The 140,799-nt window shown below is 41.3% G+C and overlaps 9 protein-coding genes and 1 long non-coding RNA gene across 19 annotated transcripts; 5 read left to right on the top strand and 5 right to left on the bottom strand.

The window, feature by feature from the left end:
* Nucleotides 1-22,182: 22,182 nt before the first annotated feature.
* LOC142938006 (retinoic acid receptor beta-like) lies at nucleotides 22,183-34,377 on the top strand. Its single transcript, XM_076081182.1, has 8 exons — nucleotides 22,183-22,360; nucleotides 26,104-26,258; nucleotides 27,257-27,398; nucleotides 29,700-29,866; nucleotides 32,430-32,606; nucleotides 32,827-33,031; nucleotides 33,136-33,294; nucleotides 34,211-34,377. Exons 1-8 carry the CDS (start codon nucleotides 22,183-22,185, stop codon nucleotides 34,375-34,377), a joined length of 1,350 nt encoding a protein of 449 aa, XP_075937297.1.
* Nucleotides 34,378-37,590: 3,213 nt separating this feature from the next.
* On the bottom strand, nucleotides 37,591-51,048 carry nek10 (NIMA-related kinase 10). The gene is made up of 35 exons (XM_076081101.1): nucleotides 50,951-51,048; nucleotides 50,779-50,839; nucleotides 50,521-50,657; nucleotides 49,555-49,650; nucleotides 49,387-49,471; nucleotides 49,252-49,293; nucleotides 49,079-49,157; nucleotides 48,920-48,987; nucleotides 47,949-48,028; nucleotides 47,788-47,874; nucleotides 47,218-47,442; nucleotides 46,247-46,386; nucleotides 45,714-45,775; nucleotides 45,513-45,584; nucleotides 45,351-45,415; nucleotides 45,127-45,229; nucleotides 44,869-44,997; nucleotides 44,637-44,774; nucleotides 44,224-44,269; nucleotides 44,012-44,133; nucleotides 43,183-43,285; nucleotides 43,031-43,106; nucleotides 42,347-42,476; nucleotides 42,184-42,254; nucleotides 41,797-42,004; nucleotides 41,464-41,551; nucleotides 41,287-41,361; nucleotides 40,989-41,034; nucleotides 40,775-40,806; nucleotides 40,570-40,670; nucleotides 40,229-40,339; nucleotides 40,031-40,121; nucleotides 39,773-39,816; nucleotides 39,085-39,138; nucleotides 37,591-38,658 (listed from the first exon to the last, which is right to left on the bottom strand). The coding sequence occupies exons 1-35, from the start codon at nucleotides 51,019-51,021 to the stop codon at nucleotides 38,638-38,640; spliced, it is 3,159 nt and encodes a 1,052-aa protein (XP_075937216.1). The 5' UTR covers nucleotides 51,022-51,048; the 3' UTR covers nucleotides 37,591-38,637.
* Nucleotides 51,049-54,861: 3,813 nt separating this feature from the next.
* On the top strand, nucleotides 54,862-67,672 carry septin7b (septin 7b). Of its 2 annotated transcripts, XM_076081100.1 has the most exons (14): nucleotides 54,862-54,880; nucleotides 55,298-55,400; nucleotides 57,323-57,429; nucleotides 58,392-58,492; nucleotides 58,655-58,789; nucleotides 60,984-61,101; nucleotides 61,317-61,409; nucleotides 61,523-61,619; nucleotides 61,796-61,847; nucleotides 62,012-62,140; nucleotides 63,274-63,294; nucleotides 64,766-64,901; nucleotides 65,203-65,345; nucleotides 66,454-67,672. In XM_076081100.1, exons 2-14 carry the CDS (start codon nucleotides 55,391-55,393, stop codon nucleotides 66,491-66,493), a joined length of 1,182 nt encoding a protein of 393 aa, XP_075937215.1. In that variant the 5' UTR covers nucleotides 54,862-54,880; nucleotides 55,298-55,390; the 3' UTR covers nucleotides 66,494-67,672. The 2 variants fall into 2 exon arrangements, with proteins under 2 accessions (XP_075937215.1, XP_075937214.1); XM_076081099.1 differs by lacking the exons at nucleotides 54,862-54,880; nucleotides 63,274-63,294.
* Nucleotides 67,673-68,227: 555 nt separating this feature from the next.
* On the bottom strand, nucleotides 68,228-69,214 carry LOC142937978 (uncharacterized). Its single transcript, XM_076081131.1, has 3 exons — nucleotides 68,791-69,214; nucleotides 68,557-68,659; nucleotides 68,228-68,343 (listed from the first exon to the last, which is right to left on the bottom strand). The coding sequence occupies exons 1-3, from the start codon at nucleotides 68,890-68,892 to the stop codon at nucleotides 68,228-68,230; spliced, it is 321 nt and encodes a 106-aa protein (XP_075937246.1). The 5' UTR covers nucleotides 68,893-69,214.
* An 874-nt stretch (nucleotides 69,215-70,088) lies between these two features.
* Nucleotides 70,089-79,976, top strand: LOC142938011 (uncharacterized). Its single transcript, XM_076081195.1, has 12 exons — nucleotides 70,089-70,714; nucleotides 71,671-71,810; nucleotides 72,261-72,436; nucleotides 73,249-73,409; nucleotides 73,769-73,909; nucleotides 74,941-75,062; nucleotides 75,619-75,787; nucleotides 76,210-76,355; nucleotides 77,745-77,869; nucleotides 77,944-78,070; nucleotides 78,675-78,808; nucleotides 79,773-79,976. The coding sequence occupies exons 1-12, from the start codon at nucleotides 70,260-70,262 to the stop codon at nucleotides 79,896-79,898; spliced, it is 2,022 nt and encodes a 673-aa protein (XP_075937310.1). The 5' UTR covers nucleotides 70,089-70,259; the 3' UTR covers nucleotides 79,899-79,976.
* A 759-nt stretch (nucleotides 79,977-80,735) lies between these two features.
* On the bottom strand, nucleotides 80,736-99,327 carry col28a1b (collagen, type XXVIII, alpha 1b). The gene is made up of 34 exons (XM_076081196.1): nucleotides 99,186-99,327; nucleotides 97,775-98,340; nucleotides 95,990-96,010; nucleotides 95,838-95,897; nucleotides 95,651-95,704; nucleotides 95,522-95,566; nucleotides 95,414-95,440; nucleotides 95,284-95,328; nucleotides 95,158-95,202; nucleotides 93,663-93,716; nucleotides 92,395-92,463; nucleotides 91,869-91,937; nucleotides 90,890-90,958; nucleotides 90,055-90,123; nucleotides 89,701-89,769; nucleotides 89,029-89,097; nucleotides 88,629-88,697; nucleotides 88,179-88,250; nucleotides 87,989-88,057; nucleotides 87,827-87,898; nucleotides 86,779-86,847; nucleotides 86,632-86,700; nucleotides 86,494-86,562; nucleotides 86,345-86,413; nucleotides 86,045-86,113; nucleotides 85,854-85,922; nucleotides 85,296-85,364; nucleotides 84,976-85,056; nucleotides 84,487-84,522; nucleotides 83,707-83,743; nucleotides 83,073-83,627; nucleotides 82,245-82,429; nucleotides 81,818-82,100; nucleotides 80,736-81,454 (listed from the first exon to the last, which is right to left on the bottom strand). Exons 1-34 carry the CDS (start codon nucleotides 99,325-99,327, stop codon nucleotides 81,282-81,284), a joined length of 3,588 nt encoding a protein of 1,195 aa, XP_075937311.1. The 3' UTR covers nucleotides 80,736-81,281.
* A 1,298-nt stretch (nucleotides 99,328-100,625) lies between these two features.
* On the top strand, nucleotides 100,626-112,079 carry mios (missing oocyte, meiosis regulator, homolog (Drosophila)). 5 transcript variants are annotated; one of them, XM_076081254.1, is made up of 12 exons: nucleotides 100,626-100,747; nucleotides 101,233-102,099; nucleotides 102,222-102,715; nucleotides 103,165-103,259; nucleotides 103,450-103,704; nucleotides 105,634-105,803; nucleotides 106,426-106,491; nucleotides 106,647-106,805; nucleotides 107,834-107,986; nucleotides 109,071-109,275; nucleotides 109,529-109,652; nucleotides 110,435-112,079. In XM_076081254.1, exons 2-12 carry the CDS (start codon nucleotides 101,281-101,283, stop codon nucleotides 110,523-110,525), a joined length of 2,631 nt encoding a protein of 876 aa, XP_075937369.1. In that variant the 5' UTR covers nucleotides 100,626-100,747; nucleotides 101,233-101,280; the 3' UTR covers nucleotides 110,526-112,079. The 5 variants fall into 5 exon arrangements, with proteins under 5 accessions (XP_075937369.1, XP_075937366.1, XP_075937370.1 ...); XM_076081251.1 differs by having other exon boundaries at nucleotides 109,523-109,652; XM_076081252.1 differs by having other exon boundaries at nucleotides 100,650-100,743; nucleotides 109,523-109,652.
* LOC142938055 (uncharacterized) lies at nucleotides 111,633-113,700 on the bottom strand. Its single transcript, XR_012949480.1, has 2 exons — nucleotides 113,309-113,700; nucleotides 111,633-113,079 (listed from the first exon to the last, which is right to left on the bottom strand). It is a non-coding gene; the product is annotated as an uncharacterized LOC142938055 (long non-coding RNA).
* On the top strand, nucleotides 113,027-131,806 carry glcci1b (glucocorticoid induced 1b). 3 transcript variants are annotated; one of them, XM_076081258.1, is made up of 9 exons: nucleotides 113,027-113,192; nucleotides 113,321-113,710; nucleotides 117,956-118,101; nucleotides 123,641-123,730; nucleotides 125,737-125,856; nucleotides 126,745-126,882; nucleotides 128,530-128,719; nucleotides 129,176-129,296; nucleotides 129,559-131,806. In XM_076081258.1, the coding sequence occupies exons 2-9, from the start codon at nucleotides 113,368-113,370 to the stop codon at nucleotides 129,890-129,892; spliced, it is 1,482 nt and encodes a 493-aa protein (XP_075937373.1). In that variant the 5' UTR covers nucleotides 113,027-113,192; nucleotides 113,321-113,367; the 3' UTR covers nucleotides 129,893-131,806. The 3 variants fall into 3 exon arrangements, with proteins under 3 accessions (XP_075937373.1, XP_075937371.1, XP_075937372.1); XM_076081256.1 differs by having other exon boundaries at nucleotides 113,031-113,192; nucleotides 117,953-118,101; XM_076081257.1 differs by having other exon boundaries at nucleotides 113,032-113,192; nucleotides 117,953-118,101; nucleotides 125,740-125,856.
* A 1,226-nt stretch (nucleotides 131,807-133,032) lies between these two features.
* ica1 (islet cell autoantigen 1) lies at nucleotides 133,033-139,339 on the bottom strand. Of its 3 annotated transcripts, none has more exons than XM_076081259.1 (12): nucleotides 139,323-139,339; nucleotides 139,051-139,222; nucleotides 138,426-138,498; nucleotides 138,198-138,321; nucleotides 137,600-137,798; nucleotides 137,019-137,144; nucleotides 136,777-136,875; nucleotides 136,577-136,677; nucleotides 136,322-136,385; nucleotides 135,812-136,067; nucleotides 133,731-133,820; nucleotides 133,033-133,477 (listed from the first exon to the last, which is right to left on the bottom strand). In XM_076081259.1, the coding sequence occupies exons 1-12, from the start codon at nucleotides 139,337-139,339 to the stop codon at nucleotides 133,356-133,358; spliced, it is 1,443 nt and encodes a 480-aa protein (XP_075937374.1). In that variant the 3' UTR covers nucleotides 133,033-133,355. The 3 variants fall into 3 exon arrangements, with proteins under 3 accessions (XP_075937374.1, XP_075937375.1, XP_075937376.1); XM_076081260.1 differs by having other exon boundaries at nucleotides 135,812-136,075; nucleotides 136,339-136,385; XM_076081261.1 differs by having other exon boundaries at nucleotides 135,812-136,045; nucleotides 136,339-136,385.
* Between the last annotated feature and the right edge of the window lie 1,460 nt (nucleotides 139,340-140,799).

The following is a 140,799-nucleotide window of genomic DNA, read 5'->3' as shown; positions in this document are numbered from 1 at the left end:
TAGTCTGCTGAAGCCTCCCTCCACCGCTTGTTTGGGTGATTTACTGGCATCAACGGTGTGTATTGCATTTTCAAAAAAACTGCGTTCATGCGCGATAAAATAATCGCCGGCGTTAATTAATTAATGCGTTAACGCGATAATAACGCGTTAACTTGCCCAGCACTAATATATTTACTTACTTACCAAGACGGGTCTTGTACAGCCAGGGGGAGTATCTCCCCTCTGGTCGTGTGAGTTGAATGTTCGCTACAACAGAACTTAATAATATAACTAATATTACTGCAAGAGAAAATATTTAATTTACTTTTGTATGTTTGACTTTTTATTACCATCTAAGGCATTTTACGACTCTTAAAGATCTGTAGATACCTTTTAATTACAGTTAAAAGTTAACAATAAATTATATTTAATTCAATAAAAGTGCAGCACATGAAATAAAAAAATGATTAGCCACACACTTAAGCGTTTTAAAACTGCTAATTGTTTGAACTGAAGTTGTAAATCAGATGTAAAATAAGAAGGAAAAGTGCTTCCAGTTCTCACACACACACACACACACACACACACACACACACACACACACACACACACCTTCATTACGTGACCTTTGATATCACACAGCCTTAACTCAACAGGGAGCTTAAAAAAAGGCAAATGCAGCAGCAGCAGAGACACTACAGATCCATTTACTTTTACTGGTTTGAATAAGAAATCACTTCCAACGATTTGTTTGCTCATCTCCTTTCTTTTGCTGTCTGTAATCCACCGCAAATAATGTTTTGACACACAAATTTATTCAATTCAAATCTCCTGACCTTGTGTAGTCTCGGGGTTAACCACAACAATCAGCATTGTGAGCAAAAGCATGACTTTCCAAAAGTTAGTACACACCGTACGGTTCATTTTCAGATGTGGATGGAAGTCAGATTTGACCTCTGAGGACTGTGAGAAGTCAAATACAATATGGCCGCCATTCCCCTGGATCGAAATTTGGAACCAAACAGTGTAGAAAAACATTTAAAGTGTCATTTCTAACTAAGTTGAGGATGCCCATCCGTTTGAGGTTGCCAGAACCCAAGACATGTATATAGGTCAAGGCCAAATTCTGTTAAAAACCTTTTGGACATTATTTTGCCAACATTAGCTTGGACTCTAGATTGGACCTCATGAATCTTTCATTTTGCCACATAAGGTATAATGATACTTTCTAGAAAAAACGACAAAAATACGTCATCCCTGCAGCGCCATATGGGCAGTCTTTGGATGAGGTCCGAATCATTTCCCACAGACCTGCGTCAATGCTTCAATTTAAAGAAATGAGTGATGTTGAAACAAATTATTATTATTATCGTGTTAACTTTTACAGCCTTAATATGAATGCATGTGCACATTGTTTGCACGTGTTGAATACTAAATATCACTGAGATTTCTGAGATCATTTTAAGCTTTTCTCCAGTTGGCCATCTCTGGCCTTACGTCGGCTCAGTCATTGGTACTTGATCATTAATATCATTTATTATAAGCCATTCTGAGTAACCTTCCTTCACACATTTGTACTTTGATTGCATAGAAATCTGACTATAGTTACAGTCTGAGAGCAAATGATACAGTCTGGATTTCTATTCAAAGTTAAGTTAAACTAAAGAGAATTGGTTTCTCTGTCTGATTCTGAAGTTATTGCAAGTCAAATGAAGAATGAATCGGTTGGTACTTGTCACTGTGCTTATGTTTTTTCATATTTTTAATCCTTGATGTATGTTTTCTTGTTGTAATTGTTGTTTGTAACTTTTCTCATGCTGCCAGGTCGCCCTGGTAAGAGAGATTGTTGATCTCAACGGGTCTTACCTTGTTAAATAGATTAAGAAAATAGATAGCTTCCAACACAGTGCTGCATTCATGTAGTGTATATAACATAAACATCATAAAGTACAGACATAGTCTATCATGTTTAACTTGATTTTCTTATTTCATTGTGTTAATTATATTAAGTAGTTATTTTAAATGTATTTATTTTATTCCCTACTCTTTAGGCAGTTTTTTGTCTTACAGATTCAAAAGTGAGGAAGACCGTGGTGAGGAGGAAGATGGAGGCCGATGCTGACATGACAGATCCGGCGACTAATGCCCGGATGCTCCAACAGGTACATCTCTTTCTCTTTCTCCCGCTCTGTTTCTTTGAAATTAAAATTATAATATCATTTTCTATCTGCAGACCACAAAGTCATCCTTAATCCATCCTGGATGACTCATTTGAACAATAATACTGTATCTAAAATACATATTTTCTTATAAATGATGATATAAACACTTTATTGTTAATGAAGTTATTTGTGTGTTTAATTAAGCTCCAACTAATAAAAGAGTTAAATAACTAATAATTAGAGCTGCAACGACTGTAGAATAAATCACCAACCATTTTAATAAAATGTAAAAGGAAAAGTTTTAAGAAATATTTCATGTAAAAATTTCTGAAAAATGCCATTTTCAGATTTTCTTGCATTTCTGTGTATTATGTTATATTGAATTGAATATCTTTGGGTTTTGGACTGACAAAACAAAACATTTAAAGACCACCTTGGACATGTTTTCACTATTTTCTGACATATAGAACAAACATTGCATCCAGAAAATAAATGGCAGGTTAATCGTTAACAAAAGTAATTCTTAGTTGCAGCCCTATTAATGAAATTATAATGTGTGATAGACTTTGTGTTTTGTGCTGCACATTGACGTGATGTGTTTATATAACTAAATTATGTAACTGGTTTATTTTAAGGTGATGTCACTGTTTTTGTTCATCTAGACCGCATTGGACCAGGTCTAGATCGAAAACCATTAGTCCATTAGATTAGTCTTGTCAAATCTGAAACCCATTAATCCAGAGAAGCTAAAGACTTTAAAACAAAATGTCAGTCAATCAGACGTCACACACAAATACAAGTGTGTAATGTGGAAACTTGAAACCTCCAGAGAACAAACACTGATAATGGACGTGTCACTGAGGTGGAAGACATCTTGTCTTCAGCAGCTAAACTTTTGAAATGAGAAGATATTTACATATTCATAGATTCTGGATTTTTCAATGAGGGAGAAGGAGGAGAGGTTATTTTAAGTTTAAACGTTTTTAGTGAAAAAAGACCCACATCAGACACAAATTATCATTCACAGCAGAGCATCTTTATTTACGTCCTAAAACATGTCTGACAACGAAAGCGATTCTAAACAAAGCTGGTGATGACAGTAATAACGTCACGTCCTTTATTCACCATCATGTACAAGTGAAGGTGTCAATACAATTGTTGAAAAAGTAAGACAATAGAAAATTAGGTAACTGAAGATTAAAAAAAGATAGAAGTGTTTACATTAATTATTTTTGGACTGACTTTTTGAAACAGACAGTAGCTCCTCTGATGACAAGTGTTTGCTGTAGTTACCCTGGACTATGTAAACAACAAAAAGACCAATCTTCTATAAGCAGATGTCTAATTACGTACTCAAATGATTTGATTAACAGCAAAACAAAATCATTATATCATTGAGTAGGCTTGCAGATAAAAACATATGTTATACATTTAAAATGCATTGAGGTTCTGTGGGTTTCTCCTGCTTTCTGGGCGGAATCTTCCATCCCAGCTTGAAGTCAGTCCATCCCTGACTCTTTAGCGCTGCAGTAAGCTGAAGAGAAATAAACTGGGCTTAAAATATGTACGTAAACTTTGTCAAATGTAAACAAACACGTCACAAACATCAGTAACATAAGTTCTAAATAACTCTTCTGGTTAAAAGTCCTGTGTTGGTTCCTCCAGCCCTGAGTGTCTTTGTTCAACGTCGTCACACGTTTTCTCTGAGTGTCTAATAATGACGCGGTTGGGTTTACACGGCAGTTACTTGAAAGACCGCTGCGTCTCATACGGACGCTAAAGGATACCTTGTGCGTCGGTATCAGACGCTAAAGGGGGCGTGACGAAGCGATCGGAATCTGACGCCCTGGAAATGAGAACGAGCTGTAATATCGTCAAAAACGACACAAGTGTTTTGGTAATGTACCGTCATGAAGCATAAAATAATTAAATAATTAATGTAGCGTCTGACACACTGCACACCAAACATCTTTCATTTTGTGTGTTATTTTCTGCTCATGCAACACAGTTTTACTTGAGGGAGTTATGGGATTTAACAGCTGTTAACATGTTACTGAAGTCTGATTCTTGAGGTCTGATGCCAAAGGTTAACTGATCCTAAGGTCCGATGCCGTGAGTTCTGATGAGAACTGATTCTGATGCCCGATCCTGGGAACTGATCCTGAAATCTGATACCAAAGTTCTGATACTCAGGTCTCATAGCCGGGTTCTGAAGCCTGAGGACCGAATCCTAAGATCTGATCTAAGGTCTGACGTTGGCCCAGAATTGTTCCTCTGTTGTTGCTTTTTCCTCATGAGAGAATGAGGATATGGGCTGGAACTTTACCTGCTGTAGGATCTGTGTGTCAGCAGCTGGATTAGAAAGGTCAGCATTGGTCTGAATCTTCACCCTCACCACGGTCATCTTCACTTTAAGGGCTGGACGGTCCAACAAACATCCAGAAACCAAGGAGAGAAATATTATTGCACTGCCAGAAAACAAAAACAGAGTAAATATCTGGTTTATAGATAATATATATATTGTACCTCCATGGCACCAGAAGGTAAGCTCAGTGTTACAGCTCAAATCATTCCACTGGTGTTGTGAATCCTCAGCTACACAGTAATTGTTACCACCTGGCTCTCCACTTTGCCAGTTTCTGAAGGAGCTGCTGCTGTTGTCGGACCACCTCCACAGACCACGGTACAAGCCAGTCCACGTATAGTACGATGGCATTAGTGACAACATCCTTGAGTTTTCTTCATCATTCTCGATCATAGCCAGGTCAGTGTGGTGTGTTCTGCAGTAAGTCTGGGCATCCATCCAATTCATACCCTTCCTAATTAAAGTATAAACTTTCTGGTCTGCTACATGTTGATCTACCGATAGAAGTAAAGGAAAAGCTTCTGTTACTGCAAAGACTCGAGTGTGTGATCAACTTAACAGCAGCTAGAAAAAAAACAGGTGTTATTGCTGTCCTCCATCGTCTCATATTATCTTGAATAGAAAACCAGACATTTTCAAGGAGATATAAGATATAAATGAGACAAAATGAATGCATTTAGGCGGAGTTAACAGGCTCTCATTCTCTTCATTTCCTCTCATTAGTTACAACAGAATGTACGCTCGACGTTCATATGAGGTTCATCAATAAAAGATACAACTATCAGAACAACACGAACGTTCAGGCTCAAAAGTGCACCGGGGATAAAAATGTTAGATAAAAGACTGGAAGGAATTCTGCAAATTGATTTGGCAACACCAATAAAACCTTCCTCGGACCACACCCAATAACCTTTCAACAGTATGCAGTTCTACACTGCTTTTCAATTCTCAGTTCACTCTTTAAATCAATAAACACAGTATTTGTTCTTACCGTAACAAACAAAAAATCTGTCGATCAGACAGTCAATATCATTCCATCTTCCAGTTGGCTCCATGATCACACATGCCTGATCGAAGTAATGCTGATCCGGCTGACCTGATTTCCAGTTTTGGTAGCCAGTTATGCCCGTTCCACCAGTTGCGGACCATCTCCAGGAGTTTGCATCACTGTCCATGAATCCCTTCCAGGATTTTGGGTCATCGTTCAGTCCAATCCAGATCAATGAGGAGATCGAACTAGGTCTGTCCAGCCTGTTTGCGTCTTCCGTGCTTTCAATGGTCGCCAGGTCGGTGTGTTTCACTCTGCAGTAGTGCTGAGCATCGGCCCATTTCATCGGCAGGTTGACATGGTGGTACTCTCGAGGGACGAGCGCGGCGTGAGAGCAGGAAGTGAGGCCAAGTCCTGAGGGTTGATGACAGAGAGAGAGGGCATATTTAGCTGTGAACTATCAAAAATCATGGTTGAATCTGTTGATCTGAATCATTTCAAAATACTTTTTATTAAGTTTCTAAGAGAAATTAAAGAGAGACCTGGTTTTTTACCAACGCTGGAGAGGCAGCGACAGGAGTTTTCTTTGTTCTGTTTGTTTATTTGCTTGTTTTTGTTTTGTTTGCCAAATAAATGAGAAAAATGGAATCCTGTACAGACAATCCACTCTTTCTGCCTGCGTGAACCACAAACCACGGTGCATCAGTGGCCCTTTGATCAATGTTTGTTTATTTTTGATTTATTGGACAAATGACCACTACAATGATCAACAGCATCAAATAAATCAACCTGCCTGAAGAGGAGTCAGAAAATCGTTCCTTTGTCTATCGTATAGAAAAAATGTGTTTTTGTACATTTAATTACTGGAGACACATTTCTTCTAATCATATCTTTAAGAGTGTGATGGTTGATTTTTAGTGTAAAAAATGAAGAAGATAGATTCAATTGAGCAGGTCAAAGGTCATATACGATTTCAGAAGCCCTTCTGTACATGAACTTGTTTTTACAGGCCGACATTTCTCAGCTGTCTGATTCAAAAGGAAATAATTAACTGTTTTGTGGCGCAAATGAGAACCAACAACAATCACCATGTAATTATGTAAAGATATTGTCACTCTTACCAAAAAAGACGGAAATCAAAAGCACGGTCCAATCCATTTCTGATTTCACTGAAAAGTACAAAAATATATTTATATACATATAATTAAATTAGAAAATTAGAAAAGCACTAAAAACATAATTTACCATTAGAGCATATATCCACCTTAACACATGCATATGTACATGATATTTTACACCTTCAGTAAGCTCGACCGTGGCTTGGTGAAATATTTGTAATAGTTTTGAGAATTGTATAAATTCTGTACTATACTGATGATAAAATGCCTAATAACTACTACTACTAATAATAACCATAGTAATAATAAAAGAATGAATAGATTGGTACTCACATACACAAAATCCAGTATTTTAACTCCTGGCAGCAAATCAACCAAACTTGGAATTGCTCTGTCATCAAGTGTCTGCTCACCTGTCAGAGAAGTATCCTGTGCTGTGCTGCATTTGGTTATGCTCTTATTTAAATATACAAATAAACAACATGACAAAAGTCACCTTGGTTTTATATAACCATGATGTTTGAAAATGTAAATGTTTTGTTGTTTTTTCATAAACTGAGGTCTACAGAAACCCTGCGTCTGCGTCAAACGCTTTTAAAGGAGGTAAAGAAAAAGTGTTAAATGAAAGAAGTAATTATTTTGTTCAATTCAAGACAGTACATTTCCTTCAGAGGCAAGAGAAAACTAACAAAAGCAACCCAATACATTGTACGTCTTACACTTGTCAAACACACTATATGAGATAAATTAAACATACAACGCTGCCATACCTTGATCATAGACACTAAACAAAATCACGCAGTTGCTGCAGATTTATCGGCTGCACATCCATGATGCGAATCTCCCGTTCCACCACATCCCGAAGGTGCTCTATTGGATCGAGATCTGGTGACTGTGGAGGTGTGTGTTCGAGTACAGTGAACTCATTGTCATGTTCAAGAAACCAGTTTGAGATGATTTGAGCTTTGTGACACGGTGCATTATCCTGCTGGAAGTAGCCGTCAGGAGATGGGTCCACTGTGGTCATAAAGGGATGGACATGGTCAGCAACAATACTCAGGTAGGCCGTGGCGTTTAAACGATGCTCAATTGGTACTAAGGGGCTCAAAGTGTGCCAAGAAAATATCCCCCACACCATTACACCACCACCACCAGCCTGAACCATTGACACAAGGCCGGATGGATCCATGCTTCCATGTTGTTTAATTCTGACCCTACCATCTGAATGTCGCAGCTGAACTCGAGACTCATCAGACCAGGCAACGTTTTTCCAATCTTCTATTGTCCAAGTTTGGTGAGCCTGTGCGAATTTAGCCTCAGTTTCCTGTTGTTAGCTGACAGGAGTGGCACCCGGTGTGGTCTTCTGCTGCTGTAGCCCGTCTGCTTCAAGGTTCCACGTGTTGTGCGTTCAGAGATGGTATTCCGCATACCTTGGTTGTAACGAGTGGTTATTTGAGTTGCTGTTGCCTTTCTATCATCTTGAACCACTCTGCCCATTCCCCTCTGACCTCTGACATCAACAAGGCATTTTCGTCCACACAACTGCTGCTCACTGGATATTTTCTCTTTTTCGGACCATTCTCTGTAAACCCTAGAGATGGTTGTGCGTGAAAATCCCAGTAGATCAGCAGTTTTTGAAATACTCAGACCAGCCCGTCTGGCACCAACAACCATGCCACGTTCAAAGTCACTTAAATCCCCTTTCTTCCCCATTCTGATGCTCGCTTTGAACTTCAGCAAGTCGTCTTCACCACGTCTAGATGTCTAAATGCATTTGAACAGGTGTGCCTAATAAAGTGGCCGGTGTATAACCACAAACCGAAGAGACACATACTGTGAATTGGAATACATTAGAAAAAAAAATCCCCATGATGGCAGATGAAGGTGCGCTCGTCTCCGTCAGCCCGCTCAGGTAGAGCATCCTCATCCGTACAGTATATGTTGCCATCACCAAAGCTCTTCGGCTCTCCACTTTTCCAGTTTCTTAATTAGGCTGTTGCTGTTATCGGACCAAGTCCACAGCACTCGGTACAAACCAATCCATACATTACATTAGGGGCTTGTTTCGAGTTATAGATATTTGTGTTTTCTTCTTTGTTCTCGATCATAGCTAAGTCTGTGTAGTGTTCATTTCTTGTCTTGCGGAGAGTATTGTGAACTTACAGTGGAACTGTATTTCATCACTTATTCCCTTGAAATATAAAGGCAAACTGACAATCATTGTTGAGATGAGATCTGAACTCTTTCATCCTCCAAACATACAGACGGCTGCTCTTGGCACAGATGTACTGTAAGGTGTGTGCTCTCGCTACTATTTTCATATGCAAAGCATGACCTTGGTAAAGGTTACCTTTTGTGTACAGACAATGACGGGACGTAATACCTTACTATACTTTTTACTATACTACACTCTTTAGTTTTCTGTCTTTTTCTTCTTTAATTTTACCTCCTAAAATAAACAACAGAGAAAGAGTTGTACCTTCTGCAGGAGCTGGGTGTTAGTAGCAGGATCTGTGATGTCAGCGTCCGTCTTAATCTTCATCCTCAGCGTGATCCTCAGTTTTGAAACGCAAGGCAATTTTAAAAGACCGACCCATCCTCACACCCAATGCATGACATACGGCGGGCGGCCTGGTCAGTGCTCCTCAGTCTGTATGCGATGCACCGGGCTTGCAACTAGTACTAGGGTTTTCTGCCAGAAATATCCTCAGGTTTAAGCAACAAATCGACCTACTTAGGTGAGGAAAAGATCATGGTTTGGTTTCAAATAAACCCTTTCTGGCAGGAAATCATGAAGACAAACTTCTCCCGTGTGCACATTATGTCACGTGAGTCGCTCGTCACTCTGCGTGGCACCGTAGATGCAAATTTGTCAGAATTACCAGAGAAGAACAAACAAAATGTACTACGTAGAAACAAGAAGACAACATTTGTTACACCATCAACCAACCTCCACAAAGCCGAGGAGGAATTCTAATTCTAAGTAACTGCTCTAACTGTGAGCTCATATCTCATATTCATGGATTACTTTATTGCCTTCATACAATCCTTGTGAAGAACGAAGTCAAGTCTTAAAGGCATTATAAAGAAACAAAGGTTGAAAATCCTGCAAACAATTTGATTTTACTGCAAAATATATTCTTAAAGATAGATTTTGTAGACCTCCGGTAACTAAAGGATTTGAAAACGAATTGGCTTTCTTCGTCATGACAGTCATGTGTGAGTCCAGTTACAAAAATGCAGAGGTCAGTATGAAGCTTAGGAGCACTGACGGAGCTGTGGTATCTCACTCATTGGGGTGAGAATGTGTTGAAACGACACACTTTACACATTGGGTGAATCCCAAAGGTGTTGGACGGGGTTGAGGTCAGGGCTCTGTGCAGACCAGTTAAGTTCTTCCAACTGTGCATTTGTAGCATAGTTATACATACCAAGATGTTTATTTCAGATGTGAAGGGAAGTCAGACCTCTGAGGACAGTGAGAGGTCAAGATGGACACATGTCCCCTTTAATGTTAAAACCTTTGGAACCATACAGTGTATAAAAACATTTAAGGCCCATTTATTTTGGTGATCAATTTGAGATCACAAGAATTAAATGAAATGCATTTGGGTCAAGGTGAATATTTACTTACGATCAGTTCCAAATTTCGATCCAGGGGACTGGCGACCATATTGTATTTGACTTCTCACAGTCCTCAGAGGTCAAATCTGACTTCCATCCACATCTGAAAATGAATCGTACGGTGTGTACTAACTTTTGGAAAGTCATGCTTTTGCTCACAATGCTGATTGTTGTGGTTAACCCCGAGACTACACAAGGTCAGGAGATTTGAATTGAATAAATTTGTGTGTCAAAACATTATTTGCGGTGGATTACAGACAGCAAAAGAAAGGAGATGAGCAAACAAATCGTTGGAAGTGATTTCTTATTCAAACCAGTAAAAGTAAATGGATCTGTAGTGTCTCTGCTGTGTGTGTGTGTGTGTGTGTGTGTGCGCGCGTGTGTGTGTGTGTGTGTGTGTGTGTGTGTGTGTGTGTGTGTGAGAACTGGAAGCACTTTTCCTTCTTATTTTACATCTGATTTACAACTTCAGTTCAAACAATTAGCAGTTTTAAAACGCTTAAGTGTGTGGCTAATCATTTTTTTATTTCATGTGCTGCACTTTTATTGAATTAAATATAATTCATTGTTAACTTTTAACTGTAATTAAAAGGTATCTACAGATCTTTAAGAGTCGTAAAATGCCTTAGATGGTAATAAAAAGTCAAACATACAAAAGTAAATTAAATATTTTCTCTTGCAGTAATATTAGTTATATTATTAAGTTCTGTTGTAGCGAACATTCAACTCACACGACCAGAGGGGAGATACTCCCCCTGGCTGTACAAGACCCGTCTTGGTAAGTAAGTAAATATATTAGTGCTGGGCAAGTTAACGCGTTATTATCGCGTTAACGCATTAATTAATTAACGCCGGCGATTATTTTATCGCGCATGAACGCAGTTTTTTTGAAAATGCAATACACACCGTTGATGCCAGTAAATCACCCAAACAAGCGGTGGAGGGAGGCTTCAGCAGACTACGTTGATGCAGCGTGTGGGAGAATTATAGATAAACAAAAGCAAGACAAGCTAACAAAAAGCACCTTATTTGTTTAAAGTGTTAACCAAATGTTATTGCACTTTTGTTCATATAGCAGTACTTTTAAATGAATAGTGTGCAATACACTACTTATTAATTCATTATTGAACTTTGCGCATAACAATGCGATTAAAAATTGTAATCGTTGTCCAGCACTAAAATACATACATACATACATACATACATACATACATACATACATACATACATACATACACACATAAATATCAAGAGGCTCTGGAAATGTTCTTCCAGAAGCCCAGAAAGATACACCGCAGTGACAAAAGATGCACACTTTGTGGATAATTGTCATAAATGTTCCGATGTTTAGTTCAATGTACAGTTCAAATAATTGTTGAGTTGTTATATTGACTGCTGTGATTAAAAGAAACACATGAACACCATGATTCCTTTAAGTGTTTGTGTCGCCCCCCCCCGTCATGTTGTTTATTTGTATATTTAAATAAGATCATAACCAAATGCAGCACAGCACAGGATACTTCTCTGAAAGGTGAGCAGACACTTGATGACAGAGCGATTCCGAGTTTGGTTGATTTGCTGCAAGGAGTCAAAATACTGGATTTTGTGTATGTGAGTACCAATCTATTCATTCTTTTATTATTACTATGGTTATTATTAGTAGTAGTAGTTATTAGGCATTTTATCATCAGTAGTACAGAATTTATACAATTCTCAAAACTATAACTATTACAAATATTTCACCAAATATCTTGTAGATATGCATGTGGTAATATGCTCTAATGGTAAATTATGTTTTTAGTGCTTTTCTAATTTTCTAATTTAATTATATATATGTATGTGTGTGTGTGTGTATATATTTTTTTTACTTTTCAGTGAAATCAGAAATGGATTGGACCGTGCTTTTGATTTCCGTCTTTTTTGGTAAGAGTGACAATATCTTTACATAATTACATGGTGATTGTTGTTGGTTCTCATTTGCGCCACAAAACAGTTAATTATTTCCTTTTTGAATCAGACAGCTGAGAAATGTCGGCCTGTAAAAACAAGTTCATGTACAGAAGGGCTTCTGAAATCGTATATGACCTTTGACCTGCTCAATTGAATCTATCTTCTTCATTTTTTGAGACAAAAAATTAACCATCACACTCATAAAGATATGATTAGAAGAAATGTGTCTCCAGTAATTAAATGTACAAAAACACATTTTTTCTATACGATAGACAAAGGAACGATTTTCTGACTCCTCTTCAGGCAGGTTGATTTATTTGATGCTGTTGATCATTGTAGTGGTCATTTGTCCAATAAAACTAAATAAACAAACATTGATCAAAGGGCCACTGATGCACCGTGGTTTGTGGTTCACGCAGGCAGAAAGAGTGGATTGTCTGTACAGGATTCCGTTTTTCTCATTTATTTGGCAAACCAAACAAAAACAAGCAAATAAACAAACAGAACAAAGAAAACTCCTGTCGCTGCCTCTCCAGCGTTGGTAAAAAACCAGGCCTCTCTTTAATTTCTCTTAGAAACTTAATAAAAAGCCTTTTGAAATGATTCAGATCAACAGATTCAACCATGATTTTTGATAGTTCACAGCTAAATATGCCCTCTCTCTCTGTCATCAACCCTCAGGACTTGGCCTCACTTCCTGCTCTCACGCCGCGCTCGTCCCTCGAGAGTACCACCATGTCAACCTGCCGATGAAATGGGCCGATGCTCAGCACTACTGCAGAGTGAAACACACCGACCTGGCGACCATTGAAAGCACGGAAGACGCAAACAGGCTGGACAGACCTAGTTCGATCTCCTCATTGATCTGGATTGGACTGAACGATGACCCAAAATCCTGGAAGGGATTCATGGACAGTGATGCAAACTCCTGGAGATGGTCCGCAACTGGTGGAACGGGCATAACTGGCTACCAAAACTGGAAATCAGGTCAGCCGGATCAGCATTACTTCGATCAGGCATGTGTGATGATGGAGCCAACTGGAAGATGGAATGATATTGACTGTCTGGCCATCAAACATTTTGTTTGTTACGGTAAGAACAAATACTGTGTTTATTGATTTAAAGAGTGAACTGAGAATTGAAAAGCAGTGTAGAACTGCATACTGTTGAAAGGTTATTGGGTGTGGTCCGAGGAAGGTTTTATTGGTGTTGCCAAATCAATTTGCAGAATTCCTTCCAGTCTTTTATCTAACATTTTTATCCCCGGTGCACTTTTGAGCCTGAACGTTCGTGTTGTTCTGATATTTGTATCTTTTATTGATGAACCTCATATGAACGTCGAGCGTACATTCTGTTGTAACTAATGAGAGGAAATGAAGAGAATGAGAGCCTGTTAACTCCGCCTAAATGCATTCATTTTGTCTCATTTATATCTTATATCTCCTTGAAAATGTCTGGTTTTCTATTCAAGATAATATGAGACGATGCGGAAATATTAAAGCTCAACTTATTTTCTTTCAGAAAAATGTGGGTATTTTGTTTTAAAGTTCTTAATAAAATGAGAAAATACTCAGTAGTTTTTATTTGGCCAGTATTAAAAAAAAAAGGCTTTACCATGTGATTATTTCATATAGAGTTTATTTATTGAATTACCAGAAAACATGCCATATGATGATGTATATCGTTATGGGGATATGAAATTACTTAAATCAGGATATAAAGTGTGTCCATAACACCCAGCCCTAACACCTCTCAGTGATGTCACAGTGTACTGACGCACCCTGTAGTCCACTTCTACATCACTACTGCGAGGTGAGAAGTTAAATCCCTGGAGGACAGCAATAACACCTGTTTTTTTTCTAGCTGCTGTCAAGTTGATCACACACTCGAGTCTTTGCAGTAACAGAAGCTTTTCCTTTACTTCTATCGGTAGATCAACATGTAACAGACCAGAAAGTTTATACTTTAATTAAGAAGAGTCTGATTTGGACGGATGCCCAGACTTACTGCAGAACACACCACACTGACCTGGCTATGATCGAGAATGATGAAGAAAACTCAAGGATGTCTTCAGTAATATCACCGCACTATACGTGGACTGGCTTGTACCGTGGTCTGTGGAGGTGGTCCGACAACAGCAGCAGCTCCTTCACAAACTGGCAAAGTGGAGAGCCAGGTGGTAACAATTACTGTGTAGCTGAGGATTCACAACACCAGTGGAATGATTTGAGCTGTAACACTGAGCTTACCTTCTGGTGCCATGGAGGTACAATATATATATTATCTATAAACCAGATATTTACTCTGTTTTTGTTTTCTGGCAGTGTAATAATATTTCTCTCCTTGGTTTCTGGATGTTTGTTGGACCGTCCAGTTAAAGTGAAGATGACCGTGGTGAGGGTGAAGATTCAGACCAATGCTGACCTTTCTAATCCAGCTGCTGACACACAGATCCTACAGCAGGTAAAGTTCCAGCCCATATCCTCATTCTCTCATGAGGAAAAAGCAACAACAGAGGAACAATTCTGGGCCAACGTCAGACCTTAGATCAGATCTTAGGATTCGGTCCTCAGGCTTCAGAACCCGGCTATGAGACCTGAGTATCAGAACTTTGGTATCAGATTTCAGGATCAGTTCCCAGGATCGGGCATCAGAATCAGTTCTAATCAGAACTCACGGCATCGGACCTTAGGATCAGTTAACCTTTGGCATCAGACCTCAAGAATCAGACTTCAGTAACATGTTAACAGCTGTTAAATCCCATAACTCCCTCAAGTAAAACTGTGTTGCATGAGCAGAAAATAACACACAAAATGAAAGATGTTTGGTGTGCAGTGTGTCAGACGCTACATTAATTATTTTATTATTTTATGCTTCATGACGGTACATTACCAAAACACTTGTGTCGTTTTTGACGATATTACAGCTCGTTCTCATTTCCAGGGCGAAAGATTCCGATCGCTTCGTCACGCCCCCTTTAGCGTCTGATACCGACGCACAAGGTATCCTTTAGCGTCCGTATGAGACGCAGCGGTCTTTCAAGTAACTGCCGTGTAAACCCAACCGCGTCATTATTAGACACTCAGAGAAAACATGTGACGACGTTGAACAAAGACACTCAGGGCTGGAGGGACCAACACAGGACTTTTAACCAGAAGAGTTATTTAGAACTTATGTTACTGATGTTTGTGACGTGTTTGTTTACATTTGACAAAGTTTACGTACATATTTTAAGCCCAGTTTATTTCTCTTCAGTTTACTGCAGCGCTAAAGAGTCAGGGATGGACTGACTTCAAGCTGAGATGGAAGATTCCGCCCAGAAAGCAGGAGAAACCCACAGAACCTCAATGCATTTTAAATGTATAACATATGTTTTTATCTGCAAGCCTACTCAATGATATAATGATTTTGTTTTGCTGTTAATCAAATCATTTGTGTATGTAATTAGACATCTGCTAATAGAAGATTGGTCTTTTTGTTGTTTACATAGTCCAGGGTAACTACAGCAAACACTTGTTGTCATTATTAGACACTCAGAGAAAACGTGTGACGACGTTGAACAAAGACACACAGGGCTGGAGGGACCAACACAGGACTTTTAACCAGAAGAGTTATTGAGAAGTTACTGATGTTTGTGACGTGTTTGTTTACATTTTACGAAGTTTACGTACATATTTTAAGCCCAACCATGATGTTTTCCTGATATTATTTTTATTCCCTCTCAGCTGGGCGCACTGCTAACGAACAAGGCTTTACTGACTGACTTTAACCTGCGGTGGAAGACTCAACCCAGAAAACAAGAGTAAGAGAAAGATGAAGCCAGTGGATCAGATGTTCTTTGTGATTGTTTGTTTTTCTACAAGCTGCAAAGGAAGAATGTCTGTAATGTAGGTAGATGACTTGTAGCAAATCTTGTAGATCAAATACGCAAAACAAAAAAAAGAAAAAGGTTGTAATCTTCACTTTGCCGTGCTTTATCTGCATACAAGTCTCAATCAACAGCCAAATGTTGCACAAAAGAAATCACATAATACCAGATGATATGCACTTTTGTGCAGTATCTTGTACATTTATAGAGTAACTATACACTGAGGTGAAAAAAGCTGAGTTTTGCCATCCTCTGGTTAAAAGTTTCCTGTTTCAGTTAAACCACTTAAGGCCAGCAAAGACAAGATAAGCACAACAAATCTAAAAAGGAAGGAGAAGAAGAATGAGTTAATGTTTGTATCTGTTGTGAGGGATCTTGGTACAGGCTCAATGTCTTGATATATGAACGACACCATTATTCATCTCTGGCTCACATTAAATACACGAGGACACCTCATTGTTTATTATTGCTTATTCTTTCAAATATATCTTGCTGTATTAATCATGTCCACTGTAAACTTAGTTTATCTGTTTATTTCTGGTTTGTTTTTGTGTTCTAAATCTAGAAGTGATGATGTATAGTCAAACAAAATGACATGCTTTAGCTGTAATTCGTTGCTTTCTGTTATTGCCTACTTAATAAAGTAACAGTTGTTCAGGGATCTTATCAGGTGGCTTATCAAGGTGACCTTTGTCAGTTTCCTCATTTGCATATAGTCAAATATGAGCCTGTTAAAATGCAGCACAATGCTGGATGCTCCTCAGAAAGGTCCCCTTAAGATGGGACTGATTCCGACTTTGGGAAATTTGCTCTGAACAGTTCAACCCAGTGATTAGCTGTATTTCCCAGAATGCTTTTGAACAAGAATTATTTTTTTTATAGCTGCAACTATTTGACCAGGTTTAAACCATGGCTGAGTAACGTGTCCTGTATGCACGTCATTTCTTTCAGGGGGGAGTTCTGCTTTAATGTCTTTAATTCATTATATTTTTAAACATGTTTTTTCTTTGTGAGACTTTACTTAATCTCCGGCCAATCAAATCGTCACAATGTTTAATTTCCTCCATGAAAAACATCGTAATTAAACACCATATTCCACATTGCATTGGCCAATGAAACAATAGGTAAAGAAAAATAGCTTTTGCAAAGGCTTTTTGAAATTGTTTGCTTCCACATAACATCCAGAAATGTGCTTCTTTACTGAGCAAACTAAGTATTCATCAAGCCGTGTAGAGGTTCTCTGCCTCCACTACAGTTTGGGTCTACAGAAAGCATATATTAATAAACATAATATATATATCCAATGTTAATCTCTGACTGTGAGGTGAAATCTACAAATTTAGGTTCAATGTTATAAAAACTACATGTATCAGTTTGACTAGTGTCATTTCTACTGTTGAAAGGTTTAGGCAGTCCTTAATGCAAAACTCCACTTAATCCCGGACAGGTCAGATAACGGGTTGGCTGCAGGTCAGAAAATATAACTGCCCACATTATATTCCAAAAACATGGCAACTGTTCATCAATCAGCAAGTATGGTCTTGATTTTTAGTTGTTTAATAAGCTAAAACTTCAAAGAGGAGTTTGACTTACAGAGAGCCCTTTTAAACCTGTTCATTGCCCGTCATCACTGCTGTTTGTGTGACAGTGAGAATAAAGAGATATATTGCTCTAATAAACAACCCCTCAATGGTGCCAGGCTCCAAGTGAAGGTTTACAACTGGTTGTAAAGAATCAAAAGGAAAGCTGAGGATCTGTTGGGAAGTCGGTCATTCAGTCTACCTACCATTTGGTGCGACGCCATATTTGGACAAAATGCTGGAGAAATGCACAAAATGAGGAGCAGATGAAAAGGATTTTACAGCTTTAACGAAACCAAGATGTGGTTTGTTTTTGTGTGGTTTTGTATATTTGGGGTAGATTTCCTTCATGATTTTGACCAAATCAGGACAAAAACCTAAATAATAATAAGTAAATCGGTCTTAATGGTTTAGGGTCAGGTTATATATAAAGTGAATTATATTATATTAATATTGAGTATAATTATATTAAAAACCAAAATTTGTAATTATGAGAATCCACCAAAGCGTTTGTTGGCTAATGCATGTTTTATTTTAACGTAAGCCTTCCCAGAGCTAGATGTAAACAAGCCCCGAAGAGCGCCAGGCTTTGTAGCAAACATTGACAAGAAGTCAATGCTGAAGTAAACCTGCATTCTCTCTAGTGGCCGTCAGGGGGCGACTCCTCTGGTTGCAAAAAGGAAGACTGATTGTATAGAAGTCTATGAGAAAATGACTCTACTTCTCTCTTGATTTATTACCTCAGTAAACATTGTAAACATGAGTTTATGGTCTCAATCTCTAGTTTCAAGTCTTCTTCAATACAGCATGATGTTCATTTAGTAAATTGTGGTCCATTTAGAGTCAAACAGACCATAAAGCAGGGTATGATTTAGGGCGGGGCTACCTTGGGATTGACAGGTTGCTACCGCTTTCAGAGCCATGCATGGCGTCTCTACGTCACTCCTCCAGTCCAAATATGGTCACTTTAGTTCATTGGTTGTGTAAAGCCAAGATGGCAACGGTCAAAATGTTGAACTCAAGGCTTCAAAACGGCAGTCCACAAATCGATGGATGACGTCACGACTACATCCACTTCTTGTATACCGTCTATGGTAGCGTATATATTTTTTTTCCCATAGACTTACATAATTTTTTTTAAATCAACTGCCCAGTGCGAACACATGAAAGGCCCTCATTTAAATCACTAGGTCCTAACATTTGTAAAATGCACTAGCACATAGCTGAATCCAGAGAGGTTTTCCTTCCTTCGTTCATCAAAATAAGCCCGATAAGGTGGGCTGGGAAGCGGGGTTAAAGGAAACACTTGTGCACTTGTTCTTTGGGCCCAGGGTTGCGTGAGAGCGCCGGAAGTACCGAGTACCGAGTACTTCCATTGGAAATTCGTACTTGGAAGTCTTAACTTTTTCTTGCTTCACGCACCGCGGAGCAACCCTCGTAGGAATGACGGGGGGCGCCGCATTCAACGCTGTATCCAGTTCTCTTTATACATCCATGGAGGTATCCAGGACTGTCAGGGTACAGCCAGACTGAATACAACAATACCTCACACATCAGCCACAGATCTGTGCCTCAATCCAAATGGAGTTTAGTAATAGTTGTTGGTAAACATTATACCTGTTTAATATCAGCAAGGTAGCGTTGTCTTTGCGAGGACATTAGCATGTTTACATTAGAATTACCTCAAAGCACCCTCAGTACAACCTCACAGAGCCATCGTTTAATCAGAACAAATCCGTACGTCACATGCCACAAAATGTGATTGATGGATGGCTGAATAGATGCACTCCTACCACAGAACGACGACAATTGACTGAGTGAACATTGGAAAGAGCGATCACGATGGAGAGCAAGAAGAAAAAGAAAAAAAATTAGAGCGATGCTAAATGGGACAGAGGGAAGAGGACGGGGACGAGGAGCCGGGGGAGGACGGATGAAGGAGGAGAAAAGGAGGACAGGGGAAGACTGAGACTGGGAGGGAGGTCCAGCAGCAGCAGGCTGCAGGAATGTTTCACATGCCTGTCCTCTGGATGACCTGGCCTCCCTGGAGTGTGGGAGATACTGGGAGTAATTAGCCTCCTTTAACATTGGATCTGTGCTGCCTCCACGCCTCAATGGGGTTAGCAGTGGCATTGAAGGAGATCAAGTGTATTTATATATTCAAACAACATAATTTAGCATTCTTCTTTGGCATCGTTCGCCTGCGATCTCTTTTTAATTGATACATTTTTAGACGATGTATTTAAAGACTTTTTCTATGTATTTCTTTTTTTGTTTTTTTTGGGGGGGGGGGGCTTGAAAGTTGTTTTCAGTCATTTCCAGTTGATGAATGCTGTTAAATTGGTCCATTATTCCAAAGTGGAACAGATTTCCTTCCCCCTACCCACCGACCCATCTTGCAGCTGACCTACTTTATCTCCCGGTAGATTTAATTATGGATCCTCCTCGCTGCAAATATTTCTCACTTAAAGTCATGGATCAAGAATTGAAGTGGACGTAAATGAAGAGAAACAGAGCCTAAAAAGTATTGATTTTGTAAAAGGCCACATGGTTTCAATCATGAAATGCCAATACGGGAACATCAGTGTTAACCTGCTTTGGTTTGATGCCCTTTATTTAAAACAGGAAAGTGTCCCTTTATGGTGAACCATGCATCCAAAGCTAAAAGCCTGAGTGTTCTCCAGCATAATGACACTAATCTCACTGCACTTGAGTGAGTTTGGAGGGGAGCAGGAAGAGTATTTCACTTATATTTCCGAATAATTTGAATATCATCTTATAAGAACATTGCAACTACTGGGTCTTAATAAGGATTAAGATTATATCTGCTTGTTTATGACTGAAGCCAGATGTTTACATATAATGTATCTCTATTGCTGCATATTCTATCTGGGTGTATTTGATCTCTGCTGCACATTTTGTAACTGTCTCTATAGACACTGTAGTCCATCATACCTAGGACTACAATCCCCTTGATGTTTTGCCACAAAACTACAACATATGTACACTTCTACGTTAAAGTTAAGTGAGTGAATTCCTTGAATCTTTTGTGTTCTTGCCTTGAAAAATGACAATATATCAATAGGCATGTTCCGGCCTAATTAAAGCATGTTCAGTTCACAAAATGAGTAAATGTGAAATAATACTCAACTGAGCATTACATCGAACAAGGGTGAACATTCTATAGCACATAAATTATGTAGATTGGTAGAATTCCTGTATCCCATCTCCTGAATATACATTTCTCAGAACATAAACACACTTGAGTTTGATTGTAGAAGGATTTTATTAACAGTAAAGATCTTTATGGTTTATGACTTTCTCACCCTGTAGAGGTGCATTAAGCCTAATATTGTATCTTGATCTGAAAGCAGAATAAATCTTTGATGCATTTGCATGAATACTGACCTTCTTCACTATATATGTATGGTTGTTTCAAGTACTTTTAGGCTCCTTTAAACTGAAGAAATACTTCACATTTTAAAAATACATCTAAATGTAGCCTTTAATATTTGTAAGTGTGTAAGTGTATAAATGTAATGTAGTAAAAAAGTATTGTCTTTTTATAAAGCACCTTGGCATAAAATGGAAATACTTGAGTAAAAGACAAGTACCTCTAAACTGTACCGAAGTGCGGTACTTTTAATAAGATACTTAGTTAGCTACATAACACGGTCAACACTCGAATTGCATTATGGGGATTGTAGGCGCCAAATTTTGAACAGGAAGAAGATTACTCGGAATAAAATATCTCGAATTATGCTGCTTTCCATTTTATACTTTTCAAAGTTAAACTTCTGACGGTGGTCGGCTACTTTTACAGTATTAATACTTGTACTTGAGTAAATCACTTCGGTAGGTGTTTCCAACCGGCCGACTTCCACGATCAAATTGCATTGTGGGGATTGTAGGCGCCAGATTTTGAGCAGAAGAAAGACCATAAAAATATATATATATAATATCTCTTGTTTTTTAATGCTCCAGATTGTATACTTTTCAAAATTAAACTTTCATCGTGTTCGCCTACTTTTACAGAATAAATAATTTTTACTCAAAGTAAAATAACGGTTCTTGTTTCCAACCGCTGCCGGTGACGTCACGCCACGGCTGGGTCATGTGAAGGCCAGCAGCGGAGGCGGTTCACCGGGAGTTCACTCGCATACATTAGGTAACACCATCGCTCGCTCTGACATAACTAGTATGAAGCAGGGCCGAGTTGAGACATTCGTCAATAAAGAGGAGATAAGAGGAAGAAAGTCCCGGGACTAACTTTGTTATGCAAAACAGCCTCAGAATAAACCTGGACGCGTTTAACCGCCAGTGGCTCTTCTGCACAGCGACATGCGAACACTCTCTGACCGTCTGTGGCGAAACATAGGTCTGCACACGCCCCTCTGAATGCAACACACGCATGTTTTACTCTTAAAACACCGTTTGCATCAAACTCAAAACGGAGTAAGGAGGGGGGGACAAAAAAAAACCCGCCTGTGCTGTGAAGGATTTGCACATGAGGACAGGGTCTCAGTCGCGGAGACCGAAACCTCGAAGATGTTTGACTATCTGGAATTTCAAGCTTTCGGTCCCGGAGAAGTCCTGGACCTGTACGCGTCCACGTCCAGCCCTGCGTGCATGCTGCAGGAGCAGGACCAGGACCAGGACCAGGACCTGGCAGCCTTCTTCCCCGAGCTGGTCGAGGCGGACTGGCAGCAGCACCGGTGCTCGCAGTGTAGGTGGAAAACTACATTTTTAAAACAATTTGAATCAGTGATGTTTTGGTGGCCTCCATAAGGGAAATATCATATTATTTTAAAAAGAGAAATGAATCATGTTAAATCAAGTTTGTTGTAGTTATATGGCCAAACAAATTAACTTAAGGCTTTTCAATGTTGTGCTTGACACCCTCCTCTATACACTTTAATTTATTGGCTAAACAAAATCACATCAGGTGAGTTCAGTCAACAAGAATTCATGCATCTACTAATTAATACAATTCAAAGTGCTTTACAGAAGACTGACAACGGTGATAATAAGATGTGCACAAATGTGAACAGCAAAACAATCTCAGCCTAACGCAGGTAACACATAACAATGCTGAAAATAAATAAATAAAATAAAATAGGTTTAAAACACAGTCAAATAGACAAAAACGAATAAAATATCTTGTTGAGCATGAACACATTTAAATAAATAATGATTTTAAAACAAAAACATTTAAAAAAAACATAATTCTAAACAATATCCAGGCTAAAGGAGGTCTATTTTAAGTTTACTTTGGAAGATATCAACAGTTGGAGCTGACAAACGAACAAAAGAATATTAGAATAAATACAAAAACTGACTTGAAGCCAAATTTGAGTTTTTTCCTCTAATCATGTCTGAAGGACTTTTCCTTCTACTGTAACAGTTCACTTTAACCCCTCATTTAACATTTATGAGCAGAATATAAATGTTTAATTGATGGTTTCATGTAAGCAGATTTAAGTGTTTATTCATTTATTTGTCAACAACCATAACTCATGTGGGCACCCATAACACACAATGAATGAAACACAGTTTTAATAATATAAAGTAGACTTCATAAGAGACGTTGTAACTGTTGACAAATACTGTACCGTATTAAAAACTTTAAAATGCTCTCATGGTCGTGTATAACTACACTTTAGTGTGTTACAACACTTTTATTGATTGTTTTATAAACTGCTTATGAAAGTCAAGTAGGGGAAAAAGTAAATCTCGTGATCAATGTACTGCGATGCTTTTCGTGGTGAGTTCAGGAGCTTTTGTTTTTCACATAATCATCAGTAAACAGGGAGCTGTGCACAGAGCGGCTCATGGCAGTGTGGTGGTCTGTGTTTGGGACGGGGCCGGTCAGTTTGGGGTCACCGCGGGTTCACCGGACGGTCACCGGCTCAGAGGAGAGCCAGACTGTTGTCAGTGGTGGAGGAAGTACCCATATATTATACTTAAGTAGAAGTACAAGTACAACACATGTAAAAACAAGAAGACAGTACAAGTAAAAGCCCTGCATTAAGATGCACAAAGAGGTACAATTATTTCACATAAATATTAAAGTTAGTCCTTTAAATGAACACATAGTGTAGTAGAATTGCTTTCCCTCATTCAATAGATCAAACAATCTAATAATGTCACATGTAATAATATATTATCAGCCACAGGGGCCATTTTTCTCAGAAGTATTTTGTGAGTTTCTTACTTACAGACTGTCGCTGCTTTCACGTCTCAAAACACAAAAAGTATTTTTAACCAGTAAAAGGAGACAAAAGATGTACAAATAAATAACCCAAAGCTGCAGGCAACTGTTTTGATAACTAATATCTTTGGTAATTTTTCAGGCTGGTTCCAGCTTCTCAAATCTGAAGATTTTAAGTTTTTCTTTGTCGAATATGACGGTAAATGAAATGTTTGTCGGTTATTATTGTTTCTTCAGAATCATTTCTGGACTCTGTGAAATTATTATGAGCGTGTTTCACTCCTTTTGACATTTTAGAAAATAATCAGTGGAGAAAATAAGTTAATTCGTTGTGAGGGCTGCAACAGAAAATGCTTCTTTTGAATTTTGATTTATGGATGTTGTATTTAGCAACAAGCAAAGTGAGGTTAATCACAAAAAGAGCTGCTTTCTTCATATGAAATTTACCAAAAATACCAAGCTTATACGCAACTTCTTTCACATGCAAGTTGACTTTTTAAACTTTTATCTCGCAGGCTCCAAAATATGTTTGATTTAAATGTTAAAGGCATTGTCGCGTACATCATACAACACCACCTAAATTGGGACGGGGGCCCCCTCTTTCTCCCTTCCCCCGACCAAATGACTGCCACCGCCCCACCGCACACACTTTCTGTTTCTTCTCCCTCCCTCTCATCAGTCAGCTGGGCTCGTGGCATGCTCCGCCATTGTTTTGTGTTCGGGCTGATGGGGGTGTCCTCGATTGACCCGCTGATTCCAGGTTCAATCAGAGGCCACGGGTTCGAGGGGATGTAAATGAGCAATTTTTCTCTTTTTTTGTTTTTGTCCCCCTTTTTTCAAAAACGACTTTCTTCGTTTTCTGTCAGCGGTGGAGGTGATCAGAGAGCCGGCGGGGGAGGCTGAGCGAGCCCCCACAGACCGCAGCAATTCTCCTCTCAAAAGCGTCTGTTGAAGTTGAAGAGGGTGGACTGTTGTGAAATGATACATTCAACTGGAAAGATTGAGATAAACGCTTTGCCACAATAGGTGCAAATGTGTGCATGTTATGGAGAAGTAAATTCTACGTTGAATACATTTCCAAAGAGCCGGTTTGTGATCGATGAGTCCTGCTTTCTCTGGACAGAGCGCCTACTCTCTTATTCATGACACAGTTGGGGTTTCACTCGAGAATTTTGGTTTCTTAGTCCATGAAGGACAAGTGCAGATATGTAACTCCACAATTTCAATAAATGTGAATAAGTGTTACCGTCTCAGAGTCTGATAAAGGCCAGGCGATAAGCTGGAAGCCAATGAATGCTGAGGTGTCTTAAACCTGCATTCTCTCTACTGATCAGCAGGGGGCGACTCCTCTGGTTGTATAGAAGTCTATGAGAAAATGACTCTACTTCTCTCTTGATTTATTACCTCAGTAAACATTGTAAACATGAGTTTATGGTCTCAATCTATAGTTTCAAGTCTTCTTCAATACAGCATGATGTTCATTTAGTACATTATGGTCCATTTAGAGTCAAACAGACCATAAAGCAGGGGATGATTTAGGGCGGGGCTACCTTGTGATTGACAGGTTTCTAGCACGCCGTTGTCCGGTCTGGGAGTTGTCCGTGTTTTCTTCTTACATCTTTAACTCTTTGAGCATTTTTGTCCCCTATAAATGTCTTATTAAGCGGTCGGTTATATCTCCACCCTCTTCTGTCACTTTTGGTCCAAAAAACAAGATGGTGACGTGGTGGGCATCGCGGTGACTATGTCCACTTCTTATTGATAAGAGCTGATAAGATCAGTGTAGATTCACATGAATGTCCTGCCCAGTGACAAGAGGACTGTGAAATAATTCTCTTGTAATTATTTTGGCATGACATTTTTCCTATTGTCCCATAATGTTGCACGTTCTGTACAGACGGTACATTTTGAATGTGATTTTGTAAATTTTCCCACTTCAAATGAAAGTACACATTTTGAATAAAAAGTGAATGCCCTATAATGATCGATTGTCCATAAAATAGAATTTAAAAAATAGAGAAAAAAGCCTGTTAAAATCTTCCACAGCCCAAGAAGACATATTCAAACTGCTTGTTCAAAACCCAAAGATATTCTGTTTACTATCCTACTATCATGCCGCTGTCATGAAATCAAGTGCTCGATCAGATTCTTTGATAATAAAACCCAAAGAGTTCAAACTTATAAGTGACAGTATGTTACATTCTCCCTGTTGTGCTTGTTAATGAGTGTTTTTTTGGTGTCAAATTGTGTGTTTGCAGCCGTTGAAAGCCAGAGCTCCAGCTCCAGCTCAGACGACCTGTTCGCCAGCCCCGCCTCGCCGCCGCCGCCTCCTCGCACTTACAAGCCCTGTTTCGTGTGTCAAGACAAGTCCTCGGGCTACCACTACGGCGTCAGCGCCTGCGAGGGCTGCAAGGTAACATGTCAGGCCTGTGGTAAAAAATGTAAAAATAAAATACCCTTGCTCCAGGAAAGCAAGGGATGAAACAGCTGCTCCAAAGTTCATTATGTATAATACATTTTTACAGCACGTTTTAATATGTTCGACCCTTCTAGGACCGTGTGTTGCAAATTAGCTTCTGCTTTCAACACTACTTGCATCTGATAGCTGTTTTCAGTTTGTCTATGTATATTGTATCTCTCCTCAACAAATACACCATGAATAAATATTGATTGCTGTATTTGCTCAGAGATAACACCAACATCACTACAGTGCCTGAACTTTGTCCTGGTAAACATGTTGTTCAGTCAATATTTCAGCAACAGTGACTTCCATCTAGACAACGTAAACACGCTGCTGTAAACAATCTGACTTGTGTAATTCCAGATGTGTATCTGTGTTGTTTGTAGATGTTTCCACCACATTTCGAGTTGTAGTCGGTGACGTTATTGCAGAATCACACTGAGTTTTTGCTGAAAATCAAGCTATTTAAAAGCACGTTGCCTGATTCTAAAGTATAGCACACATACACATACCATTGGAACCTGCTATTATTCCCAATTCAACTGACAATAAAAGTCTCCTAAAGGTTTCTTTTCACCTGTAATTTTTGTAAACATTGAAATAAAAAGGGCCTGTATTATATTCTACAGCCAGTAGATGTCTCAACATTTACTTGGTGGATTGGCACAAAACCTTTTTACAGACATGATCTAATGTTTCCTAATGGCTGACCATGAATGGAGTAAATATCTGAATGCATAATATGTTTGTACAGGATGATTAGTTAGTTATTGATTACTGTATTTGGAGAAACTTACCACTAATATCACTATAAACTATCCAATTTATAAAAGTAAATACACCTGTTTACGGTGTCAGAACGATTCCAGATGACATAAAAAGGTTATTTCATACTCATGGTAACTTGAATGAATAATATCTTCTCTTCACTCTCCCCGTTGCCTCTGCAGGGCTTCTTCCGCCGCAGCGTGCAGAAAAACATGGCGTACACCTGCCACCGAGACCGAAACTGCATCATCAACAAGATCACAAGGAACCGCTGTCAGTACTGTCGGCTCCAGAGGTGCTTCGCAGCGGGAATGTCCAAGGAGTGTAAGTGTCTGATCCACGCCGACTCAGCGGGGGGCCTCGTGAGACACTGAGAGGAAATGATGAGGCCTTCAAGGACAGAGTAGAGGAGATAGCGGACAGTGGATTGCAGATGTCATTGATCAGATAGAGGAAGATATAAGAGGTGATGGAAGGGTCGGTCTCAACTAATTATCAACTTAAGTTTATCATTAACAATGCCCTATCCTGACCCTAACTACCCACGTTCAATGCCTAACCTTAACCATCGTTAAGGTTAATCGTCTCTGCCTCAACAGTCGACTGTATATAAGACATGGACGTAGTCGTCGTGACGTCACCCATTGGTTTGTGGACTGTCGCTTTAAAGCCTTGAGTGCAGCGTTTTGGCCATCGCCATCTTTTTTTTTTGCAACCAGTGAATGGAAGTGACCATATTTTGACTGCGGAGGAGTGACGTTGAGACGCTGTATTCTGCTCTGGTAGCGACCTGTCAATCACAGTAAGCCCCGCCCTAAAGCATACCCTGCTTTATGGTCTGTTTGACTCTAAATGGACCATAATTTACTAAATGAACATCATGCTGTATTGAAACTAGAGATTGAGGCAATAAACTCATGTTTACAATGTTTACTGAGGTAATAAATCAAGAGAGAAGTAGAGTCATTCCCTCATAGACTTCTATACAATTAGACTTGTATTTTTGCAACTAGAGGAGTCGCCCCCTGATGGCCATTAGAGAGAATGCAGGTTTAAGGCCCTTCAGCATTGGCTTCACACTTCAGAAGCCGCCTGGCATCAACCAGCGCAGGACGGGTCTTGCCAAGAAGAGTCTTTATTACGCGTCCTGCATGAAGCCAACAGCTAACGTGAGGTGCCATTGATTTACATCATGATGAGTTCAGGTTCAAATATAGTTTTGGCGAGAAAATTGAATAAATACAGTTAAAGGATATGTTTTCACAGCAGTATAAAATATATAGTAGACAGGGAATTATGACCCATTTAACTTCCCAACAAAAAAACGTATGGACAGAGTGTATGTTACAGTATATTGGATTTACGGTTTAACTTTTATTGTTTACCGTGGTATCGATAATTGTGTATTTTCACTGGTATTTGTACTCAACTTCTGGCATCGTGACATCCGTAAAAAGAACCTCAGAAAATGTTCAGACAAAACTGGTATTAAGAAGTTATGATTTCACTGAAATAACCTGTTTATGATATGCACTCTCAAATGAGTCATTGAGAAGTTCCCAGTGAACTCGACCTAGATAACCGAGTGTGTGTTATGAGCAGCGCTGGGGCGGTAGTGAAGGATCCACCCACCCACATGTTCTCATTGTTGCCGGTCCACACACAAGCGTTACGTAAAAACATCACATGTAGCAGACAGGTGGATGCGATGTAACTGCTCGCTGGCCGCGTCAGTCAGTCCGTGTGTAATACGATCTCACTTGGAGTGTTTACGCAATGACGACTGAATGTAGGCCATCCAGAGATGAGGAGGAGGAGGAGGAGGAGGAGTGGGTGGTGGTGAGAGAGCGACAGAGACGGGGCGGTTGCATAATTCTGAGCATGTGTGTGTAGCAGCCTGAGCCAAGTCATCGGGACGCCCTGAAACGTGTTGACACCGTTAGCGAAGTGATTATGAAAGGCCAACCTGGTTGGGTTGGGTTAGCCTGCTTCTCATGCTCCCTCGAGGAGCAGTTAATCCTCACAGCTTACTGCCAGCTGAGTACATTGGAGGCTGTGCTTTTCTACCAGAGAAAGAGTTGCACTGAAAGCTGTTGGCGTTAATTTAATTTTAAGTAATTTTAGAAAACCGTTCACAAACCGTTCACCTCTATTACTGAACGGGTCCACCAGGCACAGACACAAAGGCCCAAAGTGTCAGGGGCCCCCATGGCCTCAAGCTACAAAATGTCAACAACAGCAAAAAAGTAAAACGTGTGTGTATATATATATACGTGTATATATATGTTGTTTTTTTTCAAAAGTGCACCCTATCGCCTTTGAATAGGATTCTTGTTCAGATCACTGTTTTCTATCACGTTCAACAACATCTTTGTGTTTTCTGAATTGTGTGGACTACAGACGAGTATCTTGTATTTTCACGATCAAACACTAGAGTGTCATGGAAAGGCTTGTGAAGCCCATTTACAATGCCAATGTGAAAACACATGCAAGTTAAATTCAAGAAGGAATTAACATCAAAAAGCCAAAAGGTTCAGAGTTTTAAATCAAGCACCGTCGGACTGTTTGAATCCATTTTAGTTATTCATATAAACATCTTATAACGTTCGTCCTTCTCTTCTTCAGCAGTGAGAAACGACAGAAACAGCAGGAAGGGGAAGAAGGAGGCGGTGAAGATGACCATCATGGAGACGTACGAGCTGACGGCGGAGCTCGGCCTGATAGTGGAGAAGATTTGCAGGGCTCACAGAGAGACCTTCCCCTCTCTCTGCCAGCTGGGAAAATACACCACAGTGAGTCACGACGTGACAAAAATGTTCCTCTGCAGTGAGAAAATAATCTGCAGAGAGAAAATAATCTGCAAAACTGTCATCCCAAGCCAGTGCTTCATTTGATTTAGAAGTATTTTATGGTTAATAGTTGAAGGATTGCATGAATTTAACAGATATTTATGTTGTGGCTGCCAACAGAAGATAAAACACAACAGGAAATATACGTTGAAGTGGCTGAATTGTCTTTAAACATTGCTGTATAAAGGTCTTTTCAGACGAAATAAATCACACGTCCATTAAAAAAAGAGGATGCCGATAAAAACGAACCAGCTAATAAAATAGTGAATTTTTTGATCAATAGTTGTTTTCGGACTTTAATGTCATAATTCTGTTCAGAGTCTGTTTTTTAAAATCTTCTATTATTCGGCCATATTGCAAGAAATTAGAGCTTCTTTGCCGAACTTTTTAGCTCGTTAGCTGGCAAACAATGTCACGTGACGTTAAGGAATACAGAGCAGCCGAAAGTTAACGGTTCCCCCTTCTTTTAAAGTCTACTAACTAGGTCCGGACAGCACACAAACATACTTTGAATTTGGGTAAGCAAGCATCTCCATATTGATTAAACTGTATTTGATTTTAAGAAAAGGAAATTAGTTTAAATTGTGCAACAGAGATCAGCTTAGTTTCAGATCTGGATTTACTCATTCTCAACCTAGTTTTGATAAACTCTGATTAGAGCTCTTCTTCGATCAAAATAATTATATTTGGTGCAACTCCGCCTATAAGTGTCAGAAATGTAGTCGTTGTGAAAGGTATCAATTATTTATTATTTTATTTATTATTTATCATTGTAAGTAATAGTCTTTTTTATTATTATCATTATTATTAGTGGAAGCATTTGACCCATGCAGTCTACATCTCACAGTGTAGTTGCGCAACATAACGAACCTCAAATTGCACGTGAGTTTGCTTGTGAGTCTGTCAATGAATATTCTATATTTTTGTGAAAAGGCCTTAAAGCAAGTAATAGATTTATAAAGAGGACTTTTGTTAATGAAAATGTGTTCTATGTTACTCACGAGTCTCCCCTTTACAGTTGTTTGCATGCAGTATAAATGTGTTATTTTCACCTCATCTAAAAATGGTTTATTTTAATATTTCTGCATGCTAGGGTCCCTAAACAGGAGATGTGAGGCTTTACTAGGTATATTGACAATAAAAGGTGTTTCTGAGCAGCTTCCAGAACAGAAGTGCTCGCCCTCCAATCAACGAAAAAAACAATTCTTTAGAAGAAAATCTACACAAATAGCAGCTGCACCAGATTTACCAGTCGGGACCAAGGTTAGTAATTGCTAGTGAAACTGTATACTCACGCAGATTTAAAAGAAATTGGGCAGGGCTTCTGCGTCTCAACAAAAACAAACACAGAGAGAACACGATGTACATTCAAACTGTGACACACGTGCATCACAAACAGGAATAACTTGTGCCTTCGTGACAAGAGCCAGAAACTCCCTCAGTCAATCCAAATGGTAACAATGTGTCTGGGTGTGCCCATTGCACACATTCTTAACCGCTTCGCTTGTTGCATTTGTGGTTTGATGAGTCAGCAGAAGTGAGCGATTCCTGGATGAGTGAAATCAAGAAGAACAGAAAAGACATGTTCCAAAGAACTTTTGTTCCTGGTTTGAGATTTATCTTAAAGACTCTAAAAATCACTTAATGTGCCTCAATGAAATACCTCAAAAGGTATATTTTAAGTAGTTTTACTATATATTTATGCTTTTTGTTTATTTTTAATGTTAAAGATCCTCAAGTGCAATGACTTTAAAAGTCACAGCAGAAACATTTGTGCATTTTTATCCACTGAGCTTAAAATTATGTTAATTAAAAGACATTTTCTTGCTGTTTTTAGTGATTGGACTTTGACCCCTGACCTTATTTCTCACTTGATTTATTCCCTCAGTAAACATTGTGAACATGAGTTTATGGTCTCAATCTCCAGTTTCAAGTCTTCTTCAATACATTAATAAATAAATTATGGTCCATTTAGAGTCAAATAGACCAAAAAGCGGTGTTTGCGGCTACCAGAGTCATATATTGCGTCTCTACGTCACTCCTCCACAGTCCAAACATGGTCACTGCTTGCAAAAAAAAACCAAGTTGGCGACGGCCAAAATGCTTAGGAGTTGATGGAGACAAAACAGAGTAAAAAACAAAAAAGACTAAATATTGGACTGACATTCATCAGATCTCTTAAACACGGCGCTAAATGAATGCTAACACACATTCACCATATCAACTTTATAAGGTGTCTTTGTTTTGGCCCCCAAATGGCCAAAATGAAAACAATGAACGCTGCTTTTGAAAGTTAGATTATTATTTTGTGGTTATTGAGTCAAGTGAAGATGGATTTAAAATGTCTGCACACCATCATCACACAATGAAAATAGTGTGTTTTGGTGGTGAAGTTGGACTTACATCTCTGATCACATCATGTCTTTTTTTAAAGTGGCGTTCTGAATCCTGAGACACGAACGCTAAATATCTCAAACAACATCTTCTTCTTTTCTCCTCCGTCCAGAACTCCAGCTCAGACCACAGGATCCAGCTGGACCTCGGGCTGTGGGACAAGTTCAGCGAGCTCGCCACCAAGTGCATCATCAAGGTGGTGGAGTTCGCCAAGCGAGTGCCCGGTTTCACCGGCCTGACCATCGCTGACCAGATCACTCTGCTCAAAACCGCCTGCCTGGACATCCTGGTACGTCTGTGTGTTTCCTAAAATAACTTTCTGCTTCAAGACTTCCAGGTGTTCTAACAGAAACTTTGTGACGATAACTCAAGTTTTATTTTAACTGATTCAAATATTTGTCAGAGCCTTCCTGCATCACGATCTGATACTTATCCCGAGGTTAAACACATTCATCAAATCCGTCTTTCTTTTCTCCTCCTCTTCCTCGCTCTGTTCTTCTTCCATCCAGATCTTGAGGATTTGCACTCGCTACACTCCCGACAAGGACACCATGACGTTCTCCGACGGGCTGACCCTGACCCGCACTCAGATCCACAACGCCGGTTTCGGACCGCTGACGGATCAGGTCTTCACGTTTGCCGGCCAGCTGCTGCCGTTGCAGATGGACGACACAGAGAGCGGCCTGCTCAGCGCCATCTGTCTCGTCTCTGGAGGTACTGAAGCTCGGAACAATATACAACCTTTATTTTTATAGTTTGGGGGGGGGGGGGAGCTTTTCCTTCAACAACTAAATATTCTCTGGTGTTTGTTTGAACAGACCGACAGGACCTGGAGGAGCCGTCTAAGGTGGAGGTGCTGCAGGAGCCGCTGCTGGAGGCGCTGAAGGTTTACTCCCGTAAACGGCGGCCCAGCATGCCCCTCATGTTCCCCAAAGCCCTCATGAAAATCACTGACCTGCGCAGCATCAGCGCCAAAGGTCAGAAAGCAAAGCCCTGCTGGTGGATCATTCTCCAGAAAGGCTTTTGGATTATTGCAGAAAATAAACTCTGATGCAAACACAAGTTTGCGATACTTGTACGTTTTGTTCAGCAAGATAATCTTCACAAATGGACACCATTTTTATGATTTTTGAAGGTTTTTTTGCAATCAAGAGAAGTAAAAAGCTAACGTTAGCCGATAAAGAAACTACACTATGGTAGCATGCACACAAAGAGGCTGTGAAGGTGGACTAGTTAGCGTGATGCTATTTAAAAGTCTCATTTAGCCTTTTTTAAGACACGTAAAAGCCTCAAAATTCACGAGAAGAGTAATAGGGATGAGACAAAATAGGATTTTATCACGGATCACAATTAAAAACACTGGCAATAAGTGGATCGTGGTGAATTTCCGTTATTGACATTATTGTGAATATCCTCACACGAGTGACTTCAAAAAGCTGTCTGATTGTAGCTATTGTTTTTATTGATTTATCCTCATGACCATATGATTTATGATTACCTTATTTGTTTGTTTGTTTTTCACAAAAAAATATGTTCCGAAAAAAATATATATATATTTGTTTCTTCACGTAAGCTAAAGTGGTTCCATTATTTTTATTTGCCATTTTCAGAGTTTTAAACATATTCTGATGATTATCGGGATAATAACGTTAATCACAATAGTGACATGAAATATTCATATCGTCCCATGCTTAGAGGGGTATTCACTCGTGTATTTTATATCGTAGGACATAACGTGAAACTTTCTTTTGCGTGTCTTAACCACAGACTTTGTTTCAGGCATCAAACCAAAAAACCATTCAAACACTCTTTGACTTTGACACGAGGGAACTTATTTGCATCGCTCCGTAATGACAACAACTGGCACTAATGTGTGCTTTCGTTGCTCCACAGGAGCGGAGAGGGTGGTGACGCTGAAGATGGAGATCCCGGGCTCCATGCCCCCTCTGATCGAGGAGATGCTGGAGGATCTGCAGAACCTGGAGAAACACTCCGAGGAGAGCAAAGTGGAGGCAAACAGCAGCCAGCACACACACACATCATCTCCTCGCAGCACATGAACTCCTCTGACGTCTCCCTCTGAAGCCGCTCAAAGAACATTGTCTCCCGTCTTCCCTCCCCAGAGAAAAACGCTAACAGTATAAACTAAAGACGCAGCCCAGAGGGCTACTAGTGTCTTACCTCAGTATCACAGTTTGAAGAAGAGATTCAGTTATTACGCTGATGAACAAAAAGCTAATTTCTGCCTCAAAGTGGGGAAAAAAAGAGAACGATGCAGTAAAGTTTTAAAATGTATCACAGTTTCCTTTTTTAACCCCTTCCTGGCAGACACCTCATAACCACCGGGAATCACACAGGTTTCTACTGTATTTATACTTGCATGGATTACTTTTACCTCATTTAATAACAACGTCTTTAGCTTTAGAGTAGCAGAGTTATTAAACATATGGACTTAAAACGTCTACCGGTTGTACACGCAATGTATTGTTTTCCGTATGTGTAAAAAAGAAAGCTCTGGACTAACTGTTTGAACATATTTGAAGAGGTGGGAAAAAAGCAGATTTGTCTGCACAAAAGGGAAACGTAGAAGCTCATACTCGTAAAGGTGAATGTCCATAACCGGCATTGACAAAGTTCACAAACGTATGTAACAGAAGTACAGAAAACCGCTGAGCCTCGGAACTAAAAATTGAGAAAAATACATATTCAGTGACGAATCTTTGAACTTAACTGAACGAAATGATTGAAATAAGTAAAGTGATTCGTCACACAGTGGTTGTTTTCTGTAAAATGTGATAGGGCTGTAAAAGTTATTGATTTTATTTAAATTCACAATATGGCCGACTGCAGGAGGCGCAATATGACTTGATGTGTCAAAATACCATTTTAAATGAAATATATGTCCTTGTCTACCCATCATATTCTACAGACTTAAGAAAACATCTTTGTTTGGTACCCTGAAGAAATTCCTCCATAATCATTTTAAAACTGTTTGTTCAATGAAAATGAGAATGATGTAAAAATGATCATTCCCACTACTGCAATATCAAAAAGTTCAGCCGTAAAATGTGATACATTGCTCTGTTGGATTGTTTGCAAAAAGTAGTGTATACACTATAAAATCCACTAATTTCACACAAAATTAAATATCGCATGGTGAATGTAGAGTTCTGTATAGTAGATAGGAAGTGGTTTCGGACGCAGCCTAAGAACGCTGGTTCCTTTGCGACCTCACAGTGACACAAGAAGTAGTCCCTGCACAAAACTCCCCCTGTAAAACCACAAACTGTTGTGTTTACACTTTGTTTTGTTTGGATCAAATGGAACAAGAAACAAACGAGACGTAACATGTTAATTAGTGAGATTCAGAGGTGTCAGGATCAAATATAGCTCCACTGTAAGTAAGCTAACACACACCTTTATTCTTTCACATGTATTCTACATGCAAAGTTTTAATCCCAGATGTTATTGTGAGGCCTGGGTGTTTACCGAAAAGTTTGAGTTTCAATATTAATAATGAAAACATCCTTGTTTTTAAATTTCTACAAACTTGTTTTTTTTTCCTTTTAACTAAATAAGTTGTTTGAAACACATTGTTGTTTGCGATTGTCTTATCACAGATAGCCGTCTATTAGTTTTGCCGAAGTGAAATACAGTTTACTGTAGAAATAACACTAATTCAAATGAAAGAAAACTTGCAACAGGATAAGAAGAATTATGGGAAAAATAGTCAAATGTTACAATACGTACAGCGGCTTTTATATTTAACATCAGAAACTTAAATGACATTCGTGCCTCAAGAAATGTCAAGAAAGGATGCTTAAGTTAAGTGTATAAAATATCTACTGTAAGTAACAAAGCAAGCAGCCTGTGTACTTTAAGAACTCATGTGCCTACTCCAGATGTGCCAACGTCTTCCATATTTTGTGAATTTTACATATTTTGCCAATTTAACCTGGAACATTTCATCCGTTTCATATGTTTTGTTGTTGTTGTTGTTGCTCTATTAAAGTCTCGTGTATATGATTTTTATTTTGCTGTGTCATGTTTTTGCTGAAGCTGCCTTGCTTTTGTCATTTCTGAGGCGACACAGCAGTTCATGTTTTAATGTTGTGGAGCTGTGAGGTTGTTTGAGGCGAGCTCGTCTTCTGTCAATAGCCGGGCTCATACTGCCCCCTGTGGCCCCTGCAGGGAAACTGCACTGCAGCGCAGTTAATAGTCAAAATTGCATCCACTGACTTTATCTGTTCAGCGGTAAAGAAATACAATATTTAAAGAATAAGAAGCTCATTTTAAGGCTTTTCACGTATCCTTTTTTTTTACTACAGTAGAATTAGCAATACCACAGTGTGAGTGCCTGCAAATAATATATAACATATCATGTATTTGTTGATTATATTTTGTATCATTAGTGTAAATCTGCAAAGCAGTTATAAAATAATTGTATTGGAATAAAAAGTACAATATTTCCTTCTGAACTGTAGAGGAGTAGAAGGGTAAAGTAGCAGACAATTGGAATACTCAATTAAAGCACAAGTACCTTACAATTGTATTCAAGTACAGCACCAAAAGTACTTAGTAACTTTCAATCATTGCTCCCAAATGACCAAAAATAAAGGATGAGAAATGGATTGTGTTTTTGCCCATCCTGCCTCTCTGATCCGTCCTCCTGCCCCTCCCCCAAAGCCCCTGCATCTCTATAAGCTTTACTGTCATTCTCCACCTGTCCACTGGATACACTCGGACTTCTTTCCTCATCCTGGTCACCTGACTCCCCCGTCCTCCTGCTCACCTGTGTCTCATTACCTGATCACCCTGTCAGTACATAAACCAGACCCTTCTCCTCAGTCAGCTGCCAGATTGTCGTGTTGCGTCGTGCTCTTTAGTGTTGCAGCCACCTGAACCTGTAAATCTCTGACCTGTAACCCTGAACCCTGTAACCCTGTTACTGAACCCTGACTTGTTCCTTCCTGCTGTGAATTCTCAGTTACTTCTGTTTGGACTTGCTGCCAATGCCAGTAAGCTTCTTTTTTCACTTTTCAGTAAATCCCTGAAATGGACTTTCTTCATTTGGGTCCTTAAACGTCAACAGTAATGACAATAAATAAAGGGACAATTAAATAGAAGAGTAGATTATACGGCAATTATTACAAAGGTAAATAGATAAACATCAAACCTTTTGTCTCAACTCACTCAGTTTATTAACTTTACAGCAAAATGCTTCCACTCTATATTAACGTGATAAATGACATGGACATTGTCTGCATTAAATAGTTTATTTTGTATTTCATTTTAAAATAGATATTCCTTAAACAGATTATACAGATAAATCCCTTTTGGATGAAAGTGCATGCGAAAGTCCCCGACAGCTGGGCTCCACTCTTCAAAATGACAGTGAAAACATTCTGTGATTAAAAGTATATTTCGGACATTAATCTTATTGAAAATGATAACCGTATCTCAGAGTGCATGTTTGTCTGCAGCTCGTAAAGCTGCAGACAGACATTGTGATATGTTTGAAAATTGATGTTGAATTGAGGTGACTGTTTGGTTTCTTATCGGCTCTGGAGGAAATTTGGCTCGCAGCCATTTGAAACATTAAAACGGTCAAACCGCTGAGTCTGGTCCTGAGAATTTAAAGTGCTAGACTCAGATATATCTGAGAACAACAAAAGAGCAGATAAAAAAAGCTCTGGATGCTGTCGGAGGTTAAGTCGTTTCTGTGTGCTCTGGTTACAGGTCAGTTCACTGTGATATGAGCAGCTAAATATAAATTAGCCTCGAACTTCAATACAAGCACAAGCAGTTTACATATATTAGATTGACTTTGGAGATTCACACAGTCACATGACATTTGTACAAATGATAAAAGGCCTGAGAACCAAAGAGGTGTGTGCTGTAGAGCTCCATTGATCGACAGAGAAATTATCTACGCAATTCAAAATCTTTGGAGTTTGGATTGTTTGTCAAACAAGATGGTCGATTTGAACACATCGCGTTGGGCTTTAGGAAACTGTGACGAACATTTTTCACAGTTTTCTGGCATTTTATGGACCAACGAATATTAAAATAATTGAGACAATAATCGTTAATTGCAGCCCTAGAGTGGTGTCAGCTACAGCAGCCCTATCACAACAATAGGTAGGTTATATTGTAAATAGTTTAAAGACAATCAAATACTTAGACTTTTCTTAGTTTTACATGTATAGCATTTTAAATTGCTGCTGATGCAAATGTTACCACGCAGGAACAATTTGTCTTTCCTGCTGCTTCTGTGACATCTGAGGATGAAAACAGACGACGGTCACTTGTTTTCTTGCTCATTTCTTTTCTCTGAGATCCTAAAATGAACACACAAACGTATAAAAGATTATGATCATCTGAACCAAAGCAGGTAATTTTCAATTTAGTAAATTCAGGATTCATTTTGTTACCAGTGAAATACTATAAAAAGTGTTGGTTACTATAATGTTTTACGATAATCCCACTTGCGTTGTCTGTTAGTCCAATAACTCTGTAACCCTTAAACAGCTCATATCACTGTAAATAAACCAATAAAGAAATTGAAATCCTTAAATTATTTCAGTTGTATGTTGTGAGTTGAGGGCCCCGACAGTAAACTGACCCTGAGCTCTATAATTCAAGATAAACTACAACGACAAAAGTTCTCAAACAAACTGATTGCTGGCAGTAAAATGAAATGCATTTTGGCAATAATGATTTATCTTTGGAAAACAGTCGTTTAATGACGAACGATGAAATGTCACCTTGTGTGTTGCTTGGTAGTAGTTGTTCTCCTCCAGCAGCTCCTCTATGATCCCCTGAAAAGGAGCATTTTGTTCAGGAAATCACTTCACCGGCAGACAGACATGCAACATGAACATGAAGCGGAAATTAAAGAACTTTGTTCCAAAATGAGACACTAGATCCAGCAGGAGAAAACAGAACAATACATATCCACAGTATTGACACGGGTGGTTTGTATTAAAGAAAATATGTATTCATTCTTGATTGCATGGAAGGAATAGTTCACCAGTCTAGGAAATGCGCTCATTCACCATCTTGCCACATAGTTGGATGAAAAGATTGATACCGCTCTACTTCCTGTACGGTAATTATGAATCGGCAGCGGGTTAGCTTAGCTTAGCATAAAGACTGGAGGCAAAGGGAAACAGCTAGCCTGGCTCTGTCCGAATGTAACATCAGAATCTCACTCATGAACACTTTTTATCTCATTTGCTTTAATCTGTTCAAAAACCAAAGTAATAAAGTTCATTCTTCTAAAGCACTTTGAGATGTTCTATGAAAGGTATATATATGCTATATATATATGCTATATTTAAGTAACCTTGCATATTTCCCAAAAAGGTTTTACTGAGGAAAAAATCTCATAATGGCTTGTTTTTCAAAACTTAAAACAGGAAACCCACAAAAATCCTTATCAGAAAAACAGACCTGCATCTGCTGATAGGTGACTCCATCTTTGAGATTCCCATCACCTGTCAGGAGCAGAGAAAGAGAAAATCAGATGTACATTCTTGGCATTCAAATTTCAACATACAGCTGTGCATCATTTGAGATCTGAAGGCACTAAAACGCACCAGATCACATCAATAATTTCCTTTTGAGGTTGTGTAAGAGCAGATGTGCCAAAGAGCCTGCGGGGTTGTTGTGTTTGCTGTACGGTGAAGCTGTGGGAACAGTTCCTCTTACCGGTGCTGTCAGCAGTGAAGTGGTGGACCAGAGGACACCAGTCTGAACTGTTTGTGCTGAACTCCATCAGTTCTGGAGAGGCATGGAGGAGCTACAGGGAAACAGGAAGGAGATGTTTACGTCAGTATTCAAGCTTTGCTTGGTCTTGTGTGACGATGTATATCTTTGGGTTTTGGGCTGTCAGTGGACCGTACAAACCTTGCTGAGCTCCACTTTGAGGTTGTATGGATCGCTCCCAAAGTGGAACAGAGACTTTTTAAATCTTTCAATGACCCGGCGTTTAATGTTGTGATGTGGAGCCGGAGGAAGCTGGAGATGAGGGGGGGAGGGGGAATTATATTTCTTACAAACATTTAAGTATTGGTCCTGAGTCAGCTTAATGTGAGGATGAAAACATGTTTTGCAGATTGATGACCTTTTAGGTTTTTGATGGATTTGTGACAGAATTAATGAGTCATGTTATTGACCCTCTTAAAATTCAATTCAGGTGTATAAAACCAGAATCACCATATTTGGACTGACAAAAATAGTTGTATTACCTGAGTGATGTATATAATGTTGTGCAGCTGCACGAGGAGCCTCTGAATGGGATCATCAATCTGCCGAACCTTCTTCTGGGAGACGCAGATCCCTGCTGACACTGAAGTGAGAGCAGAACCAAACACACTAAATAAACAGGACGCGTTTTATAAAATACTTTTAGAACGTCTGCTCTTTTGGGTTCCAATCAGGCTGAAAACGTACCTGGTCTAATCTTTGCAGCAGCGCAGTCACCACTGAGACGAGAGGGAAATTGAAAAGGCAGGTTAATAAACTGTGTCAAATGTGAATACACTTTTTAATTGGCCTCCATTTATAGATAACTGTCTTTTTGCATAATTAAATGATGACACTGTGGCCAATATATACATTTTGCTCTGACCACACAGGAATAGATTATGTGAGGTTTCTCACTTACCCAGATTGAATTTGGTCCGGTGTGTTGCAGGCACTGGACTTTAATTCTTTGATCGAAATAAAACAAGCCCAAATCAAATTAAACACAGTGAATCAACCAATCTGAAAAAACCTAAAACAATAGTAACTTCTAGCTTTAAAAGACCAGCTTTGTAGGTAACAGTAATTGTTCAAATCCCAGGGCCTTTAGTATGTCTCTGTCCAGGGGCCCATTGTCATATAATCCACTCATGCCACCACCTCATGATAAATACTCTCATATATTCTCTTGTAAGTTATCTCACTGACGGAGAACTAACCGTAGCGTTTCCCCGTAAAGGCAGTGGTGTTGATGTTGGTATCGCATGGTTCTACATCAGCATCTGAGGCATCATCTAAAAACACACCAATAATTATTTACAACATTTAATCATTTTTAATTCAAATCTCTCCCAGCCTGTGTTGCTTAAATTCTGTGCAGTAAGAAATAGAGTCACCTTGACTGATGCTCTGCAGGCTGTGGTTTGAACTGCAGGTTGCATGAGAGCGAGGAGTTGGAGATTCAGTATTCATGAAGGATTTTTCCTGCAAAAAGGTGCAGCATGTATTTTAAAAACCCTGCAGGACAAACTAAAAATATCAAAATATTTACAAACTTTCATGTCGAATAAAAAATGTGCATCTAGCCATTACAGAAGTTGATAGTTACTGCAAAGAGGGAAGTCTGTTGTTCACAATTCATTACATGTCAACAACCACATTGAACATAAATACATCTAATCTTCATCGTCCTTTAAGGACTTCCTTTCGATTTTCAAAATCCAATTCACCTGAGACGGGTTCGAGTGACAGCAGTCCGTCCTGCTTTTGTGCCTCTCCAGGAAGTACTTCTGCGCTCGCTTCCTGTCTCTCTCTGCTCTTCGTTCCAGTGCATTCTGAGAAGTGTGGAGGCCGTCCATCAGCCTCATCATGAGGTCAGAGATCCTGGAGCTGACGGCCACGATGTCCGGCCGCCGGTCTGCATCTGGACACAAACACCTGACAGGACGTCCCATAACAGAACAGAGTACCGTATGAATACGTTATCACCAATATAGTGAAATGACAGCCAGTAATGTGAAATGGTAGTAGGGCTACTGTTGAACCTTTAAGGATACAGTATAACTAATGGACTTTTCATTTCATCGATATCCATAATTTCAAAATAAAAGCCTCACCATCTGATCATGTCCTTGACTCTCTCTGAGAAAGCTCCTTCTTCAATCGGCTCGTAGACGGCCTCGACAATCTACCAGCACAGAATAAGAAGCAAAAGATAACAGACGGCCGAGAGGAAAACTTGTTGAGACGTGTGTGTATGAGTGTGTGTGTGTGTGTGACCTTGCTGGCCAGCGACAGCATGTTACTGCTGTTGAACGGAGGCTGTAAAGCAGCCATCTGGTAGAGGATGCAGCCCAAAGCCCAGACGTCGGCTTTCTCTCCATACGGCTCGTTCTTCACCACCTCTGGACTAACACACACACAAACGTTTGTACGCGTTACCTTGAGAGGAATCCTTACAAAGCATTCACAAGTGTTCAACCCTGCTGTACCTGAACTTAATCTTCACCAGCCCTAACACAACAGCTCGTTGACAAAGAGAGGACCGGGAAATATGTCTCTGCCTTCCAAATATGTCCTTGTCGTTGAATTGATCCTCATAAACATGTTGCAAGACACACACACAGCTGTTGTCAGGACCATAAACACACTTGAGCTGCAGCATTTGCTGTTTCTCTAAACTGCTAACAGGCTGTAGAAGCATGAAAACCAGCTCCTTAAAGGGTTGATTCACCAAAAACACATTTTCTCACCTCCTCCTGGTGTTATCTCACCACACAGGCTTTGAGATATCTCCCCTCAATGTAACCAACGACAAATGCATTTAATTATAGATGCTCTCAGTAAGCGGATCTTAATAGAAACGGTTCTCAAGAATAAGAGAGAAATAGTCCTGATGAAAACTCTACTGCTTAAAACCGAACATTTAATCTAAAAGCTGCTGAATGGTAAAAATGTCCTCACCAGGAGTAAAGGATGGTGCCGACCACTGACGTTAGCTTGCTGTTCTCCAGTTTCTGCTTCGCTAGGCCAAAGTCGGCTTCAAGTAGAAGAAAGACACGGGGTTAAACTCTTATAAGACAAGACGGGGAGAGCGATGAACTGTTGACACTCACTGATGGTGACTTTGTCCTTTTCCCCCAGCATGATGTTGTTTGGTGTGAGGTCTCGGTGGACTATTCTCTTTTCCTTGTGCAGGTACCTCAATGCCAGACACATCTGAGGGAGTATAGAGAAGACAAATCAGTTCGTAATTAAGTTGTTAAAAGGACTCTTGACTGGAGAGAAGGAGATGTTTTCATTCAGTCAAAATGCCAATTTTGATTTACATTCAGGCTGAAACCAAAAAAACAGTATCTTTTGAGGAGAATATGTACACAGGAAACAGTGTTGTACTGCAGTGATTCCCAACTTTCTATTCTGATGAGCTCAAGTAAACCTTCATCAACACCAATTCATGTTCCCAATGTGTTCATTTTAGACACAGAGATCCTAGAGCTTACTTTTAGCTTTCTATCATCACACACTCTCAATCGCAGCATGAGAAATGTTGGACTTTTACTGTATTTTTACTGTGTACTATATCAATGAGGTATTTTTACATTGGCAAAGGCTCTGAGTACTTCCTCCACCAATGTCCACAGCAAATATAGAAGTTCCCCACATGATTGTTCTACTGCATGTTAAAGGGACGCTTTGCTGATTTTCAACAAGCTTTGTATCATTACAATGTGGGAAGTAAAAGCAAACGAACAATGTTGAACTTCCCTCCATGTTGCCTACACCCAGAGGCCTCTTCTCATTTACCAGAAAAGTACAAAGCTTGTGTAGTGCATGACGAGGGCTAGAGACATATTTCAGGATCCCAAAAAACTATGATGAAAACATAATGCCGCCGAGTGCAGATCTGTTTCTCAAAGAAGATTTAAGATTCAGAGTTGTTACCTGTATGAATATATTCCAAAGTCTGTCTTCTGTGAACTTCTGCTGCTTCTCATTGAGAGAGTTGAAATGTTCAGCCAGCGGCACTCCCTCGATCAGCTCCATCACGATGTACAGCTTGTCGCCTAAAGTGAAGAGTATGATGAGGGGTTTTCTGCTTTGAACTTCTGTTGTGTTCCCTTCTCACACTAGCTGGGGTCTGAAATGATCCTCACCTTCCAAAAATGTCTTGTAGTATTTAACAATGTTTGGGTGTGTCATCTAGAAAAGAAGAAACATGAACAACACAAAATATAACTCAGATAGCATGTTATTAAATTTACTCTGTGGCTGGGTTGCACCAACAAGGATTATGTTAAAGATTAGTTCTAATCAGAGTTTAGCAAAACTAGGTTTAAAATGAATGAATCTAGATTTGAAATTAAGAAAAGCTCTGTTGCACAATTAAAAACTAATCAAGGTTTAGTAAAGCAAAGTTTGAACCTAAATTAAATGTTGTTTAAAGAACGGTTGAATTAAATCTTTCTTAATTATAAGCTAGTTTTGGTTTTAGTTAAACCATGATATAATCAGGTTTAAAAATGAATCCTTGTTGGTGCAGCCTAAATAATAAAGTGTAACTTTGTGCCTGTTCTTTGACGATCGTGAGCTCCGAGATGATTTTCTCCACGTTGCTGTCTCTGGACTTCTTGTCTTTGCCAAACACCGGGTTATGGAGGTTCACTTCCTTCAGAGCCAGGAGGTTCTGGCCACTCTGCTTTCGGACCTGTCATGTGAGTATAATCATTAAAACCAAGGACACTTGATGGCATGAGGTTACAAAGAAGCAAAACTGACCCAAACCAACGCTGCCGTTTTACCTTAAAGACGCTTCCAAAGGCGCCGGTGCCCAGATGGTCCAGGATGGAGTAACCGTTGATGACTTTAAGGGGAGGTCGGTTCTGGTCCACAGCCTCGATGCCCTCTCTCAGGCTGTCCAGTTCCTCTTCCTGCATTACAAAACACACAGAACATCATCCATTTGCAAGGTAAAGAACATTAATATTTCTTTTTATTTCACAGCCCGACAAAAACCAGCTGAATAAACACATGAATGCATTTAGAAGCTCTTCTATTACAGTGTAGAGTGAAACTTTGGTTTGCAGTCCCTCGTAGGCCGCGAGGTCCCGTACATAATGTCCAACATCAATAAACAACTCAAAGAGGTCTGTGGGAACGAGTCTGAAAGGGATAAGAGATTACATAACAGCAGTGGAGAACATTTTCCAACAGTAGCTCAATTTAAACAAATTATGCATGAAATGATTTTTTTCTTTTTAAAACAAATATCTTGTAACATCACCTTTTAAACAGATGTCTGTTTCTCTCCACGCTAAAAAGAAACCGAAGGGTCCGAAACGCATAGCACTATGTGCAGAGAAAATGTACAAATGTTACATTTAGGTAGTTTCAAACTCTACATTTACATTATAGGGAAATTTAAAACATATTTGAAGCCATATACCTGTAAAGATGTGACCTTTGGTCCAGAGTTTTGTGGTAAAATCAACTTTGAGATGATATAAACCCCATTTTCCTAAGAAAAGAACGTCAAAATGTATTGACACAGTGTTTTAAAATATTCTAGTAATCTGATATAAAGTTGTACTTATTCATTCCCAGCCTCTCAACTGTCCTGCTCTTCATGTAAAGACGTTTGCATTACCTGCACAATGTGGTGAGCAGATGTGTCATCCAGACAAAGCTCAGTCAGAACTGTGCAGCAGGCTGGGAAAGGGATTAAAGGGGATACGACTTAATTTAAGAACTCATACTTGCAATCTTATAGTCTCAGACTGTCCAACATTAATAACTCACTCCCCAAACCACAGGAAGCACAAAGACTAAAAACACTGACGCCTTTAGACTGTAACATTCAATGTTTCTCCACAGATTCTTATTGGGACAGATGTAACAAAATGTCGGTTTTTTTACCCTAATTAGTTTTATTTCATAGTCCTTTCTTTAGACATTCAGAAAAATAAAATGTACATCTATTTCCTCCAAAGTCTCAAAAGATCTGGATTCTCACTTCAGGAAAAAGGCTGTTTACATTCTGAGCAACTGATAAGACTCCTTTGGGGGAACCGCTTACTGTGCAGCGGCGAGCACACGGGCCTGTTTCACCATCAGTACAGAATCTTACTCTCAAGTAAACACTTTTACGTGCAGGATGTGGCAAGTTGTTTGGTCCCTGACCTGCCTGCAGGGCCACAGTGTTGTCCACCTCCTCCTGTGGGCTGAGCTCCTCTCTGATGAGCTCTCTGTGGATGCGTCCGGCTGCGTTGGCGCTGGAGAGCATCTCGATGGACGAGCGGTCACAGACGTACTGCCTGTCACTGGGAGAGTTATGTTGTACGTCACCATACTAAATAATGCAAATAACAGCACTTTGTCATCTGTGTTTGCCTGAAAACGAAGCTTCATAACTGAACTGTATTGTGATGCTGGTTACGGAGTTGTAATCGCATCATCCATCATTGGCTGTTAAAATGTAAATCTGGTAGTTTTGAAGGCCAGAAGTCATTCTGCAGATATACAGTATCATGGTAAAGTTTGTGGTATTGGGCAGTATACATCTGATCCTTTTTCACTTTACAAATACTCTGAAGTACTGCAGAGGTTTAGTGTTGGACTTCTATAAAGTTGTGGGGCTCATATGAGACAGATTTTAAAAGAGGAATGGTCTAAATTGATGCAGCAGAGGCTGAGATATGCTTACTTTTTTTATGGGTCAAGCACCAAAATCACTGGATCCTACAATTCCCATAATGCAACCAACAGCATATTTGTGTTAGACCTTCCCTGTCTGGTAAGATAACTAATGAATCCAATGAAAGCTGCTATCAAGTTGCCCTATTGGAAATGTAGGATCTGTTGTTTATGGAGCTTGACCTATACTAGAGAGTAAAAGTCAGCATATCTTGGCTTCTGTTGGGTCGATTTTGATTATTCTAATTTTAATCTGTCACTGCGAGTCTCCCAACTTTATGGAATTGCAATACTAAATTGCTGGAGTGACCCCTTTAAAACCACAAATCAATTCAACGCAGACAGAAAAGTATCTGCTGCAGTTTTGTCCAGTGAATTTTCAGGGAAAGAAAAGTACAGATGGGTAGTGTTAACAGCGTTTTGGTTGAAACGCATTTTAATCGCTCAGTTTTGCAAACCTGTTGAGCAGCCGGAGAAGCTGCTGCACCCCGCCCCAGCTCCGGATCTCCGTCCTGGTGTCGGGATCCTCGCAGAGCTGGACCAGGACCCAGGCGACGCTCCACAGCAGCTTCAGGTGCTGGCCGTACAGCAAGCTCAGCAGCACGGGCAGACCCTCCAGCTCCCTCACCTGGTCCCTCACCTGGCTCACCGGGGACAGGAGCCTCAGCAGCTCCGCACTCATCCTGGAGGAAAACATCAGGCTCAGTGTAGCCTTGCTTGTTTCCAAGGTTTTATGTTGTTTTAGATTATTTTGTATTGCTTACTTGCTTACTCACTTAAATTGTGGATATTAAGATTATTAGTTTATCATTTGGTGTACAAAGGGTCATATGTTAAATTCCTACAACAGCAAAAGCTACGTGTCTTTGTTTACTGTCAGATAAGACAACATGAGATAAGCTGAGACGAGACGAGATGTAGCAACTTTGTTGATTTGTTTGTTTAGTTTTTGTTTTATCAGCAACTCATGAAGGAAGGAAAGTTCCAACAACTCAAAATCACTGCTCTGTTGAAATGTTGTGTCTAACCTCTTTGACAGCAGGTCATATTCCTGCAGTATTACGAGTAGATTCTCCACTATGGGCAGCTGGCCAATCTCCTGCTTGCATTCTGGGCTGCAGAAGAAAATGGCTTACAGCAGATGAAATCTTAAAGTGTATTTAATGCATTAAATGACACGTTTGCTTACCTCTCAGCCAAAGTGGTGAGTGCCAGCAGGGCTCCCAGCAGCACACTGCTTTCTGTTGTGGAGAGGAGCTTCACCAGCGTCTAGAAATGGTTTACTAAATGAAAGACTTGACTTTTTCTCCACAAAGCACATTAAACGTAGAAGAATTTGAGATTATAAACCGAGAGCAAAGACACTCACTGACTACCACGACCTGCCTGAGGAGATAAGGAGATAAGGAATCAGCAATCTCTTTTAAATCACTTCTTAAAACCCATCTTTACAGACCGGCTTTTATGTGATGTTGTCGCTTTACTGCTTTATATTATATTATATTTTACTAAGTTATTTATTATATTTCTTGGTTTATTTCATATCGTATTGATTGGTTTTATTGTTTCATCTATTGTACTGTTTTATCAGAGTTTAAGTCTTTAGTTTGATCTTTGTTGGGCCTCACTGTTGAGCTTTCTGTTATTGTTATTGTTCTCTTTGCTTTGGCTGCTTTGTCTGTCAAAGCACTTTGTAATCTCTGTTTTTAAAGGTGCTATATAAATAGTTATTATTATTGTTACCATGTTATTTTTTATCATATACAAGCATGACTTAATATATCCATATATCTCACAAAGAGAGAGTAAAAGATTTGCTATCACTCTCCATATCAGTTTCCATTGCTTCATTTGACAACTGAGACTAAATATTTGCAAATATTTGCACTCTGGAAGCTGCAAATAATTGCATGGCAATCTGTGTATTCTCAATTTGTAATTTTAAAAAATTACAAATTATTCTATAAATAAATTCTAATCAAAAAATATATTACGACCCTGTTGTAGAGCCTACATAAATACATTAAATATACAATAAGTAGTGAGTGGCCAGTTCCAGTGCACCAACAGGAATGACTATTACAGCATGAAGTTTATCTCAGTCGTGAATACGATATGACAACATAATCACAGATAACCTTATCTCGACTTATCACTCACCATGTGAGCGCGGCTCTCGATGACCCAGACCCTTTGACCCTCGACAGCAGACAGCTTCTGAAACATGTCTGCAGAGCAATCAGCGGAGGCAGCGTTGAGGAGGACGTACACAACGCTCATATTATCATGTGTCTCCATACTGCCCCTCAGATTACTCACAGGTCATTGTGACCAGCTTCTGCACAGCAAACGCCTGTTCGCCGCAAGATGCATACGCGGCAGTGACATGCTCCATATACTGAAAGAGACACGGAGCAGCGATGAGGATGACATGAGATGTATGAGGATAAATCTAAAAAAACACAGTGAGAAACGTCTTGGAGAGCAGTTACCCTGGCAAGTAAATGAATGCCTCGGAGCTGATGGAGGATTTTCTAAATGAAAGCAGTTGAAAGGGGCATTATTGTTTTCATACAGTACAGGAAATATTCATGCGATACCAAATAAACTTCATTTTCAAGTTGTACCTGATGGTGGGGATCTCTGAGCAATAATCGTAAGCAGATCAGAACTCTGAGGACAGACTCGGGCAGCGCATGATCAATCCATTCACTGAAGAAGGAGTAAACATCGTCAGTAAACCTTTTTTTGGGAGACAAGATAAGAAATGCTGCAGTGTTTTTAAGATATTTTACCTGCAGAGTCTGTTCTTGACCAAAGAAGCAAGAATGTCAGAGAAGAGTTTATGCATCGGGTGGCTGCTGAAGCATCTTTGGTCTCTGTATGTGATGCTGTGAAGATGAACGTATATAATTAGGTCCACAACTGTACAGACTGTTTGATTGTTAAAGGAAGTCTCATAATGAATGTTCAGCCACAGAAAACACTGTTCATTAACTCATGTACTTATATCCTTCAAAACTATTGAGTGTGACAACTTCACAATGCATTGCATCATGGGTGTAGTAGTTCATTATTTTCTCTCCACTCTCGACTCTGTTTTCTACACCACCATGTTCTGGTCATATGCAGGGCTGGATACCAGAACGACCTGTGTCTGAGTCTGTGTGAATCAAGAACGAAAAGCTGATTCATAATCTGGTTTACTATATATATCATAGTGAAGTATGTATAGTAGATATATGAACAAATTCCTCAGTAAAGATATCCAGAATATAGATAGGTATGAAACTGCAAACTTTGACGTATGTGAAGTGGAGATTTCTGACTCTTAATATGAGAAAAAAAAACTAATTTAGAGAAAACGGCTTTTAAAAATATGTAATGTAAAATGACATACATTTTGAAGACACTACAGGTGAAGATGTCACCATGAAACTTACCCGGTTGATTACTTACATTAAGACGAGGTGAGGTATTATCTAAGGGTACCTTTCGGTGAATTTAAGAGAAATCTACAGACGCAAATAGACAAAGTAGTAAAATAACACTGAAATGTGTAATTTTGATGTTTTTCTTTACACTACTCTGAAAGAAAACACGTTATGGAAGAACAGCCCCAACATCTCAAAATTGACGAGTGCATGAAAAAGGATGTTTTTGTTTTAATAAGAACAGGCTGAAATTGAGCTCTTGCAGCCAATTCATTGTATGTTTTGTGGTCTTAAGAAGCTGAAAATGACAGATAATTGAATGAAAACCTGAATTTTTCCAGTTCCGAGGCCTCACTGGCGACGTCGCTCTCACTCCTCTGTCTGTTAGTGTCTTTAGGAGGATGCAGGCCTTGAGGTCTGCTGGCTCCTCTGCTGCGTGCTTTACTGTGACTCAACGCTGCCACCTGCAACACAGGGAGTCTCGTACTACAACAAACACACGGACCTGAAGACATATGAGCTGGTTTTGTTATCAAAGTGTCTGGACCCCACTGCCTCAGTGTGGAGGCACTTGTTGTTGCTCACCTCTTGTCTGGGAATGCTTTTGGCAAGCAGAGACTGAAGCCTCCTGAGATCATGAGATCCCCTAAAAAAACAGGCTTCATCAGGTGATTTGATTTTGTCATATTCGGAAAATTCATCTTAAATTATGTAACAGACTTTTAAATGACTGAGAGGAGGAGATCGCCCGGCTTACTTGCTTTGGATTCCTTTGGATTTCAGGGGCAGTTTTTCTCCTTGTCTCCCTTTTTTAACTGGATTGGACATTTTCAGCGGCCCCCTTTGTTTCCATGAGTGACCTGTGGACACAAAGACACATTTAGACAGTGGTGAAATGTAATTAAGTACATTTACTCAAGTACACTACTTAAAAACAATTTTGAGGTACTTGTACTTTCCATTTTATGCTACTTTCTACTTCTACTCCGTTACATTTTGGAGGCAAATATTGCACTTTTTTACGACATTTATTTGACAACTTAAGTTACTTTGCAGATTTAGATTATTAATACAAAATATAAATCAAGTAATAAAATTGTCTAAGCTACCCAGCGGTATATAAAGTTATTCAAATGAGTGCCACCTTTACAAGCTGCAATATCTATATATATCTATATATATATATACAGTAGCATTTAATATATTATTCCAAAATGGACCATTCTGCATAATGGCTACTTTTAATTTTGAGACTTTAATTATATTTTGATACTAATACTTTTGTACTTTTACAATACATTTTTAAATGCGGCACATTCATTTGTAACAGAGTATTTCTACACTGTATATTACCAGTTTCACTACTTAATAACTACTTAAATAAAACTAAAACTATCTGCACAGCTCCACGCCACCAGAGATGAGTAGGAAAATGTGTTTTTTGAGGGTAATTTGAGGGAACCAACACATGATGTAATAATATTGGTCAATATTTTGCATATTTCAACGTTTTTGTTTTTAACAATGTAGTGCCCACAGCTCTTTACATTGTCAAAACAGATATCTTACATATTTAATATTCTTGACCTTTGCAGTAGCTTACTTGTTTTATCCTTTTCGTTTTTCTTCAGCTGAATTGGGCTATTCTGCAAGAGTATCTGTATGCAAATACTGCCTACTTTAAGTAGGAGTACTTGTAACAGAGTACACAGCAGTCTACTTCCTCCACCACTGATAGCCTCTGTGATAAGAGGGCTAGCTCGACTATTTAGCCTGCATTTGTCTGCAGGAAGCGGTTGAACTGATCCTTGTTTGGCAGTTTTAAGAAGACAAGTCAAAGGTCTCTTACCACTCCTTCAGCACCGCAAACCAGCAGCTTGGTTCTGAATTAAATACGATTTTTTCTTATTTAAATATCCTTAGCCGGCGATAAAAGGCGACTTAATTGTTTTATTCTTGCAACAGCAGACGCCCCTTACGTTAGCAAATAGGTAAAAACAATGTTCAGTTTCACTACGTTATTTAACCAATCCGGGTGAGCGGTACAAGAGAGTCCCGGTTGCATGGCTACAACAGACGCTACTCCGTCACCGGAATGTCGTTGAACAACTGGACACGAGCAGCTTAAAGTCGCACTTATATACATTTGTGATATAATATAAAATGGCGACATATCACCAAATAAGTAGTGTTGAAAAAACATTAAAATATACAAACGTTGCAAACATGTAGGCTACTCAACACAATGATAGAGAAACAATAATATTTAAATAATTTAAAAAAGGATTGGGACAAATATACTTCAGTGATATAAAATTATATTAAGAAAAATACATACATCATTCTTATTATTACTTTTTTAAGTTGTTATAAGTTTAAGAGTCCCAATATTATCTTTAGATTCACATACAAATCCAGTGTAATTGGGGGTAACTAACTTTTGTTATTTTGCATTTATGTATGTAAAATTGACCATATACAATCAATACATTTACAATTCATGCAGTGTTATAGATGTTCAAAATGTATTATGACATTTTTATACTCCATTTTTCATATTATGATTAGTTTCACACAATATATAATCACTCATTCAAGTCTTTAAAATGTATTAAATGGTTAAATGAAAGTGTACAAGATTATGGTTCATAATTGCAAAAAAAACGTTTTCAATATCTTAGAATGTGGAAGAACATATTTGTTGGATTTATATTGTGTAAAATGTTGATGTTTACTTAACCTTATTGGTAATAAAGCATTTCTTTAGCAAAAGCCAAGTAATGGAATCTTGAATTGACTTATTTAAGTGATGCTACTTGGAAATATCCGCCCCATCATTAACTAATCATAATGAAATTAAACGGTATTAGTGTAGTGACAGGATAGAATGTGTAATAAGAAAAGTATTTTGCAAGTATCGCGAGAACGCATTAATACTCAAAGGGAAAATACGTAAGTTCTCGCGAGACTGGAGTGTTCCTCCCTTTGTGATTCACGTAGAAGTTACGTCAGCTTTATGGCGTAGCTCCGTTGAGCGCGTTAAGCGCTGCGTGCCTCATACTGCGTAGCTCGGGCAAAATCAGCGAGAAGGGGAATGTCGGCTTGTGAATGATCGGGTTTTTAGAGGCGGCAGGGAGCGTCAACGTTATGGGTGAGACTAGTATCCATTTATTCTGAAACCCCTCTGTGTAAACTCAAACTGTGATAATTTGTGTTGGATTGCATTTACTTTTTTAATTTTTTTATAATTTGGCCGTGCCGCTATTTTAGCTTCTGCAGTTGTCTGAGCAACCAACGCCCAGTCGTCCGCCTCCAGTTGGATTGGTTGCAAGCTAGCAAGCTAACAAGCTAGTCGTTAGCTTCGTTAGCTAGGCTGCACAAACCTAACTGGAGAGTCATTTCCTGCCTCGAGCAAAAGTATTCCACTAATCGTTTCTGTTTGTGTTAACAGCGAACATGAGAAGACACGTTAAGACACGTCTTAGGGTGACATTTATTATTGTTGGTTTTTTAAAGCTTGTCTACAATTACTAGCAATTAGATTTAACTAGCTAACTTGGTGTCGAATGTTAGATTACTCAGCTCACGTAAATGCTAACTAACTACGGCTTGTGATGCTGTAATGTCTCTGTATTTTAACGTCAAATAGTCCCACATTATACAGAAAATAGTTATTATAGTTAGCAGTGCATTTGGCCTTTTCAAAATGCTTCTTAACGACCACTTTCTGGCGTTTGTGTGCCCTAGATTGGGCTGCATTGTGTGTGTGTGTGTGTGGGTGTGGGTGGGTGTGTGTGTGTGTGTGTGTGTGTGAGATCAATAACTTGCTTAAACTACCATGATTGGAGCATCTAGGTTAGGCAAACAAAGATGGAAGATGTGTCTCGGTTAGGCATAAGGAGGGCACGGCTGCCATCTAATCTGGATTAAAGTGGATCTAGTACCTCAGAGTTAATGTTTGACTTTTACTGTATACTGTACTTGGTGATTCCTCCACACTAAAAACTACAAACTCAAACACTTTTAATATCTCTAACAAATCATCCTCTCCCTGTCACCACTTCCTTACCAAGACCTGTCAGACATTGCCAGAAAGGAAACCGACAGATGTCATTTTTAAATTGACAGTTCTCACAATTTCCTTTTTTAGATTAAAAAACCCCCAGCTGTGATTAAAAATAAAAATGGTTGCAGAACCCAGTATATAATGAGTCACACACTGTAGCAGTAGGATGCTGCTGAGATTAAACTGCACATCCTGGAGGCAGATCTGCATATGAAGTCATCGTGTCTCACAGAAGACATGTGGGTTGGCAGGCAGATGCTCCAGAGTAAGAGGCAGAAATCCTCTCCTCGCCACAGGCTCAAAGAAAAAGCCTTGCTTTAATGGTGCTGCTGACATTAAAGGAGCAAGTAGAGTGGAATATGTCCCACACTGGCCAACTGTCTTGTGTTGTTACAGTAGCCAGGATCGTGAATCATTTTGCCTCCAGCTTCTCTCAGCTTGGGAAACTGATTCTGGAGACAGATTGGCTTGTTTGTCAGATGGCCTGTGATTGATTCTCTGTTGCTTTTTTTGTTTGTTTTTGTGCTCTCTCTCCCTTTGCTCTGTGACCCTGGAAACGCTGGCCTTTCCTGCACATTGGGAAAACATGATGTTGATCTACACAAAACAGCAGTGCAAACAGTAAGTATTGAAATTATCTCTCTACTTTAAATCATTCTGTAGAACCAGTGTCGTTAAGCGCGGTGTCCTGCTTCATTACAACACAAACATGCTCAAAACATCTTGAATATTTCCCTTTGATTTAATGGTCGCATCTTGGATTTGAATATTTTACTCTTTGTTATATATCTTCAATGAAAACTGGAATAAGCAGAGTTGTCAAACAGAATTGGAAACTATGTTTGTCCTACTTAGAATCTGCTGGAGAGGAACATTAGGGTTCAGGTGGTTAGAAGACTGGGAGTATATTTCAGTTTTGGCAGCGTGGGAGTAGCGATTGGAACTTCTTTTTGTTTTTACGCCTACATTTAAAGCATTGGTGCAAGATTTTTTTGTGGATTTAATGTGTGTGATTTTTTTTTTTTTACTGTCTTGCAGCAGCAAAAGAATCTGGAAGGATATGTTGGCTTTGCAAGCCTCCCCAACCAAGTGTACAGGAAGTCCGTCAAGAGGGGCTTTGAGTTCACCCTGATGGTCGTGGGTAAGAACACACGCTGCTCAGCCCTCTGTTTGCTCTTCTTCTATATGAATCAGTTCATTGTACTTGTTGTGGTTGGCATTTTTAAAAATCCTCCATTGCGGTTTTTTGTTTTTTTTTGAAAAAGAAAGATTGTGTATGTGTGCAGTCATATTTATACACAAGGGACATGCCCCCAGCTTTGTAGTGATACACGCTGAGTCAGAGAGGAGGGGACCACTGCATTGCTGCTGTTCAAATTAATCTCGATGTCAGTTCCTTGACACGGTCTGCCAGAACAGAAACATTTGGGATGGATTCATCTAGAGCTGCACTCTGTGAATCAAAGATGGAGACATTCTTTTAAAATGTCTGGATGTGGTGGTTGTCACTGAGCCAAGATCCTCCTCGGCTGATCAGTCCCTGTTTGGAGGGAAAATGTTTCCTCGGGTCAAAACCATTTCCTGTGGTGGGACCGACAGAATTTACCCAGCATGCCTCTAAGAATAGCGCATCTCCCATTGCGTCCGACACTTTGTTTCTGCAGGTTTTTGGCTTGAATACCGCTGATAGACTTCAGTGACATGTTGGTGTGCAGCCTGTTTTTGCTGTTATCAGGCGCTTACAGTAGAACATCCTCATGACCGGGCACTTAGATTTTGGTTTCTTCTATTCTCTGCAGTGTCCTCTGTAAAAGCTGCTGGATGGTGACCAAGTGGTCCTCTGGGGCCTGTGAATGCTTCAGTGTGTTTGCAACAAAAAGCTTCATTTTGGGAATAATTTCAGATAGGACTGCACCTAATCATTGTATTTTTAAACGATTAATCTAATGGTTATATTTTTGATTAGTTAACAGAGCACCACATTGTTGGGTCTCTGTCTAAAACACTCCCACACTTTATTGGGTCGTGGGCGAGGCTTTTTTAACTGGAGCTTATTCTCAAGGAATTGCTGCTTTGACTGTGCGCAGCTGTTCTTGTGACGCGGTAACGCACATTATGCCAATCAACCTATGTTTGTGATCTGTGACTGCGAAAACGTCGACAAATCACCTCGAGCCCCAATTTTATAGAAGACACAAGTGCAACAAGGAAAGTAGAGGAGGTCCTCTGGTCCTGTTGGTAGTTAAATGCTTGCCATTGTTTTTACGGTATCGCCCTCTTGCATGGACACACACACAATATTCAGCTTTTCTTGGCTCTGATGAGCTGTGAGACCACATGTCCCTGTCGTGCAACGCAATGCGTCACCAGGGTGGTGTGAAAGAGGAAAGAGGGAAGGGAAGGAGAGAGAAGGGACTGGTATGACCAGCAGTAGCTGGCACGTCTGCCCATGAAACACATGACCCAACAACCTGTTCATCTCATAGATCGCAGAGGCCTGTCATCAGTGCATACTGCAGAAAATGTAACAAGCGCATACCCACAGCAACAAATGTAAGACAAACAAATGCTACAGTACGAGCTGCACACATTACCCTTTGACTGCAGCTCTGGTGTAAATGGCGGCTCGTTAAATATTGACTTGTGGCCATCAGCCAAGGCAGGCCGTGTCAGTGGTCGTTTCCACTAATGATTCTTTTCATCGGGAGCTTGGAAACTGGGCACACAACGGCCAACCAAGCTCGAGAAGCCTCCCAGACCACACAGCCAGTCAGCTGCACATAACAAGACCCATTGTCTGTGTTGTTTCCAGAGCCTTTTACCCAAATGGATTAATGTCTTGGGCAAATGTCAGTCTCATCCCCGGACAGACCGCGTGGCCTTTGATTGTCTTTAGGTTGTGTCAACAGGGATGTTTGTGTGGATATAATACAACAAATATATATGTTGTATTCCAAGTAATGCTGTGCTTTACTGCCTGACCTCCTTCCCAACTATAACATGAAGAGTACGGCCACTATATTCTTGAAATACTGATTTCTCTTCCTTTTTGCTTTTCCCCAGGTGAGTCAGGGTTGGGCAAATCCACGTTGATCAACTCACTGTTCCTCACAGACCTGTATTCAGCAGAGTATCCTGGACCTTCACATCGAATCAAAAAGACTGTACAGGTACATTTTGGCAAATACATTAAATCTTTTAGTCGAGATGTAACACACGGTGTTAGCAACAAAAATAAACTTGGATACACAGAGATGAATGTGCCACATGTAGAACACAAAGTAGACCAAATATCAGAGTTGAAGAAATGGCGTTGAAATGCTTTTACACTTTGTTGTTACGGCTGTAAGGTCCTCGAACGCACCAACAGCTTTGGCAGCTATCCGAACCATCAATGTGACGTTTTATTTGAAAACGCGGCCACGACAGGATTGTTTACTGTCTCATAGGACGTCTGCGTTAATCACATAAATGCCAACTCAATTATTGTTTGTTTTTTCTCAACTATAAAGCTCCCAAGTAGATTAACGGCCTTAATAAAACATTGGGATTTACAGTATTCCAGTGCCAGAGAACCTGCTCTGTTAAAACAGAACTATCTGTTCCTTTCTCACCATGCGTCATGCACACTTATCAACAAAGAAACAGTCACCCCTCAAGTCAAACATTAGCGTCATCGTATATCAACATCTGGATATTGTAAGGAGAAGAGAATTCTGGGGTTTGGTGACAAAAGTCTCTGTACCTTTTTAGATTTATTCGTATATTGAGTCTCTCTTGATGGTTCACACCAGCCTCACTGTCAGCTCCAGCCATGCATTCCTTCATCTTCTTCTCCCCAATTACACAGCGTTGTCCTGATTCCTGAGTGACTCAAGTGCTGCTCTTTATCTGTCTGGCTCCAGACTGACAACATCTCTCCAGATGCCCGTGTGTATTTCTGGCTCCTCAGCATAGTTAGCTTATAGCACAGTCTGACACGGCCTGTTCCTGCACGCTGCTACAATATATGATCTGCGATGCAATTTGCTTACAGCGGTTTTTGTATTGTGTTTAAACGGTTTTGGTTTCAAAGGCACAGTTTGTGGCAGAAGTAAACACAATATGCCCTTTATTCTCTCTCCTGTGCCAGGTGGAGCAGGCCAAAGTTTTAATAAAGGAAGGCGGCGTCCAGCTGCTGCTCACAATAGTTGACACCCCAGGGTTCGGAGATGCCGTCGACAACAGCAACTGGTAAGGATCGCCACGACTTCAGCTCGGCACAGATGATATTCCTGCATTTAGGATCCTGACAATGTCACAGCTGTTTTCCACCATTCCTATTTCAAAGTGTGCTTCTAAGTCTTTGTGGGGATTTATGTCTTTAACTCAAGCTCTCATTTGTGTATCACGCAGCTGGCAGCCAATCATCGACCACATAGACAGCAAGTTTGAAGACTACCTGAACTCAGAATCCCGGGTGAACAGACGACAGATGCCCGACAGCCGAATTCACTGTTGCCTGTACTTCATCGCCCCCTCGGGACATGGGTGAGTCTGGGAGACAAATTCACATTCACATTCATTTTTTTTACTGTGGACTCTTTTACTCTGGACGGCAGTGAGATCCAGTGAGAATCAAGCTCACAAGGAGATAGAAGTCAGGATTGATTAGGACTCGAGAAAGGAAAAGGTTTTGAAGTGGAAGGAGGCCGCAGTTGTAAATAATAATGCAGCTGCTTGTGTTGCAACATAAGGGTTCAAACTTAAAAGGGTGAAGACGCTGGCAAAATGCCCAGCTGATGATACTGATCGCTAAATGTTTCATAAAGAGAAGACTGTGTGGAATTTTAACTGTACTGTGTGTTATTCACACACCACCAGATCCTCTGTAGTTTACAGCTCAGATGTACGTGTACGTGTTTGATGCACTGTTCAGTGAAGAAGCAGAAAGTGTGGGAGTAAAATTGAGAAACTTCCTGTTATGAAAAAAAGAAGAAGCTGTTGCTGGTATTTGGTTGATAACATGTTAAAAATGCACGTATGGGTTTAACAGTCTGATCATTTCAAAGCTTGCCCAAACTTAGTAGCGGTGTTAATCTTCACTGGCCTCACACTCGCCTGTCAACGAATCTCAATGTGTTGCATCCTCAATTTTCTACATGCATCGATGCAGAGTCTTGCACGTCTGGCAGGAGTCAGGACAGTTCTTTGTGTCTGCTGTGTGGAGCTACACAATATATTGTGCATATATGTAAATGTGCACCGTGTGCTCACATGTCCTTAAAGCTGTTGACCGTGACTTACTGTAAACAATGATGAGCCTTTGTCCTCACGTCTCCTCAGTGAGACGTTGTGTTTGTACAAGCCTGTCCTCTGTACTCACACAAGCGCTACTTTAGCCTTGAGGTTGGGCAGTGTATGTCCTCACACACACACACACACACACACACACACACACACACACACACACACACAGCATGCCCTCATACCACCAGCCGACTTCTCTCACACAGCAGAAAATAACCTCCAACTTTGAGAGACTTTGAGGACGGAGACTCATTGAGTATAAAATCACCCACTTCCATTTCTGATTAATCCTTAAACGTGGCCTTCACCAAACTGTGGTTGAACCCAATCATGAGAGATGTTTTCTGACATCAGTAATAAGAGCTGAAACGATTGGCCATTTTCCAAGTAAAATGCCGTTAATTTCTTTGTTCCATCTAATTTGTGAGGATTTTCTCCACGTCTTTGTTTTATCTATATAATAATGTGGATATCTTTAGGTTTTGATATTGGTTCCTTCCCAGTAAAGAGATTTGTCCGGGACATGTTTTGCATATCCTGATTTATCCTGATGGCTGCTGAATCACACTGAGGTTCATGTTTTGGGATTTTCTGTAGCAAAACCTCCAGACCCTCAGGGCTGTTTTTTAAATGTAATCTACACATAACTAAGTGTGTTTAAGTACTTTTCTATTCCTGATACACCAGCAGTCAGCTATGAACTCTACTCATGTTTCTGTCTGTGTTATGCTGTTTTTAAATTTGTACTACCACAAAGGGTATGCTGATGTGTGCTGTATGTGACGGCTTCACTTGCATCAGCTGTTAATGATGCTAGTTGGATCTTCAGTACTTCTTTTTAAATCTGAGAACCATTGAGATGGTTTTTATTGCTCTTCTTTCAGATAGAAACGGTTACTCTGAGCTGTTAGTTCAGGTTCAGTGCTGTGCTGTAAACTGAGCTGCTGTTGGCGACGTGACAAACATCCCACTCTCAAAACTAACGGCATCAAATTCTGCTTCGAGGCAGATTTTGACTCGGTGGGGTATTTCTAATGTGCACTCAACGAATCAAAGAAGATGAATATCTAACAAAAGGCAAAGCTATAACTCAATAAATCAGTAAAGTCAAATGTTATTTATTCAGCTTTGAAACAGCCAAGAATAGCGACGCTTTCTCACGACTACCAGCTCATTTTCTTAGACATCACAAACATCAGTCATCCAGCGTCACTGATGCGTTTCTATATTTGGTAACGCTCCACTTATCCTTGTGTTGTCTAAGGAAGCCAGAAATATACAAATGAATTAAATGTAGATCCAAATAAGACTTTGATTCATTATTTTGTACTTGAATGTGCTACATAGGCAGTTAAATATAAGACATTCTAGATGATTCTGACACTGCTTACCGTATCCATTTAAACTACAAACTTGAATCTTTATCTGCACACAGACTGAAGCCCTTGGACATCGAGTTCATGAAACGGTTGCATGAGAAAGTCAATGTCATCCCGCTGATCGCCAAAGCAGACACCCTCACCCCAGAGGAATGCCAACAGTTCAAGAAACAGGTCAGTGGTTTCCACAGCTGCATACTACTGCAGAAAAAATACACATCTTTCTTTCTTTTCTCATCGGTATAATGGCGAAAATGTTCTTCACCAAGCAAAGCCACATAAAGTAGATCCTCCGTGGATCAACACTAGACTACGGTCAGACATGTTTTCTTTAGCCAATCTACAAATGAGCTCTGCCAGAAGTTGCTAAAAGACGTTTTTCCCGTTAGATCATGAGAGAAATCCAAGAGCATAAAATCAAGATCTACGAGTTCCCAGAGACAGATGACGAAGAAGAGAACAGGCTGGTGAAGAAGATAAAGGTACCGCGTGTCCTCTGACGCGTCATATTACATACGTGTAGTCTGGTTTGTTACAAACCCGGATACTTGAAACACTTGTGTGTTATTGATGCTATATAATGTTGCTCTGCTAGGACAAGTTGCCGCTGGCTGTAGTAGGAAGCAACACCATCATCGAGGTGAACAGCAAAAGAGTCAGAGGGAGACAATACCCCTGGGGGGTTGCAGAAGGTATGAATGCTGTAGTTAAATATTACCACAGTGAGAATAAGAAAAAATAAACGTCTTGTGTAATAATATCTAAGTTAAGGAACTGGACCTGTTGCCCTGCGTTGTTAAGTATTTGTTGTCTGAGGTACAAACAAAGTCACATATTAGTTATTCTGACTTCTTGTTCTCCCTTCTAGTTGAAAACGGTGACCACTGTGACTTCACCATCCTGAGAGATATGCTCATCAGGTAATTCAGCAACAAAGAGGGAAAGCAACCTGCAGGATTTACAGTTAAACACTCAATCAACCCGGCAGATAATAACCAGAGAGGTTATTCTTTAAGTATAATAGTGTTGAAACATTACCCAAGAGCGTTTTGCATATTTCGAATGCTTTGCCGTCCCTCCCCAGAACACACATGCAGGACCTGAAGGACGTGACAAACAACGTCCACTACGAAAACTACCGCAGCAGGAAGCTGGCTGCTGTCACCTACAACGGAGTGGACAACAACAGGGCTAAAGGTCAACTGTCCACCAAGTAAGTCCCGAACAAAGAGCGCTAGAGACGGGTGTTTAACTCGAGGCCGGAGGACAGGTTCACTTCTAGATAATGCTGACGTCTGACTACCTTAAACCTAGACTGTGAAGAATAGAACCAGACCTCTGAATCGCTGGTTACATTTAGCTCTTTAGTTTATTTCCCCAATTTAATTTAGCCCGATAAATATTTGCTGGCAGGTCTCCTCCTCTTCTACCAGGAGTCTGGACAGAAACAGCGATTATCTGATCATTGGGAATTATGTCGTATAATGCTGGGAAATACTGAAAAACATCTTATAATAATAAGTCAGATCGTCCCTCCTGGTTTTTCGGGTATTAAATTGTGTTCTATTGTATGTGGTATTACATAGGTCTTAAAAAAAGCTTAAATTTAACATGAAGAAAGTCCGATAAAGCACATGGCTGACCTTCGGTCCGTAGAAAGTGATTGCAGATGAGTTGTTGTCTGACTATTTACTCCTATCATAATTCATTAAGGGATTTCATTTTCATCTAAAAGTCTGAGTTGGGGGATCTCATTCACCGGCCGTTCCTCTCAGTCGGTGATGTTTGACAAACACTTGATGATTCTGCTTTTTGTTGCAGCCTCACTGCACCACTTTGCATAAGATCATGCCACTGAGTTTCATACGTTTTCATTCAAAGCACCACGCGGCTTCCTCATTCACATAGACACGAGCAAAATGGCAAAACTCACGAAGCTAAGATTCCAGCTCCACTGCTGAAGCTAACTCACACACACACACACACACACGGCTCAACGTTTGGCCAACTCTGCTCATGTACTTGACACCCAGCTCACAAAGCCCACGTTGTTATTTTTTCCAGGCTTTTTATTTTTCCCATTCGCAGTGAAAAAGTAGATGAAAGAACACGTCTAAGAGACTGTTTTATTTGAGTGCATGAACTCATTCTTGCATGCTGTGTGTGTGTGTGTGTGTGTGTGTGTGTGTGTGTGTGTGTGTGTGTGTGTGTGTGTGTGTGTGTGTGTGTGTGTGTGTGTGTGTGTGTGTGTGTGTGTGTGTGTGTGTGTGTGTGTGTGTGTGTGTGTGTGTGTGTGTGTGTGTGTGTGTGTGTTGGTATGTGTTGGTATGTGTTTTTGTTTTTTAGACTTGACACAGTTGAAGGAATGTAAGTGGTGATTATTTGTTTCTATTATTTTTGAGACGTTCCTCCTCTCTCCCCTGTTGGCTGCATTCGGGCGTTTTCTTCCCTCCCTGTTGACTTAAGTCTGCCCCCCAACTTACTTCCTCCTGTCAGTAGATATTTCCAGGACCAGCGGGAGGAAAACCGTGAATTTCCACACTTCTGAATGTAGTTTGACAGCTATGAATGTGATGCCTTCATTTTTCTCCCCGACAACAAAGCCTTTAATTGTTTCCACCTGCTGTTCGCTTTGCTCTGAGATCTAACAGAGACCGGTACATGAAATGTATGGAGTGGTTACGAATGAATGAACGTCATTTCATGATGCTGAAATGACTTAAAGCTACAACTTAGAACATTTTAGCATGAGTTGGATGTAACTGGCATCCATAAACAAACCACAGCCGCGTAGATAATCTGTAACAATGAGAAGAATTATTTTCTCTATAACATCAACTTAAAAATGCACATTTGTACTTAACTTTTACTGAATTTCATTTGAACTACATGTGCGTTCGCTGCCGCTGAAATCTTGGTTTCAGATCTGAATAGTTTCTCTATAACCCTAAATAATCAGAACTAAATCTACAGACGTTCTTGTGAAACGTGTTTATCCACCGTTTAGCAGCCGCTCCTTTGAACAGACGTTTATCCATGACGTCACCTTTTTATTCCAGCAAACCAGTGAGGAAAAAATATTATGAACAAACATAGACCCACACTTTATATTTATATCGCTGCACCCGAATCAGGGTAAGTCTGGCTTTAATCACAGGTAACCTCTCCACATATGTCATGACGGGTCTCTGGACACTAACGCTGCAGTAACACACCGCGATGAGCTTGACTAACATTTAACCCTCCACCTGCACTGACGGTCAGTGTTCACAGGTTCCCTCTTCTGCCTCTCAGGAAACTCTCCTGGTGGGTTTGGCTTCCTGTTCCTGTCACAGCCTTGTTGGATCCCGTCATTCCTAAATCTTTCCCCCTCGCTCCGTTCTCCCTCTTGCACCCAGACGTGATGTTTTTTTTTGGGGGGGGGGGGGAATCAGGGCTGATGTTGTCACGATAGAGTCCGAGATTTGTGTAGAAATACGACAGAAAGCACTGCGTAGCATATTTTACTTTGACCTGTTTAGTGAAAGCAGGTGAAGGTAAAACATGCTCCTTTCTCTTAATCACCTTTATCACTTTAATAATCTGCATATGCAAACATATTCAGGAGGAGATGCTAATATAAGAAGAAATTGGATCAAAGAGTTAAAAACACAGAATTTCGTTCTGTAAATTCAGTTTTTAACATTCCTACTGTTCTCAGACTGACATTGTAATGATCGTGACAACTCTTAACAATGGGTGACGTTACTGTTCACAATGCAGACTCATGAGTACGCCTTTGATGCTCTGTAGTGCTGATCTAAATCTGTGTGTGTGTGTTCCACCTCTCCCCGTGCAGGAGTCCTCTGGCCCAGATGGAGGAGGAAAGGCGAGAGCATGTGACTAAGATGAAGAAGATGGAGATGGAGATGGAGCAGGTGTTCGAGATGAAAGTCAAGGAAAAAGTGCAGAAGCTCAAAGACTCTGAAGCAGAGGTAACACGCACACACGCACACACACACCTGGTTTCATGAATACTGCGGTTCCCTTGTGAAGTTACTCATCTGTCTGAGCTCCTTCCTTCCTCTTGTGCTGACTTGCTTCAGCGGTTAGAAGTGTGACTGAGTGTTATGTGAGAGGGTTGTTGATTTGTGCAAATGGAGGTTCTGTTGGCAAGTTCCCTCTTTTTGCACATGTTTTGCAGTCCGAGTTCAGTTTTCTTCTGACTGCATGTGTGCCGGTGCCTTTATATACGGAGTACTGACATCCTCCTCTGTCCCGTCTGTCTCTCTGCAGCTTCAGCGGCGTCACGAGCAGATGAAGAAGAACCTGGAGGCGCAGCACAGAGAGCTGGAGGAGAAGAGACGCGTGTTCGAGGACGAGAGAGCGAACTGGGAGGCCCAGCAGCGCCTGGAGCAGCAGAGAATGGAGGCCTCCAGGTACAACACTCAAACTAAGCTCCTGTATCATGAGCTGGACCTTTAATTTAACTGGAGGGTAAATGATGGGCAATAGTAGAGCAGTGCCACCTTGTGGCCGTCTGACTGTAATGCAGAACCAGAAGCGTAGTAGGTTTTTACATACAAAGAATTTGCCTTTGTGTTTTGGTGCATAACGGTCACAGTAAACAGTTAGAGACAGGAATACAAACATGAGCATCTTTCACTTCACTTTAATGACAACAGACCAGAGTTGGTGGAATATGTTTCAGGCATAACTGAGTATTTTTTTCTTTTGAATTAGTTTTTTATACAGAAAACAAATTCCTCCGACTCTGGTCGTGTGTCTGTTAAAGTTAAAGTGAAAGTGAAAGATGTGGAAGTTCTTGTTTGAAGTTACCAGCCTTCTAGATACCAGTCTAAACCACTGGACATATTCAGCTGGTGACAATGGGTCACAACAAGTAGTCGTTTGAGGGGACACGAGCCCAAAAGATGTTGGTGACCACAGCTAATGACAACTTCAAGTCCCAGAGAAACCCAAGTTGGAGTGTGGGGCAATAAGGAGCTACAGAGAACTGCTGACTCCCTCACCTGTTAGATCAGGAGGAGGATGAGGGAGAGATGAAAAGGGAGACGTTGCCGATTTTCAACTGCCGCTGTGTCACTGCAGCACGGGCAGCTCATGCAGATGGACGCCGCCCAGCTTCAAATTGAATTGAATTCGACCTCGGCCACATCGCTTTACCCACTTATATCTCATCTCCTCCTGTCTCTCTCCATATCTCTCTGTTAGCTGCTACGATCCACAAACAGTGAAGTGTGATTTTAAATGATCGGTGTGACGAGCTAGTCGCCCAAAGTCTCGTTTGATTGGATCACTTTTTAGTAAACGCCCGTGTGTGTGAAGGATGATTCATCGGACATGTGAAACCGTCACAGAAGCTAAAGACGCTCTAACTTCACTCGGACGTTTTACAGCATATAAATGCATCAGGCTTTTTAATATCTTATTTCCTACAGACATATCTTACAAAGTGATGTATGTGTTTGCTACAAGTAGAGCTGGAATAATTCAGTGTGTGTGTGTTTCTCTTCCCTCCTGCAGGACTCTGGAGAAAAACAAAAAGAAAGGAAAGATCTTTTAAGAGACAGTCGGCAGGACGACCCCCAACTCCAGTTATTTTTTTGTTTGCCAACGTTGCCGGTTCAGGACACCCGTGTGTGTGTGACACTGACATCACCCTCCTCCTCTGCCTCTTTCTCCCCCTGCTCCCCTCCCTTTCTCCCCGTCCCTGCGCCCCGTCCCTGCTCTGTCTGCCAGCACAGCTGTGCTCCTGCTCCCAGCCACTAGAGGGGGGTGTTGTGGGTGTGTGAGGAGGTGGAGGGCGTCTGAATGTACAGTCAGAACTGCCACCACAGAGCCCCCCGCCCCCCCCCCCCCCGCTGCCTCGGGACTCATCATCAAAGTATCAAAAAATAACTCTATTTCAGAACGGCCAAACCCATATTATTATTTTAATTATTATTATTATTATTATTGATGTTATTATTATTGTTGTTGTTCCCCCTACCTGCTGCTCTCTTTTTATTTCACACTAAGGTTGCTTTTAAATGACTAATGTGTAAAGTTTTACAGAGAGCACAGATTTAAAAAAAAAAAAAAAAAACATCTCTGACTGTTGTACAATCAAGTTCTGGTGAATTTTATTTGTTTACAAGAAAAATGACAGTTACAGTAAATGAACATGATCTTCCTTCATGTGTTGAAGTAAGAAGAGGACAAGGCATTGACTAACCCTTTGTGTTTGGTTTTGAGTGTATCCGGTAAACTTTTAACCTTCTGTCAGCGCGACAGAAATGAAACGTGTCAACAACAAAACCTGAAACCAAGACAAACAATAAAATGCACCGTGGGCCTTTTTTATAGATAAAAAACAAACAAATGTAACGCTTTCTTTTTCCTCTGTGTTTAGCTCTTTTCCACTAGCATTGGACCACCATTTATAATGTCATAAGTGTTATATTTCACCTTAGTTTATTTTTATATATACCGAGCCAGCTGGAGTAATAACTTCTTTTGTATGTTTAGAAACAAATCCTCAGACTTGAGAGCAGCGTCCACTGTTTAACATAAACACACTTTTAACGGTGATCCATCGATGCTTTAGGAAATACAACAATATTTCAATCACTCTGCGGTAACTATCTGTGGAAAATGAAGAGTCAACACCGCAGTTTGCTTTGGCTATGTACTCCATCTCTGTATTTTTAATTTTATTTTTCATTTGTATTGTACAAAGTCACTTAATAAACCTGTGATGATATTGAGGAGTGAGATGGGTTTGTTTTGAAAACTGGTGTGGATGCGTTTGAAATGACAGTTTTTATGTTTAAATATTACTGTTGAGGTGTATGGAAGCCCATCACTGCCAAAATAATGTTCCTTTAAATCATTGTAGTGAGGGAATTTAAGATAATTACTTAGCAACTCCAAATAATCAGAAACTTTATTAAAATAATCAAATCTTTATATTTTTGGCCAAGTATGTAAAAATAGTGAGATACTTTCTCATGTTGATCCTTTCTTTCATGACAGTGTCGGACTTCCACAGGTTTGTTTTCGTGATGCGTTTATCTTTTCCAGACTGTTTTTCATCATTTTATTTCACCACTAGATGTCGCTGTTTGCCTAAAAGTTCTCAGCATTGGCAAATGTGTCAAACTCCACTGTGATAATATGTGACATTTTTAATGAAACAACTACAAACTGACCAAACCAAATAAACGGTTTTGTTCTCAGTAAACAAAGTAAGACAACAAACGCAGATCCTCGCTCTTCTGTGCAGCTCACTGGGCTCCTGTAGGGATGAAATCAGCGTTTAAGCTCCACTGAAATTACCCTCCAGTATATTTAATGTCTCTGTTGGAGGTAAAATACCTTGATCCTCAAAGCTCCTTTTGCCCATCAGGCCCACAAAGGTTTTAAATTTATGCCCTGTGAATGAAAACATCCGTTAAATTACCACAGTATCACTTCATATGTCTATATTAAATATGTCAGAATTGATATTTGATGTTGAAAGCAAGCAAATTAATAAAACTCACGTTTATGGGCTTTCTGCGCTCTTGCTGTTTGGAGGAAAGACATAACATCAGACCTGAACGCAACATTCTTTAACATGACTACAGTTTAAATATAATGTATTACCGGAGTCCTTCTTCCCCATGAGGCTGAGATATTGGGGCATTCCTGGTTTTCTGGTCATTCTCATTAATATATCTTGAATTACTTCAGAGTTTGGCCATTTGTTCTTGTATGAGACAAAAAAGAATGCAAAGGGATTAAATGTTGCCAGATTATCTTTTCATGTAAAAAATAATTTTACAATTATGAGTCTGTCTTTCAGTGAAGACTTTTCCAAATAAGTTTGATCTGTCTTACCTCTTCGATGTCTTCTCTCCAGTTGTCGCCATCCATTTCTTTACAGAACACATTTGTCAGAAGCAACAAAACTATCAGAACCAGTTTAACTAGCTCCATCATCCACCGTGCGTAAATGTCACCCAGATGCGTTTGCGTAAAAAAAAAGTAAAAGCTGAATACGTTTCTCCTGGATTACAGCTAATGATAAATATGTGTGCGCACTGTGCAGGTATAGTCTCCACCTCGCTGCTGGATTATTGCAGATGCTGATAGAGAGAACAGCGCGTCCTCCCTGAGGATGCGCCATCGCGCCAAGGGGGTCCATTAACTCCTTTTACGCACAGCTGGAGTGGATGATGTGGGTAGACGCTCTGAGAGTCACATATGCTTCGTTTTGACATAATTAGTATGTGTTTCATACTCTGGATCCATAGAAAAACAATACTGGACCTATAGGTACTGAAACATGTGTTATGGGCTCACCAACTGTGTAGAATGTTAACATTTCAACTCGAGAAAAAACGTCCTCGCCGTCAGACTATTTCCAGATTATAGTGACAAGTGGGAAAAGGACTTCCAGAATAGCCAAATCTAGGTGGTATACATTTCTCTATTATTTTTAATAGAGGAATATATCTGTTGGTTGCATGTCTGTCTGTCCATTAGGAGGGATCCCTCCTCTGCTGTTCGTCCTGAGCTTTCTTTCATACTTTTCTCCATTAAAGGTTATTTAAGGGGGAGATTTTCCTTTTAATTGATACTCTAATGATGGTGTATGAAGGGTGTGTGCTGTAAAGACTGTAAATCACATTGAGGCAAATTTGTGATATTGGGCTATATAGATAACTTTTCACTTGATTGGATGTTTTATGTTTTAGTGTGTAACATCAGATTCTGTAAAGTAACGAACGAATATAGTGGATTAAAGGAACAGTGTGTTGAATTTAGCACATTTTGGGTAATTTGTTGTTTTGCCATTAGTTTATATAAATGATGCGTCTCTTAGTGCTTGAGTGCATCTCTGTGTGGTCGTTCTGCATCTATTTTTAGTGGTTTTATATTTGTATTGGTCGTTTTCTGTCTCTTTGTGCTCATTTCAGACCGTGAACGTATCATACACGGTTGCCATAGACTAGACTAGAGTTTATTTTCTGCTATAAACCCAACATCGGCTTGTTGTCGAGGGAACCAGTGCGACGCAAACTTCCACTTCCGTGGTTGGCCTACAAAAATACGTCATCCCTTCATTCTATTTGTCGACCAATGAAAAGCCCGTTTGCGCGCGTATGTCCCTCCGGGGCCACCGTACAGAGCAGTACTGCCCGCACCCAACTCAAAAGTCTCGAGATGGAATCAGGAAGTCCACCAAAGCGTAATTTTGAGAGACTTTAACAGCAGTCCGACTTTTTATATTCAGATAAACTCTGAAAAAGAAATGCTCGGCTGTTTGTGGTGAGTTCACGGTCACCCGCCGTGGGCAGGAAACCATGCGTTTATTGTTGTTGTGTTCAAAGCCCTCGATGTTGTGGCTCCTTGCAGTTGTTGTGACAGCTCGTGTGAGCAAAGCTGCTGCGGGGAAACCGAAACTGGTCGATTATGGGTCGGCCTGTGAGTCCCGAGACAATGCGGTCAGCTTGAGATCCAGCACAGCCTCCACACCCGACGGCCCGGAGCCGGGGGACCTCGCCGCCGCGTTCAGTGTCCCGACTCTGGACGGGGAGTTCTCCTACCAGCCCGGTGCCCTGCAGGGACCTCTCATCGTGCACGCCTTCTCCAACAAGTCGGGCTTTCTGGAGTGCATGTGGAGCTCCGAGTCGTCCCTCATCAGCCTGGTGGAGGAGCTGCCCAACAGCACGCAGGTGCTCTTTCTGTCCCTGGACGACTCCGCGGTCAGCGATGTTCTGTGGATGAGGGAGCAGCTGCAGCGGGTCGCCATGCACAGGTGACCGGAAGAGAACCACTGGTTTTAAGGCAAAGTGTTGAAAATGCAGACCAGTCGAACAGTTAAACTCAACTAAAAATGTTCAGCAACGTGTGGCATCTGCAGTGGTTTATTACACTACTATAAGTACATTTATGTCATACTTTACTATGAGTATTTCCAATTTGTTGCCACTTTATATACTTCTACTCCACCACATCTCAGATGGAAATATTGTATTTTTATACTTCACTACATTTTTTTGACTTTGAAGATTTTTACATCCAACGCACACAATCAAATATACATTTTTATAGGTACAAATATCCAGCAGTATTTAAAATACTTGACATGAGCTCAACCTTATAGCTACAGAATGAAAATGCTTCTTCAGTCATTCAGCTGCATAACAAGTACTTTTACTTTTGATACATTGAGTACATTTTTTCTCAAAATACCTCTGTACTTTTGCGTGAGTCAGATTTTGAATGCAGGACTTTTACTTGTAATGAAAGGTCTGAATACGTCCTCGCATCACTGGACATACCTGCTGTTCTTTCATCTCTACATACTAAAAAGTACTCAGAACCTTTACTTAAATACAGATCCTGCATTTAATATTTTACTTGAGGTGTTATCAAAGTATCAACGGAAAAAGTACTCCAGAATTCTGCAGAGAAAATGTCAAGAGTGGTGGAGGAAGTGCTTTTATGTTTTAAAAGAAGCAATATCACATTATAGAAATATTCAGTAACAAGTTAAAGTCATGCATTATTCTACCTTAGTAAAAGTACAAAATGATACTCATCAACATATACTTAAAGTATAAAAATCAAAAGTACTCATTAGAAGAATGAGACATCTCAGAATATTATGTTGTTGGATTATAAACAGCAGATTAATGTGTAAACACAACTCAAAACATCTTGGTAACCACTTTGACAAACCACACGTCACCCCCTTCATGTTTTCTGCAGGAATAAGGAGGTTCTGTCCAGACTGCACTTCTCCCCGGTGCCGGTCTTCGCTCTGGGTAACTGGATACCCAACGTGCTTTACTACTGGCGCTGCACCGGACGCGGCTGTGTCTTCTCCCAGGCCGTCTTCAAATCCGAGGGTAAGAGCGCCGTCTGTAAAGATGTTGTGGTATCTGATCACGCAGCCCTAATTTAAGCTGCATTAGACATGTCTTTTAATGAGGACATCACTCATCTTAGCATCCCAACTGCTCTAAACTTCAGTGTACATTTGTCTATTTTCCAGCTGAGCATGTTCTTTTTTTCTGCACACACTAAGTGACAAAACTAAAAGGCCCCTTTTTGCTTTTGTCTTAAATTCCCAGATGTACAAACAATTTATAAAAAAGTGATTTTTAGCTGTACATTTTTATGAAAAAACAAAAATCCTCTCTCCCTGTAAAATATGATTTTGTTATGGGTCATTGCTCCTCTCAGCTGACGTCAAGTCTCACAGCGACACCCTGTTTTATGTGGAAACAACGTCACGTTTTTTTAAAAGTCGAATTTAAACTGTATCATTGATTTATAGCTTTTTTCTGTCCTCACAGGGTGGAAAATGCCCATAATCATCAAGAGACTAGACGCCCGGTACGACTGGCTGTCGACGCGCGGGGATCCGAGGTCGTACCAGCTGGTGGATGCAGGTGACGGGTGTGAACCTTCCCCCTCGGTGGCGGGTGCTCTGGCCTGGGTGTCCGAGGGCAACTGCTCTTTCTTCACCAAGGTCTGTTTGTGTGAATGCTGAGGAGGTGTGACGCTTCCTGCTCGGATCGCTACCTCCAGACCGTAAAAAAAGGTCTGCGAAGACATTCGGCGCAGTGATAACCAGCCAGGACCGTGTGGTCTGTTTGAGCGTGCTCCATATTTAATCACACAACCTGATTTTTGCTTTTTTGTTTCAAAGCGTGATCGTTAAAGGTTTCTACCTCTAGCAGCGCTTTGAAGCAACTTTTCTATGAGAGGCGTCGTGTTAGAAATCACAACGTACTGAATACGACACACTGTCAGTATTTACTGCACACAGACCGTTGACACTGAATTTACGTTACTGGTCTGAGCTACCGTTGTACGAAAAGTAGTTTATCACGAATGTGAATCAACATTACCTCTTACATAGTATTATTTTAGTGCAAAATAAATACATATTTTTGTGTTAAATATGTTTTCTGCAGTAGCAGAGCTCTAGTGTTTATTGCTGTTAACTGTACCTTCATGTCACTCAACGGTTTCTCTGTTTTATATCATTATTTGAATATCTTTGGATTTTGGACAAAACAAGCAATTTGAGGAAATGTCCTCGTGGCAATAAGAATCTGCATTCCTCACAGTTTTCTTAGATTTTGAACTAAACCATAAATCAATTTACTCGAAAGAATAATCAACCGATAAAGTGATAGTGAAAATCATCATTTATTGGAATAATACTGCTTTTTTCCCTGTTTGTAACCGGCCACGTTTCACTCCAGACTTTGTTTTTAAACACACAGGAAGTATTGACTTTAGTGTAATCTGTATTCATCATCCCTGATCCTCCAGGTGCAGAACATGGCCGAATCCAACGCCTCCGCCGTCCTTGTCTACGCTCTCCCCGGTAACCCGATCCAGGACATGAACTGTGTCGGGGACGAATGCGACACAACGCTGACCATCCCGGCCGCCATGGTGCACTTGGAGGTTTCGGTCGCTCAGGCGCTCGAGTAAGACAGACCGACCCGAAGGATTAAAAGCCTCCTCACTGTGATGATTAACATCCTTGTACATGGATCAACTGAACACTTTAAAGGTCAAAGTAATGGTCCTCTTAAGTCTGTTCGCTTCCGCTCTTCTGAAGCTGGTCACAACTTTCGGGTGATGTTTCCAAAATATGACACAAGCTCTTCAGGGGGACATTTTTAAATCAAAAGAACAGAGAATCTGATTGTAAAAGTTATTTAAAGTTATTGGTTAATTTAAGCTCATTAGAATGACTGTAAAGCGTTCAATTAAACACCATCGTATATATGACATTTGTTGCCCGTCTCATTGCGGTGTGATGCGTCTGGATTTTGTTTTGTAGGTTTGGACAGCCGGTGTACGTGTCCTTCCAGAACACTCCGTCCCCGAACTTCTTCATGGGTATTGACCATTGGGGGGCGCTGGCTGAGATGGGCTGGTTTATTTACCCCTCGTTCAGCTTCATCAACTGGCAGGCGCAGTGGTGAGGACGCACTCTGCAGAAGAGTTCATTTCATCTATTTATTTATTCACTTGACTCATCAGAGTAGTAGAGCTGAAACATCTTATAGTTGAAACAAACAACTTGGGAAAAAAACTATTTAATAGTACAGAGTGAGTCCTATGATAGTGAAATTAAGAACATCGAGAAAAGAAGCATTATTGGTGTATGCGTATTCTCTCGTCATACAGAGTGCAAGGCAGTCTGAGGGAGGAAGAACCCAGAGTGTTGGTTGTGTATGACTCATAAAGGCCCTGAGCACAGGGTGGGGTAGGAGGAGTCACCACTAAGACATCTGGACAACAGTGACCATTCTGTGATTAACTATTGATTGGTCCACTGTCTGCACCCCCATTCAGCCCCTTATCTAAGCTGACAACATCAAGTCCCTGATTAAGACACACACACAGTATTAACCTGGGAGGACCCTCACTCACCATGTCTGACATTTATTACCTTGTTTATAGTTGGGGGCCCTAAAGCCTTGAAGTTTTATCACACTCTGCTGTCAATACATCACATACATCAAGACCGTTTCCTGTTTTCCAAAGAGCAAACTACCAACAAAAAAGGTTTCTTTTTGTTTTCCACAGTTACTGCGGTTGTTTCACCGTCGAAGCCTTTTCCGCTACTGCAAAGAACTTCCATTGATGCTCTTTGGTATCTGTGGAGAGCTACCGATAGCTACTGGGGAAAACAAAAGAGCTATCTTCCTTCTGTTCTGGTTGTGCAATTGCATCTTAACCTGGTGGCAGACAGGATTGCTTATAGGGAAGAAATCTAAACTCAGATACTGTGATTATTCTATAGCTATTGTGCTTTGTGCAACATTTACTGCGTTAAAGCAAAAATAATGTCCGTTGCCACTTTAAATTTAAATTCAATTTGAACTGTAGACATACTGAAAACACTTGCACATCAATTTTGATGTAGATATCAACCTCTTCACAGAGGTATTGTAACAGTTTTAATGTGTGAAAAGTGTATTTTTGACTTTGTTGTCTGTCTCCAAGGTTTGACTTCTATGCAGCTCTGCAGACCAAACTTCAAAGTCCTGCAAAGGTCGTTTCTGTTTTTGACAAAGTCCAAATGCAGGGAGAGAAAGGAGCGGTGGCCACAGTCGACCTGCCGATAGGTAACGTCATCACCAACACGTGTGAGATGGGCGGGTTTAGTGGATTTTGCACTTAGTGGCCATTTCATAGCAAACAAAAAGTATTCTATGATTATCATCATTATCATATGACCAAATGATAGAAGATTAGAGCGACTGGAAAAACTCAATTGGGTTGAGTCTCAACTTTCTTTTAGGAACTTGATTATTTGGCTCAATCCATCTCGAAAATCCATTTTAATATTGGATCACAGTTTAAATTGGAGTTTAAAGTTCTGGTGCAACATAATTAGATTTTTCTAGGTTTAGAGTAAAAATAATGGTTTAAGTTTAATCTTTCTTAATCTTTTGCTAGTTTAGAGTTTGGTGCAACATGATAAACTAGATACTAGATAAACCCAGCCTTAATGCCCAAAAGAAAAAGTCCTGAAACTGGATTCAGGCTAAAACTCTCTTCTCTGAAACCCGGACATCATCATTCTTTAGATTAGGAGCATCAGTGTGAACTCTGACGGGAACACGAGCTTTCTCAATCACTTAAATGACACTAACGTTTGAACACGCCGTCTCTCTGCAGCCCTGTCGGACTTCGACGTGCTGGAGCTGGATGCGTCGCTGTCGTGTCCCGGCAGGAGAGACTCGTCCTGCGCTCACTGGGATCACACGGTGCAGCTGTTTGTCTGCTGCGACCCTCTCGGCCCGTACTGCAACACGGAGCTGGGCCGATGGATCACTGCCTTCCGCAGGTGAGACGGCGACGTAAAACACAACAGATAATCCTAATAATTACTACTCGTATCAATAATTCATGGGTTTGTGGAATAAATTCATCTGTATGTACTGTGGGTCTGAAAAATCCTAATCTATTTAAATTGAAGGTTTTAATCTGATCTGAGATATATAATAAGTCAGTTTAGCTACTTTCTATTGATACATTCATAAGCACAATAGTATATTGAGCTATATATACCATTAACTTACTCTTCACTTCCTTTGGAACAAGTCAATATTGTGGTCAACTAACTTTAAACTGTGTTGTGATTTAATCATTTTAGTGATATTGTTCTCCAAAATATTGTTGTTAAAAGGATTCTGATGAAATTCTGAAAAGACAACTATCAAAATCAAAGAAAGAAAGAAAATTAATTATTATTACATTTTTCGGCAGAGGTATTGGGCGCTGGCTGACAGACGTGTCCCCTCTGATCCCCCTGCTGGACAGCAACAAATGCACCCTCACCATGAAGACGGTGCCCTGGGCGATGCCGTGGGTCGTCTCCCTCAACCTGAGATTCAGCGTCGGCAACCGGACAGGTACAAACACTGAGCCTGCGTTCTACCCGACATGACGTTTCTGGCTGAGCGGGTGGTGGAGTGGGGCCGCACTGCTTCAGGTTAAAGCTACAGGTGTGTTCCAGTAGCCTGAAAACAAGGGGAAGTTAGTGATTGTAGTTTGAACCACTGATTTTGCTCGCTTATAAACACATTCACCGTGGCAATTAAGGTTATTTGAAAAACTTGGGCCTGATTGCCAAAAATGATACACATATTCAGTGAGACATCTTAATGTTTTGAGCAAAAGTGCTGAGATAAAGCAGCATTTCAGCAGCTACAACATGGAGCTAAACCGATGTGCATCACAGGAGTGTTTGTAGCACCCTTGCTGTCAAAGCCAACACCAGCTGGTTGGGTTTTCATGCTCCGGTCTGAACTCTCCCACTGTGAGAACGGAGAGCTGCGACTGAAACAACGTGATCCCAGAACATTATCTCTCCATTTTAGGAGAAATTTTTCAAAAGCAGAGAGCAGGAAGGAACAGTCTGTCTGTAAATAGTTACTGGAAGATGACACTCAGCAAAGATGAAGCTTTTAGTTCCTGGAAATACTTTAACTAGGAAATGAAAAATACAGTCTTTATGACTATGACTCAGAGGATTGTTTTGAAATAGACTGGAGCCTCTCTGGCATGATTACAGACCGGATAGCAGTTATTTTTAGGTTTTATGAAGATATTGTTATACCAATTTTGTCTGTATGCACATGTTTTGCCAAATAATATTACAGCACTTGATGTTCACACACGAAACTCTCCCAAGAAACTTTAATGACTCGATTCCTCCAAAAACAGAAACACAAAATGAGGATTATAGAAACGTTTTTGATGACATTAGTTAGTAGTTACTTTACAGATTCATAATAATGATACAATGTATTATAAACAAATAAATTATGATCTATTATTATCGATAAAGATAAGACTTGACAAAACTTTAATAAATCCATTTGTTTGAAGGAGATCAAGACATCATTAAAACTACTAATTACAAGATTTGTTTTATCAACAGGGACCGATAAAATCAACACAAAATAAAAGTTCCTTCTTTTAGCTTTAAATACATAAATACAATGTGTTCACCTGTCAAATTCCCATTTCCAGATGATATTCCAGGTTGGTGAATATCACTGATTGTCGCAATCATTTTGGAAAGTCGTGAAGCAATCAGTGTGATTGCTGTAGTATAAGATATAAATACTGCGGTGACATGGCGTAGTGCTGCACGACGGTTGTTGCCGTGATTCTCCGTAAAGAACCATTGATCAGCAGGCTCTTATATATGCATCATGTGGTGCTTTGCATTCACCATGTATGCTGGTCCACCTGTGCAAACATCTTCATCAGCTACAAAGCCCTCTGCGTTGCAGATTATAAAGTCGAGAAGCTCCGCCCCTTCAGAGTGATGCCACTGTACAGCGGGGGAACCTTCGACAAGAACTACAACAAGAGATTCCAGCCAACCAAAGTGTCCGTCCCAGCATCAACCAAAAAGGTAAACGATGTGACGGCGATCACTAATCATTTAGAGAGCGTCCCGTCCGTCAGCAGCTGTGTGTCTGTGCTCAGGTGGAGCTGTACGCCGTCGTCACGGCACACGGCTACGATGACAACAGCTGCGGAGAGTTCTGCGTCACCTCCCACTACTTCCTCATCAACGACGCTTTTAACAACACCCTCACGTTCGATTCTGCAGGTGAGAAAAGCATGAAGGAACCTTTGCTGCAGGTAGTTGACCAAACAATCCCGTTTCAAGGTTCATGTAAGAAGCTGCTGCGGAGCTTTTGACACCACCTTCCTCAGCAGATGGAGTTTGCTCACTTTAGATGTTTATATTTCAAGTTTTCTGAGCCCTTTAAGGACTTCTCATCTTTGTGGCTATAAGAGTCAAGTGTTCAGAAAACAATACATTTTATCATTTATATAACTGAAAGATCCAGAAATGGACCTTGAGGTGAGATGGTTTTGTCCAATATCAAGAAGGAACTTTGAAACTCAACATTTGAACTTTGTAAGTGACTCAACATTTTTAGTTTTTTAAATCTCGATAGTAAGTTTTGAAAGGCATCATCCCACGTCTTCAAATGTTGTGTTTTGTTCATGATGATATCAAACTTTTCAAGAAATCCTCACATTTGAGTAGCTTTGAATATTTGTCATTTTTGCTTGACTGTTAAGTTCTCGTCTTTGTCTTCTTGAGCCTGAGGACTGGACGCTGACTCGCTGATTGAAGGGTCATTTCTTTTGCTGATCGTTGTATTTTCTCATGTATTTTGGGGTCGTGGTGTGGGGAACATCAGGAACACCTCTGGGCTGCACTCTGCGGGTGAAAGAGGGCGCGGTACCGAACGAACACGGCACGTGGCTGTACGGACGAGGAGGCTGGTGTGATGGACTACAGGTCGACCCCTGGAGGACGGATCTCACCAAACAGGTACTAAACTTTATCATTTGGTTCTAATTGTGTTATCGATCTCGAACATTTTTCATTTTGTCCACAATAGCTGTTGTTTAATTTAACTTGCACGGCAGCTGGATTAAGTGATGGACGATACAGGATCATATAACAGATTGTAATAAAAACACTCACAATAAGTTGATTGGGGTGAATTTCCATTATCAGGATAATCGTTTATATCGTCCAGAGTGATGAAAAAGCTCTATCTCCTTATGATAGAGAAGTTAAAAATAGACACTTGTAGTGGGTCATAAGTGATGTTTGAGAGGGATTGTTTTTGGATGAGTCTATATATTTTAGGAAAATGCTGCATAGCATGAAATACAGGAATTATTACGTAAGAAAGAACAGAATCACTTCTGAATCTGAATCACGTGCTTTAGCGTCTTTCAGCTCATTGTTTTGGTTTTATGGTTCGCTACTTTACTGCTTTGGCTCTAAAATAAAAACGACTTCACATTTCCTGCTCAGCACCAAACAGAGAGCAGACACAGTTAGCGACTAGCTGGTGAACACAGCGAAGCATTTAGCAGCCAAAAAGCCAGATATTCTATTCTATTTTTAGATGGTTTTAGAGACCAAAAGCAAAGAGGACTGTATATTAGACTTGCATTCATCTGGTAGCCAGAGACAGGAATTTTGATTAATGGTTTCTACATTTTGTGCCACAGTTTAGACAATCTGCATCTCAGTTGTTTCAAAGTTTCTTTAATTATTTTAATCGTCATGCGTTATCTGGAAGTTTAGATAACCTGATTTGGTTTAGTTTTGGGGGAAGATTTGTACCAGGCGGCTACCTCTGTTTCTGAAAAATGAAGTCAACGCCGATCACAACCACCTGAGTGATGTGCGCTGATGGATACGATGTGAGATTTAAATGGTGCTTGTTTATTTTATTTACTGTGTTTGTGGATTTCTGTCTGTTCCTGTCCCCTTTCAGCTGAACATGAGCGAGCTTGAATCCAACACTGTTGTCTACTTCGGCTTATTCCAAGGGAAGGATCCTAATCCATCGAAGGATCCTGGATACATCATCATGTCTTCTTTTCTTGTCTTTTACAAATGATGCCCCTCTGTGACACTCCAGCTTTTTAATTGTGACGTAAATGAATGTAGAATCAAGATAAAATTTCTATTTTTCCTACGGCTTTCACCGACTCTTTCTATTACTCTCTCTCCTGTTTCATTAACGTAGGCCGGACGTAACCTTTAGGCTTGTAAATGATAAAAACAGTGCAGATGGATAAAGTATCGGCTGCCACGCTCGAACGCCCAGCACGACCAACCGTTTGCATTGTTCTCAAGACGTTACCCTGAAATCAACAAGAAGAAGCTTTGCCGCAAAATAGACACTGCCTCAAGCTGGAGATGCATTGTTCTGAGAGCCGCGGCCTCTCCTCACTAATTACATGTAATCACGTCCAACTTAAAGCTTTGAAGTGGAGAAAGTGTTTCTCAGTGAGTCGTCTTCCTTCTTATTGGAGGTGATTCCTCTTAACTTCAACAACAGAAGATGTGCTTCTCGCTGGTATTTTATTCTTTTCTTTGTTTTAGACATTTGTGCAGTGAGGATGGGCCGACTGCCAAATTGCTGTTGCAAAGCCGCTACAATACCAGCTATTCATTACCTGCAGGGACAGTGTGTATTGTTTTCACCTTGTGAGTCTGTGTGTGTGTGTGTGACATCGTGGTGTTTATACGTCTGTCCCGGGGAAGATTTTGTTACTGTGCAAGATGCAGTCAAATGTAGGGGGCTACGAATTAAGGAAGGACCAACTGAAAGCCTCAAAACATGTATTCACAAATATGAAGAGTAAGTGCAAGAGACAAGTTTCTGCCTAAATGACGTAACAGGTTGCCGATTACCACCAGGTATTTCGCACACACACATACACACACACACACACACACACACACTTTGGCACCTGGCTTGATTTGATTTTTGTGATCCGGTCGCGAGATGGTTTCTGCTCCGTACAATAATGACATTCAACCTCTAATGCATGACATTTGTTTGCTTAGTTGTTTTCCTTTAATGACATTTCACAGTATTACAAAACATAAAAAAAAACTTAAGACATTAAGTAAAAAAAATACATCATTGCATCATACAAAAGGGTTACTTTTTCTTAAAGGTTAGTGGTTACAAAGTTCGTTTTATTTCTCAACGGAACTTTTCCACAGTGTGTGAGTAACATCACAGGCATCATTTTCTCTGCTTTAGCTTAGTTTGGTTCACAATATTAATACACAAATCCCTCTGGCCAACAGGAATAAAACATATTAATAGTACTTAGCCCACTGAACAATTTTGGTGCAATGATGCCCGTTATATAACATTAGCTGTTTATTTTCCGTATCCGTGTCGAAGCACCAATGCGCTGATGTGAACATCATGGCAAAGTCACAGCAGAATGTTTTGTTCGTGACTGAAGGGTCCATGTGCGTGTTAGACCTTCGCGCATGTTTCTCTGCAGCTCCTCTCGGTCTCAAACTGGTTGTTGTTTCCCTGACAGCCTCCGAACCAGAACTGAGCGCAGGAATTCGCTGTGGCGTCGTAGTACCACTTCACCACGTAGTCCCGGCACGGTCCTGGATCCAGCACCTGGATGCAGCGCTCCGCTGGAGACGACAAAAAACAAGTGTTACATTTTAAGAAGACTAAGAAGTCTTCGGCCATGCTAAGTTTAGCGTGTTAATTTTCACTAAATACAAAGTATAACTAAGAATGATGGAATTGTCATTAGTTCCACAGGTATAAGTGTCAGGAAAAACTACAATTTCGATCTGATTATGATGCTACAGGAGAAGTCGGGATTACCAAAGTTATTACAGTTCATCCTGATGGGAACATGAATGTGTGCACCAAATATCATGGAGATCCATTAGAACATATTCAGTGCTTGTTTTTTTTCCCTGAATTGAGACTTTTAACATTTAAACCAATAATTTCTCCATCCAACAATCTCTTCAGCGGTTACCTACCTGCGTAGGTGTCAGAAGGCAGCAGTGGAGGAGGCGTCGGCGGCTGTGTCTTCTCCTCAGATGGGGCCCTCGGAGTGGGACTCGCCAGCCCGACTGTTCCCGTCATCACCACGTGGTCGTTGTTGTCCTTCGTGTCAAACCGTGGGAGGAGCTCTGTGACCGGTCTGAAGGGCTCCCTGTCGAAGTATGGGAATCTGGGAGCCTCTGAGTCGATTCTGTCGTCCGTCTCGGGTCTCGGTGGAGTGATGGGTTCTCTGGCGGGTTGCGACGCTGGAGGGCCGGGCTGTAACAGAGCAGAGACTGTTTAAGTCTACTGTACCTTTATTTATCCAGGTAAGATCGATATAACCAGTGATACGTTAAACTGTTGTAACACAGCGTAAGTTCCCAAAAGGAGGTAAAGAAATGACTGGTTTGTTCTTCTCACCAACATCTGAACCCTCCTGAAGTCCCCTGTGAAGGTGGGGGTGTCGGTATCGGTCCTGTACGGAGGCTCTCGAACGTTACCGGAGACCTCTGGGGTTCCTGGAGACAGTCTGGAGCTCGGGATGGAGCTGAACAAACGTCTCGCTCCGTCCTCGCAGATACGACTTAGCAGTTTCCCCTCCAGAGCTGCAACGTGAGAAGACCAAAACAGTAAATAGGCAGTTACTATATACCTGTACAGCCGCAGTTTGAATGGAAGCAGTTTGGGTTGTCTTGCTCATGAGCACCATGGCAGTAGATGTTCTAGAACAGTGGTTCCCGACCTGGGGTCCGGGCCCCCCTCAGGGGTGCTCCAGGATTTGTCTGCTCTGAGGTTGTCCAAATAAGATTTTCAAATGAACTAAAATCATAATAACACACTTTTTGGATAATTTATACAAAAGTCTGTACATTAAACTATTTAAAACTTTTTTGTTGTTGTCCTCACTCAAAAATAGTGGGCTATATAGTCTGTTAAAAGACGGTATTTGTGTCCGATAAATAAAACATTTTTTAACCTTAATTTAACCAAGCGAGGATTTGTATTATATTATATTATTAGTTTTATACTTTATACTATTTGTAGAATAAGACTTCAGTTGTGGCTGCATAGTATTCTTTCCGACTTGTTTGATCCAAACATTTTCAATAACTCAGAGTCCAAAAGTAAAATCCGTCAAGACGGCATTACTGTGTTTATGTTGACGAAACTGGGGATTTTCATAAAATTTTCCAAAACTTAAAATAAATTCCTTGTATGGTTCTGATGCGCTCATGATGAATGGCTCACCGGGAAGTGCTTTGAATTCCTCGATCTGGAACACGTGGTCGCTGTCGGGGTCAGACGCCATGAGACTGAGCTCCTTCTTGAACTCCTCGTACAGAGGATCGCTCTCGTTCACCACGCCGATCACAAACGTCTCGATGTCACTGCCCCGAGCTTCTGACATCGCACTCTCCAGACTGACCGCGTCCCTTTTATCGGCCTGCCCGTCCGTGATGACGACGGCCACCTTCCTCACACCTGCCCGCGCCCCCTTGAACACCTGGTTGGCCTGTTGGATGGCGCTGCCCGTGAACGTGCCCTCGCCCAGGTAGGTCATGGAGCGCACCGCAGACTTGATCTCGTCGCGGGTGGCTTCCTGTCTGAGGCTGACCACCACCATGTTGATGTGGCTGTAAAGCACAACACCCACCCGCGTGGTGTCCCGGCTGACCGAGGCTCGGTCGATCAGGGCGTTTACAAAGTCTTTGATCCTGTTGAAGTTGTCCGGGCCGACGCTCTCGGAGCTGTCGATCACAAAAACCAGCTCCAAGGGGGTTTGGCGGCAGGTCACTCCACAACCTCATGAAACCCAGAGGCAGGTTATAGACAACACAATGTACATAACAATAAAACAAAAAGTGAGTTTCTGATTACTTACTGCATATGGATCTCACTATTTTGATGATTTCTTCCCTCTGTGAAAGACAGCACAGCTTTTACTACAAACTGATTTGACACTGAGTTACAGTAAAGGAAATGAATCTGTGATTAAGGCAAAGCTCTAGCTTTAATTTGAGGGCGTTTAAATCCAAATCAGTTGGAGCATGCTAGGATCTTTCTTTCAATGTTAGGATATAGTAGGACAAAGCCTCTGCACACCCTCATTCATCCATTTTCTGATGCTTATTCAAGGCCGTGCAGCAGGGTTAGCTAAGTAGTCCCGCTCTCTCACCGGCAACATTTTCCAGCTCCTCCTGGGGGATCTCCAGGCTTTCCCAAGCCAGGTGAGATAAATTATCCCTCCAGCATGAACTCTGTCTACCCCTGGATCTCCTGCCGGTTGGACGTGCCCGGATAACCTCTCGTCTATGAGGCATCCTGATCAGATTCCCTCAACTAGAGCAGCTCTACTAGAGCTGCTCTAGTCCCTCAACCTCTACATCTCTAATGCTGAGCCCTGCCACCGCACCATCAAACACCTTTAAACCTGAAAGTGTGTCTAGAATGGTCAGAATAATTACCATTTCCCCTAAAGTGGGGGACTATCTATAAAAAGGGCAAAAACTCCTGCACTGTTCATCTGATGCGGACGTGAACGCCTTTAAATTAAAGCTGAAAGACAGCATTTAAACCTTAATAATGAAAAACACACCAACGGCTCTATATTGTTGACTGCTCTGCATGATCGTCAGTGTTACGAGTGATGCACTATACTTACTGTAAGTCCCGGCTCTCCCTTTTGTCCCAGTCTACCCTGTGATTTGAAACAGATCATCATTTATTAGCTGTTCACATATCGAGAGATTCCCTTGAGAGAAGTTAGCGTCTTTAGCTTCTGTACTGTGAATATTCCCCGAGGAAACTAAATATTTTAGTGGTGTACAGTTAGAAGAGGGATTTAAATCAAATCCTTCGCATTTGATTGGACCGCTAAAAAGAGGGTGAACTTAGAAAGTAGTGGATACGGAGCTACAGAGGACTGAGGCTCCACACAAAGTTGATTGATGGATGGATGTCATGATATTACTGGTTGAAATCGATTGGTTCTAGCTTGCGTAAGCACACGTTATATTTAGTTTTACAAATACAAAGAAAGTATTTTGAGTGTATTTTTGTGCATGTATTGTTAAATAACTACACAATATTACGGGGGACGTGATATAAAAGGGTTCAAAATGCAATTTTCATTACAAAAACACTACAGTACCAAAAGTCCGATGGCTCCGGCCTCTCCTAGTTGTCCTTTGTCTCCACTTTTGCCTTTTTCACCTCTGAACCCTCGATCCCCCTGCAAGAGGAAAGAAACGGTAATCTTAAATCACATCGTAGATATGCACAAACCTGTACTGCTGCCATTACCATTGATTAATAATAGGTTAATATAGGCATGTTGAATGCAGTTTGTGCCAAAGTTATTCTCCTCTTTTGCTGGAAGCCACTGACATAATTGCATATTTTTCATTTTTGCTAGTTTTACCGTAACTTCATATTTAATACAGGTTCACTCTGCGGACATTATATCGTTACCTTGTCCCCATGCAGACCTTGTCCTGGAGGACCTCTGGGGCCGAGGATCCCCTGAAATCCAGTCTCCCCCTGGAAACACAGAGCACAGTCCATGTCAAAGACAACACGATGGATGATGTCTGCACATGTGCCTGGGACTCTAAACTATTTTGTTAATGTTAAAAACACACAACATGAGTTTTAGCCATTATGAGGTTCATAAGATATGAAGTAGTTGAGTTGTTGAATGCTACTCTCTTGTCATTGTTGAAATAACACTGTGCTCAGATTGTATTGTCTAGTTCAGCAGCTGACTGAAATAAGAGCTTTATCACATTTTACCATTTCATTCCAAGTCACTTTAAGCACATTTGTCTTCATGCTGAAGACAAATGTTTTCCCCTCTTATGTTTTAGTTTATTGTTCAGCAAGAATTTGACAGGAAAGGAAATGCTTTTACTGCTTCACAAAAGTAGATTAATGTCCCTCCAGTGAGTCCAGTCACGGGACAATTTCCCTTCGTAAACCACCTAATACAGCTGGTTATGAACTGCAGCTACTGACATCGTACAACGTTACCTTTTGTCCTTGAATGCCTTCTCCAGGTGACCCCTGTGCACCAGGTGCTCCCCTTTGGCCAAGTGAACCCTGCAGGGAAAGACAACTTCCTGAAGTCTCTCTGGATACCAAAATGAATTTGTAAAAGGCAATTTAGTTCTAGTTTTAAAAACAATCACGTATAAGTCGTCGTTTAGATCAGGACAGATTACCTTTGGACCAATTAGGCCAACTCCAGCTGGCCCAGCAGGTCCAGGAGGTCCAGGCAAGCCTCTGTCTCCCTGAACAGGAAGCAGATTGTAAGTTATACCTCATCCTGACTGCCCAATGCTCCGGAGAAGGACAAGCTACCTAGCTAACTACTTTACAGCCTCGCTGACGTGTGTTCTCCCCATAACAACGAACAACAATCGCCAGTTTCTTTCGTACCGGTCAAATAACCATGGATAACCGTTAAATGTCAGTTCTACTCCTATTCTATTTCTGTGGCTTTTCCTCAGGTGAACTTTCACCTTTGTTCCAGGTAAACCGACGCCATCTGATCCGGTCTCTCCCTTCAGACCAGGAGGCCCCGGAAGTCCCTAAGAAAGACGTCGTGAGAGGATTACATAGTGCGGGGTGTAAAGAGATAAAGGGGGCTGTGGTGTAGGTTCATACTCACTGTAGAGCCGGGGTAACCATCACCTTTAAGTCCAGGTGTCCCAGGACGCCCTGCAGACCCTCTGTCCCCCTTAAAACCAAAACATGCCTCTATTATACCTGTACACATGGGATCAGTGAGGAGTAAACCGTAACTAACCTTGGGTCCAGTTAAACCCGTCCCCGGCTCTCCTACAGCTCCAGCTGGACCCGGTCGGCCCAGTTCTCCCTGACAAAAGGAGTAGATCAGTTGTTGCTGTTGAGAGTTACAGCAGCTGTTTGTTTGCACCACATGGGCTCACTGTACCTTGGCACCAGCTACACCCCTCGCTGGTGGTCCAGTTGCACCTCGTGGACCCATATTTCCTGGTTCCCCCTGAAAATACAAACACTTATCAGACTAATAATAGACGAGGCGACAGGGCAGAACTCAGACATCTGCAGTTTCATTGTATGGATTGTGTTAGGTTTAAAATTATAATACTTTAAAAGTGTGAAAACAACTCATTATGGACTGTTGTTACATTACATGAATATTATAAAGGCTGTATTTTAATGGAAATTAGACCATTAATTCAACATGTTTTGGGGTGTTCATTAATAATAAGTTTACTGTTCAGAATACACTGTCACCTTTAACCTTTAATAATAGCATGTATTGTCTTGCATCTTTGTATATTTGTCTATTTAAAGAAAGGGATAGGATATGTTTAAATCATTTCTCATCCGCTTCTCGCTGGTTTTAAGGTCAGCCAGCTTTGGTGGCGTCTCCTGAAAGAACGGAAGATAAGATGATGCTAAAACTCAAATCCCTGTTTTTAATAACCTTTTATTCCCCGATCATTTACTTAATTAAAAGTAGCAATACCACAGTGTAGAAATACTCTGTTACAAGGAAAAGTCCTTGATTTTTTTTATTGAAGTAAAAGCATAAAAATATACAAAAGTACTCCAAATGCAGATTATTATCACTGATTAATGTGCGTGTCACTTTCATTGTACAGCTAATCTGAATAACTTTATATACTGCTGGGCAGCTTGATCTATAAAAATATATCATTTTTACTTTGTTGATAATATTTTGTATTAATAATCTGAATCAAATGCAAAATAACTACAGTAGTAAATACATTCATGAAATAAATATGGACTAAAAAGTAAAGTAAAATTAAAATACTCAAGTACAAGTACCTCAAAATCGTAGTACAGTACTTGAGTAAATGTACTTCGCTACTCTCCTGCACTCCACTTCTATCAGATGTGACAACGTAGCGCTCACAACTTCATTCTAAGATCTAGAAATGTGGCAGCATTATTCCAAGTTAATAACACTTTACTGTGATGAATCTACTGACCTTTGACCCCATCGGCCCCACAGGACCGACTGCACCTGGTTGTCCTCTGGTCCCCCTGTCCCCTCTGTCCCCCTGCCAAAGTAACACAACACTGTCGCTCATATTCCTCTAAATGATCTGTTCAGATGATCATTTCATAGCTCATATGAGGATGTCTGTTACCTTCCCTCCAGGTGTGCCTTTACCAGGAGCACCGTCAGGTCCCCTGGGCCCCGGTAACCCAACGTCACCCTGCCGTCATTTGAAAACAGTCAATGAAGCAGCAGACTGGTAAGAAATATTAACACATTTTATATTCATATATATATATATATGAAAAAAGGAGAAAACAAGGTTCAGGTTATGAAGTTACCTTTTGTCCCGAGGCCCCATCCTCTCCTCGCTCACCTGGTATACCTGTTAACCCCTCGGAGCCCGGGTCGCCCTGAGAGAGGACAGTTCATCAGAGAGTGAAGTAAACCACTGAACTGCAACGGAGCTAAAGTGTGTGATCTGCAATTTAAGACGTTTGCTCAGCTGAGGATCTCTACTCTCTACTGCTTAGCTTAGCATAAAGACTGGAAGTAGGGGGAAAAGCTAGCCAGGGTTTCTCAAATGTAAGAAAAATAAATAAATACACCTACCAGCAGCTTAGTATTTGTGTTGCTAAGCTAACTAGCTTCACACTCAGCACACAGACATGAAAGTGGTATCAATCTCCTCGTCTAACTCTTGGCCAGAAAGTAAATAAGCGTATTTCATTTAAAGGGAACTCCACTGCAGAGTGATGAGTGAATAGTGCCGTAGTGTTTAGAGGACTCACTTTAGGTCCTGGCTCTCCGACACCTCTCTCACCGGTCAGACCGGGCTCACCTGTGAGGCCCTGGTTCCCCTGAAAACAACATTCACACAGTGAGCGAGATATTCAGTGGACTCTATAGGACAGAGCAAATAAACAATTCACTTTTAATGATCCACGGCTAAATGTGAAATAAACACGTCTCAGATCATAAATCCAGCAATAGCAGCCTCTCAGTTATGAGACCGATTCAGACTCCCGGGGATTTGATTGACAGGCCAGCTGTGTTTCTCAGGCGTATTAGTGTGATGAAATATGCAAAATAATTTAGATGCAATCAGACGGAGAATCAGCCGACTGTCAATCATAATTATGATCTGAGTTGGTGTCTCTGAGGCAAACATCCTGTTAGTTATCTTCTTACCTTTGGTCCTGTTATTCCAATACCTTGAGCTCCTCTGGGGCCTGCAGCACCAACTGGGCCTTGATCCCCCTAAACGACAGAAAACGCATCAATCAGAATGAGGTCAGCAGGTTTGAGACGCTGAAAAACTTTCTGTACGTTAAGTTTGGTTATTCAGAAAGTATTCAGATCCTTTACTTCAGTAAAAGTACTTAAAGAACCCTGTAAAAATACTGCATTCAAAACATTACTTAAGTAAAAGTATGTAAGAATTATCAGCAAAATGTACTTAAAGTATCAGAAGTAAAAGTATTGATAGTGTTTTACTATTATTTATGAAGTTTCTGGATTAATAATACTGCTACATTCATGTGTATGCTGCATTTTACTGCTGTAGTTTAAGGTTGTGCTCATTTAAACTATTTTATGCTGTTGGCAGTGGTGCAATGTAACTTATAACAAAACATCATATTTTATAAGCTTACACAATGTTTTAAAGGCAAGTAGCTCGGAACTAAAGCTGTGAAATAATTGTAGTGAAGTAGAAAGTGCGATATGTTCCTGTGAAATGTAGAATTAGAAGATGGCATGAAAAGAAAAGACTGTACAAGCACATGTACAGTATTTGAGTAAATGTACTTAGTAACTTTCCAGTCAGTCAGCACCTGCATCAGTGATTAATGCAGCTTTTACCTTTTCCCCTTGAAGTCCTGAACCAGGAGCACCGACTGGACCAGGAGAGCCAGGCGGCCCGTGACTTCCCTGAATAAAGAAATACGGCGATCACAGAAATCAAAGAGCCACCTCTGTATCAGAGTACATGAGACGTGGGTGAGTACTAGTAAAGGTTGTGGTATCAGCAGACAGTTTCCTCAGGTTGAGTAAACATCTAAGATAATAAGGCTGAGCGGGATGACCTCGGAGTTGTATCACGGTATCATTTTTATTGTCATCTATTGTGATTTGCAGAAAACACATGATTCAAATGAATACCTTTTTATACCTTCCACCCCTGTTAGATATGTGTACATTTTGAGTTTAATTTACCTGGTCACCTTTGACCCCAGCACCAGTAAGTCCTCGATTGCCTCTGGGACCTTCGTACCCTCGATCGCCCTGAAACAAAAGGTGCAAAGAGAGACGCACTCTGGACGTCATCACGCAGAAGCGTCACACACGTGCAGCATGTTTCACATGTGAAGTTTTGTGAAGGCCAGTGATGTACATTCCTGAGTAAACACACAATGATTTGTAGCAATCAGTGAAACATGTTCTGCTTGTGATCAGTCTGCGTTTTGCACCTGCATTGAATATTATCAGATAACTCTGCACCTTGGAGCTACGCTTTTGTGTCAGCTGTATAAGCAAGCGGCTCCAGACTTCTGCTCTGTGTATTTCAACCCTTCTTCTTTAAGTAAATATTGATGTAATATTCATTTTAACAGGGACGAGTACGTAATATGGACCGATGACACATAGCCTGAGCTAGTCTGCAGGGCCTTCATACAAATACATACAACACACGTACACAACAATACAAACAATGATACGATAACAACACTGTAAAACATTATGGAAAACAAGGAAAATTGCAGGACCCATGCAAAGCATTGTATACTTATAACAATAAGTACTGACTATAGACACTTACATTTGTTTAGAATCAGAATTAGATTATTTTCACATACAAGGGATTTGCCTTCGGGTCGTGACGCATAACGGTCACAATAAATAAAGTATAACTTATTTTTGTTTGAGTTTTTTTCTTCAAATTGCAACTAATAAGTATGACAAGTTCAAGATCAATATATTCTTAATTAACTGTCGCACAGTATTGAGAACCACCTAATTTAGCCGACACGTGGTTTAAAACTTGACCCACCTTCGGCCCTGGAAACCCCTCTCCAGGTGGTCCGGGGACTCCTTGCACTCCTGGTGATCCTGGGGGACTCTGGATCAAACAAAAGACTTGTAATAAAAGTCTGCACACGTGAAGACATGAAATAGTAAAGAGGCAGCTATAAGACGACGTGGTTCTACATAAGACGGAATAAAGGTGCAACATTGCATGTTGTGTGCTGCAGGTGGCAGCAGTGCTGTGAAAACTCTTCAAAACTTCAATTCCCAGGAATCCTGGAATGGGACGGGGGTAAAGTGAACATGTTCATGTTTGACAACTTGGCCGGTATTATATGATGCATAAAAACAAAGGAAAACAGATGGAAAAATCATCTTGCATATGGGATTCAGCTTTCTCTGGATTCCCACTCACTGCTCACCCCACTCAAAAGGTTTCTCATCTTTATCCCTAAAAAGTATTGTACTTAAGTACAATTGTGAGGTACTTTACTTGAGTAATTCTATTTTCTGCTACTTTATAAATCTACTCCACTTGTACTTTTTCCACCACTATATATATTTAAAAACTACAGTTACTAGTTACTTTGCAGAATGATGATTTTACATTCAATACATATGCTCACCGTATAAAGAACGATACGTTGCTCTAGGTGTAATAGCTACTATATAGATATAATGTTATGCATATAAACTATCCAGCAGTGTATACTGTAGTGAATAATGAGCTCCACCTCAACTAGCTGTGATACTAAAATCCTGCAAATGTGTCAATGCATCAATAATAATAATCCAATTATTAACACTCTCAGAGGGGATAGTCTGCTCGACAAGTACTTTTGATACTTTAAGTTAATTTAGCAGGTAATACTTCAGCTCTTTTACTTAACTTTTACTTGTATTTGAGAGTATTTTTACAGATATTTTTAAAGATATGAGTACTTCTTCCACCACTCAAGACCTTGATGCATTAATACAAGACAAGAACATGTTTTCATACTCACTGGTAGTCCTGGTTCTCCTATACCAACAGGACCTGTGGGACCGGATCTTCCCTGGATGCCTTTTTCACCCTGTAAGCATGAAACAGTCAGTTTGAAACACCTTCCAACATTTTCCAGTAACTCCTTCGAGAGTTCTAATATTTATTCTATCTCTGGAAGGGGTTCGTTAGTTTCTCACTATCAGAGAAAATAACTTGATTAAAGGGGCTATCTTATCAAACAATCTTCTTCCTACAATGTTCTGTAACTGAGCGGGACAGGTGTGGTTATTCACAGCGAAATGATACTAATATGATACTATAACAGATTAAAAAAGATTAGGACCTGAATAACACATTTAAATACTAATTGGTTTTCAGCTGAAAGGGGTTTTAGTTACTCTTTAAGTAATTATACTTGTCTATATTATTAAAGAAATATGATGTACATCACAAAACAGTACCTTGAGAATACATTTAGGCACATTTTAGGAAGATTGTATGACTGTTTTTTTATGTTTGTTTTTTTGTTAGTATAAAAGAGTTACCTTGGCTCCTGGGAACCCGATACCAATGTCCCCCGGTGGTCCAGAAGCACCGTTGGGTCCTCTGTCCCCCTGCAGCAAGTAAACAAGTTCAGAGGTTTGTATGTCATGTGTTGGCAGTTCAACACTGCAAAAAGATGTTAAATTAAATGAGAAATAGTGTCCATGTAGTCCCTCTTTATGCACGAACATGTAATGTGTTGTTGTTTTTTAAGATTAATTAAAACAAGTCTTCATTCCTGCAGGTCGCTTTGATAATTCACTAATATCAGAGCAATCTTTTCGACGCAAAATAACCACCAAGTACAACCTATTTTCATCCCTAATTAATGCCAATATATAAATGTTAACAGCTTTTTACAGAAGTCACTGCAACATTCTCTGCAATATTTCTTTCTATCTTCTTAGTTAGATTTAAATAATCTGTGCTCTCCTCTTTCCTAAAATGCTTGAAAAATAGATTTAACAGATGCTGTGCAACTAATGAATGAAGTATGTGCCATTTACAGTATTATCTTACTGATATCTGGTAGAAAATGCTATTTAAAATATCACATATTATGTAGTGAGGCCAAATGGCCTGTCGTCTTGTCCACCTTTTGTAGCATTTAGGAAATAAAGACCAGTCCTTTGTTCCTTCAGTAAAACTTGATTAATATCTGGAATTCTTTCCTGGAAGTGCTATAAATCACGTTACATTTCATCTGTATAAAGACATCTTTGTTAAAAAGCTGTGGGAAACCTCTGTGGTGATGAAGGCATCAGCATCTTATTAACCCTGGGCACCGGTTTTAAAGGTCGTTTTTATGTTGCCCCACATGTTGTGTGGAGAAGTGTCTGCAGGGCGCTGCATGTGAATGCTATTCCACTATTCAGAGGGAAAATAACCCCACATTTCTAATTGATCTTAGATAACTATATTCTTTAGTTGACCAAATAATCATAACTTTACAGACAGACTGCTCTGTGTCTTTGGGATGTTGATGGATGGAATTTCTCATCCCAAAAGATTGTGTTCATACTAAACAAACAAGGTACAAGGTGTTTTTATGTGTGTGTGTTTTTTTTTACTTTGGACAGAGCCAGGCTAGCTGTTTCCCCCTACTTCCAGTCTTTATGCTAAGCTAAGCTAAGCTAAATGAATTGCCTCCTGGCTCTAGCTCCATACTTAATGCACAGACATGAGGCCAATCCAGCCAATCAAACTGTTGCTGCTGGAAACCTTCAGTGCAGAAAAGACTCATTTAAATGGAGGTTTTGGGAGAACTTACTTTAGGTCCTGCTGGGCCCTCAGGTCCCATGTCTCCTGGAGGTCCTATTGCAGCCTGCAAAACAAATAAAAATCTTACACAATACAACACTCAAGTTTGCTTTAATAATCAAACCCATAATTGTGCAATACCTTCTATTTGTACCCCTGATTTCTCTTAATTTTGCGACCAAACTTTGATCATGTATGAGTCTAAAACGAAGCCCCCACGTTGTATGACCAAGCTGCAGGTCAAAACCAACCCACCACCTCTGAAATGACTAAAACCAACACTCGCGCCTTTCATGTCGTTCGATTCTCAGGCCAAGCTCACAAAATAACACGGTTATACTGACACTGTGCCAGTAGCACCAGGGGAGGAAGAGTGGTGCTGAGCAGCCAGGTCCACGCACTAATCCCACCACACAAAGTCTGTTCCTGCAGAAGAATAATATCCTGCAAGCCTGGATTCACTGCTTTGGATAGCCACATTAGTATCAGGATTACCCATAATCCAATATTCACATTCCATTAGTGCAGAGATGAAAAGAAGACAAATTCCACTTCCATTTTTCATATTGGAGAGAGAACAGACTGTCTGTCTGTGTATCAATATCAACAGCAGGCAGTAAACCGTATGTTCAGGAGCATGAAGGATGAAATCATGAAACGGCTGCTTAAGGGGAGACCCCGGGGTGAACAGGGTCAAATATTTAACTAATACATATCACCATGAAATCCCCACAGAGGTTTTCCTGCATTAGGACAATTTCTGTTTTTTGAAAATAGGCAAATGAGGCATTATCTTATGAAACATGTGCGAATTCTTATTCATTTGGAGATTTGTGGCTCAGAGTCTGAGAACATGTTCACATGTATAATGTCCATTATGTTCACTGTCTTTTCTTAGTTGCATAGCATGCTAACATGTGCTAATTAGCACCAAACAAAAGGTGAAGCGGAGGTTGTTGAGTGTCAGTAGTTCTGCAGGTATAAACACTTTACAATCTTGACCTGATGATGGCGCTACATGAAAAGTTAAAGGTTTATGCAAGTTTTTAGAATTCATCATGAAAGTTGTTGAGACAACTCGCTCAAAACCTCAAATGTGAATCTCAGGGTGGCGAGAAGAGGGAAAGCATAGGATTCATCCTCTGCAGACATGAATGCTTGTAAACCTTCATTCATTAAGTGGCAATCTTGAAGACATATTTAATAAGCAGGTAGCTCTTTTTGTATATATTTTGGACTTACACCTTATTAATTTATATTAAATTAGTATTTTTTTTCCACTTTGTATTGCCACTGCTACACAACAAGCTTCCCTTGGTATAAATAAAGTTCTTATTTTATCTCTAAATATGCTTAAAAGTAGACACAGAAAGTCAGGAAATGCTTCTTTCTATATATATATAATTAGCCTGTAAAACTATTTTCAGGGTTTAAAATGTTAAAACCAAGATTCATAATCGTTAACATTTATTTAATAGAAAAAAAGACATCTGGCTGCGCTGCACCTGTTCTCCTTTTGTTCCTCGCTGGCCTGGCGGTCCCTCAGGTCCCTGCAAAGTGATGCAAAAATTCAGAACGAGAGACAAAGTATGAGGTATTGATTGAAATAATGTAGTTAATAATGTTCATACGGTGTCACCCTTCTCCCCCGGAGTGCCACAGTCTCCTCTCTCCCCCTAAAAGACCAAAGATCAGACGTCATTAAACGTGAAGAGAATAAAACAACTCATGAGCATGCTGCTGAAGCTAAAGGTCACCCACCTTGTATCCCTTATAACCTGGACGACCCTGTAAAAGGCGAAACAGTTTTAAAATCTGAATTTCATCCTATAAGAACTTGGTAGTTAACTGTTTTATTTTATTTTTTACCTCTGGACCATCACTTCCAGGTCGACCGTTCAAGCCCGACTCCCCCTTAAGAAAACAGAGAACAACTTAAAATGAGCTGCATTAAAAATCAGACACTAGAATAGTTTGTGTCTTTGTGAGATGACTTACACTCGCTCCCTTTAGACCAGGTGTCCCTCTGAAGCCTTCGTCCCCTTTTCTACCCTGGAATTATTAATAGTTAAGTCTTAGTCGGATACTCAAAGGTGAGACGGTGATACGTACGTTTGTGATGAAGAAATACAGAACGAGTATCCTGTCATTTTGGTAAAGATTATAGTTTTTGAACGGAACTCACTGGACTTCCTTGAGGGCCCCTCTCTCCTCTTTCACACAAACACACTTGAGCCTGTGGACACTAACACGGAGACAAACATACAACGTCAATGCAACCATTCACACCAAATAAATATAGAAGGAAAAAATACTGGATTGCATTGAAAGACTTACCTCATCCAATGCGACTGCACCCTGGATGCAAAACACGGGACAAGAAATGTCAATGACAGTTCGTTCAATCGCAGAAAAGATCAATTCATTAACTTTTAGTGAAATCTTGGTACGAGCTATAATTGTGAATGAATGATATCACACATTTCTGGAAAGCAGAACAAGCCATGCATCTCTCTCAGACAGACATGCAGATATTTGACATTTCTGTGTGTGTGTTTGTGTGGAAAATGCAAAGCAGGCGGGAAAGCCCCGGTCATGCAGACACAACCGTGTCACTGAGAAGTGAACCCGCTGTGAGGACAGAACATAAACCTCTTCTGCATGCTGCCGTCGCTGCGATCGGCTGCTGGGGGTGCAGTTTATCATTAGTGCTCCTCGACCTTGTGGCGGGTCGAGAAGAAAGCTCGGTTCTATTCCACGCAAGCACAACAGCAGTTAATGTCGGGGGATTTTTTGAACCTTCAACCAAACAAGTGGAAGAAAACACGTGAAATCAGAAGGTGAAATGGCTGCTTTTGGCTGTGATTAGGCTGCAGAACCCCTGAAGCATCTTCTAGCTCAGTGGTTCCCAACCTTTATTCTTAGGGGTCCCCTTTTCTATCGTTGAGTAAACGGACGACCCCTGACTAAATTAAATATCAGGTGGATATAGCTGTACATACCAACTGGTAAACTGTACAATTAACCCAAATAGTGAGAGCAATAACTGAAGGAAGTTTTTGTAAAACAATTATTTGCAAATAATGCAGGACGAGGCTGTTCAGCAGAGAGGGAAAGCTCTGTGAATATAGCTTGTCTTCACCGAGCCTTATCCTGTTTGTATCTTAAATAATATTCTAAACTTTAATAATCTGATCTGATCTGATGAACTGTCTATACGTTTTCTCACACCCCTTAAACTCCAGAAGAACCCTCAGGGACGGGATCCAGCGTTCTAAACAATCACTGTGAAGATTGCTGCAGCTCATGCAATGTTTTTAACTATTCATTCTCTAGTCTATATCCTGGGTTGGATCTATGATCTGCCACAGTGTCTTTCTTGCTACCACCACTAGGGGTCGCCAAAGTCAGAACATTTAATTTCCTACACATACAGCAGGGGATTAAATAATTATGATTTACGGACGTTAGATCATCCAAAACTCTGCTGCTAGGATTTGAGTCTGACTTGGAAACGTGATCACATTTCAACAATCCTGGCTTCCTCACACTGGCTACCTGTTGCTTTTAAAGTTGCTTTTAAGATATTGATTACGTACAAAGCCCTGAGAGGCCTCACATCAAGTCATCTATCAGATGTCTTATTGCCCTATGTCCCGCACCCTGAGATCCCCGTTTGTGTTGTTTTCCGTGTTGCACCAAGGTCCAGATTCTCACATAAAGGCGATAGGGTCTTTGCAGTCAGGGCTGTAAACTCATCTTTTCAATCACTTTTAAAAACCTACTTTTCAAGAATTGCTTTTTTTGTGATTTACTTTATGTTTTATGAGATTTAAAAAAAAAAGTTTTGGCCGTTTATTTCTCTTAATTCTCTTTGTATTTAAAATATGTTCTGTTTTTATCGTAGAGCACTTTGTAACAGTGTTTTGAAAGATGCTAAATAAAAAAAGGTTTATTTTAATTTTTTTATCCACAAAACAAAATACACAAACCGATGTGTCTGTTGGAGTTATTCCAACATTTCTTGCTTTGGGATACCACTGAGGCATGCCACCCTGTCCCTGTCGTGTCAACACAGGCGCCATCTTAACTGAGGTCATCTCACTAGAAGCCGACACTCACCATCTCTTTGAGCATCTTCTCCTCCAGCTGAGGATCCAGAAGACTTTGGACAAACTGCTGAGCGGGTGTGCTGGCGATGGCCCGGAGCTTGGCGTTATTCTGACTCTGCTGACTGATGCCCGACAGACCAACAGTGAAGAACTTTATGCCGTGACCTTTGGCCTCCGCTGCAGCCGCGATCACATCGGGGCTGCGGGGATGGTCGACCCCGTCAGTCATCAGCACCACAACCCTGACGCTATCCGCCGGCGTCTCCTGCACCAGCAGCTGCGAGGCGTTGGTGATGGCGTAGGTGGTGTAGGTGCCGTGGCCGATGTAGCTCATGGTGCTGACTCGACTGTGAAATGAATCCAGGTCTTTCCAGGCCGAGAACCGGTGCTCCACGGACACGGAGCTGCTGTACTGAAGGGCGGCCAGTCGCATCTTCAGCGTCCAGCCGGCTACCTGCAGCATAGAGAGGCGGGTGCTGAAGCTCAACACGAAGGCCTTCTGCTTCTCAAACAGGAGTATCTTTGCACTCTCGGAGCTGTCCAGGATGAAAGCCACCTCCAGTGAACATGTCAGACCTGTGGGAGAAGAGACAACGAAACCTCGGGTGAATGCAGAGATTCACAATACTGAAGACAAGAGAGTCTGGAGAAGGTTGCAGCTCCACAGTCCTTTTAGTAGATAAGCCAAACCTAACTACTCAAGAGAGTGATGTTCATAAACAGATATGTTCCAACATGCAGCAAACGATTACTTGTTGAATAACAGAAAGTTATTATTTATTATTTAGATTAAATACATTTCAGGCCTCAAAGACTATTACAGTTCTGTGAGGCAGAGCTGCCCTCAAAAGTAGGGAGACCTCATCACTGGAGTTGGGGCTTGTCTTCCCAGCATTACTCTCAATGAGTACCTGATCATCTGGCCTGGCCCTACATGGCCTATGGATGGTGGATTTCCTAAAAGGCAGCTATAAAGAGTCCGTGCCCAAGAGTGAGAACACTGCACATCAAATGTTCGATAACGAATGGTAAGTGGTTGCTTTTATATGGCGTTTTTATCCGAAGCGCTTCACAATTTGCAAGCTACCATTCAACCTGAGGTGCTGGCCTGACCATCAGGGGCAATTTGGGTCTTTCCCAAGAAAGAGCTGGAGATTTAATGTCTATATCTGTTGAGCCACAGCCCCCCAACGATGATCCCCCCCGTAACCCGGAAGCTCTGGATTTGTGGGTTGAAACACTGGCCCAAAAAGCTTAAAAGTTCTTCAGTTTTTGTCTGTGTACTGTGAAACTCTATAAATGTTGTACATTGTGACTGAAGCTGTGGATGTTGTAACTCCTACCGTGAGTCTGTTACACCCACATGATCCAGTGACAGACCTTCACCACCAACATGTGGATACCTCATATAAAGAGATTACCGTTTCCTCCATCATCATGCATCCTGTAGTTGTTCCTGCGTCCTGTCCTCCTTCTCTGGCCCGGGGCCTCGTGTACGAGAGCCAGCAGCAGAAGGCAGACCCCCACTCCTCTCCTCAGGTTTCCCCTCAGCGACTTTTCCATCCTGGCAGAGAAAGCAGTTTACGAGACAAAGCAATGAAGTGCATAAACATACTGTATGTGCAAAGCACAACATATGCAGCCAGTATCATAGGATTCAAATGTTACTATCGTGCAAAGTTTCAGACAATAATAATATTACCATAATTTGTTCCAATCATACTGTTCCTGGCGCTGATAATGTGCTTTAACTATGAAATTAATATAGATCCAATCCAATATTATTAGCCTAAACAAATTCCAAATGCTGCAATTAAGTAATCTGCAAAGTAATTGAGTTCATGCAGAGTAAATCTCTAAATGTACATCTTTGAGAAACATGAACTAATGACTTGTCTAAGCTGTAGTACACACGCATTAAAGTTGTCATTTAAACTGTAACCATGACACAAGTAACCAAATTAAGAGTGCATACTGTATTAGGCATGCAAAGAAATAAGTTATTTTACCTAGAATCTCATTTAGCTGCAGTCAGTGCTTGTAGTCCAGTCGGCTGTGGCGCTTTGGAGCGACATTTCGCCGCGTAATGAAGTCCTATAAACCGGGTTGAATCCAACTGAGGACCATCAGATGAGCTGGTGTGCTGTGTGTGTAGCCGGGGGGCTCTGGGCCCGCTCCAACATTTCAGCGCTGGTTCACTTCAGACTAACCGAATATTTTTTTCCTGACTCTGTGGCTGTTCACTGAACACAACAACTTTCTGCAGGAATATTAGAATAGCGTAGAATGCGGACTACAAATTAATTTATCACCCTAAAATGATATTAACATATAATAGAGCTCCCGCAATAGTGCAGACACACTACTCTGTGAGAATATTAAAGGAGCATTGGGGTTTGTTTTCGTCCAGTGAGTTCTCGTGGAAAGTCTACTTGTGTCACTTTTCGGATAATACATTTGGAGGGTTAATACAGTGTTTGCTTTGTGTTTTGGGAAGTTGCACATGGAGATTGTTTGGATGCTGTGCGTAAAACTCCCAAATGAGATTATTTTACTTTTCCACTTTCGCCCACTAATGTGAAAACCAGATGTATGATTCATGTACAGTGCAGGAATTAATCTTATTTATAGGAGACTACTTGTAAAATGCGAGCACAACTATGTGTACATTGATTACCTTCCGAGAAGAATATGTTCAATTAATCTGCTAAATCTTAATCGATTATCTAAAATATCTAGATGATGTAGTATGTTTTGAATTTCCTTTCTGTGTATTTTCACACATACTTTGGTTACGGCGCCCTCTGGTGGTGAACTGCACGCATAACCGCGCCTAACCGGAACCTTAGAGTATCTAACGTTCCCAACCTCACGGACGTGTTTTGGTGTAACACACAACATTCAGAGGCGCTCGGAGTGTCCCTGACCGACATGTGCACGCCAAACCGTAATTCACCCGCTCGTTTAAACGCTCTGCATGTTAGTAAGTAACACAGCATCAATAACTGATATTAGTTAATATTAAAAGCTCATATCGTGACGTCGTAGATGATGTTTTCGACCGTTAGCTAAACCCGCGCTAGCTAAACGGTTTTCTTATAGCGTGTCCTTCACTCGTTTGCATTAGCTTCGTTGAATTAGCATGTCAACAAACTTTGGACTTTAGTTTTAACTTTGTCATGTAGTCGATTAACTGCATCGTTTACTTCACGTGGCTCTTTTATCTCAAAACAAATACGTTGCCGATTAGCTAGTTAGCATCAGGTTGCTAACTTTTTTGCTTTTAAACCATCAGCAGTAACGCTTTAGTTTTACATGAAACGTTTAGCTAATCTTCACTTTAAGGTTACGTCATCATGTTTATGGGATTTGTCATTCTTGTGTTTTGGTCAACCTTTTTGTTTTTTTGCCAATATCACTAGTATTTGTTTATATGCTAATTTCTTTGCTAATCTGTCCATATTCCAGGTTGAAGAAGGCAGATTTCGTTGAGATCCTTCTAGCTGCCTCTGAATCATGAGTGGCTCCAAGCCGGACATCCTGTGGTCCCCCCACCACCCGGACCGCTATGTGATCTGTGACTCTGAGCTGGGACTGTATCGCATTGGATCCGTGGGCAGCTCAGAAACCAAGGCTGGCACCCTGCCGCTCTCCGAAAAAACTGCTGCTACTCTATTAGCCATCAACTCTGACACCCCTTACATGAAATGTGTGGCCTGGTACCCAAAGCACGAGCCAGAGTGTTTGCTCGCGGTGGGCCAAGCTAACGGCAGAGTGGTGCTCACCAGCCTGGGTCAGAGCCACAACTCCACCTATAAAGAGCTGGTGGGGAAAGAGTTTGTGCCCAAGCACGCCAGGCAGTGCAACACTTTAGCCTGGAACCCGGTGGACAGCAACTTGCTGGCCGCCGGGTTGGACAAGCACAGAGCAGACTTCTCTGTCCTCATATGGGACATCAGCAGTAAGTTTTCCCCAGAGGCCAGTGTCACCTCTGAGAAGATCCGCCTGTCATCTGTGGATTTGGACTCGAGCTCGGTGGTGACCAAGCCGTTGTACGAGTTGGGCCAGAACGATGCTTGCCTGTCCCTCTGCTGGCTGCTCCGCGACCCAAAGCTGCTGTTGGCGGGCATGCACCGCAACCTCGCAATATTTGACCTGAGGAACACGAGCCAGAAAACGTTTGTCAACACTAAGGCCATCCAGGGGGTGACGGTCGACCCACACGTCCATGACCGTGTGGCCTCTTTCTATGAGGGTCAGGTGGCCATCTGGGACCTGAGGAAGTTTGAGAAGCCCGTGCTCACGCTCACCGAGCAGCCTAAGCCGCTCACTAAGGTATGACGCAGTTTGAGATGAGCAAAATGTTCAAGCTCTGTCCACTTAAAGTTGTTGTTTTGTCAATTTCAAAAGCAGAAAGTTGCCGGTTAATAACACAATGATTTCCTTTCTCATTTCAGGTGGCTTGGTGTCCAACTCGTAACGGCCTGCTGGCCACGCTGACACGCGACAGCAACATCATCCGCCTGTACGACATGCAGCACACCCCCACGCCCATCGGCGACGAGACGGAGCCCACCATCATTGAGCGGAGCGTGCAGCCCTGTGAGAGCCAGATCGGCAGCTTCGCTTGGCACCCGTCCTCTCAGAACCGCATGGTGGTGGTGTCGGCGGCCAACCGGGTCATGACCGACTTCACCGTGTTCGAACGCATCTCGCTCGCCTGGAGCTCCACCACCTCGCTCATGTGGGCGTGCGGCAGACACCTGTACGACTGCGCGGAGGACGGAGGTGAAGGAGTGCAGAGCGCCATTGAGAAAGACATCGCCACCAAGATGAGGCAGAGGGCTCAGTCCAGGTACGGCCACGATACCGCCCAGGTGTGGAGGAACCACCTGCTGGCGGGAGGGAACGATTCCCAGCTCAAGTGTCTGTGGTATGATCTGTTTTATATCCTTTTTGATGAAGAGGAGGAGGTGGAAACACACACAGCTCACTCTACGTTTAATCGTTGTGCTTCACTCATCCTTCTTTTCTGGAGTTTTATCGCTCCTTCTTCACAGCTAACTGGTCACATGTGCAGAGCAGTCTTTATGCCCTTGGTAGATATATATAGTATCATTATACTTAATATCTAAATCCATTTGTTAATGCAAGTCAATATTATTGAAGTCACTGTATAGAAGTTTCCTGTGAGTATAAAATCTTTATATTTAGATGGTGTACAACTAGTTTCTATAAAAATGAGACAACCCCGATGACAATTGGTCCCGTTTGAATGTGAGTAATGTGATAAAGTTCTGTCGTAATCGTGGTTCTTAAGCACCTCTGATCTGTTCTGTGCTGTCACTGTGTTCCTCGAACCGCAAAATGAGTTACCTTTCCTATAAAAGCATCACATATGAAGCTGTGTGCAGAGGACACGGAGCTGAAGCTGCAGGGGAACAAACAGTCGGTGGTCTACTCCGGTATCAAGAACATTGTGAAGACCAGCTCGGGTAAGCCACCGATACCCTGATCGTCTGAACCACCTGAACATTTAACATGAGGAAATACTCTTTGTGAGGAGGAATCAGACCGTAGTTAGACAGTATTTATTATTTGTGTTATCCTACATTGATACTAGATTGCATAATTGGGGAAATGGGCTCATTGAATACACTGTATATGTCTTCCTGGTTCCCCCAGGCACAACAGAGAGCCGCAGGTGCTGGAGCGGTTCGGACCGGCAGACTGATGTTCCTCGGTACCACAGCGAGGAGCGCTGCCTCGCCCTGCGGCTCTGCGGCTGGATCAACCGAGGTCCCGACATCGACGTGGAGATATTCCTGCGGTCGCTGGAGAACGAGCGCGAGTGGGAGCGGGCGGCCGCCGTGGCTCTGTTCAACCTGGACATCCGCCGGGCCATCCAGATCCTCAACAAGGGAGCCACCGCTGAGAAGGGTGAGTGGGTGTAAGGGGTGGGGGGGGAGCAGGTGTATCTTTGAAGCCAAGTGTTGACTGGAAGGAAGAATGTTTCTGACCAAACCAAAGCTGAGCGATTATTTTCACTAACGTTTAATCTGCAGGTTATTTTCTTGGTTAATCGGTAATTGTTTGGTCTATAAAACACCAGGAAACGGTGAAGAACACTCAGCACAATATGTCCGGGAGAACATGGTGTCCTGGTTCTTTTTCTGACCAACAGTCCAAAACCAAAAAATATTTTCTCTGTTGGTTGGTCCACAACCCCCATCCTCCACTCGCCCTAGGAGGGTGAAATTTGGCATGGTGTGTGTGTGTGTGTGTGTGTGTGCGTGTGTGTGTGTGTGTGTGTGTGTGTGTGCGCAAGCATATTTATGCTTGAAAAGCGACTCTTTGTCCATCAACATATTGATTCATTGAATTGTTGCAGATTTAATGTGTTTTACTTTTTTTTTTGGCAAAATAAAATCATGTGGTGGTTCGAAATAAAGCAGAAGCAGTAAAAACTCCAATTAAATAATGATGAACTTTAAACCAGCGTTCTTCTCTCTCTTACTGAGATCTATTGATTTGCACTCTGCCTCTGCATCGTGTGCTGTGTAATGTCATGCTGCTTCAACAGGAAATTATGGAAGCAATCTTTATAAAGCTATGTCGTGTCCGGTCTGGAGCGCGTTTAAAAACTGCTCATGAATGTGTTAAATATAATACTAGACTCCCGTTGAACAGAGTTTACGTCTACGTGTGCTAAGTTTCTTCTTTTCCTTCACAGTCTCTCAGCAAATGAAGTTACGGTCTGAAGGAATTTAAAAAATGTAACAGCAGGAGATCCTTGTTTTCCACACAACACTCATCCTGCAGCGCTGTTCACACTGAGGATTAACACAAACAGAGAGAAAGCCGTTGTGTGCTTATGTCGTGACTTAAAAAATTCCACCAATGTAGGTCAGATGTTTTCGGCTAATGAGTGTTTTCTGAACATGACTGGAGGCTGAATCATTAGATGAGGTGTGTCAGCAGAGACATCTGAACGGGCTTCTTCTCAAACAGCAGCTTTGACTTTAAGTACTGGTTCACATCTGCACACTTATAAATAAACATTTATCTAGTACGGTGATGACCTGCTGGCCCACTGGAAACTACCTTTCTTACTTTTACTAAACGTTTTTGCACAACATTTACAATTTTAGTGTTAAAGGAATAGTTCAACATTTTGAGGAAAAGGCTTATTCACTTTCTTGCCCAGAGTTTGATGAGATGAAGTACAGTTAAGCTACAGCTAAGCTACAGCCACGAGACGCTTATCTTATCTTAAAGCTAAACCTGGTGAACCAGGTTTTAAAGGATCCTCCTACCAGCACCTCTAAAGCTCATAAATTATTGTGCTTACGATATGCTTGTAAGTTGTTTTTTTGGACAAAACAGGCTAGCTGTTTCTCCCTTCGTCCTGTCTTTATGCTAAGCTAACTGGCTGCTGCCTGTAGCTTCTTAGTTAGCGTGCAGACATGAGAGTGTTATCGACTTCCTAATCCAAATAAATCGTAGACCATGTTTTATGTTAAACAATGCACCGACGACATGTCTGCTTTCCCTCTGGGGAAAATAAGGGATTTATGTAAATATACAGCTTTAATTTAGCTTTTTTGTGAATGTCTATTTAATTTAGTTTTTAATTCTACTCTCTGATGAAAGACGCAGCATGAACAAAGAGTGATGAAGTTGTTTTCGACGTGAGCAAACCATAAAACACATTTTTAAATGAATTCCTGTTTCTCCGAACTTATTTTCATCGAGCCACAAGTCACCATGAACAATTCGCTCAGTCAGAAGCTCCACCACAGTGCTGCGCTCACAGTGAAGGCTTTGCACAAAGTGAATGAACCCGCGTGTCTGCCTCCTTATTCCCAGGTGACCTGAACCTGAACGTGGTTGCCATGGCTCTGTCAGGCTACACCGACGAGAAGTCCTCCCTGTGGAGGGAGATGTGCAGCTCTCTGAGGCTGCAGCTGAAGAACCCCTACCTCTGCGTCATGTTTGCCTTTCTCACCAGCGAGCCGGGAGCCTACGACGGCGTGCTGGTATTGAATCTCTCACTATCAAGGAACCTTCATAGCTCTGTTGCGAACACAAGGGAAGTTAGCAAATAGGAAAGTGTTTAAATTGGCACTCTTTTCTCTCTGAACAGTCGCTGTTTTGTTCCAACTTAATGAAAACTCTTACACATTCTATAACAGCGTGCCGAATAGGTAGTTAATACCGCAGTGGTGTTTCATGGAAAAATAACAGGAAGAGATGTGTTTCAAGTCATAAAACACCTCACAGAAAATGTTCCCAGCACACTGAGTGCACGCTTGTGCTTTTTTCCCTCCCTCATCAGATTTTGGCCACCTGCTGCCGTCGCATTCATTTATCTCTTTAGACTTCCTGGCCAAAAGGGGGATGCCTCCACAATGAGAACAACTAGTCAGTCGCTGTGACGCTCTCTGCTTTTAGAATTGATTATGTGTACAATAGTTTCCTGCAGAACTGTGTCTGAGATTTTAGCATTACAGGCAACGGTATTAGTATATGGAGACACATGCGATGTACTGAACGCAAGATGCTCGATGTAAATTGAAGCATTTCTCCCGTTAAATCGTGAAGCACAAATACGCATTTGAAATGACGAGAGAAGTTGAATGATCTTTGTCTGTGTTTCAGTTTGAGAACAGTGTTGCTGTGCGGGACCGCGTTGCCTTTGCCTGCATGTTTCTCAGCGACGCACAGGTAACGCAACACAAACAACACACTATAGTTATGTATATGTCGCATCCTTTAACCCCATTTCCTAATGAATTACTTTAAATATGCATGATAATGATACATTCTTCTCTGATTTGTGATATATTTGTAAATGTCTCGGGGGGGGTATCCGGCTGCAGCTGCCTCGATACATCGACAAACTGACCAACGAGATGAAGGAGGCAGGCAACCTGGAGGGCATCCTGCTGACGGGTTTGACTAAAGATGGCGTGGACCTCATGGAGAGCTTCGTGGACCGCACCGGAGATGTCCAGACCGCTAGTTTCTGCATGCTGAAGGTACACAAACCCAGACAAAATGTATGCAAGTTGGTCTTTTTTTTTTGTTTTTGTGTCCTCGCCTATAGCTCCTCTGGCATACCTCCTGGCTCCTCGAGATGCATTTTAGGAGATTAAAAGTGACGAGTCGGAGGATCGAGGAGACAAGGAGGCACAACATCTAGAAATGAAGCCGGCCACTGTTTGTTGTTTGGGGTCAATCTGTCTCTGTGCTACACAACTGTATTACGTTTGGGTGTTTTCTGGCCTCAGATACAATGCTAAAATTGTTTTAAAAATACATTTTACTCTTAAATTAATTAGACCTAAAAAAAAGAACCTACAGTTTCCCTCCTTTTGACTAATGTTAGAAAAGACAGGCCCACAGTGGAACCTGATTGCCAACCCCTAGACCATTTATTGTGGTTCATTGCAAGAGGGGATAACAATGCCGTATTAACTTGTTGTGCCACGCAAACTGCAACCTTCTGGTTGAAAGTACAGCATGTTACAGTAAGTGACCCCGAAATAAAAGGTTCAATGATTAACCTGAATGAACTAAACACAAAAGTGCAACGAATGAAAACGAAAGAAACCGTCAGTCTGATCGCACCCTTAGAGAAATCATAAAGGCACACGCTAAAACTTGCCTCTTCCTTTCTTAAAGGTCACAGCTGTTATTTTTAACTACAATAATGTGAAGCAAGCAAGAGCTGTTTGCTCTCCTGCACTTGTTCCTATAAAGAAAGGTTCAGAGTTTAAAGCGGTGGAACAGGTCTGTAACTTATTTAACATGCTGTAGAACCGCTCTGTGTTTGCTTATATTTCTTTTTCCTGTCCTAACCTGCTTGTGAATCGAGTACTGCAGGGTACAAGTCATTCACCACCTGTGTTAAGTATACCTCGCATACATTTACACAAACATCTACACATTCCACCACAGGGAAGGCTGCAGGAAGGGTGAGACTTGTAGGAGCCTTTCTGTGACCTGACCTGCTTCCCAGTGCAATGAACTGAAGTGATGATGTGAAATAACAACATTCCACCAGGGCTCCCCAGGGGACGTGTTGAAGGACCCTCGAGTCCAATGCTGGATCGAAAACTACCGCAACCTGTTGGATGCTTGGAGATTCTGGCACAAACGGGCCGAGTTTGACATCCACAGAGGCAAGCTGGACCCGAGCTCCAAACCCCTGGCCCAGGTAACGCACATCTGGGGGACGACATGTTCAGAATTATGTTCATCGTTTTAGGGACCAGTGCAGTGCCTGAGAGCAAGTTGTACCCAGCATGCAGTTTGGCAGTGTAACAGTTAATATTGTAGTGAGCGATGGAGAGCGTGCTTTACCCAGCATGCCGTTCTGTGGTGTAAGAGTCAATATTTTAGCGAGCGTTCCTTACCCAGCATGCCGTTCTGTGGTGTAAGAGTCAATATTTTAGCGAGCGCTCCTCCAGCATGCCGTTCGTTGGTGCAACAGTTAAAGAGGTCCCCCTTTCAATATTCACCAAATGACTGACAACAAATGACAGTTTGGATAATTGTATATATATATTTATGGAAAATCTTAAACATTTGCTGGCTTCTCAATTGTGAGGATTTGCTGCGTTTCTGTGCTTTATGTTTTTGGGTTTTTGTACTGTTAGTCGAACAAAACAAGGAATTTTTAAGACATCCTCTTTGGCTCTGGGAAATGATCTACAGAGTAAACAACAAATACAAGATAGAGATTAATTATTGATGACAATGATTGTATACTGTAGCCATAAATACTTGTATTTGATGATTATAGGTTACTGGTTGTGTGGTTAAAATGACCTGACTGTAATGTGAGAGGGCTCTGTCAAACTCATAGCGGTCCGTCTTGTTTGTTTGCAGCCGTAGATATCGTGACGCTTAAGCCGTTTATTACAGCACAGGTAGTTTGTGCCAAGCTCGTAACACCCACAGCTCTGCTGCTCTCCAATTCTTGTCATGAAAACCTGTGTTCCCGTGAGCAGTCCTTGTAGTTTTCTCTGTTCCAGATACTATACTGTACTTCAACAGATCCTTTTTTAAATGATTATGAGTACGCTGGTGCTGCAGGCAAACCTCGGCACCACCTGCACCACTGACATTCCAATATTCCCAGTTGAGCACATTGGGATTATTGCAGCATTATCTCGCACTTATCTCCTTCTCCCCTTGAAGTGAAAATCAGACAGCTGGCGAGCGTGTGCTTGTTGGTTTTACCTTCATGTTCACCGGCCCCTTATCGACCGACCTTTGCGTTTGTTCTCGTGCGACAGGTGTTCGTGAGCTGCAACTTCTGCGGCAAGTCCATCTCCTACAGCTGCTCGGCGATGCCCCACCAGGGCCGCGGCTTCAGCCAGTACGGCGTCAGCGGCTCGCCCACCAAGTCGAAAGTCACCAGCTGCCCCGGCTGCAGGAAACCACTGCCACGTTGTGCCCTCTGCCTCATGAACATGGGCACGCCTGTTTCTAATTGCCCAGGTAAGCTGGCCTGTGTGGAATGTGTAGACCGATGCATCTTGGAGCAGCGTTAAGTGTTTATAACCGAGCATTCGCAGGAGGAGATTGTGTGCACTTTGATCGGCATTTAGAGGCAGTTGCTCCCGGATGTTCAGTGAACAATCCAGTTTCTTTTTATTGCTGCGACGTCGCTCACACCAACGTCAACATAGATAGTCGAATTTTATTGATTGCTAATATTGACTTGTGGATAAATCCTTTCTGGCAGGAACAGTGAAGTCGGATGAGAAGGTGGACTTGACGAGGGAGAACAAACTCGCTCAGTTCAACAACTGGTTCACCTGGTGTCACAACTGTCGACACGGCGGCCACGCCGGCCACATGCTCAGCTGGTTCAGGTGGGACGCTCACTGGATGCTGCTACATGTGTGGATACTTGGTTCCTGCTATGGTCCGTGTACCTTCTGTTCGTTAGAAGAAATCCAATATCAATCAGTACAAAATGCAAAATGGGACTATCGTCAAAGATATCTAGAGCTAATAGCAAAAAGATCAGACGTGAGATGAGTTATTTAACCAGATGTGGACACGTGCTGTGCAAAAAGCGTTCATCTCTCTCTCACTGCAGTAATCGTGGAAGGCAAAAGTGATTCTACTGATGTATAAAAAGTCACCAATACTCTGAGATACCTGTCACTTGAATATAAAGGTAGATGTAATATTGTTAAATCCATGTTGGGATCCTGTTAAAGATTCTCTTTGAGGAACCATGTAGCCTAAAGTTATCTACCACAGACAAAAAGCAACGTAGAAATAAATAACATAAAAACATGACTAGCTTTACCCTCTTTGAGTGTAAATCTAGTCATGTTGTTTTCCTTAAACAGTAGCCTGTAGTTATCGATCACTGACAAAAGCAAAGTAGAGTAGAAATCATTTTCCTGTGGCAAAACCCTCTTTGCTTTGTTTTATTTCCAGTTGACCAAAGTGTAAAGAAAATACAGAGATTCAAGCCATATTCCTTCAAACTATTATTTGCATCAGGAAAAAACCTTTTTCTTTTATTTCAATGAACAGATGGTACACTGACCTGCAACGCCCCTCTGTTCTTTCAGCCAGGATGTACAAACTTCTGTATTATCTCCTGTTAATTCCTCTACTGTTCATGTGTCCATTACAGAGACCACACAGAGTGCCCAGTGTCTGCTTGCACATGTAAATGCATGCAGCTGGACACCACGGGGAACCTGGTGCCTTCAGATGGCAGCTAAACAGGAGACGCTTGTCGGGAAAGTGAAGCCAAACGACCAGCCAGAAGCCGACCGGTGCGGGTACACTGCTGGACCCGCCACACGACGACGACGACGACAACGACGACAGGGCCAATGGACAAAGGGTGCCAGCAGTGTCCTCCTCTGAAGTGGCTGCTTGAATAGAGCGGCATACTGTTTAAGTTATAGTCTAGGGAATGTAATGTTATAACAGAGCCCTATATGACGAAGGGAGACGGTGTGTGTTACTGACTTTACTAACTGAATCAATGACGGAAAAAGGAGCCAATGCAAACTCGCTGCTCTGCTAATGTAAATCCCACTCAGGAGAAATACAAGCGCTTTAATCAGCCTCTTACAATCTAACCTGAATCAGGCTTATAGTTTTATTGTGACCTGTTAACAAAGGAAAAAATCAAATGTCCACTCACACGTCAGGTTGTAAAGATGTGATCACAGGTGCCAATATGTGTGCGAGCTGTATAATTTCCGGGTTTGTGTTTTAACACGCTATTTAACGTCCTGTGTTTGTCTTACGAAAGGATCTTCACATACCTCATGAAAGCGTTTTTCGGGGGGGTAGGGGGGGGTGGTACCCCGGGTGACGGGAGCGGAGTGTAGCGCGCACAATACCGACACTCTCTTGCTCTCTTCGTGTTCCTCTGTGCCACTCTTCATCTTGGCATTGTGCGCGATGGGCTTCCAGTGTTAGAGGGGTCGATGAGGAATTGGAGATGGTGGGGGGGTGGTGAGGAGGAGGAGGAGGAGGGAGGGTTGCGTCTGTATTCACCGGCCCACTCCAGGCCTGTGGTCCATGAAAGAAGCTCACCAGAAAACAGCAGCTGCTCGGCACTCTGACAAGACCCTCCAGATTGTTCCCCTCATAAAGAACCTCAGCTGCCGGAACACTATTGACTCAAAGAGAGGGCGAGAGAACAGACCTGCACACACACCCCCTCTCTCTACACCCTCCGACATACACAGACTTGCCCTCTCTTTTTCTTTCTCCCTTTCTGTGGTGCCCAAATTGCAACCCAAAAAACTATGCATACCACACATCAATCCAAGGATGGGCGCCGTCTGTGGGGGGGGGGGGGGGGTGGGGGGGCGGCCATGTGTAAGCCGCATTGTAAATGGGTTTTTCTCTCATTCTCTGCCACCCTCCCCGCTCTGTCACTAACCTAGGGAGGCATTGTAAGTGAGAGGCGGCCTGCTCCAGAGCTGGCTAAATCACTTAGTCATGGAGTAGGGAGGAGGAGGAGGTGATGAGGAGGAGGAGGGAGGGTTGGTTGGTTGGTTGGTTGGTTGGTTGGTTGGGGGGGGGGCACAGGAGCTACTGTATGCCGCTTTCACCAGGATCTCTTCCCGGTGTGGGAGGTTTTTTACAGGCCTGCTTGCCCTTTTGTGAACTATTTTGGAGTGGAGCTGACAAATTGGCGAGCCGTGTAGCGTCCCGAAAAATACAGGGTTGCTGGAATTTCATCCCTTCAGTGTTTCTTGTGTTTGCCTTTTTAAATAAATTGCGAGTGACAAATTGGAGCTCTGCTGAATGTGTTTTCCATAAGTTTACATGGTTTATTTTTACATTATGTTTCATAGACACAGATGGCGTGGGTTTTTCTAGCCTGTGCCTTCTTCAGCTTTTGCCTGAAAGCATTGAGTCACGCATTATTCTCCCATGGGAACTCCCACAGAATCACAGACCGTCAGTGCAGGCTGAAAGATGGACACCGGTGAAAAACAATAGATTTTGGACATCAGATGTAGTAGTACATCTCTTGAGCTTGGACTGGAAGTTCATTCTTAACCGTTGACACAACAACCTCTCCACAAGGTCCATTAGTAGATGTTCTGGTGCTTTCATTCACATCAGTCTTCCTCAACAGATGGAGTTTATGTTTTCACTTCTTCTTGTCCATGTTGGCTTAAAAGTTGTGATGGAAATTCACTCTGGAAAAACAGCAATTAATCAAAAATCTCACCACAATCAGAATAATCTTTACAAAGATATACAGCTCAAACGAGTCTAAACAAAGATAGTTAAATTAAATTGTGTATACAATGCTAGAATACATATTGTATGCATACAATATATTTTAGTCCTTTAGTAGTGCGCAGTGGAAAAAGAAGGAAACAGAATCTACGTTTCAACAAATTGGGCAAACGCCATCTGCTGAGGAAGGTCTTGTAATAATGATTGACAGCTCCTTTAACAGCGACTAATGGTCTTCCTCAACTAACATTTATTCCATCATACTTTATACATGCAGGCAGCAATCATGTGCAATAGTTTGGTTTATACCGTTTATAAGTATGTTTTTACATCTTAATTTTCGCTAAAGAAACTTTACCCACACTAATAAGACATATCTCACCCGATTGGATGAAAGTACGAGCCATAGAAGAACCTCCGCCAATCAGCGACATTACTGTACAACGCCAGTATCCAATCAGAAGCTCAGACGTGATAAGCGTAGCCCCGCCCACAGGCACCAGCCAGCAGTCTGGCCGAACCAACTGTCATTTAGACTGAGTGGACATGATGGGGAAGACACTACGAGAGCAGGAAAACACGCATTAAACGTCTCAAGAAGTATTAAAAACAACTTTTAAAGTTACTTGTGTGATGGTGTAAGCTTACATCGACATGTGTTAAGTATATTACAGGTAAGTTATCACCAAAATAACGAGTGTTTTTGTCCCTTTGAGCGCGTGAATTGAAATTTTACAAAAAAGGAAGCTAACGTTTTTTGTTGTTGCTAACAAGCTAATGTTTATCTCACCACCTCCTCCAGAGAAGCAGCAACGTATTTCTTTATTGCAACCGGAGGGTTTTCGGAGGATGTCAGCGCCCAGCAACTCGCTCCAGCAGCCGAGGGTGAGACGCAGCAACGCGGGCTCCCCAGGCTCCTTCAACAACAACAGCAGCAGCTGTCGTTTGCACCCCATCCGAGCCACCGTGCCCTACCAGCTCCTGCGTGGCGGGGGTCCGGGCAGCCCGACACGTGCGCAGACCCAGCAGACCCTCTACGGTGGAGCCACCACGACGACGACCAGCAGCCGAGGATCAACGAGCCCCCCATCCAGTCCGTCACTCAGTTCAGGAAGTGCAACAAATCCTAAGCAAAGACTGTCTCCGGAAAATAAGGACTCCTCCTGTCCCCCAGACTCTCCAGTTTCCAGAGGTACGAAACCCTTTTCTTCACCTGTTTGGCCTTAAGAGATAAGATAATCCTTTATTATTAGAAATGTACAGGATTACAGCAGGACAGTGCAAACATTATAAAATGATATTAAAACAGTAAAGACTATTTGAAAAGTAAAAAATCCACAATATTATATACACGGACAGAATCATTGTAGTGTTGCGCAGTACATAGGCCAAGACATGCCATGTCACCATGTGCTCACTGATAATTTGTCATGGTAACTTTTTTGTTTGTTTGTTACGCTAGTATATATTACATTTTAATGTTAGTTGTACACAACATGGCTCACATTTTGTCACCTTTTTAAGTCTGGAGCAAGGTTGGCACTTGATTTGCAGAATGTTGATGCATTAACTATTTAGCCTGCCGTCCACTTGCACAATTAGGCCCTCATAAAGAGAATGGAGTGCACTATTGGCTCTCTTATTTCCTATGGACTTTTGACAAGGGGAGGGGGGGGGGGGACAATTGGCAGAAAGACGTGCTTTCAGTTGTAAAAATGGGCCACTTCAGTCCCGATAGACGGCGCTGACCGAATAGTCAGGTGTTTCTTATTCTGACCTCACTCCATACATGCAGCATGGAGTCCTCATGGCACACTCGGAACATATGCTGAGCTTCACCACGTTGCCTTGCACATGGATAACAGAAGCTAGTGCTATGCTGTTTCCTGTCATGCTCAGCTGCTCCTTGGAAGTGATAAGAAGAGAATCTGAAGGAGGACATGAGAGTCCAGGCAGCTGTAAATCTTCATTTCCCAGCGTGTCACTAAATCTCATTTATGTGACAGCCTTTCCTGCCAAGTATCGACACTGTGGCTGCTTTTCCAGACCGGTAGAAGTATCCTGTTGTGTGCCAAAACAGCATATTTTTTTTTTTTTTTTGCTGGAAGAATACAGTTTTTATATCCAATGCATACAGAAAACCCCCACAATATCTCAGCACAACATAATATGAAAGTGTCTGAATACAGCTTGCTTTTCCAGTATGTGGAGACTCTTTCTGTTAACCTGAGTGGGTGTTTCTGACTGCATCAGTTCCCATGAAAAGCACCAAGTATTCTCTGCACTTAACAAGATTAGGTCACATCTCACAACACTACAGCTGGATCAATGCTACCTTCATTAGTCCCCTTTAATAGCTTCTCCCTCTTATACTTTTTAACTAAAATGGCAGCCCTTTTTTTTTTTTTTTCCCGTGCAGGATTTTAGTTATCGTGGAGTTGTGAGTGGACTTTTATGTTTGTGACGTGCTTCACATTCCTCAATTCTTTGAATGGGATGACCTCTAACCTTGACCAGTGTACCATGCGAGGCAGGAAACGAAGTCTCTTCCATAACAGACTTGCCTGTCATGACGAATTTCTCCCGTGTTTGGCTAACATTTGGTGTTGATTTCCCACCTCGGTGGCATGCCACACATACCTCGGTCCTCTGTCAGAGACAACCTCTAACCCAGGCCGGTGGTGATGATGATGATGGAGACTCCACCCTCCTTCGTCACTGTGACCTCACACTCCAAACACGCAGTCATCAGATGATGACTGATCATATCAATGCTGGCTACTGGAAGTCAAAGATGCAAACCTGATGTAGTGATCTTTCATCACCCAACTTGATTATGATTGAAGCAGGAGGCTTTGCACTTTGTAATTTATCATTCACTGCAGTACTTTGAACCCACTCGCAGACATAATGCTTGCCATTTGGTGGGGGAGTCGGTCCAAAATGCTTCGCAGTACCATCAGCGTGAGTGCCAGACACGCTGGTAATGGACTGCACCGGTGTTTAGATCATAGCATGATGAAGAGAATTATACTCGACATCATGACCTTTTTAGGTTCACCAGCATGACATCATTCACTTAACACACTGTCCCAACAATGATAGTCCTGCTCTGTCGAAATGCCAGCTGTGCTGAAACAGCCCTGTTTCATTGTCACCCGTTCAAACTGCAGAGTAGGAGCGACTGTGACCACGAGATGTTGTCTAAATCAGTCATCTCTGGTGGAACTGTGCTGTGGTTTCTGTAGTTGTATCTGCCTGCACTTTAACTGTCTGTGTAGCATCTGGTTGAACCTTAACTTGGATGTCAAGTTGGCTCATTCTTCTTAGTTATGAATGTTTGAATCGTGAGCACTGTTGGCAGACCCTCCTCGTTCATTGAGATACTCTGAAACTAGTCCAGGCTAGCTTATTGTGGGAGGTACTCATTGAATGATGTCAAATATGCTGATAAGCCATTTCCTGACCAGCTGAGGGACAGATGCTCTTAACTTTAACATATCATGGCCAAAATGAACACCATCATTCATATTGTATGAAAGACGGTCACTGTCCTAGTTAATGCTTGCAATTAACACACTTTTTAACTTGAGCAACTCGTGTAGAACAATACTGAAACAGGAACTGCCTGGTGGCCTGGTGGTTACAGGGGTTCCTCTATGATGGTGGTTAGTGTTTTTATTTATATGATTTAGTAAATAAAGCACATTATACCACTCTGTAGTTAATATAACAAACAGATTTAGGAAGTTATTTCACTAGTATCAGTGTTATACTCTGTAACCCTTCTAAGCAATGATACAGTTTGCACAGTATTGAGAGTTGGCAATTCTAGGTTTCATTATTCACTGTGTGTAGGTCATTCGAGCAATTGCAATAAAGTTGAATTGAATAAAAAAATGCCCACGCTTTAGCACGGACTAAAATTCTATTATCACCTAGTTGAGAAATTCCTTGAAACCCAATGGGAATCTGTTCTGTAATCACACGATGAAGTTAATTGGTTTGATTTTCCTTTCAACCAGCGTCGTGCAGCCTTGTGAAAACCTGCAGGAAACCGTTCTGCTCTGGTTTACTGATCCGAACCACGTGTTTGTGTTCACATTTGCTCTGCAGTTAATGAACCACCCATTTATCCCCTGGAAATGCCGGAACCTTTTTCAAGGAACCTGAAAATATTCCTTTTTAATATCACATACACCATTCGCTCAGCCCTGAAATCAGCAGATGGACTGCTTTGATGTCTTGGCTTTTTTCACACTGTTTCTTTTTTCTCATCAGGAGATTATTCTAGTCTGGCAAGTGGGGAGACGATGGAAAATAACCACAATCCTGGTTCTGAGAGCACCGGCTTGGCCTGTATCAATATTGATGGAAATTTGGCCTGCTTCCTTTGTCTACAATGCTTCAGGGAATTTTACTGTAGCCCAGTAAGCTTACTTAGGCAATACCTTTGGGTGGGTTGGCCTGTGTATTCTATGAACAAAGAACAGCAATGAACAGCTATGTAGTTCCGCGAAGAGAGGGGTGCCTCATGTCGATAGTTTAGTCTGTGTGAGTGTTGGTTTGTGAGTTCAGGTTGGAGAAGGCCTCTGCATAAACCAACTCGGACAAGGAGTAGAGTAAATGTTTCCTGATCGTCACGGTATTCCTTTATTCTGTCTTCTCCATATGGAATGAAGGAGCTTTCATTTGCTTTTGGTAATCACACGCGGTACAATCTAGGCTAATACATTTAATCCAACACTTACCACATTCTCATGCTATTCTCAAGCTAATTTCTTTGTGTTTGCATGTTTTGTTTTCCTCTTGTCTTTTTTTTTTTTTTTTTTTTTACTGCGTGTCACTGCAGGAATGTTGAGTGGATGCAGGCAGTATTGATGTGCATTGTGGTGTGGCTGTTTATGAGTTCTTATGTGGGTGGTGTGTGCTTGACTGTTCTGGCTCATAGCAGACTGCTCTCATAACATGAAATACTCCTGCTCAGCCGTTTACATTTGCTCCAGGCCTCAGTTCTCAAGCCGGTTTGTTTGCCCTGCACTAATACTTATGAGATTAGGAAAAACTGTCCACACTTTCAGGACAACAAGAGGTTGCGAGAGGCAACGTCTCTCCTCAATGAAACCCTGTTAATTGCAGTAGTTAACAGGTGAAGGTTGATTATAATGTATTGCTCTTAAAAGATATTGTATATTTATTTTCAGGGAGTCGAGTAACAATTCATTCTGTAATTTAAATACATTTATATTCGTGTAAGGTGAAGATCTACCCACAATCCCTTCAGTGGAATTTATTACACACAAACACAATCGGTTAAGTTGGTACGATGAATTCAAAGACTCTTCTGAGAGTTTGGATATATTGCTGGCTTGGTGCTGACGTCTACATGTGAGTGTGCACATGCTTCATCCCATCTCTTTGTTCTGTCCCACAGCAGAAAGGTCCAAGTTACAGGTCCGGAGCTCCAGTGCCATCCGGCGGACATCTTCCCTGGACGCCATCACAGGACCGTACCTCACCGGCCAGTGGCCTCGGGACTCCCACGGACCCTACCCTTCCTGTATGAAAGACAAAGCCACACAGGTACATACCATTCTGAAACAATACCACCGCCAGAGTAGGGGTGGGACAGGTCATATTATTCATGACAGGGTTTTCCCTAAGTTTCAGAGGGCTGAAGTGCTTTGCAGCCATTGGGGTTTGAATTGTTTTGTTTTGTTTTTGACTTGGTTTTATGCCATTTCACATTCTTTTATTTTACAAAATAGCTTGCTATTATTATTATTATTATTATTATTATTATTATTATTAATAATAATAACCTATAGTCTGTGTCCTAAACCCTGGGTTCCCAACTCCAGGCACCCCTACCTGCCTATTTTCCAGTTCTCTCTGCTCTAGTACATCTGAACCAGATTCTGCTCAAACCCTGATCTCACCGGGGCTGTTGAGCACCAGTTGTGTTCAAAATACAATGTAGTGAGTATGTTACTAACTATAGTTGTTGTGTTATTTATATATTTTCCACTGTTCGTGTGGCAGATGGGCTACCGCAAAACAACTTTTATAAAAAAATGTACATTCATTACAGACAGACATAAAAACCTAATGCGTCTTTGCTAACTATCTAGCACTCAATTAGTGTGACGACCAGGGTTTTATCATTGCTTAGCATCGTGGCTTCGTAATCCATTTCCGACCCAGCATTCTAACAGGCTGACTGATAGATGATTGGCTGTCATAAGCGATTATGATGTACTTCAAAATTACAGATACATTTAATTACAAATATATTACAGCACCCTGGTTCTCATCCCCATCTCGTGCGTTCAGCTTGTCCGAATCAAGCCCCCGGGTAGGGCGCCGGGCTTTGAAGCTAATTTTACAAAGTGACCAAACAGGTGAATTTTGGGCCAAAAAAATACCTTTTCCCCCCTGGACTTACATTTGGAAAGAGATGTCTGTAAATCAGCGGGTATAGCCATGAACAACAATCCCAGAGACAAAGAGAAAAGACTCCACATGTCATCTTGTAACCAACTTGATCTGATGACGTGATCTGTCTGATTCAGCTCAGCAGGTGACCGTGATTGATTGATCATCAGTGTACATTTGGTTTTGGGGTAATTAATCAGTGTAGCATGTTGTAACGTCAGGGGAAATGAAGAACATCAAGTATGGAGAAAAGTAAGAGTCGAATGGCTTCATCAGTCATATTCCAGGAAGGGCTGTTTGAGAAGAAGCTCACTCAATTCAAATGATGGAAGACAGGACTTACACATAATTGTTGGTTTTCCATCGCAGTAGCTTGTGAAGAAGACACATTTTCAAGCCGTGACCAAATATTTAGTTTTGGTAATCTGGTGGTGGAGTCTGGTGCCAATAAGGCCTGATAGACTTTGCTATACATAATTCCCTCACAATCATACATTTAACACATTATAACTCTTCACAAGACCTGTGCATGGATTTCATATTGAGCCTCGGCACAGTGTTCCTGGACAGCAGCCCACACATCATCACCCACTAATCTGGCCATGTGACTGATGGCTAAATGCAGTTTTTCCTCGAAGAGCTCCATTTCTTGGGGGGTAGTTAGTTTGGGGTGGGTTTGTGTTATAAAAGAATATTGACTATGCATGATCATGACATGGGCTGCTCCCTCTTTGCTGACAGAAGCCTTTCATCTGTCTGAATGAAGACCGCCAAGCCTAATTTACATGAGTTTCATACCTTTAACCCTTCATTTGTCTCGCATGTCTTTGTGTGTAGGCTGAGGAAGTGGTGGGAGGGCCTACAAGGTCTCTTGAAGTGGCTTTATACAGAGTAAATGCCTCTTATTACAGGGTTCCTCTGCAGCCATGGAAAGACTGGACAAGTATGGAAAATCAATTTGTTAATTATCAGGTCTCGGAAAAATGTCTGGGCACATATACACGGTGATCTTGTAGACTTACTGTTTTTTTCACATTGTGCTGTTTGCCTGTGCTACATAGTGACATGGACCATATTTCCCAGCTATTATCAGCAGAGATCTGATTGAAGGCTTATTAAAATGAAAATCCAGTTCAAGAGATTTATGTCCTTCAAAGCTGTGGAAATTTGAGATGGGAAAACATTTGGCTCTGTCGTAATGATGTGGGAGAGTGTGACACACTTGAAAATCCTTGAACGATTAAATGCACAAACTCCCCCAAGGATAGCGAGAGACCACTTCCTGTTTAAAAAGCTACGCCTGGGCCCGGCTCTTTCTAGAAGACAACAACGGCAGAGAGCAGCAGACAAAGGGTCCCTGGCCTCTTTTGTCGTGCATCACACAAGTTGAAGACAGCCTCTCCTTTGAGCTGTTCTGTAGCCTTGCATGGAGGTGAAGCTGTTTGCACCTGTCCCCCAGGCTGCGGCTGAGTCGAGGAGAAATCCCACTGCTTGCCACCTGGCCCTCGTGGCTGCACGGCCCGCCTGCCTTTTGTGTGGGAGTCGAGGAGCAGAGGGCCCATACATATGCTAATCACTGTTCCGGGATAGGTCTGTGAGTCCTAGGCCCTGTGGTTACAGAACACAGAGCATGTCTGTATGAAGATTAGGCCCCTTGCACACCAAGCCGACATTAAAGAACTAGAACCGACAAAGGCGGACTGATCAAACGGTGTGCGCCGCTTCACGTCTTCTGTTAAAAGTTGCACTTGTGTATACCACAAAGACTGCAGCCGATGGCCCGCTGACCACTGACCTGCGTGTACGTTCTGCGCCCCGAGTGAGAGGAAATAACTAATCGGCGGTCTGTTTGTAATCTGAAAAACATAACGTAGAGGCTAACAAACTAGCCTGCTGTTTGTCACAGTACTGTGAATCTGCTGAAACTGTCTTACTAAAGATACACGCTCGCAGCTAAAGCTTGTTAGAGGCTAGACACGCAGCGATCCAACGTTATAGATCAAACAAAGCGCTCTACAGATACTGAGCTCCATCGACTAATATCTCTTGTTGTAAAATGTCCGGTGTAATTGGTAACATCGGTATTGGCCTTGGAGACATTTGTCCATTTTCTGTAATTCTAAGTGACCTTAAGGCGTGTAGAGATAACGGATACACAAAGCCAACTCTCCAAATCATAACTCCTCCTCTCTGAACCCCATCAGATGATAGCAGTGGCCCTCTGCTCGCGTGTCTCGACATGCAATCCAAACAAACCAGCACAAGTTCCACTCAAATCCTATTGAAGCACAGTCATTATTTCCTGCTTTGGAACAGAGCTGGATTCTTGAGGATGTTGCCTGCATGCAACCCTTTGGGTGGGAATCATAATGGGAAGCAAGCTGCAGGCTGTGGTAACAGAGTTTTATCTGCACAGCAGCACATTATCAGGCACAAGTCTACAAAGCATTCGACTCAGGCAGGAAGCTCGAGAGCTAGCGTGATAAAAGGGCCTCTGAGGTAAATAAAGGTGGGTGTTCTTGTTCACGGACAATTTGTGACAATCAAGAAAGATAGCCTGCAGGCTTTCTAACTGTCTTACTATGTATACCTGGGGGGAAAAGTAGGATCAAACTGAGATATCCACCATAGAAAAGTGACCTACCATGACACCTGTGTGACCTGTTAACATCTCTAGAGTTATCAGCTTTCTCAGGATTTGAGTGCCGTCAGAGTGACAATGAAGCCCTTCCACGATCCCCTCCATTTTCCTTATAAAAATGATTGTGCTTTTCGGTTTAGCCAGTTTAAAACCTACACGTATCACTCACTGCCAAATGAGTAACACGTAGCGAGCTGCATTCCCTATTTGACGTCAGAACATCTGTGAGAACTTAGTTTTTGTTTTTTCTCAACGGCTAAATCCACAACTCCATAAAGCCTCTCTGCCCTTTTACAGCCATCTGCATTCTGTATGAACAGATTAAGCTGCAGCATCAAGTCCCTCAATGTCTGGCAGAGGCATCAAACGGCTCAAGCCATTCCGTAGGCCATGCACAAAATGTTAATGCTAAAGGCTAGCCACACATCTGCCATCCAGCGTGGCCGAGCACAGTGCTCCCTTTTCATGTGAGCACAAGCACCCATTTAATCCGCCGTCCTTTTCCGGGGAAACCAGCGCCAGCAATCCAGCGCAAACGCCTTCCCGGGTGTTCCTCATTATTCACGGCGTGATATTCCATATCATAGGGCAAGGCTTGTGCGTTAGCTGCAGAGACATAGAGGGTTTTTCTGTTTGTGTGGGGTCAGTCATAAGGCAGTGTGAAGACACTGACATTTAAGATGTTTCGTACTACTGTGATGACCATAAAACGTCAGATGTTTGAGGAGCAGAGGCACTGTTTATGTGCATAATCAGGGGGGGGAAGTATGTGGCTTCAGACGGCCCTATGAAACATCCTCCGTCTGTTTCTGTTTTTGCATATATTTACATAAGTTAACCGTTTCCTTGTTTATGCAGTAGAGGTCTAAAAGACATCTTCAATGAGACAGAACTGCCTCTATGCTCTCTGGTAGGGAATGTTTTGTATATCAGATGTTTTCTTATGGTCTACTAATGACACTAAAGGTCCCTGTCGACTCGTTGACCTGGTATAAGCCTAGAGTTGTCCTTGTACTTGTACTTTGTAGACTAACTAAAGGTAAAAGGATTGGAACTCCAAGGTGGGAAACGAGCACCAGCTGCTAGTGAAGTCCTTGGTTGTGTCGGCTGTGAGTGACTGACGAGGCAGATAATCGGATATTAATTTGTAGCCCTGTAACGGTTTTCTCAAACTATGATTTTTGGAATGTACTAGTGTGTTTGGCTTCTGGACCAACAGTTTCCTGCCACAGTATTTATGTTAACCTGGCTTACTAATGGAAGCAATCAAACATGCTACGACTTTTGTTTTTCCTGTTGAAAGTAGTGCTTTTCCTCAGGGATGGTATCTCGTGACTGTTTTCCTGTTTTTCATGGATTCCAGATTCTCAGCTTTACTTCTGAGCCACACGGCACTCATCACTGCTTTCACCCACCTCTTTCTCAGCTGGTTATCCAAACATTTAACTTTTAACATATTGAGTTGATGCTCACATTTTGACAGACTTCACAATGAGTTGGCTCGTCCGCTATTCACTTAAGAGGTCTTTTAGTTTCCTACATCTCCTGCACAAGCTTTTATTTACTTTAAATTCATGTTGATCTGGAGTATATGTATTTATAAATGTGTACATGTATCATTTATAATATTTCTTAGTGAAAACAAATGAAAAATAAACAAGGGCATTTCATAAGACCCATGACTCTTGATGATTCAACAAGGGCCCCATCTGTGACCTTTCAGTTATCTGATCTCTGTAAAAATTAGGCCAACCCGCCACGTAAACAAATGTCAGATACTGCAGGTATCCTCCACTTTGAGGGTTATGTAATGTGTTCTATTCAGATATCTTTGCACACAATGGAAACCTGTGTTTATGCTGATGAGCAGGAGTACATCATACTTATCTTTGTGTGCCGATTCAACGCACGACATGCTATTTAGTAGCCACAGTGTCACACAGTACATGTGGAGCGTGTGTCAATATAGCATGACTTGTGTTAGAGGAAATGATGTAGAGTTGTGTACCATGTGGTCATGTGTCTGCATGTATGAATGCGTTTCAGACTCCAGGTCTCTGGATTGATGAGGGAGCAGAACTGGGAAGCCCTCACCAGCGGTCGGCCTCCTGGGGCAGCGCAGACCACCTCAAAGAGGTAAATTCACCTGTCTGAACCTCGCTTCACACAAGTCACAGCTGCTCATTACTGCAAACTACACAGATGGTGGATCAACAGAGTGAAGTAGTGTTCAGCCTTCTGTCTGGCTCTAAGCTAGGCCTGGACTGGTTTAAAACCATACAGCCAGTTCAAAGAACATGTTTTTGTGATTCATTTCATTTATTCAAAATGTGTTTTATTTGTCAGGGTCAGAGGTCAACCTAAATATTATGCTCCTTAAGGTTGGTTTCCACTCCTGTCTATCTGCTGCGCTTGGTGGCCAACCAGCCGACCACATGGAGCTATTAGTTCTCCAGACCTCAGTCTAAATTTAACCTCCTTCTCCCCTCGCTTTCCCACTCAACTGCACCCTCGCATTTCATTATGGCCTGTTTGTGAGAGACGGTGCAGGAGCACCTCAAGGCTGATGCAGCCATATTGTTCCCTCTTTCGCACTGAGGGAACTTATTCAGGGTAACTCGTGTTACTTAAAAGCCTCACACATGCCCCTGCAACACAATAGACATTCATGTTTCCTGTTTACAGTAGATCAATACAGCAATATGTTTTAGATGGAACAGGCTTAGCCTTCACTTTGTTGACGAGGGACAGATCAAAAATTAAATTTGACACACATTACTATTGAATTGTTAAGACGCGAAATGTTCCAGCTTTTATTGTGAATCTGTGTGGACATGGTGTGTGAGGAGACGGGAAGAGACACATATTTTCTGGTTATGGACTCACAGCGGTGTGATCATAAGAATCGGATTTCACAAAACACATCCAAGTGTGAATGTAGCCTAACACTAAAACTCGGCCCATTAGAATCATTAAGCGTTGAACTTTCTGCAGACAGCCCCAGGGGCTTTGGCCTGCACAATCAATAGCACAGCCAGGAAAACCTCTTCCTCATCCTCTGAGATTACATCGCGATTGCCTGGACTTGTCATTATCGACTGCTGCGGTCACCCCATGAATGTAGTGAACTGTCTTCCAGCTCTCTAACCTATGTGATTACATGTGTGGGAGGACATCTATGAAAAAAGCACGTCTCTTTGTTGACTGTGTTGCCAGGATTACAAGATCGGCGTCGAAGACCACACCTTTGTCTGCACAGTACAACTTCGTCTGTTCGGCTCACAAAGAGTATCCTGTTTTTAGGCTGATACGGGGCCAGATGCATTGACACCCGTTGACCTGACTCGTTTCATCATCAGACATGCGTGGTTGATTTAACATGCGCACTAAAGCACCCTGCAACAATATTAAAGTCTATATTAACGCTGCGCACAGTAGCACAGTAGCCATATTAATGCTGCACGCCACATAAATCCGCCTCCCAGCCATCCTTAAAACTATAAGAAAATATGAATTTGACAAATGGCAGAATATTCTTATTAGTGTAGGTTGTCAGCTGCTGCAAAACGGAGGAAACATCACTACAAATATTCGTGTCATGTCTGTTAAACTATTTTCATATAATTTCCAGGCCAACATTTAAATGCAAGTAGAGCTGCAACGATTGCTCAATTAATTGATAAGTTGTTAGAAAATTATTGCAACTAATTTGATAATTGATTAATCATTTGAGTCACTTTTTAAGCAAAAATGCAACTTTTGATAACTTATCAAATCTGAGAATTTGCTGCTTTTTATTGCCTTGAAATAACATTGAATATTTTTGGGTTTAGGACTGTTGGTTGAACAAAACAAGATATTGGAAGACATCTCCTTGATCTTAAAAGGCATTTGTGACTGTTTTATTGATGTTTTCTACACCATACGATTAATCAACAAACTATTCGGCACATGAATTGATGAAGAAAATGATTGCCGGTTGGAGCTATGACGCCCTACATGGGAGCAAATATGCTCATCACCTTCCAGCTTCATTCATTTCACAGATGCGGAAAGTTAAAATTCACATGTTGACCATATTACTGCCTTCACGAGGCGTTTGTGATCCGTCTTTTGCTGAAGTGATGCTACTTTTCTTCCAGCAGATTGCTAAACTGAGACTGCAGCTGCAGCGCAGCAAACAGGTCAGCCGGCAGAACAAAGAGCGGGAGCACAGCTCACTGCAGCTGCAGGCGCCGCAAGGCACCGCATGCCCACCGCAGGTGAGCTATTCATGCCATGCCAAACTGGGTCACCCGGTATGCTCTTTTCAGGTGAAAACATTAACCAACTCTGACTTTGGTGATGCAAGATCTAACTCCGTGTATGATAAGGTAGCTTAGCAGCCACGCAAAAGGCATACAAATGAAACAGATGGTGACCAAAGCTGTTGAAGATAACAGAACATGAATATACCAGGGTTAACGTTCTGTTAATGATATCACATTGTTAATCAGGGTTTTACTTTTCATTTGCTCCATCAGTGTAAGTTTGGTAGTTATAAAGCTGTAGGTTATCAGCATGCGATGGTTATGTAGGTGTAGAGTGAAAGTGCCCGTTTGTATTTTTATAGCATGTTTTGCATGAGCCGTTCAGGCTCCTGTATCGGCCATATTTGATCATAAACCACGTTTATGATGTTGTATGTTGCACTGCGTTTGACTGGGGGTGGTCTAGTTAATGAGTCCCTTCTGACCAGTAATGTCAAAAGAGGAGAGAGGGAGTGTGTCCGGGCATGCCCTGTCCTCTCCTTGTTTGCAGTTCATTCATTAACAGATGCCCGGCAACAGTACACATACTCCACTGTGGGAAAATGAGCATAAACGGGGGATATGCTTTGCCCCATATCCACATGTGGTAGATCACAATCATGGCTGTGTTTTTGATATTTAATCCCGCTTCAGTGACAACTATTTAAACTGAACGCCTCCACTCATTAAATATCTCATAAAACTGGATCGGCGACAATTCCATACCGCTAACAGATCTCGGTGCCACAGAGTCTAAGACATTTGCAGTATTATGTATTTAAATGCACAATCTGAATTATGAGACTATTATTTTCATGTGTACATCATTTTTTTTAAACTTATTTTTGTCTGTCGTTGCAGTACAAGGGAACTTCATCAGCTCTGTCAACAATCCCGGTGCCAAGATCCCTGATATGCAGGGTGCCGAGCAGTGTGGAGGGCATCAGCCACGAGCTGGAAAATGTGTTTATCAGAGAGAACTGGGTGCAGGGAATACAGGTAGGGACACACACACACCAGCAACGGGGTCAAGCTGTATTTGTGCTTGCTGAACTGTAAATGTGTCAGTTTAGTTTCTACTATATCTGAACTCTACCTAATTTATCCATTTACAGTTCAGTCTTATTTGTACCAGGTGGGTTACATGTCAGATTCAGACTGTAAATATGAGCAGCCCAATGGGGAAAAGTTGTTCATGTCCGCTTTTTTGTAATTATGAGTTGGAATTTATGACGGATAAAATATCTCCTGTGTTGGTGAAAATAACTGCATAATTGTCCACAAAGTGCATTAATGAAATACAATCAGTGCAGCCAATTAAAAAGAAGCTTTATATTTATATAGATGTATATCTCAAACTGCCTGCTGTACCTTAACTACTCTCTTTAGTGTGTCCACTGTCCTGCAGCTGTCAATTGATGAAACAATACATGACATAGACATGTTGCATTTAACATTGTGCAACAATCATTAATACTTTACTGAATCTGTGAAGTATATTTGTTTACTTAAAGGGATGGTTTGGGTGTTTTAGAAGTGTTTTTATGAGGTACTTATCTATATTCAGTGCATTACAGACAGTAGGTAAGACTGCGGTCAGCGTGCCCCCAGTTTGGAGAAGCAGACTAGTGTATTGCCGCAGCTGTGTATATATGGACTGCTGTGGATATGTGGGCAACAGAAAAACGTATCATAGCCATCTAAAGCAAAGACCTGCCTAAATGTATACCAGTTTAATTGTACACTATATTTAGAGTATTTTTGCTAGTTTACCGTTGCTGTGAGACGGCTATAGAGTCTGTTTACTGCTGCTGGTTAGTTTGTGTTATTGTGTGACTTTGATCATTTTGAATTCACCAAAGAGATTTGTTTCTTCCCCTCAACGTCAGTCAAACTTTACGTTTATATACCTGAATATGCTTATGGTCAAAAAACAGCCTTTTAGGCTATGCTTGAAATTCATAACATGCACAAGCAGGCTTGTAAAGTCACTTGCAGCATGGTGCACCATACAGTAAGACACACGCGCATATTCTCACTCGCACTGAATTATATTCTCACTCACACTGAATTAAATCTCAGAGGCGAGGACACCCGTAAATCCTGTCTGATGTGGGGTAGTGAACCTTGGCAGGTCTGTAAAACTCCCCTCTTAGAAAGTCACCCACACACACACACACACACAGTTTAAACACCCATTGAAACATACGCACCACTACAGATTTACAACCTGCTGTGCACCAAGCCCTTCTCTTTGCTGCCCTCTATTTGCATCAGTTGTGCCAAAGCAGAACGCTCTGCACATCACACTGTTGCTCTACTGTCACGTATTACCATCTGGTGTGATGTTTGCTTCTCCAATTGCCCTTTGAACAGACAGATGGACACAAACACACACACACACACCAGAGACTCTTCAGTTTCACTCATTCTTAGATTCAGTGGCATCAGTTAGTGAGCTGGTAGCTGTTAAGGGGAACGCTGCAACAGTTCACGATGGTTTTTCAAGGACACTTTATGTTATCTGTGATTGAATGTAACCTTTTGAGTTATGATTCTCTCCAGACTCTAAGCACCACCACTCTGACATTTTAGGATCCATGTACATTAATGCTTCACCTCCTCCTCCACCCTCTGACCTCACAGGCCATGGATGTGGTGGATGGCCGCCGCGCCCCCTTCCCTCCGCATCACTACAGCAGCAGTGGGGACACGCGTGACACGGACACGCAGGCCCCGTCAAGTGGTGACTCCAGCCCGTCGCCCCGCCCCTGCAGCTCTGACCACGCCCACTCTCCTGATGGAAGCCCGTGCTCTGCAGAGGAAATTGACAAAGGTGTGTGTGTGTGTTTAGAGGGGATTTTATACATCGACGCCTCTTTACAGGTCTTGGAGAGTGTAGATACGTAAAAAAAAAAAGTAGTTCGAAGCCTTAAATTGACTCAAGTGATGTCTGAGGGTTGAAGACTATGTGTTTTTTTTAAATAAAAATAATCTGGGGGTTGGAAAGAAGTGATCTTACCAGACCTCTGTAGACCTGGTTAAAGATTCATTTAGGCAAACTTCTTGCACTGCTTGTTTTTAAACATTTGAGACGTTTGGCTTCTTTTGTTTGATGGGGAAAAGGATGTTTGTTTCATAAAGTAAGGCACTGAAAACTGTATTGATTTAGCATCAGTACAGACACTCGTATTGGGAAGTGCCACTCAGCTGTACTCCAAGCACATTGCAGCTCCTAAGAATCAATAACCAAGTTTTTTTTATTTTCCCATGTTGTATTCTGTATTTCCAGACGGTGTGTGCAGTTCTCCTCTCCCCAAGTTTGCCACGTCTCCCAAACCTAACAACAGCTACATGTTCAAACGGGAACCTCCAGAGGGCTGTGAGAGGGTCAAAGTGTTTGAGGAGATGGTGTAAGTATTATTTTCATCTTACAATGTGTTTGTGGTTCACTCGCCACGTGTGAGCACTGAGTGCACTGATTGTTGAAAGAAAGACAATAGATACAGTTCACCGTTAAGAGGACAAAGCCGACGGGCTTATTTGCATTGTGGGTGGCAGGGTTGAGGGCATAACGGCTGTGTAGGATAAACAACTTGCATTTGATCAAAACAGTCTTGTAAATGGAAAATAAAAGCAAAAGTATTGAGCTTGGCTTTTCTTCTTCATCTTCAGGTCTGGCCGATCAAAAGGCTTCCCTCTCTTCTCGTGCCCTGACAAAAACAAGGTGAACTTCATTCCCAGAGGCTCCGCCTTCTGCCCCGTCAAACTCCTGTGCTCCTCCCTGTTCTCCCCCATCGCTCCCTCGCCCTGCTCCTCAGCCAACGACGGCCCGGGGCCTCAGGTGACCCCGACTCTGCCCACCGCACCACTAGCTACCTTTCCGGCCTCCGCCGACTGGAGCGCCGACACGAGCACGGGCGTCAACGCAGACGACGGCACAGACGGCCAGAGCCCCGACACGGATGTGGGGAAAGACGGCTCAGCACAAGTACTCCTCACCAGCTAGTCCTCAGGTATTCACAGCCAAACCACCTGCAGCTGAAACACTACAGCGGCTCAGGTGGTATGGCTTTAAAAACAAAAAAACACAAAAAAGATCCTTGCACTCCGTTAATCCTAACGTAAGCCAGCAGGGAGTGCCCAAGGTCTAGAAATGACAAACACAACGTAGGGTAATGGTACCAGCATCCTGCTGCACGAGCTTGATGGTTAAGTCTGGACAGCAATGACCAAACTGTGTCCTGGCCTTGGGCACCGCCTCCCTTCACCCATCGCTAACCTAGCTTTCTCCTCTGTACCGGGACAACACCCATAGCAAAAATACCGTTGCTTCCTTTAGCAAAGAGAAAAAGAACTGCTCAGATAATCTTGTTATGCGACACCGGCAGTTTTATCAAGAAAATCTTTCACCAGAGACGGCTGTGAGGTATCAGAGAAACATCTACTACTCATGTTATCTAACCAGCTTATTGGCTGTTCAGTGTTCAGCGTGCTAACATCTAAAGTACATATACGTAAGCTTTTTGACAGGATGGGAAATGCCAGATTCATGGATGTCACAGAGTCACAATGCATTGCCCCACGTTAACCACAATGTTTGCACTTGTTAAGACACGGCTCCCAATGATACCGGCCGTGGCCTATTTCTTTTTTTATTTGTCTGTTTCAAAGTATTTGTAGCACATTGTCGTTGTGAAACCAGCAGTTGCTTGAGCGCTCCACCCAACGGGCTAACAAGCCGAGACCTAGATCTGCTTTTCTAGTCTGATCACTATTCATTAGCTCATCACTAAAGGCAAATGACAACTGTTTTTCTGAGACCAAATAACCAATCACAAAGCACACAACCCTCCCATTGCCCTGTGGTAATGCCCCACACTACACAGAACAAGAACTCAGGTCATGTGGAATGTACTTGCTTGGACTATGTTGCCTTTCCCCAGTGTTTCTGACTTTCCAGTCTACAGCATAACTGTTTTATTTCCCTGGAGAGGGAGGTTATTACGGACTGAATCAACGATTGGTGTCGCACCTCGTGACGGATGACCTTTTAGCGTTAACCTGTTCAGGTTTAGAGTTTCAGGTGCTATGACGCATTCCAGAGATCGCTGTTGAATAGGTCAACCGTGAGTACTCGTGTTAGCGAAGCTAGCTACATAAGCTACACCCTCCCTAATTGAGAGGTTGACATGCATGTCATTTGTTTCTCCCCTTTTTATTGAATACGTACCAAAGCAGGCCTGTCACGTATTTGGGACACAAGAGGCACCGTTTTAGTGCCAGAAGTAGAATGTTTATGTGCATTTTGTTTAGTTGATAAACAGTTCAGCGCCTTATAAACACCGGTTCATAGTGATTCAAACACAGGCGATAATCGCTGAACCAAACATAAGCACTTACTTGGAAGTGAGATGATAATCACTATTTTTTTTTATTTTTAAGACCAATTTGTAAGTCGAAACAATCAGAACTTAAGTGTGCAATTGATTTTTGTTTGACGTAAAGCTACACTAAGAGTTTTTGTGTAACACAGTTTGGCTCAATATACAGATCCAACGAGATGCTCCCTGCACGAGCTGCATCACCGGAACGTACTAAAAAGTAAAACGTGACTTATTGAGACCATGTTGGCGTTGAATGGGAGAGTTAAACTAGTAAATGTTTCATTCCAAAACTTGCACACAGACAATAAGAACCGTATGCAAGACATTCCACACAAGTGAAAAACTCTCCTCTGCTTGCAGCGCTAAGAGTTTCAATTAATAATTCTGATTATTTTTATTCACAAGCACATTGTGCAGTGCAGAAATGGTTGCCATGTTTGGCAATGATGATTCAGTTCTCCTGTGTATTACGCATTTATATGCAGATCTTGTGTTTGTTTCTTTTTCTTTTTCAATAAAGAAAACAAAAAAAAGTCTCTTTGGATGTTATATAATCTTTTCGAAGGCCGTAGACGGACGCAGCGACTAGTTACACCAGTATTCAGAAGCATTTATATACACATAGGAGTCAAGGTAAGGCAATCAATGGACCTGCTTATGATTTAAATATTAACAAATGTCACATGGCTTCAACATCAAAAATGACGCATGGTTAAATTCCAACAACATAAATTCACAATAAATATACTTAATAATTAATCAATTAATTATGAGGTTCTATAATGTTGATTTGTGATTAGATTAAGGCGTTTACTCTGATATATATCTCTATATTTCTCAATTTATGCAGCATTGTAGTCAAAATCAGTTTAACATGATTGTATTTTCACTCTGAAAACTGCATATATTTCACATGAAAGCCAACAACGGAGCTAAATAAATACTAAAAAATATAATACACCGATTACAAATCTCACATTGATATAAATGCATTGTTCATTCAATCACACTTTTACTGGGTAACATAAAACAAAGCATGCAACATGCAGTAATACACTAATTACCAAACGCATTTAAAAGCATAAATCTTAAAAAGTCAAATGTGGTGCGACAGTTTCCTATAATTCTGATCAGTGCTTGAAGTCTAACAGATCGATGGCAGAAATATATCTTGTGTTTATTTTTGAATATTTCTCCGAGGCTGCAGCAACTTTACCCCACATGTTTCGGTATTTAGTAAATATGAACTATTGCACCGTGATCTTTGTCATGTTTGCGTTCTTTCCGCTGTTAAGTTGTTTTGCCTGTGAGCAATCATCAGTAATGAAGCATGAATGCTACTCGAGACTACAGATTTTCAAGGCAGCTAATGTCAAAGGCTTCTTCTTCCAGACTGGTACTGAGGTATCCACGCTAAGCATTGCATGTTTAACTCGAGTGAACGAGCTGACGGGCTTCATACGCTCCTCTTCTAAACGTTTCTCTTCTTTCTCAGTGGAAAGGTTGTCAGTGGGAACCTTTTCAGCAGAGTAATACTGCCAGCAAGAGAGAAGGTCCATCAGTTTCATGTAATAACAGCAACATTTCTCTTGTTATAACAATATATTTGTCTCATTATAATATCATACTTTAATATATGTAATTTTATTGTTACTATGATTTTACTATTATTACGACACTCGGTTTATCTTTTTATAATAAGATATTATAGTACAGGATGTAATTATATTAAAGGATATATATTGTAACAAGAAGATCCATATTGATTATTTTCATTATTCATTTTATCAGATTAATTTTCTGATTTATTGTTTATTATATAATTTTCCACCGAAAGATGTTAAGTTTACGACCAAATGGTAAATCAAATCGTCAGAAGCTCTCAAATATATTTGCCATTTCTACTCGAATAACATTTGCTTGTTTATGTTCTGATCTACTAATCGATTAATTGAAGTCCAAAGAGAAGACTGTGTTCGGCTCATGGTATTTTTCCTCTGGTCGCGCGGGGGACGCTTTATTCTGCTGGACCCTCCAACAAAGGTAAAGATACCCCCATCAGATCACCACGACGCTGAGGAAGAACTATGCGTTGTGGAGTTCGTGCTCTCTGCCGGTTTTGCCGACCGCGTCGGGATTGGAGAGGGGGTCCAAATCGGCAAACAGGTTGAACCACGCTGAGAGGTCTTTGGACGTCCCCGCTTTCTCTGTTTAAAAAAAATAAAAATAAAAATAAAAAAGTCAAGAAGAGTAAACTTCACTCAGACACACTGCCTAAAATATCCACCCCCCCACTTGTCCCGTAAAAGTCTACCTGTGGCTGAAACCTGAATTATGAATGGAAACGACCCACAGATTCTTTGAAAGTATCCATAAACACAGGTTTACGTCTCGTTGAATGAGTTAGTCTTTTTCTTTCAAGTCTTTTCATCTGTTTTGCTCGTTTGGCCCCGGACCTACCTTTCACTGCTGGCTTAGAGGGGTTCTGATTGGCTCCAGATGAGTGGTCCTTTGGCCGGGCGCCGGGCTGCGGAGCGACGCCGGCCCAATCTGAAATGTAGGACACAGATTTTAGATTTATATCGTCACACTCTTGCTACACACTTGCTGATGTGGAAGAATATTATGTAATATAAAACACAAACGAGCAAGAATCAAAACCTGTATCACGGCAAAATGCCACGTGGCGTTATTAGTGGTTTATTAGACGCAGGCCAGAAGTTGCAATAGCAACTTTTGAGGTTTTGTTTCAGGCAAATTTATTTTTGCTTTCATCCTTTTGTGCATCTAGAAAAAACAGTATGAAGCAGCACTAAATGCCAGCAGGGAGAACACTGGAATGTGCTGTTGATATTGCATTTAGTAACAATTTATGCTCAAAATACACGCTTAAAATACTAAATAGCCTTTTGGATCTGTTGGATATTGTTTGTACATTATGATGCTTCAGCGCCAGCATCCACACTAGTGTTACCTTTTTTTTTTTTTTGTTGTAACCCCCCCCCCCCCCCCCCCCCAATTGAAATTTTCTGCATGTCCAGATGTTTAAGCAGAAATTCATTCATTATTTTATACAAGAAAATCCTTTCGAACTGTTTAGTTTAACAGCTTTAGTTTAAAGGCTTTGGATGTGACTACAGCTTCACATCTTATTGGATGCATCTGAATGTGCTTGACTCTTGAGGATTTGGGGATTTTCCTCCACGTAGATTTGTTATAGCTTTGTTTTACATTCTTGGTCTCGAGCCATTTTACTTTCGATCCAGCTGTTTGGGCCGTATGGTTCGAGATCAGTCACGATTTCTGACTCTGGACCAGGTTCCTTCCAGGATTTTGGTCAAATGGAGGTTGTGACCTTTGGTCTCTCTCTCTGTGCCCATTGGATGTCTCTTGCAGGAGTCACTTTTTTTTCATCACCAGAATCTCTGCTGTTCCTCCTGCAAGATCAGTCAAAAAACCTGGTATTTAAATTCCCAGATCAGCCTCTTGAATGAGCTTCTTCCTGCTCAGTCTCCCAGACTAGTTTCATGAGCATGTCATGACATTTTTTTACATGTAGTGGTTTAATAACATCACAATTAATTTGAGTGTCGATCGGTAGGTGCGAGTTTTGAGCTGCCAAAAGTTATTTTGCTCTCACAAGTCAGTCCCTGCCCGTGTGCGCTCCTCATGCACTCACTGACCGACTACAGCTTGAATTGGCTTCATGCTCATTCGGTGTTTCACAAAGTTCTGTGCGTTCACGCCGCTGTGACTGAATTCTGTTGACGGCTCTTGGGGCAACATATGGTGATGGTTTCTGCTCCGTCGTCCTGAAATATGGACTTTAAGCTGTAATACCAATTAAACTCAAGCAGGTTGAATATGTTCTGACGGAACCGATTGATCAGGCCCGAGTGTGCTTGACCAGCTGGACCCTCAGCCTCCCTTTGAAAACTCATCTCCATCTCGCCTGCCACGGATCCCATTGACCTGTTCTCATTCCAGACTTCTTTTTGTCAGCTTTATCGTTTTACTGAGGAAACGCATCCTGTAGTTTTTCATGTCTCGATGCCTTTTATAGTGCAGCTACTCAACCCTCCAAGCTGGAAACGGACAAAATCAACAAAACCAGATGAGGTGCTAGTACCCAGGCCCAGACGAAATGGAAAGTAGTTGGCAATTACCTCCTGGTAAATCTAATTGCTGTGTTATTATACCCTCCTTCTATTACATTGACAGCCGTGGGTTTTATAAATGGTTTTAAAGCCACTTCTCTCTCTGTGTGGTCGAGTAGTTTTTTGCATTTGTTAATGCACTCATTCATGGAAAAAAATTTTAGTTTTCAGGCGTATTAATTCCACCTGAGTGCTTAATTAAATTAGTATTATAATTGTGGCTTATTTAGATGTTTTTAGCGAGCAGAGAATGGTGGAAACCTCAAGTGGTCTAATTTTTGACACGAAAAGCTTAATATATTGAAAACAAAAGAGCGTTTTGCACATATCTACCGTTTCTCTGGTTCACTCTAGTCTGGCTCACACAGACGAGTATGTTCTGACCTGAGAGGGAAGACTGTTGATTATTGAAGCTCTGCTCAAACAGATGAGACGGTAGAAAGAAGGAGCTTTCCATTTGCTGGGCCTCCGCCGGTCTACCCGACGCGGCGCTCGTTCCCTCCTCGGCGTCTCCGAACACTTCCGTCCACTCTCTGGAGAAGTCGCCCTCGTCCACAGACATGCTGCCCAGGATCTCGTTCAGTAAGGCCATGCTGTCCCTCTCCTCCCCCTCTAGCTCTGGATAGGCAGAGAGATGATCCTCATTCCCTAACAATGATCAGGCAAAATGATCAGAGGACTGAAACAGTTGCGCATCATTACACCGTAACACTTCAGAATGTTACTGATGATTTGGTAGCTTATGTTTGTGTCTCATTCTCCCAAATACTTCACATTTTTATTCAACTGATTTGAAGTTATTCTACATTTCTTTGCTTTTGTAAATGGTAGCTATAGGTGCTAAAGGAGTTTCTAAATGCAGTTTATTTCCATTACACATTATACTATAATAACATATTGCCGTATTTTACCTTCTCTGGTCGTATCGCTGGTGTTTTCATTTACTAGTGAGATGAGTCTGTAGATATGACAAACGGAAGATCAGTTTATAACATTGTCTCTCAAACATAAAGCAGCAGCTGTGTAGAAATACTGTTTGTATTCAGTCCGGACTGGTTGAGTGTTCATAAACATAATCTCTGTTTTCACCGTTGGCATGCACGTGTTTGGTCTACCTGCATGAGACAAGATCTAGACGAGATAACTCACTGGTCGTCTGTGCTCTCGGCTTTCTTTCCATCGTCGGCCTCTGCTTTAATTTTCTTCTTCCCTTTCTTCTTCGCCAGCTTGTCCATGGGGCCTTGTAAGGTCTGAAAGAACAACCGAGTCACTGATTATAGTTATTGGCCGATTCTCAAGATGGAGAACTACTTCAGATCTCATCTGTGCAGGTCGAGAGGCTCTCTGACCTTAAGAGCGGAGAACTCGTAATGCTGACAGCCCTTGAAGCTCTCATGAATGGCCGCCATAGTGTGGGATGTCTTCTCCCAGAAGTGCAAAAGTGTCGTCTGTAACAGCGGAAACGAGCAGAGGCCACATGTTCAGCCGGTCACATCGGTTCATTTGTCTCCTCGCCCGGTCCGACAGTTAAAATCTCCATGCAGTGTCTTCGTTCAATGGCGTGTATGCAAACGACTGGAGTTCATTATACCTGATATGTGGTTAAAACGTGAGAGAGGAGGTTGCAGCGACTGGCTCCCAGCAGGTCCACCTTCTGGCAGACGTCATTCTTCAGCTTGTCAAAGCTTGTTTTGGTCGTGCGCACCTGGGCCTGAACCTGAGAGATTTATATGAAGGATAACAAAATGTCTCGACTGAAGATAAGCAGCCAGTATTATGTGTCACACGGGTTTAAACGGGGGACACAAACACTGGAGTTCACTTTTGTGCACGTGTTGGCAGAAAACAGCATGCTGGGTTCTTGATTAGTACAATATATTTAGAATCAATTGACCTACATTCTGTGGTGCGTTCTGCCCTCTAGTGGCATCATGTTGTAACAGTTGTGGCGCTTGTGTGGCCTTAGGCATTGCAGCAAATATTGGCTTAAACAATTTGTTAATTACTCATTTAGTTGATGATATTCTGAAAATCTTGATATGTAAATATCTTTAGGTATGAAGCAATAAGACGTCTCTTTCGGGCTCAACATGTCAACAATGTCTGCTGTGAAAAAGCTCAACTTGTCTGACCTAAGGGATTCTGCCGACTTGTACTGTGTGACGGACAAACCTTGCGAAATTTCTCCATCTGTTTGTGAGTGTCTGGATCCAGCTCCTGCGATGCGTCCTTCATCCAGAGCAGCGCCCCGCGGTACTCGGTCCTGGACTGCTCCATCCGGTTCACCGTCAGCCACGTGTCTGAGATCGCCCGGTAGCGAAATGTTTCGACCTCCTGGTACAAACGGCACAGAGGTTTCCTCAGAGCCAATCTGTACAGGGATGAAGAGTTAAATTAGGTATTAAGATCCTGCATGCGACAAGTTTGGCGTCATCATTACCACACAATGTTACTGGAACATAAACTATGTTGGCGTTAAAACCTCTTCTGAACTTTGTAGTACATAATACAGTTTGCGATCACTTGCGTGCATGAGTGAGTGTGCACCTCTGTGTCTGTCCACGGCTAATCTCACATTCTGCTGCAGCAAACTGCACAATATTTTGGGTGGCCACTAATGGCTGCATGCTAAAGGACCTCTCGAGGTTGTGGTGACTCACATTTTCTCAAAACACCTTTTAAATACTTGTTTTATTCTGCCATTGACTGCCTGCTTACTCCTCGCTCACCACTCTTAACCGCTAGTGAGAACATGTATGTTGCATGTAACCTTTGTTGGGAGGAGAAGCAGAGTGCTTTCCCTGTGGCCTGCATGATCTTTCCAGCCCTGGTTTTATCCTGCGAGCCCTGGGAGCGCAGGAAACGACCCAGTTCATTCTCCTCCTGGGAGAGATCTGCATAGTAGAGATCATAGCAAAAGATGGACGTTTATGTGGACTCTGTGGACAGTTCATACTTTTTTTTTATTATTCGTTTTATTTTTCCACCAAATACTTACAGCAGATCCTCCTCTGGTACTGCTCGATGACCTTTAGCAGCTCCATGCATGTTCTCTGGATGGAGTGGAAGACCTGCAGAGTAGAAAGTCACAATGTTATCATTGTGGAAGTTATTATCAGCTAATAAGACCTGTTATGTAGTACACTGCCTGAATATTTTGAGTTATTTTCAAGAAGATAAATAAGAGATATCCAAGTCTATGTGACGCGACACTAAAGCCTTTACGAGGTAAAAATAGAAGAGTCTAAATGTCACCTCTAAGCTGTAAAACAAGCTCTGATCCCGCATGTTAATATCCAGTTTATCTAGATGTTTATTGTGGCCCCGGCCTAAAGTAAGGCTGGATGTTCCAGCTTTTATGAGGTATTGATTTCACCCATTAAATTCACTTCACTCCTGAAATGGAGGCATGGATGATGGGGGGGGGGGGGGGGGGGGGGGTTGGAGAGGCAGCCTAATGTACGTTTTAGGCCCCAAGCAAATACTGGCATCGTGTGAATCAAAAGGCCATTTTAGTCGGCGCCTGAAGGGAAAGAATCGACGATGTTTCTTAATGTATCTGCAAAGTGACTTTCTTTTACCCGAGTTACTTAACATACAACGGTTTCAAATTCCCTCCTCACCTCCAGCTTGCCGTCCAGATCCGCATCTGACGCCACCACGTGTTCATCCTCTTTCTTCCCGGTGACCTTAATGAGCGTCTGCTTGGTCTTCCAGTACCTCTGCTGGAACTTGTTCACCACAGACGAGTCTTGGCTTTGGATGAAGCGGTCGAAATAGTCCTGAGGGTAGCCGCTGCAATGACACAGAGGTTGGACCAAGTGTTGCGACTGATGAACTGTATTCTTTACATTCTGAGAAGAACTCGGTTGTAAACACAGAGGTTTATACTCACAAATGTCCTCCCTCCATTTTCTGAGATTACCTGTGGAGGAAGCAGAGCGACTTAAATACCGAGCTGATAACAGAGATAGTGAGGGTTGTGTAATGGGGCCTGGGAACAGTTGTAACACTATTTTTATTTTTTACATTTTCTCTTTTTTTTTTCAGCTGAAAGCTTATGAATTGGGAGTTAAAATCAATATCACGTTATTATGAGTATTTTACTGATATTGATACGTCGCAGTATGACAAATGTATGAAGAACAATAAAGATAGATTTTAAATGCAGCGAGCTTTGTCCCATTGTTGGGCGTTACCTTGAAAAATCTCATGAACAAAGAAACTAGATCATATTTCAGCTGCACTGACTACATGTTGCTTTTTGAACTCAACTTGAACTGATTATTTCCAAAACCCAGAGGGGCCTTCATCCAATATTTGTGACCTCCCTTAGTGTTTATTTACAATTTTATGTTTGCTTTATTTTATCTTTGATCTTCTTTAAAGTTTATTATAGAGTTTATATAGTTTATTATATATTGTTGGAGTCGACATTGACTGATATGTTTCTATAAGTCATAATAAGGTGTGACTGATGTGTTTCTATAAGTCATAATAAGGTGTGACTGATGTGTTTCTATAAGTCATAATAAGGTGTGACTGATGTGTTTCTATAAGTCATAATAAGGTGTGACTGATGTGTTTCTATAAGTCATAATAAGGTGTGACTGATATGTTTCTATAAGTCATAATAAGGTGTGACTGATGTGTTTCTATAAGTCATAATAAGGTGTGACTGATGTGTTTCTATAAGTCATAATAAGGTGTGACTGATGTGTTTCTATAAGTCATAATAAGGTGTGACTGATGTGTTTCTATAAGTCATAATAAGGTGTGACTGATATGTTTCTATAAGTCATAATAAGGTGTGACTGATGTGTTTCTATAAGTCATAATAAGGTGTGACTGATGTGTTTCTATAAGTCATAATAAGGTGTGACTGATGTGTTTCTATAAGTCATAATAAGGTGTGACTGATGTGTTTCTATAAGTCATAATAAGGTGTGACTGATGTGTTTCTATAAGTCATAATAAGGTGTGACTGATGTGTTTCTATAAGTCATAATAAGGTGTGACTGATGTGTTTCTATAAGTCATAATAAGGTGTGACTGATGTGTTTCTATAACTCATAATAAGGTGTGACTGATGTGTTTCTATAAGTCATAATAAGGTGTGACTGATGTGTTTCTATAAGTCATAATAAGGTGTGACTGATGTGTTTCTATAAGTCATAATAAGGTGTGACTGATGTGTTTCTATAAGTCATAATAAGGTGTGACTGATGTGTTTCTATAAGTCATAATAAGGTGTGACTGATGTGTTTCTATAAGTCATAATAAGGTGTGACTGATGTGTTTCTATAAGTCATAATAAGGTGTGACTGATGTGTTTCTATAAGTCATAATAAGGTGTGACTGATGTGTTTCTA

The sequence above is a fragment of the Anarhichas minor genome, unplaced genomic scaffold, assembly GCF_050575085.1.
Source record: "Anarhichas minor isolate MPS153535 unplaced genomic scaffold, ASM5057508v1 ptg000079l, whole genome shotgun sequence".
Classification (NCBI taxonomy): Eukaryota; Metazoa; Chordata; class Actinopteri; order Perciformes; family Anarhichadidae; genus Anarhichas; species Anarhichas minor.
The sequence above is the reverse complement of the archived record's forward strand: the minus strand, read 5'-3'. Positions and strand labels throughout refer to the sequence as shown.

What these genes read in the sequence shown, in the direction of transcription:
- LOC142938006 (XM_076081182.1), top strand. Translation starts at nt 22,183, where the DNA reads ATGTTTGACTATCTGGAATTTCAAGCTTTCGGTCCCGGAGAAGTCCTG. An exon ending in GCAGCACCGGTGCTCGCAGT is followed by an intron (nt 22,361 to 26,103) that starts GTAGGTGGAAAA and finishes GTGTGTTTGCAG; the next exon opens with CCGTTGAAAGCCAGAGCTCC. An exon ending in CCGCCTGCCTGGACATCCTG is followed by an intron (nt 32,607 to 32,826) that starts GTACGTCTGTGT and finishes TCTTCCATCCAG; the next exon opens with ATCTTGAGGATTTGCACTCG.
- nek10 (XM_076081101.1), bottom strand. Translation starts at nt 51,021, where the DNA reads ATGTCCAATCCAGTTAAAAAAGGGAGACAAGGAGAAAAACTGCCCCTG. An exon ending in CTACAAGACATTTTTGGAAG is followed by an intron (nt 44,134 to 44,223) that starts GTGAGGATCATT and finishes TCTTCACTTTAG; the next exon opens with GCGACAAGCTGTACATCGTG. An exon ending in ACTACCAAGCAACACACAAG is followed by an intron (nt 38,659 to 39,084) that starts GTGACATTTCAT and finishes TGTTCATTTTAG; the next exon opens with GATCTCAGAGAAAAGAAATG.
- septin7b (XM_076081100.1), top strand. An exon ending in GAATCAAAAAGACTGTACAG is followed by an intron (nt 57,430 to 58,391) that starts GTACATTTTGGC and finishes CTCCTGTGCCAG; the next exon opens with GTGGAGCAGGCCAAAGTTTT. An exon ending in CCCCTGGGGGGTTGCAGAAG is followed by an intron (nt 61,620 to 61,795) that starts GTATGAATGCTG and finishes TCTCCCTTCTAG; the next exon opens with TTGAAAACGGTGACCACTGT.
- LOC142937978 (XM_076081131.1), bottom strand. Translation starts at nt 68,892, where the DNA reads ATGATGGAGCTAGTTAAACTGGTTCTGATAGTTTTGTTGCTTCTGACA. An exon ending in GGAGAGAAGACATCGAAGAG is followed by an intron (nt 68,660 to 68,790) that starts GTAAGACAGATC and finishes GTCTCATACAAG; the next exon opens with AACAAATGGCCAAACTCTGA. An exon ending in CATGGGGAAGAAGGACTCCG is followed by an intron (nt 68,344 to 68,556) that starts GTAATACATTAT and finishes TTTCATTCACAG; the next exon opens with GGCATAAATTTAAAACCTTT.
- LOC142938011 (XM_076081195.1), top strand. Translation starts at nt 70,260, where the DNA reads ATGCGTTTATTGTTGTTGTGTTCAAAGCCCTCGATGTTGTGGCTCCTT. An exon ending in CACAGTCGACCTGCCGATAG is followed by an intron (nt 75,063 to 75,618) that starts GTAACGTCATCA and finishes GTCTCTCTGCAG; the next exon opens with CCCTGTCGGACTTCGACGTG. An exon ending in CAGCGTCGGCAACCGGACAG is followed by an intron (nt 76,356 to 77,744) that starts GTACAAACACTG and finishes TCTGCGTTGCAG; the next exon opens with ATTATAAAGTCGAGAAGCTC.
- col28a1b (XM_076081196.1), bottom strand. Translation starts at nt 99,327, where the DNA reads ATGGAAAAGTCGCTGAGGGGAAACCTGAGGAGAGGAGTGGGGGTCTGC. An exon ending in GCATGATGATGGAGGAAACG is followed by an intron (nt 98,341 to 99,185) that starts GTAATCTCTTTA and finishes CTTCTCCCACAG; the next exon opens with GTCTGACATGTTCACTGGAG. An exon ending in GGAATTCAAAGCACTTCCCG is followed by an intron (nt 82,430 to 83,072) that starts GTGAGCCATTCA and finishes CTCACGTTGCAG; the next exon opens with CTCTGGAGGGGAAACTGCTA.
- mios (XM_076081251.1), top strand. Translation starts at nt 101,281, where the DNA reads ATGAGTGGCTCCAAGCCGGACATCCTGTGGTCCCCCCACCACCCGGAC. An exon ending in GCTCCAAACCCCTGGCCCAG is followed by an intron (nt 107,987 to 109,070) that starts GTAACGCACATC and finishes CTCGTGCGACAG; the next exon opens with GTGTTCGTGAGCTGCAACTT. An exon ending in GCCTGTTTCTAATTGCCCAG is followed by an intron (nt 109,276 to 109,522) that starts GTAAGCTGGCCT and finishes CCTTTCTGGCAG; the next exon opens with GAACAGTGAAGTCGGATGAG.
- glcci1b (XM_076081256.1), top strand. Translation starts at nt 113,368, where the DNA reads ATGTCAGCGCCCAGCAACTCGCTCCAGCAGCCGAGGGTGAGACGCAGC. An exon ending in GCGCAGACCACCTCAAAGAG is followed by an intron (nt 123,731 to 125,736) that starts GTAAATTCACCT and finishes CTTTTCTTCCAG; the next exon opens with CAGATTGCTAAACTGAGACT. An exon ending in TGCAGAGGAAATTGACAAAG is followed by an intron (nt 128,720 to 129,175) that starts GTGTGTGTGTGT and finishes CTGTATTTCCAG; the next exon opens with ACGGTGTGTGCAGTTCTCCT.
- ica1 (XM_076081259.1), bottom strand. An exon ending in TGCTTCTCCTCCCAACAAAG is followed by an intron (nt 137,799 to 138,197) that starts GTTACATGCAAC and finishes ATCCCTGTACAG; the next exon opens with ATTGGCTCTGAGGAAACCTC. An exon ending in TCAACAGTCTTCCCTCTCAG is followed by an intron (nt 133,821 to 135,811) that starts GTCAGAACATAC and finishes CCTACATTTCAG; the next exon opens with ATTGGGCCGGCGTCGCTCCG.